General features: G+C 43.2%; 9 protein-coding genes across 17 annotated transcripts; 5 read left to right on the forward strand and 4 right to left on the reverse strand.

The window, feature by feature from the left end:
• Positions 1-6,992: 6,992 nt before the first annotated feature.
• On the forward strand, positions 6,993-12,329 carry glipr2l (GLI pathogenesis-related 2, like). The gene is made up of 5 exons (XM_062399470.1): positions 6,993-7,315; positions 8,026-8,134; positions 9,323-9,426; positions 9,916-9,993; positions 11,355-12,329. The coding sequence occupies exons 1-5, from the start codon at positions 7,303-7,305 to the stop codon at positions 11,522-11,524; spliced, it is 474 nt and encodes a 157-aa protein (XP_062255454.1). The 5' UTR covers positions 6,993-7,302; the 3' UTR covers positions 11,525-12,329.
• A 714-nt stretch (positions 12,330-13,043) lies between these two features.
• nacad (NAC alpha domain containing) lies at positions 13,044-25,252 on the reverse strand. Its single transcript, XM_062399469.1, has 10 exons — positions 24,857-25,252; positions 21,820-22,106; positions 16,475-21,725; positions 15,997-16,245; positions 15,375-15,466; positions 14,820-14,888; positions 14,082-14,228; positions 13,862-13,996; positions 13,649-13,771; positions 13,044-13,212 (listed from the first exon to the last, which is right to left on the reverse strand). Exons 1-10 carry the CDS (start codon positions 24,939-24,941, stop codon positions 13,198-13,200), a joined length of 6,453 nt encoding a protein of 2,150 aa, XP_062255453.1. The 5' UTR covers positions 24,942-25,252; the 3' UTR covers positions 13,044-13,197.
• Positions 25,253-27,597: 2,345 nt separating this feature from the next.
• Positions 27,598-34,693, reverse strand: tbrg4 (transforming growth factor beta regulator 4). 2 transcript variants are annotated; one of them, XM_062399401.1, is made up of 11 exons: positions 34,559-34,693; positions 33,136-33,646; positions 32,451-32,771; positions 31,868-32,042; positions 31,281-31,438; positions 31,056-31,166; positions 30,334-30,478; positions 29,382-29,621; positions 29,128-29,224; positions 28,900-29,014; positions 27,598-28,220 (listed from the first exon to the last, which is right to left on the reverse strand). In XM_062399401.1, exons 2-11 carry the CDS (start codon positions 33,550-33,552, stop codon positions 28,119-28,121), a joined length of 1,881 nt encoding a protein of 626 aa, XP_062255385.1. In that variant the 5' UTR covers positions 33,553-33,646; positions 34,559-34,693; the 3' UTR covers positions 27,598-28,118. The 2 variants fall into 2 exon arrangements, with proteins under 2 accessions (XP_062255385.1, XP_062255386.1); XM_062399402.1 differs by lacking the exon at positions 34,559-34,693 and adding an exon at positions 34,435-34,526.
• Positions 34,694-37,113: 2,420 nt separating this feature from the next.
• Positions 37,114-46,140, forward strand: LOC133965026 (potassium-transporting ATPase alpha chain 1). The gene is made up of 24 exons (XM_062399400.1): positions 37,114-38,132; positions 38,508-38,612; positions 38,814-38,873; positions 38,980-39,183; positions 39,357-39,470; positions 39,598-39,732; positions 39,897-40,014; positions 40,206-40,474; positions 40,641-40,719; positions 40,855-40,974; positions 41,110-41,219; positions 41,500-41,634; positions 41,748-41,940; positions 42,027-42,202; positions 42,329-42,465; positions 42,642-42,792; positions 43,025-43,193; positions 43,362-43,516; positions 43,744-43,867; positions 44,125-44,270; positions 44,389-44,522; positions 45,002-45,103; positions 45,278-45,369; positions 45,477-46,140. Exons 1-24 carry the CDS (start codon positions 38,121-38,123, stop codon positions 45,503-45,505), a joined length of 3,069 nt encoding a protein of 1,022 aa, XP_062255384.1. The 5' UTR covers positions 37,114-38,120; the 3' UTR covers positions 45,506-46,140.
• A 251-nt stretch (positions 46,141-46,391) lies between these two features.
• LOC133964750 (DENN domain-containing protein 3-like) lies at positions 46,392-57,317 on the reverse strand. Its single transcript, XM_062398989.1, has 27 exons — positions 57,234-57,317; positions 56,587-56,776; positions 56,290-56,379; positions 56,007-56,122; positions 55,788-55,912; positions 55,489-55,600; positions 55,253-55,372; positions 55,049-55,147; positions 54,753-54,872; positions 54,207-54,322; positions 53,949-54,104; positions 53,756-53,852; positions 53,531-53,634; positions 53,072-53,259; positions 52,733-52,889; positions 52,399-52,594; positions 52,131-52,299; positions 50,978-51,237; positions 50,719-50,889; positions 50,074-50,203; positions 49,760-49,867; positions 48,439-48,578; positions 47,942-48,102; positions 47,721-47,857; positions 47,419-47,537; positions 46,922-47,059; positions 46,392-46,610 (listed from the first exon to the last, which is right to left on the reverse strand). Exons 1-27 carry the CDS (start codon positions 57,315-57,317, stop codon positions 46,392-46,394), a joined length of 3,822 nt encoding a protein of 1,273 aa, XP_062254973.1.
• A 3,563-nt stretch (positions 57,318-60,880) lies between these two features.
• LOC133965028 (solute carrier family 45 member 4-like) lies at positions 60,881-73,747 on the reverse strand. Of its 3 annotated transcripts, none has more exons than XM_062399405.1 (13): positions 73,589-73,747; positions 71,526-72,455; positions 68,976-69,164; positions 68,709-68,888; positions 67,922-68,586; positions 66,934-67,080; positions 65,459-65,707; positions 65,236-65,355; positions 64,897-64,996; positions 64,730-64,810; positions 64,447-64,577; positions 64,273-64,341; positions 60,881-64,023 (listed from the first exon to the last, which is right to left on the reverse strand). In XM_062399405.1, exons 2-13 carry the CDS (start codon positions 71,782-71,784, stop codon positions 63,724-63,726), a joined length of 2,490 nt encoding a protein of 829 aa, XP_062255389.1. In that variant the 5' UTR covers positions 71,785-72,455; positions 73,589-73,747; the 3' UTR covers positions 60,881-63,723. The 3 variants fall into 3 exon arrangements, with proteins under 3 accessions (XP_062255389.1, XP_062255387.1, XP_062255388.1); XM_062399403.1 differs by having other exon boundaries at positions 66,934-67,083; XM_062399404.1 differs by having other exon boundaries at positions 66,934-67,083; positions 71,526-72,458.
• Positions 73,748-74,931: 1,184 nt separating this feature from the next.
• ptdss1a (phosphatidylserine synthase 1a) lies at positions 74,932-82,549 on the forward strand. The gene is made up of 13 exons (XM_062399406.1): positions 74,932-75,433; positions 75,904-75,995; positions 76,388-76,432; positions 76,523-76,647; positions 76,748-76,906; positions 77,077-77,228; positions 77,508-77,649; positions 79,345-79,457; positions 79,631-79,696; positions 79,932-80,031; positions 80,222-80,290; positions 80,765-80,831; positions 80,952-82,549. The coding sequence occupies exons 1-13, from the start codon at positions 75,252-75,254 to the stop codon at positions 81,041-81,043; spliced, it is 1,404 nt and encodes a 467-aa protein (XP_062255390.1). The 5' UTR covers positions 74,932-75,251; the 3' UTR covers positions 81,044-82,549.
• Positions 82,550-83,793: 1,244 nt separating this feature from the next.
• On the forward strand, positions 83,794-85,488 carry LOC133964439 (E3 ubiquitin-protein ligase NHLRC1-like). Its single transcript, XM_062398515.1, has one exon. It carries the CDS (start codon positions 83,945-83,947, stop codon positions 85,208-85,210), a length of 1,266 nt encoding a protein of 421 aa, XP_062254499.1. The 5' UTR covers positions 83,794-83,944; the 3' UTR covers positions 85,211-85,488.
• Positions 85,489-86,114: 626 nt separating this feature from the next.
• kif13a (kinesin family member 13A) lies at positions 86,115-121,117 on the forward strand. 6 transcript variants are annotated; one of them, XM_062400189.1, is made up of 40 exons: positions 86,115-86,451; positions 86,633-86,723; positions 97,999-98,014; positions 99,892-99,952; positions 101,346-101,438; positions 101,974-102,154; positions 103,540-103,627; positions 104,140-104,274; positions 104,395-104,507; positions 104,617-104,728; positions 105,162-105,374; positions 105,469-105,579; positions 105,662-105,796; positions 106,640-106,770; positions 107,069-107,155; positions 107,234-107,409; positions 108,200-108,419; positions 108,922-109,084; positions 109,189-109,332; positions 109,419-109,568; positions 109,788-109,952; positions 110,090-110,263; positions 110,349-110,500; positions 110,578-110,710; positions 110,889-111,035; positions 111,451-111,483; positions 112,396-112,495; positions 112,605-112,731; positions 112,818-112,873; positions 112,964-113,088; positions 113,529-113,705; positions 113,788-113,880; positions 113,974-114,126; positions 114,216-114,293; positions 114,394-114,444; positions 114,780-114,867; positions 114,944-115,095; positions 116,933-117,097; positions 117,967-119,161; positions 119,552-121,117. In XM_062400189.1, exons 1-40 carry the CDS (start codon positions 86,397-86,399, stop codon positions 119,683-119,685), a joined length of 5,973 nt encoding a protein of 1,990 aa, XP_062256173.1. In that variant the 5' UTR covers positions 86,115-86,396; the 3' UTR covers positions 119,686-121,117. The 6 variants fall into 6 exon arrangements, with proteins under 6 accessions (XP_062256173.1, XP_062256174.1, XP_062256175.1 ...); XM_062400190.1 differs by having other exon boundaries at positions 117,970-119,161; XM_062400191.1 differs by having other exon boundaries at positions 114,216-114,284.
• Positions 121,118-121,762: the final 645 nt, after the last annotated feature.

Consider the following 121,762-nt stretch of genomic DNA (forward strand, 5'->3'; position numbering starts at 1 on the left):
TCACATTATGTTTCCCACACATGTTCACATCCCAGCAAACACAACCCCCCACCCTGCTCTCCTTCCACTCCCCAAGGCCGTTGTCATGCATTTTCCCTTCATGTTAACTTTTTCAGTTTGTTCTCCTTGGCCTCCTGTGATCCATGACCACAAAAAGAGACAGAACACAAAGTATGAGCAAATAAAATGGTTTTCATCAGGGGAGAAGGGCCCTGTTGAGATCTCCACTGGCTTTATCCCTGAGCACTTAGTTCCTGCTTTTAGATATACATGTTTGCACTGTAACTCTATCGTACGCTTCTATAAAGGATCCTATTGCTGAGTGAATGTGTTGGACTCACATATACAACACTTTTTAAGTTGCCTCACAAAAAATAAATGGAATCAAGCAGCAAGAGCCAACTCTCATAAGCTCCAACCGTCCATTAGAGCCCTCAACGATATAATATTAGTTGAGAAGTTACAGCATGAGATCACTTTCTCTGCTTAATTCTCTTCAGAGGAGCAGAGTGAGGCAGTAGATACAGTTTCACATGTACTGATTAGAGTCTTTGGCCCTTTCTTCCTGTGCACACACTGAAATATCACTGACACATGTTTGAAAACCGAGTCTGCCCAGGGGCGACTATTTTCATCATTAACTATTCATTAATATTCATTAACACGTGATATTCAAATACCTCAAGGACATACTGCATGTATGAATTTTCAAAAAGTGCTTACTCGCTGTAATATGGTTTAAGCTTTAAGTCCTGCTGGGCGTGAAGCAGTTGATTTGATTAAAGTGAGGGTAAAATCTCAACTGCTCCTATCCCCACTTGCTCCAACGCAACACTACAGAGGGACAAATTGTTGCTCATATGACGGGATTTTACATGAGTGTGTTTGTATTCTGTATCTGTTTGGACGCATCGGATTGGCAGTGGCCACTGGAAAGAAAAGCTTTCCAACCCCCATCTCAGTATGAGTCAGTAGTTGATGGCTGTATTTTATTCAAGCCAGTGTGAAAATGTGTGTGTGTTTGACAGTCTGCTGATGGGCTTACACCTTATTTCCAGACAGCCCACCCTCCTGCATTGTCTCGACAGAGCAATGGAGTCCTCCTCAGCATGGTAAACAATGCACGCCTGCACAAAGGCAGCCGCACACACACACACATACACGCACACACACAAAAGGTACAAAATTAGAACTTTGTATTGACTCCAATTCATTGTGGACACTTAAACCAAACCCTTATCCTTAACCTTAACCATGACCAATGAATTCCCAACAAACCTTAACCTATAACCACAATTCATGTCGTGCCTCTAACCTCAACCAGGAGCTCAGAAGTAATGTTGTGTCCCAGTAAGACCTGGCTTTGGTCCCCATTATGTCCACTGGTCTTGACAAGGTCAGTGTTTATCGCTGGTGCCCACACACACACACACACACACACACAAGCACATTCACACTCACAATTCTTATTTAACAAATGGCTTTGTTATACGCTGGCCCAAAGCAGTAGCTTAGCATTCCCAAGGCGAGGTCGGGAAACATTACTTCACAATACAAACACAACAGAGCAGTAAAGTAAGCCAGAGCGGAGGCACCATCCAGAAATACTAAATTAGCTTACTGCCCAGTCCAACCACAACCACTGTCCCAGATGCTAAGAAAAGCTCCATCGGGGACTCGAGCATAATGCTTGAGGGGTGGTTAGTTATTTTCAGAAGCAATAACAAGCATCTACCGTGTCAGGGTTTCTCTCTGGCTCTGCTCACAACATCTTGTATGACAACTATTAAACAACATTAAGTCAGCTTGAAGAGCTTATTAGACATACGACTTGGACAGGGCTATTTAAATTAGAGTATATAAATTGCAGCGCGGGGAAGGAGGGAGAGTTAGAGGAAGCAGGCAGCAGACACAAATGTCAGTGAAAGCAACGAGGAAAATTAAGTGCAAATGGGTTCAAGAATAATTTTTACAGAAGAGCCGTGTCCTCCTCAAAACTCAGCAGAAATTTCCAAGGTGAATCGAAAGAGAGTATTGTTGAGATAACACTTTTTTTCTTCATTTTAAATTAAAATCAATGTACAATCATATCTTTATTTACGGCTGGATGTGCAATTTTATCCACCTCTGAATTATTTGATTGAGATGATCCACTCTAGATACCAGTGTCTCCATTCTTCCTAGAATTAGTTCTGCATTACATGCTGCTGCAGGAACCTTCCTATACACTTCCCACTTACATATCGCTTACATTATAGGAAACTGTACAAAACAAAATAACCACTAAAGTAAATTGTCCCATACAATGTTGACAGAGAGAGTGACAGTGTCGGAGAGCTGATCATTTCCCTCCAAGTGGATGCATACAGACATACAGGATGCTGACAGACACTCAGCCATACAAACATAACACGTCAATCACTGTCAAGGTCAAACACCACTTGTACGGTTACCAGTGCTGAGCAGCAGACATACGGTTCAACACACACGCCCTGTAAACATGCACGGCTGCACGCCTGCGTGGATGTGTGTGTCTGTCTGTGTGTGCTTGAATGTGTGCATGTGCGTCTGTATGAGAATGAGGATGTGAGGATAATTTAATTAAGGACCAGATAGAGCGGGTTACTGAGGTTAATATCCTGCACGCACTCTGCTCCTCTCCGGACACCGTAATTGCTTTAAGCACATTAGGAACTTTATTGACTGTGATGGCCTTTTAAGACATTACATTTCTGCTGCTTAGTGTCAGACAGGAGTCGGCCAGCCCTGCTTACTGTCTCTGACTGCCTGTCTTCCAGTCTTTCTCTCCTTCCTTTCCTTCCCTTCCCTGCTTGCCCTCTGCTCACTCTGTCACTCCCTCCTCACTGCATTCCTCTACCCCACCTGGATCTGCTTAATTGAAAGCTCCCTAAATATGATGAGATTTGTACAGCGCCTCATCCGTAGAGGCGGCTTGATGAGGTTTGATTGGCAGGTGATTAACTCCTCTTAACCCACAGAATCATCTGTCCTCGGTGGAACAGTTGCACTAATGACACCATAAAAGGCTTCTCGATGTGTCAAATCCTGGAGAAGCGCTCTGGAGAGAGCGCTTCCAACAACTCCGTTGAAAACGTGCAGCCCCCTCACTCCTCTTCCTCTCAACTGAGATCAATCCTCTCAATGCCCTCTCGGTAGATCTCCGCATTTTCACTCAACTAGACCTCTTAATGAGGGTGGAAGTGAATGGAAGGAGTTATTAAAAAGTCCTCACCTTTCTCCTGGGACTACTAAAGAGGAATTATACGCAACTAAGTGCACTTACAGCCCTGGTTTGTGTTATTTCACATTTCTTTTGCCATAAATTCACATCCACGGCAATAATCATGACTGAGATAGGAAATAATTTCTGGTCCAGGAAGAATTTGGTGTTCCTTTCCTTTTTTCTTGTATGAGGGATGCGCTTGAAGGTTTTCATTAAGGGCTTCAGGTGAGGAGAAAATGAAAATTACAGATGGAAGGGGTGGAAGGGGTGGAAGGAGGGGATGAGAGACAGAGGTAAAGTGATGGGGAGGAGAGGAGAAGTGAAGGAACGATGTCACAGCTGACAGGGAGTGAAGCCAAGCAATAAGTACAGCAGATATAGGCAATGTGCAGAGATAAATGATGTAATATTTGCATGGATCAATGTCTGTAGTGTCCCTCTAAAAGGGGCTCTCTCTATAAATCACATTACCATGACTACAAGTACATGTGCGCACACATTCGCAGCACACACACACACACACACACACATGCAGCTATCTCAATTAGTACGAATTAAGATGCATGGCCGTAAAGTCGCAGTGTCTCCAGACCACGATGTAAATGTCTTCCTCCAGCTGCCCGGTCCCATCACTCTGCAGATGGTAGGAGGAGGCATGGAGGGAATCAATTTGTTGAGATAGCACTATCCGGCTAATGAGAAATCAAGTGGCTTGACTTTTCACATGAATCCCATCATGTCCACTCATATTATGAAACCAAGATGTCATTAGTTGCACTTAGTGTGACTGATAGTAGTGCAACCGCAAAGATGGTCTGTGTCTGTGCTAGCAGCGCCACCACGTGGCGAATCAAATAATTACATGTAAAGGATCACATAGAGGGGGGTATGTCACACCTCCTGCTGAAATACCACAGCTCTGAATTATTAATCAGAAACTCAGAATGTTTACTTCTCTTATCATACATAGAAAAGATTTAAACATAACAATGGTTGACCCCACAGGAAATGTTTTAGCTGAACAGTTGGTTCATGTACAATAATAATTATTATTATTATTTATGTTATTATTCATGAGAATTTCAAATAATACAAAAAATAATTCAGGTATTTTTAATCCAAAATGAAAACGTGTATTATGTTACATGATAGGAGCAAGCATTTCCTTTTGTATCTAAGGTTATATTCCTCTAATCTTATTTGATTATTAATGAATTAATGATTCCGGATGGGCTCAAAATAACGGGAAATATTAATATTTCATAAATTATTTCACAGTCTGTGGTTCTGTATCACGTTTTGTGTGCATTTAGGAAGATTTTATTTCGTTGTACTTGGTTTTCGAAAGAAACTTATTGGTATCACACTTCTATTAAATTTCTTTCAGAAAAAGGCAAAATGCTGAAAACTTAACTTTAAATCAACATTTCTACAAATTCTATGTTGAAAGGAGATCAGATAAATTACTGCAGGATAAGGATCATGTTTTTGCAGTAGAATAACATTGAATCAAGATATATAATATCTCTAAGTGCCTACTCCTAAAAACATCAACTGCATGATGATTAAATTAAAAATGACAGTTTTTGTGTTTCATTTTTTCCAGACAAAATTTGATTTTCTAAACTAATGTTAAGATGATGTCATAATACATTGTATAAATAAAGAATTGAAAGGTCTGGTAGTGAATTATTGAAATATTGTTTTCATCAAAAAGATCAAAATCAACAGAATTCAATCCTAGGCAGTTGTTTAGAAGATGAATGCATCAGGGCTGATTCAGTGTAAGTCATGTTAGAATCTGATGCTTTTAAGTGTACGATCAGTTTGGGTTCAATGTTCGAGACATCTGTCCTGAAGATATTAAAATGTTGTTTTATGTGCTGGTTGCTGTCTGGTCAAGAAAAGGAAAGGACCGGAGAGGAAAGGAAAAGAAAGGACAGGACGAGGGAGGACAAAGACAAAAAATGCAGACAAAGACATGGACATCACCTCCTTTGACAGCTATGGTCCACTACTTAGTGTGAGTTCAACTGCTGTTTCCCCTGCAACACAGATTCATCCTCTGAGGATAATGAATGTAGAAATGTTACAACAATCCATTAAATAGCTAACATTTCCCATCCCTCCCTCTGCTTGTCAATGCCTCTGCCCCCCTGGCTCAACATAGCTTCCTATGGATTCAGCACCTCCACCTCCCAATCATCCACCCACAAGGGGTTAAAGTTATGTTATATTTTGGTAATCGTATAGGGATGAGGTCTGAGCCTGGACACCAAACTCAAAGTTCTGCTGCTGCTGTAAACATGTTAAACGTGAGATGTCGGACTGAACTGATATTAACAGGGTACAGTGTGTGTTGGCTATTTGCAATGTGTGAATAAACTGTTATTCTCCACTGGGAAGTCGGCCAATAAAGCCTCAGTGTTCTTCTGTTACACATTGAGCAGTTTCAACACAGCACTTTTTTCGATGACACAGGGAAGTTCTATTGGCATTAATGCTTCCCTCTGCAACTGGATACTGGACTTTACCCAGTCTGTTAGGTTAGAGAACCACACCTCCGCAACCCTCACCCTGAACACAGGGCTGTGTGCTAAGCCCTCTCCTCTACTCCCTCTTCACCTATGACTGCACACCTGTACATATATCTAATACCTTTGTCAAGTTTGCAGACGATACAACGGTGATTGGTCTCATCAGCAACCATGATGAGTCGGCCTACAGAGAAGAGGTCCAGCATCTGACGGAGTGGTGCACCGACAACAACCTGGCTCTCAACACCAAGAAGACCAAAGAGCTCATCGTGGACTTCAGGAAGAAAGGGGGCAAACACAACCCCATCCATATCAACGGGACGGAGGTCGAGCGTGTCACTAGCTTCATGTTCCTGGGTGTCCACATCTCTGAGGACCTCTCTTGGACCCTCAACACCTCAACCCCCACACACCATCTCCAGTGACAATGCTTCCCCCCTCCACCCTGTCTTTGACTGCCACACACCCTCCTCCAACCACTGAACATTCGAACATTTGAACATTTGCACTACACTGATATTTTTTTAACTACAGTATTATCCCGCCTATAGTATATTCATATTTATATATTTGTATATATTTATCTTGCTCATAGTTCTTATATCATACAATTAATTCTGTACTATTCCACATACTATTTTACATTCCACTTTAAATACGCACAATACTCTGCACTTTACTGCCTTTTTTTTTGCACTTCTGGTTAGATACTAAACTGCATTTCGTTGTATAAGTACTTGTACTGTGCAATGACAATAAAGTTGAATCTAATCTAATCAAATCTATTTTATGACTGATCAAAGTACTAAATATGTGCTATAGTGAAAGTGAAAGCTTGTCTTGAAAGGTGAGCTGTGTCCAGTCAGAAATAGCAGTGAGTAAGCAGCCTGTGACCTCTCTCAGACTTTTCACAATAAGAGCCACATGACACACCAAAGAGCTGCATGTTTCATGGATTGTAAGAAAACCTGTCCTGGCCATGTCTGTGAAATACTTGCCCAAATATGGCATATGTGAGCATGTGTCCTACAGAGATGAGGTCACCAGCCGCTGTAGGGGGCTGGCCTTTAATTTGTAGGGCGGCAAAGAGTGGGTGTGTATTTCTCCAAGCCATCAACTTGGTAAGCATTTAGTGGGTGTGGCCCAAAGAGAGATAGACAGGGTATATGATTAAATGAAGTGAAACAAAGTTTGAGGAAGTATTTGTTGCCTAGCGATCACTACATTCAGATGAATAACTGAGGGGATTTATTTTTTTTGCTTTGCACAAACTGCTGTGGCTTCCAGGTGGACTCAAAGGATCTGGAGAAAAGGCCCAACAGAAAGACCATTCAGCAGCTGTTTCAGAGCATCAGTGTGACACAGGCAGAGAGAGAGAGGGAGCAAGCAGCAGAGGGAGAAGCAAAGAGCCAGAGAGAGAGAGAGAGAGAGAGAGAGAGAGAGAGAGAGAGAAAACAAAACAGGGGAGAAGCGGCTTTTGTTCAAACTTGATCACACTGAAGGACTTCCTGTGTCAGCACCATGGGAAAGTCAGGTATGTGGAGAACAGGTTTTTACCTTTACTTTGACTGTGTCACTTTGACCCTAAGTTGGAACTTTGTGTGTGTGTGTGCGTGTGTGTGTGTGTGTGTGTGTGTGTGTGTGTGTGTGTGTGTGTGTGTGTGTTTGTGTGTGTGCGTGCGTGTGCATGCAAGTTTGTTTGTTTGTGAGATTTTGGATCTTTAAAAAAGAGAATTTACAGATCTGCATATCAAACTTTTACTTTTAATTTAAATTCCTCATAAAATAGTGTTTTCCCCATAAGATGTATTTCTTCTTCTGATTCTTTTTGATGACTCATCTTGCAGCATGCTGAGTAAACCCCTGGCAGCATGGCCGCTTGTATTGTTTCTGTGTGCCTGCATGAATGTGCCTATTGTGTGCGAGCACTCGAGAGATTGTTGGAGTTGTGAAAAGGCCAGTGAGTGATAGGCACCAGGCAGGGGGTTGGGTGGGTGGGTTGGGGGGGGTATATGGGTGATGGAGATGACGTTTTCTTCTCTCCATCCATCATGTGTCATCGAGTGAGAACTCTCTGGTCACCCTGAGGTCTGTCATTGTTGAGGTGGCGCAACTCAAACTCCGATTTGCAGCTCGGGTTTGGATTCTGGAGTTGTGTACCAGACCTTGTGTTACATCATCATGTCTCCTCTCTCTCTCTCTCTCTCTCTCTCTCTCTCTCTCTCTCTCTCTCTCTCTCTTCAGCCTCCAAGCAGTTTGCAGGGGAGCTTCTGCAGTGCCACAACGAGTACAGGAACAAGCACCAGGCTCCTCCGCTGAAGATGAGCTCGAAGTTGAGCACAGAGGCTGCCCGGTGGGTTCACGCACACACAGATTAAATTAGAAACCTAATTACCAGGGAGTGAGCACACCAGTCACTGTCAGACTGCTCTGGGTAACAGTGACAGCTCCAGTCCAGCCTGTCCAATGCAATAACTACAAAATATAAAACAGTCTCTTAGCTTTGTTTTCTATTGTGATTACAGGCTGTGTTGACAATCTGTTGCCAGTAATTGCATCTCTATTGATGTTTCATTCAAATAAGCTTCTAATGAGACCTAATTTTCAGATTGTCCGTATCATTGACTCCAGACAATCTCAGAGAATTACTGAAATGCCAAACGTGTTTAGAACGGACTGAGTCTCTCTCTTTCCTGTATCATTGCGGTAACTGTCTTGCATAATATTCTCTACTTTCTTTCCATTTCCTGTCGCACGTTTGATGGTGCAAGAGCAACAGTGAGATGTTAAACAACATCTGGTTATATGAAACCTGATGTTAACATTCAGGGCACGACAACAAATATGTATCCTTTGCTGGTTTGACTGTCAATTGTTTGACAATATACATGAAGCTACTAACATTAATGATAAAAACCAACACCTCTGTTGATATGGGAAACCTTTCAATATTGTGGTCACAGGATATTCAATTGAGATTAAGAGCATTACAGCTCATTGGAATAGTGAAAGGCACATTTTCTTCTACCTCTGTGATGACTGACATTGGTCAAGGCACTATCTTAAATTATTTGATCATACCTGTTTCCCCTTCGTTTATCGACAGCTGCATGTATTGGGAAGATTTTTGATTTTAATAAAATAAAACTAGATTTAGAACATAATCCAACACGATAAGCAAAGAAACTCACTGGTACATTTTGTAAAATAAGTACCACAGTGTGTGAACCTTTTAAACAGTACAAATATCAGTAAGGCACAGGCTGTAGCTTGTGCTACAGCCTGTGCCTTACTGATACACTGCTAAAATAACTTGTCACTAGATTCAACTTGAGATGTACGGTTTATCTTGAAGGTGGAGCACAGCACAGTGCAAGGAGATAAAAAAGAAAGAAAGAAAAGAGGACTTCTGGAAAGGCCATGTCTAAAGAAGAAATTAGACTCAAACTGATAATCTGTCCATTGAAGAAATGAGCTTGCGGTGGTGAAAAGGTGAAAAGACATTTTGAGTTGTTACAATATTATTTGTCTCTGTCTATAGTTATGCTGAAAGTCTTGCCAGCACACGGATCCTGAAGCACAGCCAGGAGTCCAGCAGAGGGAGTTGTGGAGAGAACCTGGCGTGGGCATCCTACGACCAATCAGGTGGGTTTATATACGAACATATCATGTTTATCATGCTTTACTCACACACTATAGCCACAGTTAAACCCCTGATATACTCATGTGTTTATAAGACATAAACATGATGCGACACATGTGATAAAACACAGTCCTCAATGTAAATGATAATTTAATCTATTGGGCTTAGAGAATATTCTCATGCATACTTTCCCACCCTGCAAGTGAACAGCTGGGATCCATTCCCTGTCTACTTCCCACTATACTAGAGAACTCAGACCATGACTCACAGCAGAAATATGTCAGCACAGGATGGTGTGATTCATAAAACTTCTCCTCGAGCAGCACTTGAAACAACATGTATCCAAATGGGATTTGTATCTGCTGGCTGCAGTGTTGTTAGTCTGATTAATATGTAGATATTAAGATATTGAATATTAAGATGTACCCATGACCCATGATGAGTTTGATTTTTGTCAAAGTGGAGGTAATGTTTGTCCTGTGCTTGTGCAGGGAAGGATGTGACAGATCGCTGGTATGATGAAGTGAAACAGTACAATTTCAGCAGTCCTGGATTCTCCTCTGGCACAGGTGAGATTCACACACACACACACACACACACACACACACACACGCACACACACACACACACACACACACACACACACACACACACACACACACATACACACACACAGGAGTGTCTGTCCATCTGTCTCACTTCCTTTCAGATGTCAGTCGGTGGCAAACATCCTCTGACCAAATGTTAAAGTAACTCAAAATAACTTTACCCGGTATCAGAATATTCCTAAATAATAATCAAAAAATTCCATGAACTGTTTGTCAATATGTCTTCTGTGAAACCATGTGTTAAATAATTTAGATGAACTGAATTGTTGATTGGAAAAGATTTATCAGTCACTAGTTTAATCAGTTCTTCTGATAATTAATATGATGGTGAATATCTTTGGATTTTAAACGAAAACGAAACACGTAAATGATTTTCTTTTGCCGACTTTTCAAACCCATTCATCAGTGGAACAGATGGTGGAAATAATTAACTCCTTCAAAGTTTCAGGGGACAGATCCAGGAAGTTTTTAATCACAGGCACAGTTTGAGGACTACTATATCTGAGTGTGTGCAGTTTGGTGAGGCTTGGTTGTATTAAAGGGGAAGTGGGCCTTGGAGAAGTTGTGGCCTCCATTGGGTGCCATTCCAGTTCAAAGAAAAGTTGTGCTCATCATAATCATGAAACTTCCCTACTCTGGATTTAGTTTCGTTTGACCTGAACGTGCTAACACTAATTTAAACATCGGTTTTATGTTTATCAAATCTCGCCCACAGGTTTTCTTGTGGACTCTTAAGTCGTCCAGTTTCACGTTGTATCCGCTGCATGGTCATTGGCATGTTGTCAGTTTCTGTCTCCTTGTCACGTTGACCCACACATGTTGGTATTCTGATGCTGATGCTCCACCTTGGTCTGTGTGTGGCCGACTTAGTGACCAGCCATGGAGAAATACCAGGGGAATCCCAGTCCTCTAAACTTCTCATATACATTCATACCTGCTCAATCCTGTTCCTCTTTAATTCCCTCCAGGTTGTTTCCAACAGCCTCAGCCTCCACAGTACATGAGTCTGTTTAATTTAATCACAAATGGAACATAACATTCCACGTAGCTCATCCCAGTGATTCACATTGTTTGGTGTGGAGTTACATTAAAGCGAAGGAAAGCGGTGAAGTGTAGAGGGAGAAGGACGAGGTTTAGGATTGATGAGTTCAAGACAAATTAACATTCCTTCATCTGTAAATATTTGGAGGAACTTCAATCTGCGAGCACTCAGCCTAAAGTTTGTCCTAACAGTTTCTTTCTCACTCCATCCTGTGCTGCCTTTTCCCTGTGTTATCTCTTACTTTCCATGTTTTCTTTCTCTTTTCACCGTCCACCTGTAGGTCACTTCACAGCAATGGTGTGGAAGAGCACTCAAAAGCTGGGCGTGGGTAAGGCCACTGCGTCAGACGGTTCTTCCTTCGTGGTAGCAAGATACTTCCCAGCTGGGAACATCACCAACCAGGGACACTTTGAAAACAACGTTCTCCCGGCTAAAACCACCACTTCATAAGAGATCCCAAAGACTTGACTGAAACCAAGAGGGATTTATTCCCAACCCCAGGAGTGATGTTATCTGCCTGCACTGCTGTGGAAAAGACTCAGGAGAGCAGCGGTTGATGCCTAGTAGATAAACGACATACTCGATACTACAATCCCCTGAAGATTCTAAAAGATGTACATGTGTAAGATGCAGTGTTTGACATTATTAACAATACGTGTAGTGACAGGTTGGACTGTATGATCTTGATGGTCATTTACTCTGCATGAGTACTTTAATATATTTCACACAGTTAAAAACATCACAGCCTCACATTTGGATCTTAGTGAGACTGGGGACTAATTCAGTGGAATTGCTGGGAACTCACATTTCCCTTTAGCTGATTTCTCAACAGGCTCGGTATGTATTTGTGGTGCAGCTACTTGTCAAAACAAAGCCCGCTCATCCAGTATGTGTGTTTCCTTCTTTACTCTAATCAGATTTTTTTTAATAAAGTTTATAGATTGCCAGAAATCGGTTTGGCATCTGTCTATGGATGCTAGTGTTAGACTTAATGAGTTAGAGTTTTATTTCATCCATTTTTCCGTGTTTGCAGGCGAAGTATAACCCCTCTATTGAAGATGACTGGAAAGGAACATTTTAGACAATGTTAAACACTGAGTTATGAACATGTTTTTCCAAAATTGGTATTAAACATCTGAATAATTGTGTGAGAGACATAACTCTTTTGAGTCTAAAACACTGGAATGTGTTTCCTTAATACCTGCCGACTGCCTCTGCCAAACAATAAAACATGTATCTGTAATGGTGAGCTTTACAGTGCAGCCACTTAGTAATGTTTCTTTGAAAAAAATATGCTATTACCACAAAATATAAGCCTTCCCGAGTTTCACCCAATCTACCCTCGACACATGCATATTAAAGCGCCAAACTTCTACTGTATAAATTAAAGGTATTCTGTTTATCACATCTATGTAGAGTTTGAGAAATAAGCATTTGTGTTTTTCTCAGCTGCTTCAAAAGAGCTGTTGACCTTTAGCACCAACCAAAATAATCATTTACACTGTGTTTTTTATCAAGTATTTGACAGTAATGTCAGATTTCCAGTTATTCGGTGCTGTTTTAGGTAAAGAACATTTTAAGTAATTAGTATAATTTGTATAAGGGAGGATTGTCCTGTCCGGCCGGGATCTTTCTGTGAAGAGTTTGTTAGTTCTCCCTGTGTCTGCTCGGGTTCCTCGAGCGGTTGTTTGTCTCGGTTTGACCTTGTGATACACTGGTGACCTGTTCAGGTTGAACCCCACCTCTCGCTCAAAGTCAGCTGGGATTGGCTCCAGTTCTCCGCGGCCCTCAAAGAATAAGCGGTACAGATAGATTTGGATACAGATCATCATTCTGTGAACATTTACTTGGCGAACTAGCAAAAACAAGCAAATTAAATAAATCTCAATTTATTGTATGCCTTGTTAACTTGCATAAAGTAAAAAAAATGTGCTACACCTGATGTTCAAATCATCTCTCTTCAGTCAAATCAATATCATGTGGCAGTCCCAGTCCACGTTGGAACAGATTTTATTCAGCAGGGGATGCAACATACAGTAGCAGCGATACAGAAGAGTCAGTGGCATTTAGGCTTTATAGGCTGGAAGAAGAAGAAGAAGGGCCAGATTCAGAGTGCTCTCCACTCACATGGTCAGCTCCTATAGGGAGAGAAGGAAGAAAAGATCAATTCAGAAAAATGAAACTGAAAAATAAAGCATAGTAAAGAAGATTGTTTCTGCATTTCCTTTATGTGCCAGGGATGCTCCGAACAAGAAGCTGTGTTTTGTTACGACTTTAATAGCTCCAGCAGTGATCTCAGTGTGAGTTATGACTGCCACCTAGTGTACAAAAGACAGCACTGATGACCTCCGGAGCTGTAAAGGTTGCTCAGTTACTGGGGAGAAATTGTACCTTGCATTTGTCCTGGGCTCATTCTTCTCTACCCCCCCCCCCCCCCCCCCCCCCAAAAAAAAACACCAGCCCCCACCCGGGCCCATCCTCGTCATTGCACCCCCTCGCTCACTGGCGATGACTCATTTATTTATGCCCTCCTTCCACTTTCTTTGTCTCCTCCGCTCCCTCCTTCCTTCTCACCATGATAGCATTCACGATGTCGTTCTTGTTGTGTTTCAGCGCACGGACGGCCTTGGCCCGTGACACATTGGCCTGAGCCATCACCAGCTCGATGTCCCTCTGCTCAAGACCCCCCTCGTCCACCTGATGTGTTGTAGGAAAGTAAAAGAAAGGTTAACAACAGAATGAAAGATTTTACAGAGAACGACTGCATTTTGTAAGTTTCAACAGTACCTCCTCTTCTTCCTCTTCACTCTCTTCCTTGATGGTGAGGCTGGGTGGGACAGGTGGGGCCAAGGGAGAAGAGGTCACAGGCACCTTGAACTTCTCCGCAGCTGCTTTGTGAGCTTGCTGAGACAGGTCCTCGATCTGAGAGGAGAGGAGAGGAGAGGCATGTAAATTAAATGATTGTTAAATAAGAAAGAAAGAAAGAAAGAAAGAAAGAGAGACTTACCTTAGCCTCTCCAAACACAATGTAAATGTCGGATGCAGGGCTTTTGAATACATCTGGTTTGCTGATGACAAACAGGATACTCTTGGACTTCCTTATGGTGATTCTGGTCACACCGTGGACTGGCTTAAGACCCAGTTTAGACATGGCCTGCATCCACATACAGCAGCATGTAGAGTGAGAAAGAAACAAAATGAAAACTGGCATCATAACATAACTAAACTATTGCTTTCATAATAATACTTAATATTTGCAGTGTCTCAATTTGCCTTCCTCCCTATTTACATTTCCTTTTGTTCATACGAAGAAATACAACGGACACTCCTCACTCTCGAGGCTCGTCTTGGCTACAGAGTGAACGAGGAGTGACCACCGACATATTTACAAATTTGTGAAAATTGCCTCAGAGGAGGGGGGTGCATACAAGAAAGTAAATCTTCATTTTAAGTCAAGCATGGAAACGCTGTAAAAGGAAAATTGTTTACCAACCTTAGAACATAACGTTAATACGTGATAGAAATTGAAAAAAAAAATTGAAGTTGGTCCAATCATTTTTCTTTATCAGTGGAGCAGATATTTTGGCAGGCAAAAATATTGCAGTCACATGTTCAGTGAGTGCAAACCGCTTCTGTTTACCGCTGTGCATGTGCACGTAGTGTGCAACATGTGAGTGTCCTGACCTATAAGAACCCAACTTGAAACACAGTGATGACTTAAGTCATGTACAGGCTATAATCTGACCTTGCGAGCCTTCTTCTCACTGCGGCTCTGCTTCGGTCTGTTCAGCCCTTCATCTGCAGAGGAGAGAGACTGAAGGAAGAACATTGAACATTAGTCACCTTATTACTTTACAGTAATAATATCTCTTTTCATATTCTTGTTCTGCCATAGGCCGATTTTGCTGATTAAGTGAGCTGAGGAAAAATGAATGTTACATCCAGTAAGGTTTCCTAAAAAGCATGTTGTACATATACATATATATTGCTGTTGCAAATAATTGAGTTTTCTCATGCATACACAAGAAGCAATGTGTTTTATGTTTATAGCAACTGTATAAACAGGAATTTTATTGATGATAAGTATAAGTCAAGAATAAAAGCACTACTGCCAATGTTAAGACCAATACCGAAAGATTCTTAAACTTGATAAACTGAAAATGGACATTTATTTGGGTGTTTTCATTTCCTCATGATTGAAGAGTTAAGATTTTGATGCCATAAAGTAAAACAAGTTATAGATTTAAGTAATCAGTTTTACTCATGTTTTCCATGTTTCCCACAGCATGAGCAAACTCACGTGGTGCTCCAATGGTCTCCGTGGCTCTGGTTCCTCTAACTCAGGCACCGACCCCTCACTCTCAGACTCATTACATGAAGCCATGATGGAACCTGCACACACACGTATTCAGGACACCCACAAACACATGTATGTTAGGCGTGTCACATTCTTGGTGCCATAGAAACTAATTACCATAGTAGAAGTAATGAGGTTATAAGTGAGTCTATCTCATTAGTGCAATGCTGATGAAGAATGTTCATTATAAAATCCAAAAGCTAATCTAAGCAACACCAGGGGATAGGATTAGTTTATGGAAAATAAATTGAATTAAGACTTCATGTGATTTTACATTTCATGCGTTGATTTTGATAGAAATTATTATAATTATTATTATGATTCTTATTATTAAAGCATATCTATCATTGAAATGATATAAAGTAGGGAATGTTTCTTGTGACGTTATCTGTCTGAAAAAAATGGTCAGGACATTTTGTCCTGTGTAATGAATTCATATTCAAACATATCTAAGAGTAACAGAGAGAACAAAGCTGGAAACAGGCCACGAGAGAAGGGTGGAGTGTGCAAGAGAAAGCAAGGATTTTAGGGGATTTCTGAGTCCCACATCATCCCCACAACTCACAATTGTTTTTGAAGGATATGTCGAGCTCTTTAGAAAGCTTGTGGCTGTGGTTAATGGGACAGCCGGACTCTCTGTCGGCCATTTGGTGGGCAGAAAAAGGTTGAATTTCCCGTTGGTTGGACGGACCAGACTCGATCTGCAACAATCCATTTCTGCTTCCGGCGACTCCTCTGGGCTGGGATCTGTGGCCACGTCGAGGCAGCCCGCCGTCCTCCTCACTGTCTGTCTCCTCTTCAGCCAAACTGGGACCTTCCAGAGGACACATTAATTGGTCACATTTATATTAGGACACATTTCTGGGACCAATAAAGGAATCTTAATCCTAATCTTAATTTAACTCTAGAGTGGGGGAATATGCCAGGTTATTTGTTCTTAACAACTTGCAAACTCCCTTTTCACTGTTGCCTGTAAGACTGTGAACCAAAGGATAAGTTAACCCCATGTATTGTGCTGTGATAAATATCACTTCTGGACTCACCTCTGCACCTGTCTTGTGTGTTCCATGTGCGACCCTTCTTGGTTTGTTTGTGAGACTGGGTGTTGAGATTAGCCAAAGAATGTGAAAAGGATGGAGACTGGAGACAGGAAATAGAGTCTCGAACAGAGACTGAATCTTGAGCCCCTGGAAAGGATGATTCCTGGGTCGGCCGGGACAGGCTTAATGGCATAACAGTGGGGTATGAGGGTGAGGAGACAATTGTGGTAGATGTAGCAGATGAAGGAATTACAATGGCAACCTCTTGAAATTTGGAATTAGGGGCTTGTTGTGTTGGTGGGGAGGTAGAGCAGTGGGCAGCAGGGGTGTTACACATTGACAGTGAAGACCGAAGCTGGGCTGAGGAGACGGGCTGGGATTCCTGCACAGGTGTGGAAAGATCATCCTCTGGCTCTGTTGAGCCTCCAGGTAGAGGGGAGGAGGAGGAATCTGGAGAGGCTGAGGAGGGACATGGGGTCAGACAGCCTGAAGGTGTGTCCAGGATGAGTGGGTTGGGGCCAGTATCTATGTTGTTGTCATTAATGTCTACTGCAATCCCTCTCGGACTATCAAATGGTCTGTTGTCAAGTACTTCTTGGTTCAGTGCCACCACAACATTGAGGTTGTCTGGAGCATGTGTGGTAGATTTGCAGTATCCAAAGCTAGGACTTGTGACATCAGGATTGGGGCTGTTATCCATCTTCATAAGGGAACTAGATTCGGCTTTATCTGCACCCGACGTCCATGATAATGATTTGTAGTTCGCTTTTTGATCTTTCTTAGTTTTAGAATTGTCTGTGGTTCCTCTTGACCGTACATCGGCTGTGGGTTTTAATGGATCACCATTCTTTGGGTCATCAACAGATTCGGGGCTAGAGTCAGCATGACCTGCTCTCTGTGATGCTCTGTGTTTGTTCTGCCTCCCTCTCCTACCTTTCTTAGCAGCGACTGGTTTATCTGTGCAAAGTCCCCCCTTAGGGGTGTGACAAGAAAAGTGCTCTGTTTTTTTCTGTACAGGAGAATTTTTTCTTTCTGCTTTGTTCTCCTTTTCTTTCTTTTCACCTCCCTCTTTCTCATTTTCTTCCTCATCATCTACCCCTGAGTGACGAACAACGCCTTGCTGTTTTTTGAAGTCATCTTTGGTCTTTGGTTCATCAACAAGTCTGTCAGTGACAATATCTTTATTTTGGCCATCAGTCTGAGGCTTCATAATCTCAGGTTCTGGCGGAGATCCAGTATTTTCCACCTTGTCTTTACCAGCTCTACATGATCTGGATTCATTAGATTTACATTTAGGAGTAAAGGAGCCAAAAGATCCACGGAGCAGAGAAAATGCTGGATTACTCTCTGGGGTGATTGTCTGACACTCTGGACGAGTAGGACGTCTTGACTTATCAAGATGTCCTACAGCAGCAGCTGGGTCTGTGTGAGACCTGGACACTTTCTTTGAGGACGGTGCCTGATTTGTGTCTGATGTTTGGTTGATTGTTTCTTGCTCCTCATCAGTAATCGTGTCAGGAACCTGAGGTGGCATCTCTTCAAGTGGAATATTTGACACAGACTCTCTAGCACTGACGCTCACACTCTGGGGTCTCACCTCCTCTGATAGAGCATTCAAACTTCCACACACGGCTCCTTCCAAGGAGTCAAAGGCAGAGTCGTTGTTTCTATTGGAATTCATCCAAGTGTCTTGAGTTTTTGTGTCTGCGTTATCTTCATCATGGTCTGTATTCAGATTACTGACATCATCCTCTGGGAATCTGGAGCTTCCATCCTCTCCCCCTCCTGCTTCTGAGATCTCCTCAATTGACTTCCAACAGGCCAAGTTGGACACAGAAGCTACCTCATCTACCAGTTCCTCATCTGCCATCCGGTCCCTCCTTCCACACAGACTGTTGTTATCGTCCTCATCCACAACAGAACCCAGATTATTGTCATAATTTGTGTATACTTCACTGCTCATGTCGGGAACTACAGCCATCTGTGTGCTTTGGCCCGCTGTGTCACACATGAGAAGACTTTCTGCCTCTAAGTCGTACCTCTTCTCCAGAGACTGTCCTGCACCCCAGACACCAAACTCAGCCCCAGAGCTTAATCCTAGACCTAATCCTAAACCAATCCTATTATCACACCACACCCCAGATACAGGACCCATCTCCTTGCTCATGTCTGTTTCTGAGTTTTCCCTTTTGGGTGAAATGGCAATGGGAGAGTGTGGAGATCCAACGGCTCCGAGCACCCCCTCATCAGTACTCAGGGTGTTTTCCCTCAGGTTCTCCTGGGCAGAGTCACCAGGGCAGTGTTCAGGGGTCAGGGCCAGATTATCAGCAAGTTCAGAGATGACAGAAACAGGGATATTACTGGGGTTGGGACTAGGGTCCTTGGGGCAGGACAGAAGAAGAACACCTTTATTTAAGTCATTGGTGGCGGTGGCCATGTTAAGAGAGGGACCCGAATCGGTATTTCTACTCTCAACAGTCTTGGACTCTGCTGAGGTGTTTCCATTCTTTTTGTCAAGCTCAATGTCAGACTCCCTGTGAATACTGGGTCTACACATGGCCTCTGCCCCTCTGGCCACACCAACATTATTGGAGAAAGACTTTGATAACACAAGTCTTGTTACTCCAACTGTCCTCTGACTTTCTGGCTGATGTTGACGAGGCTTGATGAGCAATTTGAAAGAGTCCCTTTCTGGTTCTTCAGAGGACTCATCCACAGAATAATCACTGCTCTGTTTCAAATCAGTATCTTTCATGTGGGGATTTTCCTCTGCTGATTCTTCCATAGGAACCCAACTGTTAAGATCTGTTGTGTCCTGTTTGGAAGGGGCAGAAGGAGGAGAGGTGGTGAAGTCATCAGCAGGGTCAGGAGGAGCATGAATGACGACAGGAGCGGTGGAAGAGGTAACATGAGGGCTGTCTGACTCATCACAAGGGTTAGTGTTAGAGGACTCGGGTTGACAAGAGAGCTTTTGATGATCCTCTGGTTTTACTGTGCTCACTTTGGTGTGCAAAGTTTTTGCTTGACATATTCCAATGGTTGTTTGTTCAGTGTCGGAAGGAGGTTCGCAAGGTTTGGGTTCCTCTTGTGGTTTGGGATTTATATTGTTGTTCCTGGGTCGGGCAACAATGTCTTCAGAAAGACAGGAGGTTTCAGGATGATCCACTGTTTTGTCTGTGCTCAGTTGTGTGTGCAAAGGCTCTGCTGAATCTGTTGCAGTGTTAGACCCCTGTTCAGGTTGTGTTTCTATGTTGGTGAGTTCATCAATTGGTGGGGGTTCGAGTGATTGTGCGTGTCTCTCAGTGCTGTATAGACGTTCGTCTTCCTCCCCATTATAAGAGGCAGAATCTAAGGAGTCATCAGTATCATCTTGAAAGCAGAATGCCTCGTCCAACCCCTCATTGATAGATGTCTCTGAGAGTGAGTGAAGGAACGATGCTGAGCTGTCCTCACCTGTAGGATCCTCCACTGCTTTGCTTTCAAACTCCACCACATCATTATCTTCCGGCTCCTTTTCTTCCACCTCCTCCACCACTTTGACCTCCACTTTAGCCTCTTCGCCGTCCTTATCAATGTCCTCATCGGCAATATTTTCATCACCGTCGACAGCAGCGTTAGCATTGCCATCATCCTCATAATCATAATCATCATCCTCTTCATCATCGTCCTCGTCATCATCTTCAACATCTGCCTCCTCCTCTCCTGCGGCATACGCATCAAAATCCTTTCCTTCATCTCTGTTGTGAACCTCTCCTATGTCATTCTCTTCCTCTGTGGGGAAGAGGGTGATTTCCATTGAATCAGCCTTAAAGATGAGGCTAGTGTGGAGGGGAAAGGAGATGAGAGAGGCAGGGATCATCCTTTCCTCCTCTGGCATATCATCAGAGCAGGCTGTCTGGGTGAGTATGAAAGAACTGGGGCCGAGCCGGTCAAATGCTCCGTGACAGAAGGCATCCAGTGGGGAGAGAGGTGAGTCAGGGCTAAGGCTAGATGAGGCCATGGTCATGTCAGGAGTCAAGGCAGTGGAGGGTAGGTGTGACTGGTCATCCATCCGTCCATAATGTTCCTCTGATAGACATGCTTCTAGTTGCAGTTTCAGACCTTTCTGCATAGTTCTAGAGTACTCTACTCTCCCTGGACCAGCCTCCTCCAGTGGACAGAGTGAGCTCTCAGACTCTCCTCCATCCTCCTGCGAGTCACTGCTATGGCTGCTACTGCTCCTTAGAGGGGACGTACTCTCAGTCACCCAGCACGGACGACAACTTTCTCTGGGAATCTGGATCTCTTCCCCTTTTAGAGCCTCTTCCTCCTCAAGGATCACTGTCCCTGTTATGCCTATCCGAGAATTCAGGCCAAAATCCTCAGGGCGATACAGGCTGATGTCCCCCACCCTTTCCTCCTCACGCTCTGCTCCCAATTGTACCTTCTCCTCCCCGACTACATCTCCTATTTCAGATAAGGAGCTTACAAAGCAAGCAGGAGCCTCCTGAGCTTCTTCTGTGAGGAGCAGATTGGGAGAAGTTGAGGGGGAAGTGGAAGATGTGTAAGAGGAGGTCCAGCTGCCTCCCTCTGCTGTGATATATGAGCCGGAGGGAGAGGTGAGGGGGGAACAGAGGTCTTCGCTGTCTGATGGGGAACCAGGGGAGAGTGGGCTAGCTGGAGAGCCAGGATATGAATGATGTTTAAGGTGCAAAGAGCGGGAAGCCATCTTGATTGGTGTGGAAGGAGCCGTATAATACAGGTCAGGGTCAAGAGTTGAGGGCATGCCCACTCTAAGAGGGTCGACAGCATAGGCTGGTTCCGAAAAGGATAAAGCAACTGGACAGGCCAGCTCAGAGATAGAGAGGGAAGGCACTTCATTTTCCGAGAAGGTTAAAACCTCTTCCTGGTTGTCCATCAAACTGACATTGGTTGTGACAGGCTCTGACGGGGACGAGGAAGGTACCAAAGGCTTGTGAAAAGGGGAGGGTTGTTTGGTTGGGGGATGCACAGGGTCCTTGTGCTGATCTTGCCGCTTCTGAGGGGCTTGGCTTTCATCTCTACTGGTTTCCAGCTGCGCCTCTTTTGCTTGTGCCTGAGGAGCTGAACAGCTTGGGACAGCTGACAAAGGGATCGTCTGACCAACCTGCTTAACCAGGGGTTTCCCTTTCTGAGTCTCTGTTGCTTTGAGCAGTGTCTCTTGACCCATCACCACCCTTTTGTCCATGATTTGTGGCTCTTGATAATCACTCTCCACCTCAGAACCAGTCAGGACCTGGGAATAACACATTATACATTAATATTAAAGTATGGTAGCACTATGGTATGCTGTAAAATTGCAAAAATGCTCATACACACATAAAACAAACCTTGATTCTCTCCATCTTAACAGGGACATGGCGTCCACATGGTCCATGACCACCTAATTTTCCAGACAATCTGGGCGTGACGGTGTTGCGATGGTCAGAGCCTTCCGGCTGGGGTCTCGTAGACCCAGAGGAGCTGGGTGTTGCATGAAATAGTCGTGGACCAAATGGAGAGGTGCATGCTGGGAGTAGCTTCTGAGGAGTGCTGGGAGAAGGACTGGAACCACTATCACTAGGAGAAGAGCCACTGTCAGAAGGTGTGGAGTCAGTAGACGGATGTCTGGTCATGTCTGAAAAACAAAAATAAAAATGTACGTATAACACCAGTTTGAATCGAGGGAAGGAGCATATGCATCAAAACTTTAATATAAGGTCGTAATGACTATTAGCAGGTTGGGCCTGATTTTTTTTTTATTCAAAAATCCTTTGTGCACTGGCCCACGACAGGCAGGACTCAAAACTTGGAAGTGAAGAACAATACCTCTCTACATACCCTACACTATCTTTCTTCTCCCCTCAGAGTTTCACTGTCCATCCTTCTCTTTCCACATCAACATGCACAATCGCACAACTGGCCAAAGGCAAAAGGAACCCCTCTACGTTCTCTGTCCTTCTAATGTAAACCACAACTTTCATAAGGAATATAGAAAATCCTAAAATGACAGGGTGAAAGAATGAAAATGGGTCAGGGTTACATCGAGGGAGCGTTGTCATGAAAGGGAAAGCACATGAAGGGAGGAAATGGGGATGAAAGACTGTATTCTCCATTTGTTTCAGTTCCACTTATGATTTTTAATAATGGTGTTATGTCGGATTGATTACCATTGCACAACACTATGTATTCATGTGATATACGCTTCTTTCACCAGGCTTTGAAACAGGGAGGTAACAGAACCTTCATTTCTCTCTTAACTGGGCCATCGCCACGGTGACCTGAGTACATGCTGATTGGCCATTATAACACACAAGTGTCTCAGCTTGGTGCCAGCCACAAACAGACACACATTTTCAATACCAGGAACTCAGTCATCACTTACTAATCCACTCTCTGTTCCATTTTCTCTCTCTCTCTCTCTCTCTCTCTCTCTCTCTCTCTCTCTCCTCTCTCTCTCTCTCTCTCTCTCTCTCTCTCTCTCTCTCTCTCTTTCTCTTTCTCTCTCTCTCTTTTTTTGTTTCACTTTTTATCTTTGAATTTGCTTCCTTCTATCATTTCCTTTTTTTTTTTCTCTCTGCAAGTAGCAGATCTCCTTTTTGCGTCTCATCCCTCTCTGCTCCTCAGCCCTGCCTGCGAGGGTGGTGGTGGATGTGAGCATCAGCACTTAGCCTCCCTGCCTGATCACCGCCCCAATAACAAGCTCTAGGTGTGTTTGTGTGTGTGCTGAGTCATGCCTCAGAGACTGAAGACTGCCACTAATCAGAGAGATTCTCAGATAAACCTAACGCACACAAACTCTATCTCCCACAAACACAATATAGTACAGTACAATATGAATAGAATGGGTATATGCTGCATCGTGTTGGAACTGCTGTTCTGCTCGGCTTATAAATAAACCAGTGATACGTATTATGTCTGTGAGCATACAGTAAATGTCAGCCTCTGTCTCCTAAGTGCAGATGCCGCAGATAGTCTGTGCACACCCTCCTCTCTTTTCCTCCCTGACCCAGCCTTGGAGTCTCCTCTGGGGGGAACGCGGTGAAACTGAGCACCAGGCTTTCTGTAGCAGGAGTAGGCCGCAGCAAGCCGAGCAGGCTGGAGCTGCGTCACAGAGGCTGCAGCGCTGTCAGCCCCAACAGGGAGCATCCATTTCAGCCTCTGCTCTAACTGTGTGATAAATAAGAGACAACCCGTCTCATATTCTTCTTTGTCTTCCTCCATCTGCCTCTCCTCTTCATTAGTCACAATATCTTTAACCTCTCCTTTCTCCATCAACAATGTGCCAGAACACAAGTTGCACAGAGGATGAGACAATTCTCTCTCGTCCCTCCTCTGCCAGGATTCAGGCCAGAGAAGCTTAAAATAATTTCAGGCCTAAGAACAGATCAGGGCAATGATTAATTTCAATCTCAAAACCTGCTTCAGGCAGAGAAGAGGAAGGGAAGTCTCTTAATAACAGGTTATCCATCATAGCTGTCAGGTGTTCACAATGCTATACAATATACTCACATGACGGAAAAACCTATTGGTGAAACAGAACTCTTGACTCCAATTAGGACTTTGTCACTGGCTGCTTTTGACCTATCCAAACCTAACATCAACTATTGATTACATCCTCGTGATTTCACAACTGCAGACGCATACCAGCAATATCTAACAATACCCTAAAGAAATTGGAAATACAATTGACAGAGGCTCTAACTTGTGTGGCTGTGTTTTTGTGCTCTGCCATGCTGCTGTGTCATGTTCCTGCAGAGGCTGGGGGAAGGGAGGAACCACTCTACAGCGTCCGTACAGCTTGTAAAACTGATGGACGGATGTGGACGTGGATGCAGATGGGGCAGCACAGGGGCTTTTAGGAGGAACAGGGTTAGGTAGTCTGGGGTTAGGGTGGGGGGGGACAGGGCTGGGATTCTGACAACACTTGGCGGTTGCGCAGATATTTTTGGTGCATTTTAGACAGGAGATTGTTTGTTAATTGGGATTTAGTATTGAGGAGAGCATAGAGGTGCGGTGGGAGTTGACCGTTTTGGGGTGGAGGCTGCTAATCTGGAGTGGGGGGGGCGACAACATGCGATTCAGTGAGGAGACAAACATGCAGCTGAATCACAGCTTTCTTTGCACATGTCAACAGACATGTGGGCATTAAACTGATTGTTCTCCACATCGCAGGTCAAAGCAGAATATAACAGTCTCTACACCTCCAGTGGCCTAGAATGTGTCATGCTTTCTCCCTCCCCCTCCCTGCCACATACACTTTAACACTATCAGCTTGCTCTACACAAGTTTATTCTCTATTCCAAATCATGCCCTAGATTCTGTCTTCAAAAAACACCCATCTGTTCACTTCCCCCCCTTCTCCATCCCTAACCCCAGATGTCCTACCTGGTCCAGGGAGCCCTGTCTCCTCAGCTCCCTGCTCTGGATGCTTGTCAGCAGGGACAGATCTGCGAGTGCTCTCCCCCGGCATGTTTCTTGCTGGCTCTGATGCAACAATAAACCATAGAGCCGGAAAGGACAAGGTGAACGGGGAGAGGGAGTGAGAGAGAGTGAAAGAGAGAGAGAGAGAACAGAAGAAAGGAGGGGAGGGGTTGAGGGGGGGTAAGACCTGAATGCTCAGCGACCCAACATTCAGAGCTTTCCTGCAGCACGTGTCTGTCTGTGTGTGTGTGTGTGTGTGTGTGTATGTGTGTGTGTGTGTGAGAGAGAGAGAGGCAGGATGAGACGGACAGTCAGAAAGAGGGAGAGTGAAGAGATGGGAGTGTGTGTTCCCTGCTCTGTCGCTGTGGTGCAGCACAATGATGCTGCTGCTGCTGTGGGCGTGTGTTTTCACAGCCTCATGATCCAGCTCATCTGAATATGTGTGTGTGTGTGTCTGTGTGTGTAACAACTGAGAGAGAGCTGCAGTGCTCTCTCTTGATGCCCAGTTCCTTCTCTCCTCCCCTCCTCCCTTCCTCCCTGCATCTCTCTCCTTCTCCTCTGCCCCACCTCCTTCTCTCCCAGCCAAGCAATGACTGGATCTTGGGAGATGATGTCAGCAGATTTCTACCGACTCTCGTCAGTGCTGCCTTCAACCTTGGAGGATATTGAGGGTATTGCAAAAACAAGAGGGAGACAGACAAATCAAGATGACACTGATTCAAGGAAAACCAAACGAAACAGGGGGGGAACTTAAATAACAGAGGGTCAAAAGGGCAAAAGTGAAACCTAATAGTGCATTCTGCTAATTATTCCATGTGCTTCCTGCTCTGATTACATCCCAGAGGAGTGGACGAGAAGACATGTCCCTGAGGGCGGCTAGAGCATCTGTTTCTGCTCGCCGTCTTGGCTACCTCTCCAGCACTCTGACTTGTTCTCCTCTGCTTCTCTCTCTCTCGTGTTATAGATAAGAAGTGATCGGGAAAAAGATTGGAAATAGAAAGTTATGGAGGGGGCGGCAGCACCGAGGCAAATCAGCAGCCAGGGTAGTTTCTATGACAACCCGAAACGTCCCTTTTAAGAGTGCCAGCTCAGCAGAAGCGATTTGCTGGATGATGTTTCATGGTCTCAGTTGTTGATGTCAACAAATGTGGCTGTTGATAGGCTCACAGATTATGAAAGAGTTATCAGTTGATATTATCCTCTCAGGTTGGGGGTGTCCTGTGCACAGCAGCACTCCCCGGGTATAAGACGGGGGCAGAGTTGGAACATGGTGAATGAAGTTTACCAATACTGAATGGCAAACTGTTTGACATCCGCCACGGAAGTTGTGTTTTCAGCCCTGTCCATTTGTTGGTTTGTGTTTTTGTTTGTTTGTTAGTAGGATTATGCAAAAACAACTGAACCATTCAAATTTAAAAGGGCGGGCCATGACCCAAGGAAGAACCCAGGGTTGGTTCATTTAAATGTTTTTCACTTTATTTAACATTCAGAAATCCAGCATATTGAGGGGTCTAACCTGTGTGTGTGTTTGTGTGTGTGTGTATTTGGGGCAGATCCAAATAAAAATCCAGATCTAGTGGATTTAACTGTGGTTTCATAATTGGACTGGTGGAGGTTATCGCTGCTGTTAAGTCTAGTTTGAATTATAAAATACAAGTTTCTTCCTTTGAAGTGTTGGGGAATATTTTCACAAGAACAGTTTCCATTACTTTCCAATGTGAGTATTTCTATATTCTCATTTACCTACTAAATATAGTATTTTTATACATCATCTTCTTTACCGGGGTGTAGTCAGAAAAGATGTGTCTTGAGTCTGCGCTGGAAGACGCGCAGACTTTCTGTTGTCCTGACGTCAATGGGGAGGTTGTTACACCACTTAGGAGCCATGACATCATCAGTTGGGATTTTATTGAGAGCTCACTCGCAGTGAGGGAGCAGCAAGCCGCTTTCTGTCATGAGTCCATGCATTGATCCATTAACCCCTGAACACGTGGACGAATGGGACACCAAGCATCTGCATCACATGATGTTTTATCAGTACAACTAATGCTGGTCTCTGATGTTTCCAGTTAGTATTTTATTTGTCTCCCTTCAGTGGAACTCAGTGTCTCTGCCCTGCCTTGCATTAGTCAGTCTTCTTCTTTTTGCCAGTGAGCAGCATCTGTTGTCAAAGAGCTGCTGCTGCTGCTGCCCATGATGTTGTGTAAGCAGTTTCAGGTCAGCAAAGGGTTCATCTGAAAAATGCCTCACCCAGTCTCTTAGGGTTGTTCTTCTTTAACAAACATGCACATTTGAGATAAAGCATTAAAAGTACGTACTAAAAAATCGAATATTTCAACACAACTTTTCAAAAATATCCTGTATTTATTGCCTCTGATTCAACATTTCTAACTTAAAATGGGCTCCTAAAATGGAATCATTAACCTGATCTCAGAATAATCCCAATAAAAATAAGCTGCTGTCCTTAACTTATCCAATTAAGATCAATATAAATACTCATTCACTAAAGCGGTCACACCAATATTCCAGGGGTGTGTGTGCAAACTAGCTGTTAGGTGTGACATGAAGCATCCCCGGTCTGAATACCACACCAGATAGCATCCAATGCTCACTCCCTGGGAAAACGTGCACATGTACCACACACATGCTCGCAAGTCAGACAGTGCGAATTAACTACTAAGAATAAAAAAAGCATTGGAACAAAACACCATTAAAACAATTTATTACTTCATCAGAAGACTGACACGCGTCCACAAAGATATTTAAATTATTCCATTCTATGCACATGTTGATATTCAATAACATTTTGTCCAAAACTCTTCGAAAGGCCCTGGTGCTTCTGACTCTTGTCATGGATCATATTGTTTTTTCTCCACACAATCTGTTTATTTCCGTCTCTTTGGCTCCAAAATTCTTGCTCGTCATCACCATGGAAACAGGGAAAGCCCCCCACGTTGCCAAGGGAACCAGAGTGAAAATAATTTTTTCTTTTACTTCTGACACAAGTATGGGAGAACATTTCTGCAGTGCTGCTGTGCTCTGCGTGTGTGTGTGTGTGTGTGTGTGCGTGTGTGTGTGTGTGTGTGTGTGTGTGTGTGTGTGTGTGTGTGTGTGTGTGTGTGTGTGTGTGTGTGTGTGTGTGTGTATTCCATGTGGTCCTGCCTGTTTGATTGGGGAAGCGTTGATTTAGCTGAGCTTGCACATTATGATCGGGATTTTTCCCAGTTCACTTGGCCATGTCCTCGGCCACAGCCTTCCCCAATTTATCCTTGAGGTACGCCAGTTTCTGCCAGTCAGTCTTCAACTCAAGCCAATCGTAATACGGGACCTGGAAGAGAAAGAAAACCATTAGATTCATCATACATTTCTATAAAGTGCTAATGAGCAAACATCTTTAGATTTTTGTTTCATAGCAAAACACAATACTGTATTTTGTCCTCAGTTGGGTGCAACACGGCAACCATGAGAGGATGATGCTGCTATCAGCTCGGGAGCTTGTCCTCATTGAGGGCGAGAGTGCGCGGACTGGCCTAGATGAAGCCGAGCTGCGGCTGGATCTCTATTTATACCACAGACTGCAGTGGGACTCTTCTGACTCTCAGCTCGACCAAAGTATTAACTCCATTGTTGGCATGGCCTTAGCCTGTCAGATACCCCTGTAGCAGCAGCACTGTTTGTCTGCCTGTGCTCCCTGGAATGATGCTCACCATCATATACAGAGCACATCAGAAAATGCATTTATTACTTGGCTTTGGTGTGTGAGTAATAAAAAGAACTGTGATCACACAGGTCTGCCTGCTTTTTTCCGTCACTATATAATGATATAATGTAAAGACTGTTTAGACTTTGATTATACTTATTTGTCTACAATGTGTGATGACTGAATAAAAAAAAAAATATATCAATCAAACCAGAAAACCGAACAGATATGTTAACCCTATATGGACAAAATGATGGAAGTTTACAAAAACCAGTCTTGGTTATTCCAAAGTGTTGTCTCTACTCACCTCCACTGTGATGTAGCCGGCCAACTGAAGATGTCGCTTCATCATGACAAACCGGCCCAGAAGGTCTTTGCTCTTTGAACCAAAGTTGGGAAATTCCAAAGCCATGAAAGCGATTCTAAAAACGAAAGAGAGGAACAGTGACAATATCATAAAATAAGACAGCTGGAGGAAAAAACTTTTTTTTTTTTAATATAATCTCAGCCCCCGTGTTTCACTTCGATGACTCACCGTCGTACCCCTAAAGGTAAATCCTGATCTCCCCCTCCACTGGGCAGAGCAGGGCTGCCAACTGGTTTGTTGTCACAATCCACTACCAGCTCACCATCTGATTAGAGAAGGCTCATGTCAGTTGTATCAAGAGCTGGGTTAAATATTGTTTTTCAGAGTAAAAGTGCTGAAAAACTCAAGTTGTGAAAGGGACAGACTGCATGACTGTGTACGTGGTCTATCAGTTTATTTATGTGCTCCATTATTCCCCTTACCGATAGTCCATCCATACCCAGTGTCCATCCCAGTGCGAAGGGCCTCCGTCCTCTCGCCAACCAAACGCTGTAAGGCCTCTCTCAGACCGCTCTGCATTGGGGAGATGTTGGCCGGGACAGACGGGGCAGACGGGGGCGCTGGAGAGTCGGAGTGTGAGGAATCTGGATGCTCTAAGTGGAGAGTGGCTGCAATGTGGAGGAGCTTCAGCCGATAGCTCTCTACTCTAGATTCACTGCCCTCTACGAGCAAAAAGGAAGGAAAAACATCAGAATGATCAAATAAGTGCTGACATCTCACTGGCAGGAACAATGTTTTTGTGATAAATGTTGTGCTTCATATCCAAGAGAAAATGGGATTAATGAGCATTTCTGAACATTTATCAGTGCTGCACTGCCCTCTACTGCAACAGAGTGGAACTTTGTCCTTCAGTGCACATGGTCCTGAGAGACCACAGTATTTCATGAGAGCATGTAAATGAGTCATTGCTATGGTCCTGAACATTACACACGTGGGCCTAATAACCACTGATACTAACCTAATGATGTGGATGTACATACAGGCAGATGAACATGTAAATGCTACTATTAGGATTGCCAGAGCTCAATATTAGAGAATACCATAAGAAAAATGTATTGACTCGTTCAACCAAGCTTAATTAGACTATAACGTTAGAGTGGGTCTTATGGTGAGATATATTTGAGGAGTACAAGGACATGAACAGTTGCTGTGTCCAAGATGACTTCTTTAAAATACTTGACCAACTAAAAACACAACGTATTGAAATTACAAGGACTGAAATAGTGTTTAATACTTCAAAAGCCGGATTTAGTGCACAAATGTAACGTTCTGTAGTTTGCGTCCAAAGACCAGGTGCCTGACACACTTTCGCCTGCCTCTCCCTGGTAAGAGGTAGCAGGTGTGTACACAGATATCCTCAGATATGTGTCTCACCTGACAGTTTGGTACGGTGTTGTTGTTGTGTGAGAGGTAGGAGGTAGTGAGGCTTGGCCTGCTGTAACACACACAGAGACCAAACCACATCCGTCTGCAGGAAGGGCTCCAGGCCAGAGAGAGACTCCTCCAGCACAGAGTGGACCTTTTACACAAAGAGACCGCAAACAAACGGAGAGAACAGATTGGAGATGTTCTGATAGCAGCAGTGAAACGGCCTCTGATACAGATGAACATGTCAGTTCAAGCATTGGCGAGCACTTTAATCTAAGTACCGATCTGATACCAGGTCTTTAGAGTACATTAGTTTCACCCACATAAAAAACATTTTTTTCTTTTTCTGGTAGTTCTTCTTCAATGAACAGTAAAGTGCAACTGCTGTTTTGGACCAGCGAAGAAGAAATTATTTCCAGTAGCTTAGAGTTTGCCAAAGCTATCTTAAAATATCAGCAATATGGAAAGATTTCACTCTGGAAAGTCCCACAGCAATAACACCGACATCTGGAATGCTAGACTTCGTACTTAGTAGCATACAACTGTTAAAATGCAAAGTAAAAGTATTCTTAAAAAATGCGCTGGTATTTGATATCTGTTATCGGTATAAGTCCAGGTATCGGTATCGAGAAGAGAAAAAATGGTTTCAGAGGATCTCTAGAATTAATTCAGGGAAGAATGTAGAAACAACCATGTAAAGCAGACACAGTCTTAAACGTCATTAGTACCTTGCTGAAGAACTCGTCTCCTTTGCTGGGCTGGAAGCCGAGTCTGGCAAAGGTCATGAGCAGATTGCACAGCTGAGGAACATTGTACGTCTGGCTGTTTGCTATGTAGTGCTGGTGAAGAAATGCACAGAGAGAAAAATTTAGTTTAGTTTATCTGATGTTAAACATTGTGCACTAAACTGAAGGAGTTAATCTTATTGGTGTGTGTGTGTGTGTGTGACTGACCTCAGCGAAGGCCTCGAACAGAGGGATGTGGAGCCACTTGAGGAAGCCCAGTGACTTAGAGCAGCGTACCACATCGATGGAGTTGAGCTCCGGGACTCGGGGCAACAGCTCTGAGGCCATCCGCTGAAATACCTGAGAATGGTGGAAATTCAACCTCCCTGCAGACGAGCAGAGACGGAGATGAAACCGTTAGCATCGTACAGTGTGTATGAAAAAAAAGGTTTAATGGATGTTCACGTCAAGGCTACAATCTGCTGCTTTGAGGAGTCTGCGAAATGGATTGGATTAAGGGAAGTGAGACCAGATTACTTTCTTGTAAAATGAAAATCTCTTTAGTCCCTACTTCCTACTTCAGTGTGTTAGTGAGGAGAGGCTCCCTGAATCACTGATCTGATTTGCAGTAAACATGAAGCTTTGCACCGAAGAATTTTGCACGTAATTAATATTCCATTATTCAACAAATATTAAAGATTACAAAATTAGTCTGTAACCCTTCACCGGAGAAATCTTCAGACTTTTCAGAAGTTAATATTGCAAATTGGCCAGGTTCATTAAAGATATGCATACACCAAATGAAGCATCATTACCATAAGCATAAGCCATGTTCAATATGAGTGGAGTGGTGAACTCTGACGACGGCTTCTGGAGCAGGTGGTAGGAGAGAGCTCTGAGGAGAGGGACACTTCTGCGGCTCTGAGCTGCCAAAGCCACACAGACCTTACGGATCTCTTCTGTTGAAAAGCCCTCAGACAGCTCCAAAGCCTGAGAGAGAAACAGGTGGAGGAGCGGTTTTACTGGGGTTTAGGATAATGCATTAAAAAGTGTTCTCAGAGATTAGATCTATGCTGTGAGGAACCTCTTCAAAAGGTAGTTTGATGATTTTGAGCAAAATGATTTTGAGCAAAATGATTTTGAGCAAAAATTACATTTCCCCAGGTTGCCGCTGCTGACATAATTATTTACGTACATTTTAACAATTATATTCATCATCCACAACTTTTTCTACTATAACCCATACTACTTCACATTATTTGTGATTTCTTCTTTCACCAATCTGATGAAATGATATGTATATATTACTTCATCAGAGATAAAAGGAAGAAAAGACAGTAACTTCCACATACAGTTTTCAACTGAGACTATAACTGTGGACGTAGTTGACTCTGATACCTTGTCTTCTAATCGGTCCCTCAAGGCAGGAGACATGCGTTGTCCTTTGGAGATCAGCCCGCTGACCGTTTTACTGTCCGCGATTTCGGTCCAGCGCAGTTCCAGCTGTTTTAATGCGCCGTTCACTACCGCCACGTCCTGCTGTCCCTTCTTATTTGCCCCCCAGTCCGCCAGGTAGGCCAGCTGCTTGTAGGTCAGCCTGCGCACCCGCCACAGGACCTCCGTCTGCACAGAGCTGAGGACGGGATCAGTGGGGGGCACGTCCATGATCCACAGAGCTTTCATTGCAGACACCAGGTTGCCGTTCCACACCGCAGACACCTGTGAAGAAAAACACTCATCGAGGAGTAATCTTAACCATGGACGTGACAACTCCCCAAAAGTGAAGCAAAAGAGTCTCAATCGCCCCCTGGCGTGTGGACTGTCCAATTTTCCAGCAATTTGATTTAAAGTACTTATTTTGACTTAATAAATAACAGGGTGAAACGTCACAGCTAAGAATGTTTCGCGTTTGGTTGGGCGCACAGACTCAAAGTTACGTCATTGGTCCAAAATAGCAGCGTTTGTAACCAGGATATCTTGGTTTGATTTCCGGACAGTGGGAAGAAGTGGGTACTTCCGTCTTTACACACAGTCTATGATCTGAACACAGGGGCCGGTTCACCTCTGTATCTGGCTTCCCTACCTGCTGAGACATGGTATCCATCATATCCATTAGCCTTGAATCCCCCGTCAGATCCTTCATTTTACCCTTCGTCCTCAGCACCAGCACAGTCCACTTCATCAGGGCGTAAGCAGCTTGGTTACTATTTCCTCCATGCTCAACCCAGGCCAGCAGGATGTCCTCTGGCACAGACGCCTTGTCCATCACCTCGTCCAGCTTGGTGAATGTAGGCGTGGTTTGAAAGGCGTCATCCTTGGTAATAGTCTTTCCGTCACTCATCAACCTCTGTGTGACACTGGGCCATCCCTGAGGCCTCTGCACCTCTGCACGTGAAGCCACAGTCGGAGGCAGGCGGGCGGTGACAGCAGAAGCAGCTGGAGCCTGAGCAGAGGCCCTGCAGAGCACACGGGCGTATCTGCCTAACAGGCGACTGGCCATCGTGTCTGAGGGACAAGACAGCGGCCACAGGTGGAGGAGGAGAAGGAGGGTTTTCTCACAATTCAGCAGTCGGCGTCAGCATCCCGCATTCAACCTACAGGAAATATTGGCAGGGTTGGAAAAACATATCAGCAAGGAGTAGTTTATTTGGATCTGCACCAACTTGCACATATTCAAAAATGTCAGTCTCAAGCACGCTGTTATTTCCATCAAGATCCATGATTCATTATCTGAGAAGTCAATGGAAATATTTTCAATACAAAGTTCATGGGTTCATCGGTGACCCAAACCACATCCAGTTTCATGGAAATCTGCTCTGTGGTATTTGTGTAATGTTGATTACAACCAAACAAATATACAAAGCAGCAAAAACCTTACCTCCTGGGTGGATGGTTATCGCAGTATGATTTTGAGGTGTAATAATTGATCTTCCTCGGATGTGTACAATGTTTGGCAGTTAACAAGTGTTTGTCATCCTCTGCTCATAAGGAAGTTTAAAACCAAAGCCTTCACTCAGGAGCAAAGATCTGCCTTAAAGCTTTAAAAGAAATAACAACTTGACATTCGTCATGACAAGAACCCTATCGTCATGTATGAATTCATAATTTTATAGTTAATCAATATCACTCAGCCCAAGTTATTCACAGACACCCTCATGTCTACAGAAGCCTCATCCATCTTTGATCAGCCACTGGTGGTGGATGTTGGGACTCTGCAGTGTAATGGTTGTTGAACCCGGAACACAGGCACCGGTCTGAGACCCACAATGACCAGTAGCTCCGTGTGAACCCGCTGTGTGTGTGTGTTACAGTTAAATGTGTCTCTCTCCTGCTGTAAAGTGACAATCTTCCTCCTGACAAACACGCTACGTTAAATCCTGACCTTGTCGCGCGCAGAGGAGACGCTGCGCACCCCAGCGGCGCGTGCACGCGTCTGCCCTCACGAGACTGACATTGGTGACGAGCAGCAGAATCCGGTCCGATCATCTCACTGTTCGATCACTCACCTGTCAGAGTGCAGCGATACCTTTGGTCGAGGAGGCTGTTCACATGGACACATCTAGCACTGACAGTCGCGGGGATATGACGTAGGGAGAAGTCACGTAATCGGCGCACGCGGCTCTCATTGGTTCAATTCTTTCTCAGGAATTCTTGTTCCGGGGTCACTGGTGGTTTATTTATTTGTTTATGTTCAGATGTGTGATGTGTAGATTCAGGTACGTTTTAAACAGTGTCTTCTTTGTTGGACAGGTGCGTACGTTCACATGTTTACTGTAAAAACTACAGAGCCCCCTACTGGTCATCTAGAAGAAAGAAACAGTGGAAACTTATAAAGTTTCATTGGTATTCCACCTGGTCGGAGAAAGAATGGGACGTATATGTCGACACAATAAACATTTTTTTGGCTGTTCTCCTGTCAATTCCACACATTGAATTATGACTGAAGCTGAAATGACAGGAGATGCAGTTATAGTCAAAATGATGCAGATTATCCAGATCCACACCATAACAGCAAAGAGTGGAATCAATTTGTTTTGCCCCCCCACCCCTTTTAAATTGTAATCTAAGCTACTTCCACAACAACGATGATACTGTATTCAGTTATGTATCTTATATTTCCACCCCATGGCCACTGGGGGGGCTCTATACTCCCGTTCTGACGTGATCTGTAGGTGCTGGCAGTGAAACAACTAGTGGTGCATTTAGCTGTAACCTTAAGGAGATCTCTTTAATATGATTGATTACAAAATAGAGGTAAGACTATGATTAACATAATTAATTGAAGCAGAAGGGATGTCCTGATTTAAAACTCAAGGGTCAAACTAATAGAGAAATGCTGGGTTCACATTTCAGATGATGCAACTCAATAATGTAGTATGTTTTGATAATTCTTAAGTTTTTTCCTATTATTTAATATAAAAAATGTCTTTGTCTATTAGCCCAAATACTTTTCTTTTTTAATTTAATTGGGTGAACCCTTTAACGTGGCTGTTGAAGGCAGAGGGAACATCTTAGTGTGTGCGTTTCTAAGTGTGTCACTGGGTTGGAACCTCTGTCGATCGTCTGATACTTTATCAACCACTGTTCTCTCTCCTCTCACCTGTCCTCAATGTGTCATTAGAGCTGATAAAATCAGACTGATAACAGTTTTGATTGCACTGTCACTTTGCAGTAAACTCTACAGCACAATGTTGACTCTCCGAAACATATCTTACCTGGCTGCTATTTACCCAGCATGCAACATGTTCTGGGCAGGAACAGGGAAGAGACAGGGTGACCTTACCTCAACTTTTACCCATTAGTCGCTTTGTTATACAATTTATTGGAATAATGTGTTTTTTCTAGAAATTGAATCATGATCTCTTTTTGAGAGTAATTTTTCTTACTCTGTAAAATTTAAATTAATCCAATATATCTCGTAGTTTTTTTAATATATCCTGGTCCATTTTTTATGGTGGGATGACTGTAATTTAGGTCAATTCATATTCTACAAACCTTATTTTTCTACATTGTCTACTGTAATGGTCCTAATGAGATGTTCCTGATAGCATGTGGACAGGGCTGCTGACGTATGTCAGATATAATGTCACCCTTCACGATCATACAAACAAACTTGTCCTTAGTGGTCATGGGTTTCTATTTCAATGAACCTTTGATCCAAGAGCCACCAAAACTCAAAATTCAGGATTAAAATCATTTGTCGCATTAATCAACAGATCTGTGTAAACAGACTGACAACCAACTTAATTAAAACCAGGTTATTTATGTTTACTGATTCTGTTAAAAATTGTGTCATTGGTTATGTTAGTAAATCAGTAAATGGAGGTACTTAGTCAGTAGTTTGTAGCTGATCAGAGGAGAAAACAATGTTTTTTTTCTCGTTTGTCATAAAAATGTCATAGTTATGTTAATTAGTAAGTTAAAACATCAGCAAATAAAAGATTAAAACTCATATTGTTTTGCAAATCTCAAATTGTTTTACAGTTTTTCTCATCTTGGACTTGTTTTAATTCGTCATTTCATCCACCGGCTCCTTGTAGTTGAGGGTAGCTGAGGGCACAGTTTGTTTGATGGAAACAGTGATTCTTATATATCTTATATATTCTCATATACAACAAACCCTGAATACCTTTCAGTCCTGCAACATAAATTATATTCTTATGGAAAAAATGCATGTGAAATGGATCAAAATGTCTTGTTTGGTTGTTTTTTTCTTTAGTTCACATCACAGATTTCTAAAATCAACGTGACTTCTGTTTTTTAGGTATCTGTCGTCGTGGAAACACCAGCTGGGTATCACAACCAGACATCATGACAAATGAGGTGAGTACACCTGTAGCGAGGAGTTTATCAATCAAACATGGCGGTGAAGTGAGGGGCAGAAGCTAAAGACAGAGGAGGGCATGAACTCAGATAGCAGGTGTGTCATGAGAGTGTCACACAGACAGTTAGCTTGCAGCAGCTGGAGAAGGAGGAGGAGGAGGAGGAGGAGGAAAGCCAACCTCGGTGGAAACGTTGAGCTGCAGGGAATCATTAACTAATAAGGTCATACTCAATTAACAAAAAAGCCAAATTAAGATGTGGTTCCTGGTTGCATTATTAAGTCGTAATCACCTTTGAGGCAATGACGTGTATGGTAGTTAGCCTCTTCGGACTATGCTCTGTGACATGTCAATGGGAATATGAGTGGAATTTTCTATTAGCAACGCATGTAAACATCATGATCAAAATAATAATGTCTGATTCAGAATGAGTTCTATAGCCTGGACCTTTGCTGTAAATGTCAGTGACTGTCTGATCTAGTGGCTCAACTGTCAGGGTGTGGATTGTACAAACTGGTCCAAGTTCTTCTGTCTTCTTCCCTATGATTGTATTTGATCATCCACTCATAGATATACGGCAGCAGCAGAGATGGCCAATAATCCCTGGACTAGTGCACTCACCTTTTCTCAGGTTATAGTTAGTCTTTTAAAAACTGTCAATCAGTGGATGAAGAAAGTGAATCAAAGGCCAAAGTAAGTTTTAGTGTAAATTACTGTCGTGCAATGTCAGGCAGTCTGGTAGGGATGACATTGGTTTGTTTTAACCTTCACTGCTCCTTCCTCCAATCAGTTTATCAGGAAAAGAAACGTGCGACGGTGAGATAGGAGTACCAGATCAACATTGGCCTACGCATAGCCTGTGATATGAGTGTGAGTGGGTGGTTGTGCATGTGTGTGTGTTGTGTGTGACCTGTCCAGGGGTGACATTGTTGCTACCTTTTTACGCAGATCGTGGCATTTAAGCACGTGTGGTGTTTCTGCGCATGTGTGTATTGAAAGGGGGGGTTTATGGTATAAAAGGCCTTTCCACTAAATGTTTCCTGTTTTTCACCATTGTGTGTGTGTGTGTTTGCATGTGTTTGTGTGTGAGAGAGAGCAAGAGAGACGGAGAGAGAGAGAGGGAGAAACGGAGTCTATGTTTGGGACCGGACCGTAACGGAGAGCCAAAATTTCTGTGGCAAAGAAAGGTCGAGTGGTCTGGACCTCCATTGATTTAGGAGAGCAGTCCCCTATCACACCAGCAGCCATGAGTAAAGCGGTAGGAGAGCCGAGAAATCTGTTTTCTTTTTCAATTTATAACACTCGATTTGTGTAAGATAAAGCTTTTGTTACTGAAGCTATGTCAGTTAATGTCAGTGCATCAATAAATTCTTGCATTTGTTTTATTTGAAATGGACGTGTCCTCCAGTATGCAGTTTGGAATGTCAGGATTTGTGTAGATCTATTTCCAACTAAACTGACCAATCTTCTGTTTGAATTGTCACATGTTCAGGTTTAGTAAGCAACACAGAAACATGCATTTTATTTAGTTTTGGTATCAGTCACATCGGGGATGCAAAGCATTCAGGTCAGACAGGGATATTTTCTCTAAAAAAGTACAAATGTAAATATTTCCCCCGATTTCTGCATCTAGGACTCTTACAACATGTTCGAGATGGATGGAGAGATGGACAAGAAGAAGTCAAAAAAGACGAAGAAAAAGGAGAGGATGGAGGGCATGAAGAAAGAAATGGACATTGTGAGTATAGAGACTAAAGAGTGGGGATTTAAATCCGCTGATCAGTAATGAACCCAGCTCCTCGTAGATTAACATAGGATTTACAGGTGATACTAAAGATGCCTTAGATCTGCACAGTTGTGACAAGATGTAGTGAAGTTATGACCAAGTTGAATAAATCACCTTAAATCACTGTGATTAATGGCGTGTGTCCCCCTGCAGGACGACCACGAGATTACAATTGAAGAGCTGGAGATGAGATATACCACGAATGTTAACAAGGTAATGATTGAATCATTTCTTGTGCCTCATTCTTATCTGTTCTTTATCTACTTTCATTTTGTCACAAGTTCTCTTTTAATCATGCTTTTCTGTTCTCCGTCCTCAGGGCTTGACGACCACATTTGCCCTGCAGGTCCTCGAGAGAGATGGTCCTAATGAGCTGAGGCCTCCCAAAGGAACCCCGGAGTATGTGAAGTTTGCCCGGCAGCTGGCCGGAGGGCTGCAGTGTCTGATGTGGGTCGCCGCCGTCATCTGCTTCATCGCCTTCGGAATTGAACTGAGCAGAGGGAACCTCACCTGCTTTGACGATGTGAGTGACATTGCCATTTTTATCAGTGAGCGTTTCTCCTCAAGTGCACTGATAAGAGCGAGTCAAACAGAAAAAAGTTGCACAGAGGAAAGGGGGGGGGGGGGGCGGACACAATTTGAATCCTCCATTTCTAGCTTCCCGTTGTTGTGGTTACATCTTCTGTCTGACTTCAGCTTTACTTGGCCATCGTGCTGATCTCTGTCGTCGTGGTAACTGGATGCTTTGGTTACTACCAAGAGTTCAAGAGTACAAACATCATTGCCAGCTTCAAGAATCTGGTGCCACAGGTAAGTTTAACATTTTTGAAGTAAATAGTTGGAATTCAATATTTACAGCCTCTCAATCTTTCCAGGTCCTTTCTTCCTGTGTTAATCTTGCTTTAACTCTGCTGATCTTCCTCACGGTCTCCACCAGCAAGCTGTTGTGATCCGTGATGGCCAGAAAAACGAGATCCATGCCAACCAACTGGTGGTGGGAGATTTGGTGGAAGTCAAAGGAGGAGACAGGGTCCCTGCTGATATTCGCATCATCACTAGTCAGGCCTGCAAAGTAAGATACACACCTACCACACATAGGCCGACTCTAATTACATAACGAAGGAGATTCTGCTTGTGAGGACAATTTAAAGGACGACTTAAAATTGTCGTTGATTTCCCTGGTGTGTGCGTGTGTGTGTGTGTGTGTGCATGCGTGTGGGTGTGTGTGTTTGCCAGGTGGACAACTCCTCCTTGACAGGCGAGTCTGAACCTCAAACCAGGAGTCCAGAATGTACTCATGAGAATCCACTGGAGACCAGAAACATTGCTTTCTTCTCTACCACTATTCTGGAAGGTACAGTGCATACTGCACATGCTTATTTATATAGGCTGACTAATATATACACCAATCAGCAACCACATTAAAAACATTTTCTTCTCATTTATTTGTTCATTTGCTGTAATTTTGTGCTCATTATGTGCAAAGTGCCTTGCTCAGGGGCACCATGATCACCCATTTAAGAACAAATGTCTTCTCCTCTCCAGGTGTAGCGACCGGTGTGATTATCAACACAGGTGATCGTACCATCATCGGTCGGATCGCCAGCTTGGCGAGCGGCGTCGGCAATGAGAAGACGCCCATCGCCATAGAAATCGAGCATTTTGTGGACATCATCGCTGGTCTTGCGATCTTCTTCGGGTTTACCTTCTTTGTGGTCGCCATGTTTATCGGATACGCCTTCCTGGAAGCCACGATCTTCTTCATGGCTATCGTGGTGGCTTATGTGCCAGAGGGGCTCCTTGCCACCGTCACTGTGAGTTAATGCAACACAAATGTGGATTTCTACGTGTGATATGATCTCACAGTATCTTCTTCAAGAAGTGTTCACTTTTCAATATGGCACCAAGATTTGCACTGGTCTAGCTTGTGTGTGAAATAAAGTGAACATGTTCAGTAAGAGGCTGTGTCTTCACCAACAGGTATGTCTGTCCCTGACGGCTAAACGACTCGCCAGGAAGAACTGTGTTGTGAAGAACCTGGAGGCTGTGGAGACATTAGGTCAGTAAACCACTAAAAAACACTTATGTTCTGAATTCAGTCACATGATCTGTTAAAAAAAGGTTTGGTCTCTATTAAACTGGAGATTTAGATAATCATCTGTGTGTCTGTGTGTGTGTGTGTGTGTGTATTTAGGCTCCACTTCCGTGATCTGCTCTGATAAGACGGGCACCCTGACCCAGAACAGGATGACTGTGGCTCACCTTTGGTTTGACAACCATATCCACGCTGCTGACACCACTGAAGATCAGTCAGGTAAAGAAAAGAACAATAAATACAAGCACCGTTTTGATATGGACGTTACTACAGTACAACATGCTAACGTGTTGATGTTATTGTGTGCTTCGTTTTATTTTACAAGTTGTTAATCATGTGATTGTGTGGTTGCAGGCCAAAGTTTCGACCAGTCATCAGAGACATGGCGATCACTTGCGAGAGTGACTACCCTGTGCAACAGAGCGACATTCAGACCTGATCAGGAAGGATTACCTATTCCTAGGGTACATATTTTTAGTGGACATTTATTTTTTGATGACCAGACAAAATGTTGCATCCAATGTAATCACCTTGTATATTGGAGTTACGATCGCATTGTTTTTTTATTATTAGTTAAAGGTTCAGTGTGTAGAATGTAGTGACATCTAGTGGTGAAGAACACAACAATTTAGTTCAATTTAGATAAACACAAACTAATGAAAACATCACTAGGATAATTTTATATTCGATTTCTGTTTCGAATCTTTTTGTCTCCATGTCTCTCTCTTATCCCGTTTCACACAGAGACTTGTGATGGGCGATGCGTCAGAGACGGCTCTGCTGAAGTTCACCGAGCTCACTGTGGGGAACACCATGGACTACCGTAATCGCTACAGGAAAGTGGTGGAAGTGCCCTTTAACTCCACCAACAAGTTCCAAGTGAGTACCTTGTTGTTAATGGACGTGTGTTTGAAACTGTGATACTGCTACAGCAAAAAATCCCGTGATTGATTTTGAGTTTGACTCATCTCTCGTCTGCCGTCTCTCTCCAGCTGTCTGTTCATGAACTGGAGGATCCACTGGACCTGCGCTACCTGCTGGTGATGAAGGGAGCAGCAGAGCGGATCTTAGAGCGCTGCTCCACTATTCTGATCAAAGGCCAGGAGCTGCCACTGGATGAGCAGTGGAAAGAAGCTTTTCAGACTGCTTACATGGACCTGGGAGGACTGGGAGAGCGAGTTCTGGGTTAGAAAGTTATTTTACCGACACTGATGTGGGCTAATTGATTGGTTGTGTCTTTTTTTTTTAGCAATCTTTTTCTCCCCTCTCAGGTTTCTGTCATATCTATCTTAACGAGAAAGAGTTCCCCCGTGGTTATAGCTTTGACCCCGATGAGATGAATTTCACCACGTCGGGACTGTGCTTTGCTGGTCTCATCTCGATGATTGACCCCCCGAGAGCCACCGTACCCGACGCAGTGATGAAATGTCGTACTGCTGGCATCAGGGTGCGTTCAGGTCCCCCCACGTACACAGATTGTTTGGGCTTTAAATCAGACCTTTGTTTCACTTTCTACATTTATCCATGTGTATTTTCTCGTCACCTAATTGTTGAAGTATCTCGAAAACCTCAGGTCATCATGGTGACTGGAGACCATCCAATCACAGCGAGGGCAATCGCAGCCAATGTCGGCATCATCTCAGAAGGCAGCGAGACAGTGGAAGATATCGCCCAGAGGAAGCGCATTCCTGTGGAACAAGTCAACAAGAGGTACTGAGACGCTGTCCACACTTTGAGCTCATCTCTGTCGCAGATTCTGAATTTCCCACGGGATTAATAAAGTATCCATCTATCATCTATCTGTCTATGTAGATCAGGAAAATGACTGATCATTTGTCATTCTGTGTGTTTGTGTCTGTGTTTGTGTGTATGGTGTGTGTGTGCAGGGACGCCCGTGCTTGTGTGATCAGCGGTGGTCAGCTGAAAGACATGAGCAGTCATGAGTTGGACGAAGCCCTGAAGAACCACCCTGAGATGGTGTTTGCAAGAACCTCACCTCAGCAGAAACTGATCATTGTGGAGAGCTGTCAGCGTCTGGTAAATACACACAAAAACACACACACACACACACACAGAAACACACACACATGTTTTGCTTTACTACCTGTGTCTTCCCAACTCGTAACCGTTTGATTGATCGACTTTATTTAACGAAGTCGACGCACATACAATGGGTGGGGTTGTGAATGAATAAAGGAAAGAGGAAGAGACTGGATTGCATGTGGTCATAATTCACTGTGTGAGGGACTTTTCACCCTTCCTCCTCCAGGGCTCCATCGTGGCTGTGACAGGTGATGGAGTGAACGACTCGCCGGCTCTCAAGAAGGCCGACATTGGCATTGCCATGGGGATCGCCGGTTCAGATGCTGCAAAGAACGCTGCCGACATGATCCTGCTGGACGACAACTTCGCTTCCATCGTCACCGGAGTGGAGCAGGGTGAGGCTCAGTGAACAAAAGAGAAATAATGTGTGAATAACATACGAATCGTATCCCCACTTTTCATTAATGACTGACTTTGGATATGAATAGTGCCGGGTCCATATAGTAACAAATTACCAGAAGGAAAAACACTGTGTGAAGTTTTGGTGTCTGTGTTCATCTCAGGCCGTCTTATCTTTGACAACCTGAAGAAGTCTATCGCCTACACGCTGACCAAAAATATTCCTGAGCTGACCCCATATCTGGTCTACATCACCGTCAGCGTGCCTCTTCCTCTCGGCTGCATCACTATCCTCTTCATTGAACTGGCCACGGACATCGTGAGTAATAGAGTCGAGGGAACCAGTTCAGCAAGAAAATAAATAACTTATTTATGGTGGTTACAGCTGCAATCAGTTATTAACAGATGATGATTGGGTTTAATATTTGCTTGCACTTTCCTTTACAGCAGGGACACTTAGAGGATAATGGAGCTACATCTTTATAGTCCTCACTCCCTTATCTTCTGTCCAGTGATGTGTTTTGTCTGCTCCTGTCTCTCTTGTAGTACCCATCTGTCTCCCTGGCCTATGAGAAAGCAGAGAGTGACATCATGCACCTGAAGCCCAGGAACCCTCGTCGTGATCGGCTGGTAAACGAACCCCTGGCTGCCTACTCGTACTTTCAGATAGGTGAGACGTGTGTGTGGGCTTCTCTGCTAGTCAACAAAGCATGAATTCTCTATATCACTACTGCTCTTACCTCAGTTACATTCAAATGAAATCATACTTTTCAAGGGCATGAAATAGACAAGTTACTAGACACCCATTTTTCACTGTCTTACAATAACAGAGTGCACCGATCTCTGCAGAGTGGCTCACAGCCAATGAGCTGTTGCATTTTTATGCTTTTAAAATAGTATTGACCCATTTTTGCGTCTGTCTTGCAGGAGCCATCCAGTCTTTTGCAGGTTTTACAGATTATTTCGCAGCGATGGCCCAGGAGGGCTGGTTCCCACTCATGTGTGTCGGCCTGCGTGCTCAGTGGGAGGACGTTCATCTTCAGGACCTACAGGACGGCTATGGGCAAGAATGGGTGCGTGTTGACATAGAGATCCAACCTGTGGATAATGTGGTGATGGCATGATTTGAATTTATTTCATCAGCACAGATACCAAATATCTCCTCCCTCATGTGATCTCCTGTGCTTGCAGACGTTCAGCCAGAGGTTGTACCAGCAGTACACCTGCTACACTGTATTCTTTGTCAGTATTGAGATCTGTCAGATCTCTGACGTGCTGATCAGAAAGACTCGACGTCTGTCTGTGTTCCAGCAGGGCTTCTTCAGGTCAGTACAGACCCGTCCCAAATATGAATGACATTGTTTTTTAATAGCTGAGATAATAGGATTAACTTTGGCTGGGTTTATTCTCTGTCTGCCAACCTGAACAACTCTCTATGTTGCATTAACCTCTATGTTAGTCTTCTGATCATTCAAACACAATTTTTTCTACTTTTGCTCTTTTACATATTTAAATAAGTTTGTTAAGAAATCCTGTGTTCATGGCAGGTTGTTCTCAGGAACCAAATCAAATTCTTTAACATCATAACTTGTTATTTATTAATATTTCAATTGTAAATCTCCCTTTAAAGCTGCGTAAAAGTAAATCTTATCTCATGTATTTATTTGCATGCAGAGCCATCCTGTCTCTTTGTGTTGTCAGTGGTCCATTTAAATGGATCAGACTAAATCTGAACTAATCTGTTTAGGATTGGAACAAGATTCCAGCAGAATGTTTGGTTGTTTAAGTGTTTATCTGTGTGCAGGAACCGTGTCCTGGTTTCTGCCATCGTCTTCCAGCTGTTACTCGGTAATCTGCTTTGTTACTGCCCGGGAATGCCCAACATCTTCAATTTCATGCCAATCAGGTAAAAAGCCCACAGAGCCATTTACTATAAATCAAAGCTCACACTGGATTAGAAGCCAAAGTTTAATTTATATATCATGACAATGAAATACACATGAAGAGAATTATCTTTCCTAAATGCTCATAGCTTTTTTGTTTATAAAACAACTAATGTGACATGTTGTTTTTGCTTCAGGGTCCAGTGGTGGTTTATTCCAGTTCCATTTGGTATTTTAATCTTTGTCTACGATGAGATCAGGAAACTAGGAGTCAGGAGATGTCCAGGAAGTAAGATGAAATCCATCACACCTCACTCGAACCATTCAGCCAACACTAACATCTCCACTGTCTCCATCCGTTCACATCTCATCAGTCTCTGCTCTGTGCTCCCTCAGGTTGGTGGGATCAGGAGTTATACTACTGAGAGGCTCTTCCCTTCATCCGTCCAGCCACATGCATGAGAGCATCACTCCTAAACCGAATGCTGCAGACCTGGATGCTCTTACTCAATTGACTTTTCATCTATATCACTTTGTGATCTATGCATTTATAGATTATCCTTGTCTTTTAATATTATTATCTTAATATTCATATTCAAGAGCCTGACTGAATTCTTTTAAAAGCTAATCAATGCTGAAAGTCATTGTTGGATAATAATTCTCACAGATTCGTTGTGTCCCAGCTCTTTGACTGTGGCTGCCTTGTATTTGTACTAATAAAGAATTTGGAGACCAATGATGACTTCAAACAAACAAAAGAAGAAATATTCTGATTCTATATTGCTTCATGCTGTTTTTGTCAAAGGTTGTATTTTTACTCAACTTTAGAGTTTTTGTTTGATTTTGAATGTTATGGAATTTCAAAAAGTCCAACTTACTCATGTTGCAGGAAATCTGGCTTAAAGCCTCATGTCTAATTGATAACAGCTCAATTTGCATGTGGAACTACATAGATTCAGTCAACCAATGGACTGAAATTAAGCATAAGCCTGAAGGCAATAAATACTAAACAAACAGGAGTCGGATCACACAGGCTCATAAACAGAATAATACCTGAAAAGTAATTTATTGACAATAAAACATGAATGACAATTACACTGTGTCACTTCAATATCTAATATCTACCGTTGACATCTTTCCTCAATGTATTTTTATTTGAGACTTTTCCTATATTCACCCTCACTCTACTCAAGTCAGCCTCCATTGCCCTTTCAAGCGACTTTGTTCTTCTTCTGTCCTCTCCCCATTCTCTGCTCTGGCTTCACATGTAACCATCTCTTTCCTTTTCTACTGCTTCTCTCTCTCTGTTCTCTACTCCACCTTCCAGATGGCGATCTTGCCGTCGCGGCGTGCAGAGCCACTCAGGACGTAGCGATCCTCGGCTGAGCAGAGCGTCTGGATGCTGTCTGAGTGAGCGTGCAGCTCCTTCGTCACAGTGTGGCTCTCGGGGTTCACCACCAACACCTGACTCCTCATCTGAGCGTCCCACTGACCTCCGAATGTGTTCAGGCCACAGCAGCCCACCCAGATCTTAGGCGAGGGGAAGGGTTCGAGGAAAAGTAACGGTGGATAAGTGACAGTTGTGGCAGCAGAAGATTTAACGGGTGATGAGATGAGTGCACAACAACAAACAGCGATAGACAGAAACACACAGTCCCTGATCATAATAAAAGCAAATTAGGGCTCCAACTAATCTGCAGATTATTTCCTCCATCAATGGTTTTGTTGACAAATTTCTGGAAAGCTAAGACATTCAACTCAAAGAATTTTACAAAAATAAAAATAGCAATCTAAGACAATTACAAGTCAACTATGCGACCTGACATGTTGCCACAACTCACCTGGTCTTTGACACGGATCATACAGGTGACCCCTGAACTGCCCGGCAGGGAGATTCTTTTGAATGGATGTCTGTGGTTGTCCATGTGCCAGAGACACAGCTCCCCTGAGTCTGCGCAGCCCGTCCACAGCTGACCTCGCTGGAACAAAAAACACAACACAGAAAAAAACTGTAAAGTCACAAATGTGCTTTTAGTTGGTAGAAACACAACATTGATGCAAATCAACATCTTTATCACGCACACATTATCATTTTTGTAGCTGGATATTCAAAAAGATGGGAAATGTTTGTATCTCTCGGTTCCAGTGGTTGCTGTGACTACTGGCTTCGGTTAAAAAAACATTTAAATATCAAACTCAAAAAATGTATTTAGTATTTTTATGTGAACTGTTCCTTGTCCCAGGTGCTTGCAAACTGTTTATATTCACTGATGAACTGACAGCTGCTGATTGAACGGCAGGTTGGATGCGTGACACTTTCTATTAGGAACACGGTCACCTCAGGGATGACAATGAAGCTGCTGAAGCTACTGGGCATGCTCCGTAGGTCGTCAGGAAGCGGCATCCTTCGCTGGGTTGTCCCCGTCTTTTTCAGTTCCACAATGCTGTCACCACAACCTGCACATGCACACACAACAATTCCTTACCCAGATCTTTTTTACCCTGAAAAGCAGATGTACTGCACATACACAATTGGTTAAAGACATTTCCAACAGGAATGAAGGACTCATGGTGATACGATTTATTGGAGCCATTGACTCTTTATAAAAATAGAAGTAAAAAAGGAGAGTTTGTACATACAGCACCACAACGTGCTGTTGTGGATCTGTATGGAGGAGAGACGGTCGCAGCTCAGGTGGAACTGTCGCTTCACCTTGAGGCTGCCTGAGTCCCACTGCAGGATCGTCCCATCACAGCTGCACGAGTATGTCTGCTGACTGGGAAGGAGGGAGACGTCTGACTCACGCTTAACATCTAGAAGAGTGCGTCCGATGTTTAATGTGTAAGAACAATGTGTCAACCTGTTGTGTTGATCTCTGGTGTCCACCGTGAGGCCGGTCACCTCATGTCTGTGTTCAGTCAGCTGTTTGTTGCAGGACATGCTGCGAGTGTCAATGATGTAGATCACGGAGTCCTGGGAGCCAATCCACACCTGCTCCTGGACCAATCCCAGCATGCAGTTCTACGCAGAAGTTGCGACAACAGTGTAATTATTAGCATCAGGCATATATTTGTAAATACCTAATAAGGATTTGTAATCTGTAATATTTAATCAAAACATGTTGAAATGGAAGTGTAATAAACTTTAGAGATTAATCATATACTTTGAAGCCTCGACAGAATTTCACACAGCTCCAACTCCGGCCTCAAAAGGTTTCTTCCATTTTTCCACATGTGCAGTAATGCTCAACAAGGCTTGTAACCAGACTTACATTTGTATAACCTTAACGAATTAGAGGAATTCTCATTTAAGGTAATTTAACTTTGAGCAATAGGAGAACAGCGTCTCTGCTCTCACCAGCTGCAGCTCTCCAACCTGGATGCAGTCCTGCAGCATGGACCAGCTCGTTGCATCGAACACGACCACCTTGCCCCCGCTGAGAGCCACCCACAGCTTCGGGTTCATCTCACTGCCCGAGTCGTTGCAAGTCAACTGACCTGGAGGGAGGGAAAGAGAGAGAGCAGAGAACCAACAACCCTCACTCTGTTGGTACTGAATGCATAAATGTCCCTAGTGGCAATAAATATATAGAACAGATAGAGAGGAACAGTTATTAGTTGAAACTTAGGGAATTTGTAATGTGTTTCAAAGTAAATGGTAAGTGGACGGTATTTACATTCTTTTTCTGATCTTATTGACCCTAACAGTACAAACCACATTCACCCATATCCTCACATTCACACATGCTGTGCTTTGGGGTACAATATCTTGCTCAGGTATACTGAGCTTGAGGACTGGTGAAGCGGGGGGATCAAACCAAAGACTTGTGGTTAGTGGACGATCCGCTCTCCTCCCCAAGCCACAGCCGACCCAATGTCCTGCTCACTCGTTGTTCTCAACTTCATCACTTCACATGAAGTGTTTATCTGCTGTGCTTAGTTCATTGTACTCAATTATCTTTCCAAGGAGATCACTATCTGGCAGATGATCTTTTCTCTCTGTCACAGTGTAAACAAATGAGACACTGACAGGGCCGCTATTATTCCCCCTGATAAAATACAGCTCAACAAGACTAATCAGGTTATGTGAATAGGTTGCCCTGGAGCATCGTTTACCATAAAAATATTTAAACAAGTGGGTGCACACAGACACACACATACAGTGACACAAACTCAACACTCACATATAAGCTCCTTCTGTTTACATGCAAATCTAGAAACATCAACTCAGAAATCTTTGTCCTTTGTTTGTCCTTCACGTTGTCTGTCTTTGAACTGTGTAAATGCTCATTAGAACATAACACCACGGACAGTGGGTGTCTTGTGACCCGTGTCAGTGCACAACAGACACACAGTAAATGAGGCACATGATGGGACAGCAGCTCAGTTTGTTCACTGATTACCATTCAATAAAGAAACCGATTATGGTTACAGCTCTGAACTGTAAAGTACAATTATGTCAATGAGAGTCCAACAGGGATGTATGCTGCGTGAAATTAGGGGGCTATAGAGATGAGATTTGTTACCATGACAATGACGTAGTTAGTTTTCAATTTGTCATGGGTGACTTTTTGTCATGTGTGACTTTTAAGACACACAAGATACCAGGAAAATGGGGTCCATTCAAGGTCCATATATTACTCTACAGAAAAAATGTATATTGATATTTATTCAAGTACCTGGTGTGTATAGCAGCACATGCACAGTCTGAGGTTCAGCCATGTCCAGCGACGGGGTGATCTTGTGTTTTAGTGTCTCTGAGGTAGATTCGTGCACCACCATGGGCTCTGGGGGCACCGAGGAAAACACAATGGATTAATGGATACAAGAGAGGATGAATGGCAGAGGATATGAATAGAGACATTAAAAAGGATCATAATAATGACTTAGATTAAGCGTCAACATCATAACGAGCATATCAAAAAAAAAAAACGCAATTTCAAATTTGAATGAAATTAAAGAAAAAAGCAGCACAACAGGAGTTAGCCCCAACCTTCATGCTTAATCTTGTCAAAGTAAGCCAGTTTAGAGGCAGCCATGATGGACCTTTGGGTCTGCACACAGCCCATCACAGCGTCCATTAGCAGGGCGTTGGTCAGGGCCTGAGTCATATACTGAGGGTCCTGGTGGGACACACAATGAGCTGAATGGTAGAGAAATCCTAGAATATAGTGTACAGGTGTGTAAGCACAATGACAAACATACTCTAAAGTGACTTAAAGGCTCCAAGCACAGAATACAGAGCACTTTCCTTATAATGTTATGTGTACATATACAAAGAAGGGTGAGCAGCCAGTTTTGAATCACTACAAACTGCCACACTGGACCTCAGTGTGTTTTTTTACTTTTGCTAAACCGTTGACATAACATAACATAACATAACATGTCATTTAGCTGACGCTTTGTGTCCAAAGCGACTTACATTTTTAGAACACTCAGCATTTATGAGGGGCAATTTAGGGGTTCAGTATCTTGCCAAGGACACTTAGGCATGCAGTGGGATTCAAACCTGCAACCTTCTTGTTGCAGAACACCCGCTCTATCCCCTAGGCCACACTCTCCCCATACTTCAAATCATTTTGTTGCTGGACCAAAGGCATAAATTACAGTTTCTTCCCAGTATAATTCCAGATTTTACCTTGTGTTGATCCGCCATCTTGCGTCCAGCCCACATCTCTTTGACCACTAGGTTCCAGAGCTCAGTCTCCGCCTTCAGGTTGGCCTCGAACACCTCAGGCCTGCCAGAGGTCTGGATACGAAGGGAGGGAATACGAACAAGTAGAAATGGAGCTGAGGCGATCTTCACGTCCTGCACAGAGATGGGCCAGTTGTAATAATCGGGAGGTTATGACAGAGGAAACATGATTCAGAGAAAAGGGATCAAAGACTCTTGCGACCTGTATGTCTCTGAACTTGGTGATTTCCAGGTAGCCAGGTCGTCCCTCGCTAAGCAAGAAAAGGCGTTTCTGGGTCATCGCGATTTTTCCGACGCCGTAAGAGGTCTTGACACAGGACGACAACTTGTAGACACCCTCGCTGTTGTCAAGGTTGTCAATGACCTCAGTGGGCAGGTTGACATCTTGGGCCTCAGCATCCTTCTCCTTCCAGAAGGTGTAAAAGAGTCTGAAGAGTTCAGGCTCCACCTGCTTTGGTTTTCCTATAGGACACAAAGAGACCCGTGAGAGACATGTGAGAGGTATGTAGGGTACATATGCGAGCAGACAAATAAAGTGTAAACAAGACAAAGAAACTCATGGGAAGAAAAGAACACGTAAATACAAGCAGAAAAATGTACATCAACAGATTAAGTTAGTTCCACTTGCAGACCCAGAATATCCACAACAATCCACAGTGTGTTGCCAACCGACAACAACTAAAAGCCATTCGGTTCGGTTTTCAGTCATGTTACACTTTCGTCTGTTTTCTCTTCCATCGAACCATAGATGATTCCTTTTCACAGCAGATAAATATCTAAACAAAACAAGGGGAAAAACCCTGTTGAGGAGAGGAGAAAAAAACCCGGAGCATTTCAGCAGTGTGAAAAGACGTCATGTGTGTCGGTGGAGAACCGCACCGTGAACTCACAACTCATTTCATGACCCGTGTCACATGACACTGCCTCTTTTATTCTCTCACGATTTATGTTTTGTCCTTTGAAATGTGTAATATGACATTTTCCACCAAAGACTAATAAAGGGCCTTATGTTGTAGCTCCTGATGGGAATATATTAGATACACAAAACAAATGTTTATAGTGTTGCTCAAACATTTGGTTTCAGAGCCAAATTAAATTGTTAAAAATAACTTATTACTGTGAAATAATGACTGTGCAGCAAATTCTGTGTTCACCATGTCAGTGCCAAGCTCATCTTAAACGAGTTTAAAATAAAAATAATCTAAAATTAGATGAATATTTTATGGCATTTATAACACCTTATGACTCAAACTGCTGCTTATAACATACCGCAGGTTAAGCACAATTCATTAAAACGTCAGGAATTAAAAGTTTTATCTAACCCACACGTCTCAACCTTTCCTTCCCTCACTTACCCTCCGTGAGAGCCTCAAATAAACGATGTATGGTCGCCACATCGTTAACAATCCCACATTCTTGAACACAACGCACAAACTCGTCCTGATGCAGGGGTTCTCGGGGAAGCTTGAACTTCTTAACGTGGTCATCGGGCTCCACCGGCGGCTTCTCGTTCTCCGTCTTCACCTGATGGATGAAGAAATATGATCCCCAGCATCACCACTACTTACTTTGCACCACACACAGTCTATCAGCGGGTGTTACGATGGCGGTGAGCCGACTGACCTTGAGGATGAGTCTCTTGAGCTCATGTCGTCGGTCGGCTTGCTGTCTCTCGTCCCTGTGCAGCGAGTCCACGAGCCACGTGACCATCTGCGTGGGGAAGATGGCGGTGTCCGTCTTGTAGAGGTTCTGGAAATCACTCAGAGCATCCAGCCGCCGCAAACACAAGGTGTTGATGAAACCACGCAGGTAGTAGAATCTACGGAGGAAAGATTCGACTTGAGTATAAGGGAGTCAGCACCTGCATTAACGACAATGGCTGGTACTAAAACACCTGAATGACAGGGTTGTTCCTGAAAACAAGTGAAAGAAGAGGAGCATTAAAAGAGGGAAGTACCTGGCCAGCAGAGCAGAGTTCTCGTTTTGGAAGAAGATGGCCTTGGTTAGGTGCTGGATGAGCTCACTGTAATAACTCTGGACTGAATGGAAGGACAGAGACGCAGGGAAGTCCGGGAGTTTAAAGACCTTTACAGGCTTCGGAGGGGTCTTTAGAACTGGGGGAGGTAACGAGAGAGAGGGGGAGAGAAAGAGGTGAAGAGGAAGAGAGGATAAGAAAGGAAGAAAAAGAGAAGAGAATAATTATAAATCTTTTCCTGCCACCTCTTCTTCATGATAGCGTTCGCCTCTTTATATAAATAACATCAATGAAAGTGTGTGTATTCCTCTGCAGTTTCACCAGAGTCAGAGAGGTTGATCCTCTGCAGCAGATTGTTTCTTTGGAAGCTGAGAGTTTGGTCGTATCCCAGGTTAGGAAGGCTCATTCCCAGTCTTTTATTCAGCCTGCTCTCGATGATGGAGCTCTGCCTCCGAGCCTGAATCTCCTGCACGGTGGATCTGCGTGCCACTTCCACCATAGACTTCCTTCTAGAGGACATATAAGAGAAACAGTGCATTGCAAAAGTACTGCTCCAGCACCGAAATGGAGATGAAGGCAGTATGTAAAAAAAAGAAGAACTAACACTAAATAGTTAATCATCTAAATAAAAAAACGAATGCTCATAATACTGTTTCAGAAATCTACTGGCTGAAGCTGTAGGTTGGATTGAGCTCCTTAAAGAAGAGTTCCTAATAAATACACACATACATGTTGAGTGTTGAACTGTATGAAAATGACTGGAGAAGTGTGATACTCTACTTTTGCATCTCAGTACGCGTGCTGAGCTCCATGCGAGCGTAATTATCCATTTTCCTGTTGAGACGATCCTTGAGAAAGAAGTGGAAGATGTGAGTCTCCAGCACCTGCAACACAGCAGTGATGTTAGTCGGAGAATGAACTGCTCCAGCATCATGTCTCCACCAAGAGATATCAGCCATACTATGTCATCAATTCAGTCAGAATAATAGAAAAACAGGGCTTTACCTTTCTGTAAAACAGTTGATCGGCCGGCTCTCTGGTTTTCAGGAACTCTTCACTGTTGAACACTCGATGTTCATAGTTAAGATGGCAGCTAACATCCCTGTAGGAAACGTACATGTTGTATGTTAACACAGTGTGTGTGATTTGAGGAGAACCACCCCATTGGACCTTAGGACCCAAACAATACACGCAGAACCTAAATATGTTGACGATGAGCTCCAGCGCGATCCTCTGGATGTCGTGGTTGAGCTGGTGTTGCCACGCTCGTCTCTGCGCCCGCTGCTCGTTGATGCCGCTGCAGGTTGCGTGGCGACACTGATGCAAGTCGAAATTCATCTGCAGAGACTGACACCTGCAAAACAAACTCAGACGGGTCACACCCATACTGGCTCTGTCTCCGGCTCATGCACCTGCTCGTGTTCCTATGGTCTGTAAGTTGGAGAATAACGAGTACCTCTGTGTGAAGTAGTCTGCAGCAGCTGGAGGAATTTGTGGAAGGTCAAGAGTATCAGAACAGGAAGTGGAAACGCTTCCACCATCAATGTTGATCAGGATCAGATCATCTGTTTCCTGGATAAAAGAGATCAAGATTAAAATGAATCTCTTTCTCTGTTTTGTCCACTGAGCTGTATAAACAAAACAAACATAGCCCAGTGGCTATTATGACACGCCCCCTAACAAAGCCAGGCAAATCTAGATTGGAGGACGAGATTTCCTACACACGCTTGAAGCAGTTGACCAATCACAACAAAGCTTTATAAATGGGGGGGGGGGGGGTCTGAAAGAGACAGGAGCTTGGAGTGTTTCCGACAGAGGCTGAACAGAGGAGCTGCAGCAATGGACACAATGAGGAAAGTGATGTGTTTTCTAAACATTAGAGCTTATAAAATATTAAAGTCTTAACCCAGATTAAAACTATGAACCTGAATATAAGCATAACATGTGTCCTTTAAGACTAAAACGGCAGTAAATCCATAGTCATCTGATGTGCTCTACTTACAGAAGCGACCTCTTCAAAATGGCTGAGATGGCAGCCCATGAGGAAGGCGGTGGGAGCCATGAGGAAGTCCAGCATTCCTCTGGCCAGGACGGGAACATAAGGCTGCTGCCATGACAGAGGCTGACAGAAAGACCACGGAGGCATGGGCGAACATAGATATGGGTCAAAATATTACAAGGCTTGATTACAACTTAAATATTTCCTTGGATCATTGTAATATTTATTGTACTGTCCTGCAATTCATTTTAACACAACTTTGCCCTTTGCAGATGTGCAGACATAGATTGGGAACTGACCAGCAAGAAAAGCAACAAACTCTCTGCTACCAGTGTGAGTCTGGCCCAGTCAGCAGAGAACAACACCACCCTCTGCTCCTGCAGGAGACAAGACAGCACCTGCGGACACAGGGACAGCGAGGTGGACAAACAGAGAGAGACACAAGGGTCAAGTGAGACTTCTCCTGGTTCACTTACAGATACAAACAGAGGAATATGAACTACCTGCAGTATTTGCTGTGGTCTCAAGCAAAGGAAAGGCAGGTGGAGGTCTAGATCTACAGCGGGGTGGTCTTTGTCATCTCTGGACGGTAGGACAATCGTCAGAGGACGTAAAGTAAACATCTGGAAAAACAGACACAGTTGCAGCTTGTTTTATAACCCAGTGACTGACCTCATTGCACTCAAAGGAGACGGAGGAAAATGAATACACACACACACACACGAGAGTGCACACACACCAAATGCAGTTGTCCAGGAGGTGGGATTGGCACGAGTGAAAGTTTGGCTGCAAAATCCTTCACTCTGTCCTCCATGTCTGATAGACGACAAGTTCTCAGCTGGATTAACAGACTGATGAAGAAAAAGAAAGAGATTGAGAAAGAGAGAGAGAAACAGAGAGAGAGAGAGCAATTCATTTAATATTTTTTGGGATTAAATAACGAGCCAAATTGTTCTGAACGAGTAATGTGATCATAAAGAACATTGAGCCATGTATTTTTAATTTATGATCAGTTAGGTTGAGTACACTGTGTCTCACCATGACAGACAGTCTCTGAGGGCAGTGAAGTAAGGATACTTGGATATGACACAGAAACTGAAGGCAGTGAAAAGTTTAGAAAACTTAGAGGACCCGGCTTCATTGTAGAAGCATGAGATCCCTTCCTGTAAAAACAAAAACAATCCAACAGTGACTGGAATTCATTTAAAGTGAGTTTTATCTAACTCATATTCAAGTATCACACGTTGTCGTGTTTACCAGTATTGGTTGGTAGCACTGCATCACTACTCCATGGGTCTTGTTGCCAAAGACGTCGGTGAAAACCAGGAAGTGAAACTGTTCATCTTTCTGTTCATTGGTTACTTGGAGCCCACCTGGTAGAAACAAATGAAATATGTTATCAAATCTGCATGATGCACTTCAATGACTGTACAGGATGCCCACACAAATCCCAATTTCTGAATTATGATGATACAATGATGATGCATTACTATAAGGGCTTTCGGAGGAATATTGTAACATAGATTTGAAAACCAGATACCAGGGAAGCAGAGCTGAGGTAAAGCCCTGAGGTCAATTTCTGTAGGAACGCTCACATCTTCACTGCCTCCTCTCGCTTCAGCAGCTCCACCTGCAAATACATGAGCATCAAAAACTGAAAGATACCAATCACAGACAACAATAATGTTAATAGAATTTGTCAAGGCTATTAGTAAGTATGTGAGGGATGAATCAGAAACCTAAACAACGTGTTAATTAGTCATTTCTAATTAAAAACAGCTGTTATTTATGTATTGATATATGCCAAGCGGGTGGCCCACACAATCAGGTATCAAACCTTGGCTCGGGGCTGAGGCTGCTGTAGGTTGATGTTCCCTCTTCTTCCTGAGAAAGGAGCGTCGCCTCTTCCCATGTGAACCCACCAGGTCACTCTCATTTTGTGGTCTGCCGACAAAGGGAGGCGACAGTATATGCAGTACCTCCGGCTCCAGCAGGAGGTTCTCAGGAGCCCCATTATATTTATAGGTCTAAGCAGGAGATAGGAGAATAAGGTTTGCAGTATTGTCTATTCCTATTATAATACTGTTTCTGTTTAATACATGATATAATAACGTAAACTAACACATTACTTACTACATATATTCATGTGGTTCATTTAATGACAGAAAGAACGTAAACGTATTTCAGTTTTACAACTTAGATTTAACGAACATAGATCATGGCATACTTAGAATTAGGGTTTCTTTTATTTATTTATTTTACAAACAGGATTTATAACTTTACTGCAGCTAGCCACCAGGTGGCGCTCAAGACACTTCAGCTTCACTTCTGGGGAGTCCATCTTTAGTTGCAGTCTGGACCAATGAGCACTGCGGGTTTTCTTCCTCGCTGATTCCATATTTATAAACGAGGTGAACTTTTTTGGAATCTTGAGATCACAGTTTCTTTTAATCTTTCTTTTGGGCAAAGTTTAAAGTTTAATACCTGGTAGACCTCCCTGAGTTTGTCATTAGTTGCTCCAACCACCACGCAGGCTTCCAGCAGAGCAGGAGCCAGATGATCCGCCATCACTGAAACCTGGACCAGGAACCAGCCGGGTCAGGGGAACTGGACCAAGGGCCGACGCAGACCTAATGAAGGTAACAAACATGGAGGAACCAGACAGTGACCCAGACGATAAGATACAGATGACCGAGAAAAAAATATATACTTCATAGTTGTTCTGTTTTCTTTAAGGAGGAAAGATGTTTCCTTTAACTTTATGACAAAGTGGTTGTTCCATCAAAAACAACACAGATCCGGTCAGACAGTTGTTTGTTTCCCATCAAAGATCTATTTCAAGATGCATGGAGTAGAAACAGCCTTTTAGAAAGCTTAACAGCAACACAATCTATATATTTGTTTCTATGTATTGTTAGGAAGTCGTAAAGTTGTAACTGTATCTCTGTAGAAGAAATACTTCAAAACACGTGCATTTGAATGTACTTTGTAGTGTGAAGTCTTAATGTATCTACTGTATCCAATGCACCGTGCTATCTGTTACTGCTGCATGAGTCCATCTCTGGAACAAAACAAAGGAAGTCTTGCGTCATAAAGAAAAGGATTGAGTCTATTTCCAACTCATTTCTCTACCCCCGCTCCTCTTTCTGTCTCTCTCTCTGTGACTTGCTTGCTCTTTCTCCACAGTGGCGGGGGGGGGGACATTTTTAATCACATTTCCCTATCGCTCCAGACGGTCAAGCGTCGTCTTGGAAAATTAGACTCATGTGTGCAGAGGAGAAGACACACACACACACACACCCACACACACACGCACACGCACACGCACACGCACACGCACACACACACACACACACACACACACACACACACACACACACACACACACACACACACACACACACACACACACACACACACGCACACACGCTGAAGCCACTTGCGAGAGGATTCACTTCAATTATACTATTTTTTTTCTTACCATAAATTGATTTTCTAATAAGCACAGCAACAATGGGTCTTTGTTCCCTCGTTTGAAATGAAATGAAAAACAACCCTCGACAGCAGGAATGCTCAGCATAACTTTACTAATATCCCATTAAATGAGCATGTCACATGACCTGCTGCTGTCCCTCCATTATTAGTCCGAGGATGTGACACGATCATCCTCATATACAGCACAATCATATGATCCTTGGAAGAACAGAAACACAGGCGAGTTCTACGACAACACAGTCTTCTCACATCTCCTGATCATGCAACAGCACGACAAGTGACAAGAACACACAACTATCTTGTTTTCTTCAGATCTGAGGTGGTTGAGTTTGCACTGAGATCTGGATCAAGGGGATTCGTGCAAGAACAAAGTCACAAATTTACGAGAACAACACACAAATTTGTAAGAAGTAAAGGGCAGATATTCAACAGTTTATAGGGATAAAACAACATCTAGTGTTTGTTTTTGTCAGATGGCCAAACCTGATTAAATTAGAACCCTCTGCAAATAGATTCAGCAATAAGGAAACACTCGTGGCTTCAGCCCAGAACCGGTGAGTGTCTGAATGAGTGAACAGATACGGGGAACGCAGATTCCAAGTATTGAAGTGAGATGATCGTGTTCTGAGTAGCAGATGAAGGCTGAGGGTAAAGAAAGTGGTGTCGCTGTGCAGGACCTGGAGCTGGGAGCTGGATGAGTGAGGAGCGAGCAGGGGAATGAGCAGACTGAGGCTGGAGGAGTTGAGCTACTTGTGGTGTCCTCTGAATCCTGAAGCTCGGGGAGGTGAAGGTTACTCAGAGGAAACTGCACATTAAACAGTGCTCGTCTGATGCCTGCAGCGACCTGCTTGCATCTGTGCACAAAGTCTCCTCAACATGTTGCTTTAATTTTGATTTTTCATCTAAGACCATTTCTGAAGTTTCCCAGCTATTTTTTTGTCTATAATCTCAGGGAATTTAAACATTTTTTTCTTGCAAATGTATGTTTTCATACAATCTCAGATTTGTGTTTTTTCCATACATACACTTTATTAAATATCTGATTATCATTCAATATTTTGCTTTTGTCTGCTTTTTTTTTAAATAATGAAATGTAACTGAACACACCTCAATCTCACCTTTAGAGAAAATACACAGAATGACTGTTCCAGATGTAAGATAGAAATTAAAAGAAATACTCAAATGTAAGTTGATAAATAAATAGAAAACCACTGGGCCTATTATAAACTTTTTTAACCCTCACAATTATAACGGAGATATAATCTAAGGTACAAGAGTTTGCAAGTCTCCTCGGTATCTTTAAATGTAGTGTAAGGTCCACACAGAATAAAGTGTCCTGCAGGTTAAAGGTTTAGTTGTTGGGACATGTGACCCTGCGTCACAGCCTGCACCGGTGAGAGGATGCTTCTCCACACCGTCAGAAGTTTCACCTCAGATCAATAACCTGTCGCTAAAAACGTCTCGATCGAATCACTGACCTCCTCTCAGACGTGGCGGGCGCTGGTCTCTATCATCCCCGCGTGTTCATCCCTGCAGCCCGGAGCTGAGCCCTCAACACAGTCCTGCACCTCCAGCGCTGAATGAGGGCAGCGGTGTGTGGATCCCATGTTGAGTTGCTGTCAGTCCGCTTCCTGTTTCTGTGCTGCACACAAACATGCGCACTGATGCTTCGGGAAACGGTCACAGAGAAATAAAAGAGCCTGACAGACGATTGAAAGTCATTTTACGGGATATTGCACCATCAGTAAATGTCACAGTTAAGTCATGAAAGTAAGTTTTTAAATTAAAATAAACAGCTTTTTAGATTTAACACACCCTCTACTCTACTCCATCTAACACAAGGAACTACTACATATTATCAACGAAAATAAAATAAAGTTGTACATTATTTTAAGAATTAAAATTCATTCCCTTTACAAATTTCAAATAATTGTTCTGATTTGTCTTACAGCATAAGGACACACTAGTGCGAGTGTTATGCTGCTTTATAACTCACACATATGTTGAATTTTCTTTCTTATTTTTATATTTATAATTGCTCAAATACACTACAGCAAATTCCTTGTATGTTTGACCCGCTTGGCATTAAAACCTGATTCTGATCATTCTGAATAATGGAAAGATCCTATTTTGCTTTTATGCTGTAATAACCCACTTTGACCTGCAGGTGGAAGTGTTTAACTAATGAGCTTCAAATACAAACAGCCAGAGAAGCCTCCAGGTCTTAAAGTGTGAAAGGCTTTCTATCAAATGCTGATATATAGGAGCCAGCGTTAAAAACACAAACTTTAAATTGTTTTAAAGTGTTCAACATCAAGATAGGCAGACATAAAATCAATAATTTTACAATATCATAACATTCCATACTTCTTTTTTAATTTGTTATTTCATAAACCTGTGAAATAATGTAAATTAATTTATAATTTTTTCCAGTTATTTTAGTAAATGGCTGTACATAGGTATTTTGGCATTATATGTAACATAAATTGATTTTCAATATATGTTTAAGAAAATATATTTTTCCGTTGTACTTTACTTTGAGTATTTGATGCAATGATGAAATCAACAACTCAGTCCTGTCGATGGAAGTTTGCTAAACTGGGATGTGGAAGGTTGGTAACAAAACACAGACAACGTGTAGTCATAGTCTCTTTTTCAAATAATTGGTATAAAAAAATACCAATATTTGTTCTACAAAATTCTGTACAGCAGCAAGAAGCAATAGAAACCAGACCAGTGACATAGACCATCATCCCAAACGTTTCATAACATTTTTATAAAATCAGGTCACAAATAGTTATTTTTCTCATTCAGTAGTTTCCAATGAAAAACTGTGTTTATGTTATAGAGACAGAAGCTGTAAAGAATACTCTTTCAATTTACTGACGAATAAAGTGAAAAGAAAGATTTAACATCATATTCCAGGCTGGATACTTCCTGTGCTAGTGCCTTATCGGTAGAAAAACATTAAGATTACAAAATTGAATTCCTAACACTGACAAAACTGTGAACCCTTGCCTCTAAGTCAAAAACATCCTCTGAACAATTCCCTATTTGAACACAATGGCTCATACACTTACAGAGTCGCTGCTACATTTACAGTTAGAAATTAGTGATTTAATATCTTAGCTCGGACCGATTATCTCAGCACTTGTCAGTAGACTCAGAAATCCACCGAATGAGGATGTTCCCTTTGTAAATCAGGTTGTGTAAATCTTGAGGCCTTAAATACTAAATGACAGTGAACAGATAAAAGATGTGTTTCTGTCATGACAGGCAAAGCACTGGCATAGTTAGAAGTAATAAAAGGTCCCCATAAATAGAGAGCATTGTCCGATTACTGATAAATACAGTAAAAATGTCACTATTGAGCTCAGTGACAATAAACATATTGAAATCTAAAAATCTGTGTAATATCTTCACCGCGTCCTGTAATTTGAAGGTCAGAACAAGCAGCAGCAAGAACAAGGTTTTTTCAAGTTTGCGTCCTGTAGATCAGACGCTGGCCTTGCATAGAAGCTCTCCTGTCTAACATTCAATATGCAGCATTTTTACAGACCATGTGACATAAATCCTCCAAAATTAAACAGATAATGCTCTCATCAGTGATTTTAAGGCTCTGGGCATTTACACCAACTCTCAACAGTGATAAGGTTTTACTGAAGAAAAGCATTCACAGAGAAGAGTCTACCCTGATGTCTGGAGCTTATTAGATTTGTGAAGCTGAATATGTGTTCAAGGGTTGGAGATAGAGACTAAACACTGAACAGTACTCAGCAGAGCCTGTGGCAGCATGGGAGTAAGAGTTAATCTCCCTACAGCACGAAAGTTTCATAGCTGTTAAATGATCACAAAGGCACACTACACAAAGCAAGGCATCCTGAACAAAGCACAGAGTACAAAGTCCCTTTACTGATGACAAAGGTTTCCTGTTTAAGTGTGTATATGACAGAGGCTTCATGATTAGCCAAGGCTCGTCTTTCACTAGTTCCCCATTTCAACTGTGTTTGGAATGTATATTTAAAAATATAATTCAAATTCAGTCAACAGAGCAAAACTAAAATCCCCCCTGCAACACAATTCCATTAAAATCCCAAATCTTGAAATCCCATTTGAGAGGCCATCATAAATTAGCTACCATTTACAGAGGGAATTCACAGGGATAGCAAAGCAAAGTCTACCATCAGCATGGAATCCAGATTTTATGTGTTTCTGTTAAGGCAAGAAACAAATAAATATATGAAAAGAGCACTTTTAACTGCACACTAACAGGTTCTTAAGTCATAAATGTAAATAAGAAATGATTCAAAAAAACAGTTCTGTATTATTCTGTAACAGCTGTAGAAGCCTGACCTTTGCAAACTGTGTGGCAGTTATAAAACAACAGATTTGAACAAATATATACATCTAGAAGTAGAGCAGAGTTACACAGACTAACATTGCTAGTGTTATGATTGTCTACTAAGCAGTTATAGAGCAGCCCTTTACATCGCTCTGTAAGATCAGTGTGAAAGCACTGTTCAGTAGTGAGACAGAAAGTGCTCTGTGCTTCCCATTTATGTTTCCGCAACAAAAGAATGAGTTTACTTCAGCAGTCTGAGGTAAGTTAGTTTCAACAGCCAAGCTAAATCACAGGTCACATGTCTGTGAAGAGTCAGCAGCTCACATGTGACTTCAACAACTCTCTGGAGCCACGTTTACACCTGGTATTAACATGGGCCTCTGGTGATTTGAACAGAAGTGGACAGATCGGTTCAGTTCCAATCTGGTATGAAAACGTGTCTCCACACGAATTCAAACAAACATCTGTATGGGACCAAACATGTTGTGTTGTTTTGAGCCAGTCTATTGTAAATATGTTGGTGAGAAGGTGAATGATTGAATAGGATGGGTGTTGAAATAGATCTTTTTTTTAATCGATATAATCAAACTGCCGACTTCAAATATGTCAAATCCTGCGAAATACTGACAAGTGTAAAATATTTTTGGGTTTATTATGAAACTGTCCGTGGCCAGATGATGTCAGTTGAGTAATAAGCAGTTCTTAAACGTGGCACAGGACACATGTTGACACTGTTGTAAGAATGTGGTCATGCATGATCGGATCACCCAGGACAGACGTCAATGTCAGATCAGAAAGGGCATTGAACAAGCAGCTCAGCTAAGTTACAGAAGCCTCTCAGATGAGAAGTGAAACAACAAGTCCAGCTGCCTCTGTATAGCATCATAGAAACCCAGTCTTGTGACTCTCTTGTGTTTAAACAATTTATCATCATCCATCCAAGCATTGATTTGGTTTAAGGTTGAGGTAGCATCAAAACAAGCAGAGCAGCACAACACTGAGCTTGTTCTTCCCGTCAGTCCTCTACTCTTTCCTCCTCCGGAAAAGCACAGACCATCAAAAATGTGGAGCAGATGAATTTGGTATACTCCTCACATGCTGCGGCTTGTACCTGATGAGGAGAAACCTTGTTCATACTTAGGCAACAGAGTAATTCTGTGTCTTCTGCAAATCGTCTGGGTCTGTGAGGTTCAGCAGAGCCAGTCTCTGGTCACTGGTCCTTTCTCCGTTCTGTTTCGATTCTACAGAAAAATCCGCCACACCCTTGTCCGGCGGCGAGCTGCTGGGCTCCGTATCGGGATAAATGACAAGGAAACAGGCCGTAAGGAAGCCAAGGAAGGAGCCTCCAGAGGCCACTATAGGAATGACACGCACGCTGCCAACTGCCTCCACCACAGCTCCGAGGGCCGATGCAACCAAAATTTGGCTGATATAGACCTGGAAACGCATGAAAACACTGTGTAAGACCATAATCACACAAAAAATATAGTGGCATGCATGCTTTAATCGTTAAAATTACCATGTTATTATAGACCACGGCCTAAACCAAGCTATTTGTGGATTTCTTCAATCGACAACAATCGTGTTGCTAATTGCTAAATGATACCTGGCTATTATAGTTGAATTAGTTTAAGGCGGGACAGCACAGGACACTTCAATTTTGGTCCAAAAAGTGTGAACACTCACCTGGCACGATAAGATGGCGCAGTCAATACCAAAACCTCTTCGAGTGTTTGCTGGACTGTGGTGAATGTACTGAGGAGTAAAACGTGAGAGGAGGTGAAACTGTAACTTCAGCTGCAAATCTAGTTCTCTTTAGATTATCAGATAAGTAACTGAAATGCTTCGGGGAGTACATACCTCTTTGATTTCATGATACTGCCCAAGTAATGCATAGGGACAGTAGGAGATACTCATGGAGATGATGCCCATGCCGCTGATCATCACCATGGCAACGTAGACATTAGGGAAGATCGCCATTATTGCAGTTCCTGAGATAAGAGGGAATAAAAGCTTTGAGTAATAATAAATACAGTAAATGTCACTTTATCTACATACCCAATGCGAATATGTGCATCTGCTCCCAAAACTACTGCAACACACTCTAGTGCTGACAGCTGTTTATCTCCCTGTATTAACTGACCTATTGAAAATCCCAGAGTTCCAACGATGTATACGGCCTTGATGCTCAGATCAAAATTATCCAGGTACTTCTGAAGGATGGCTGGGTCGAGAGAAATTTCAGTCATTAGAGAGAGATCACTCTTCATTTGGTTGAATCTTGATCTAGAAATGGAAGCGGTGTTTTACCAGAGCAGACAGCAGCAGTAGCAGCGTAGACCACCAGTCCCCAGCAGCCCATCTGCACTCCTCTGTGATAATTCTGTAGCTCTGTGGAATTGGCTGCTGCCTGAAGGAAGTGGAATAATTGCAGCAATGTTATCATTCACATGACAAGAAGTGGGATAAGTGATATTGTAGTTTTAATATTTGGTGTATATAACACCAAAGTAGGTATTGTGTGTTTATGATTCTGTGTTCTTCTACAGTGTGGTCTCCATGGTACATAAAATACCAAAACACATCTGTTAACACAACTATCTTTGAATACTACTGAGGGGGTGTGTGTGTGTGTGTGTGATTGTGTACCGTGGGGTCTCCTTGGAAGATGACTTGTCCCATGAAATCAGTATAAAACACAGCTTGAGCTATATAGGCAAACCATGTGAGGAGGTGACATATACACAATCTCCACAGCTGCCTTGGCATCTACATAGGACATAAAAAAAAGAGGAAATTATGATTTCAACAATGAAAATTGCTTCATTAAGATGTGTAACAGTGCTGCAATGGTAAAAAAAGCGTATTTCACCTTCAACATGGACAACCACAGCAGTCGAACAGTTGTCCCCCTGTCTGGTTCTCCCTCACTGCTTGAGCCCTCCGACGACAGACTGCTGGCTGACAGCTGCAACAATCTCCGGTCCGTGTGGCCCTGGAGATCACTCAGGTCATTCAGACTCCGGGTGGTGGTGATTTGCCGAGGGCTGGAAGGTGTCGTCCGTCGAAGTCGAAAGCGCTGCGATCCAACTCGTCCGTAGTAGGAGAACGTAAAGGAAGGCTGGAGATAAGACAAGACATGCATCAGCTTTTCTTGCAAAAACAAACTGTGGTCCAGAAAGTATTTCTGACAATTCAATTTTTTTTTTTTTTATAAAGTACTGTTTGTGCGTTTTCTCCCAGCTCGCATCACATAGCTTATATATTGACTAACTATTCAATCTATTTTTCTCAACATTGCAAGAACAAGTAACAAACGGTATATGAACAAATTGTGCCCGCAAGTAAAACGAAAAAACTAGAACATGATGCATCGCCGGCTGGCACTGGTAACTTCGACAATGCAAACTTTCACATATCTCTGACCTGGAGTCTGCCTTAAACCGGCTGCAACCTGCTAAACTCACTGACCTAGAGGGGAGAAGTAGACGATGTAATCTGCATCCTATAGGAATACCTGAAGCTGTCAAGGGGGGCACAGCCAACATTGTTTTTCTTGAACCTTCTGGTGGATATATTGGGGAAAGACGCGCTCTCTTCTCCTCCAGAGCTTCATAGAGCTCATCGTGCATGTTAGAAGGGAGGCGAGCTCATATATAAAGACAAGCTGGTCTAGATATATGAAGATTACTGTGCAGAAGTGATGGAGCAGCGTGCAGAGTACAAGGAGGTCATGCATCAGCTGTACAGTCACAACCTGAAGCCTTCATTTCTGCATCCAGTGCGGCTGTTTTTGTTATTGTATCTTTTCAATTATATTTTTTTATATTTGGCCAACCATCAGGTTATAAACTAGTCCAGTAGTTACTCAGTCTCTTACAAACTGGTTGCAGTTTAGAAAGCATTTCAGCCTTCAGGTTTCTTCTACTTCTGCCCCTGTATTCCATAATCACAATTTCAAGCCATCTACAATCGATTCTGCCTTTCAACTTTGGTCTGAAGGGTATAAGATAAATTAATGATTTGCATAACAACGGGATCTTCATATCCTTCACTGGCCTGGCACCTGAATTTCAGCAACCATACATCTCACCACAGAATTTATTACACTGATCGTCTCAATTTTACCCCGATGACAGCAAGGCCCTGTTTCCTGGCTTTTTTATAATTTTCTTTAATTTGATTTTATTTATTGTTTTTGCCCTTTTTTGTTGCATCTGTCACCCAGAGATAGGGTGAGGGTGGGATTTCAAGAGGTGAGAAAAAACAACAAAAACTTTATTCTTGTTCTGTGGATATTTTGTATCATTGATGCTCAATAGAATATATATAAAAATCCAATTGTACCTGTCTGTAAAAGGTGTGTCGATGTGGCCTCGATGAAACTGATGTGTTCAGGGGGCGGGTCCCGGGCTTACTGGAGGCGTGGCCTTTCTCTGTATTGGTGTGATCAGGAGAGGATACGCAAGTATTGATACCATTGGCAGCCTTGACCTGCTGGGATGGTGGAGAGGCAGAGAGACCACATGACACATGTTATACATCTTAGATATATGCAACACATTACTTCTAATTTGTTCAAAAATATGTATTATTGAACTAAAGCTAGTATAATTTTCTTTTCAGGTGTATGGAGAATTGTTGACTGTAGTTTGTCAAGTCTCATACTTCTATCCAATACACAATATGCTGTAATGGCACATTTCACATATAGTGCATGTTGAGTAAAGGTTTGCACGCCATACTGTACATTTGCAGTGCATAATGTTATTGCTTTTTTTTTTTTAAATCAATTTTTGGATTTGCCATTGTTTTCTTATAGCTCCTCTGTATGTTTAGTATGTTGCCTTTTATCTTAAAAGCTGTTCTTTTTGTCATTGTGATCTGTTGGCCAAACTTAACTTTAATGTTGCACTAAAGAGGCATGGTATTGAGTTATTTTAAATAGGAAAATGATGGCAACAAAGAGACATCTACTAATGTTGAATTGCAGTTAAATTCAAACAAGTATTAAATATAGAGATACATAAGAATATCACTGTGAATGTGTTGAACTAAGCAACAATTCACTTAAATACAAATAAGTATTATTCAGATAAAGAGTAAATGTAAATATGTTTTCCTTGTAAAATGGATTGTGATTTATCAAATCTTACAAATGTTTTGGTTTAGATTGAGCCAATTTATTTGACACTTTTTAATTAAATTTGTGGCATTAAAAATGTACTCATTATATTTTTTGTCACTTTGTTGCCATCATTTTTTTAAGTAAGCCTTAGTGAAGGTATTTGAATCCAACACGAACATCATGTGTAACCGTAGCAGCTGATTTCACCTGTCTCTGATGTAAGCCCTCATGGCCAGAACTGCTCTGACGGAGAGAACCAGGACCGTTTGTTGGATCCTTTTGCTCAGGGTATTTTGGTTCTAAGATCGTCACGTCAGTCAGGGCGGATGATCCACCAGGTGGAGACGATGGACATATTCTGGGGTCTGATGACTTGAAAGCGTATTCTAGCTCTCCCTGACGCTCTGAGTTCAGGTGATGCATCTCTGGAAGGAAAAGCTGTGTATCTGGGTGGAGGTCAGGATCCAGCTCGATCGTGGACACTGCCATGGCTAAGATTGAGTCGCTTTTACTTCGCACTCTCTCCATAGTAAGGAAATCCATTTCGCTTTCTTCTGGGTCTGATTCGTTATTCTCCTGAGATGTGGCCTGAGCAGAAGCATCCTCCTCTGCAATCACATCAAGTAAAGGTGCGTGGCCGACAGGCCTAAAAGACAACTGGCTGGTAGAATCCCCAATGTCTGTGACTTTAAGCAGGTAAGATGGAGAGAAAGATTGCTCAGGGATACTGAACATATGCAGTATGACCGAGATAATGAAGATGATCCCCGCAAACAGGAAAAGAACTTGTTCCTGTGACTTAAATGTTTGGCCGAGAGCTGTGCCAGTCCAGTCCAGGCCTCCCAACATGTAGCCCACTGCTCCACCGAGCCCTGGAGCAACAGGAGCGGATACACATTTTAATTATTATGCCAAGAAACAACGTCAAACACAATAACAGACAAATATCTTTTACAGCTGATATTTAAACAGGTCGATGTGCCGAGAGGCATACCGGCAGAGAAGGCATGAATATTCAGGGCCATATCTTGCTCCTCAGTGTCAGCAACATCCAGAAGGTAAGCTCTGATTGGTCCTTCCGAGGCATCAGCACTGAAGTCCAACACCACCACACCTAACACAGTAAGGACGATGCCAATGGGCTGGTTGTTGAGGCTGTCGCCAAGGGAAAGACCTGAAAAAACACAACATAATATACAGAGATGAGGTTAAACACTAATCACCGTAATATACAGTGAGCCATTTGAAACCCTCTACTCACCTAGCAATGAGCCATTTAAAAACAGGGCCACTCCCAGCAGCACACCCACACACAAGGCCAGAATGAATGGTCGTCTTCTGCCCCATCGAAGAGTGCATCGGTCACTGGCTGAGCCGATCAAGGGTGTGAAGAGGAGACCGAGTATGGGACTGAGGAACCAGGTTAAACTGTAGTATTGCTCAGGAAGGCCTAAAAACAAAAGGAGGATTAAAGGATATTAGAGGAGACATGCACTTGATGCAGCCAGGCTTTTACTTGCTCTATGAATCAACAAGTATCAGGTGCAAATTGAAAAAAATATGCTACTATGAATCAAGAAGTAAAGATTTGTGCTTTTACTCATCATGAAACAATCTTTCAGACATTTGTCCTGCAGGAACTGGGAAAACTAAATCAGTTTGAGGGTTTTTTTTCTGCATAAAAGGTTAATGTATTTAATAAAAGTGTAGCACATGACAACAGTTGCAAAGCTAAAGAACCACTAGACCTGTTATGATCCAAACAGAAATATGCAGCAACCAGCCAGGAAAGTGGTCGAATGACCTCCAGTTGACCCAGTCAAAAGAAATACTTATATACCAACTGATTCCAATGTTGTTTGACAGTTTAACTTGTACCAGTGTGGCACACTTGTATGTAAAATGTATGCGAGAAAATTCACATCAGTTATGGCTAAAAAAAATAACTTTCTCTGTGAGACCAATTTTCCACCCCATATATAGACTGGTTCTCATGGAATCAGCCTATTGCCCCTCATGTTTTGCTCACTGCCTGCCTTCCACTGTAAGTTAAAAAAAAAAAATAGCAGATTAATTTATTGCTTAATATCCACATTTCCCACTGCTGCTCTGACTCTTATGTCAACAGACCGCCAGGAAGTTACCCTGAGGAGTTTTTGACTTGAAAATGAACACAGATAAAGCAATGTTGGATTAAAAAAAAAAGTTCCAAACACTTGTTTGGCATGTGAATAACTTGAAGGTCCAATTTTGTTGCCAGTAAATATGATTTTGTGAACACGTGCTCATCAGACTGATTGTGATGACAATGTTTTGACAACTTCCAATAGCCTGAAATGGTGGAAATACTGTGCTGCCAATCCTTCATCATGTCCGCACCATTTCCTTTCAGAAATTTTGCCTGAAGACCTTTGGACTAGCTGAAGTATCAGATAAGCTGCATGATGCCACATCTTCAAATACTGACTCATACTGGCTGAGAACCGAGCGGATGGCAGAGGTGTGATCACTCCAAATCCGGATTTGTCCTGGGTGCCATCCATTACAAGTTAGAACTTATCCATGGGAATTCATATTTCTGTTATTTCTGTCTGTTGTTATTTCTGCCAGTTTCTAGTGATTATTTGATAGACTGCCCACAACCCAATCGAGACTGAAGTAATAAATACATGGTCAAGCTAGAGACAGGCTATCTCTGGCTTGGCAAAAGCATGTGTGATCCGTGTGAACAAAAGTTAACCTTATAAAAACTATAGTTAATGTTTCAACTGTTCAAACTTGTTGTACTTCATTCAGGCTTGACATGTTAATGTTTCTGAAGGAGGTGTTTTCATACATGCAACACTGAATGGAGAGAGTGAGCAAACAAAGATACACGGGTACGTGACAGGTTATGTTACTACTAGTAGACTATTCCAATTCTATGACAACATAAATAATAAAGTGTGAACATGGCAACTGATTTACAACAATATTTCTACTGAGGGTCTGACCTTTGAATTGTCCAAGGAGACAATTTACGTATAGACACCAGACTATAGATTTTCCACAGACATTACAGGAGAGCAAAACTGGATGTGTGCAAAAACACTTTTGATGTTGTTTTTTACACAAAATCTTTCTTACAATAATGTGAGCAGGGAGAAAAACAGTGAGACAGAAATGTGCTGTGTTCCACATTCTTGCAATACCTAGCCTGGGAAAAAATGCTTTTGTTCAACAAAAGGTTAAATTACATAGTGGAGCAGCCCGGGAGATCAAAAGATCTAGTCTCGCAAATGACAGGGACAGTCGAATTCCACGTTGTTTTTTTCCGGTACCAGAGAGGTGCTGCAGCTGGAAGTAAGACTGATGAATATTTTTGGATAGCTAAGGTAGGCTTCATTACAAATCAAACCAAACTACAGACATATGTATATATGCATACAACAAGATGCTCACTGATCTGGGCAAATAGATACGACCCAGAGGATGAACACTGTCACAAATAGAGCTCAGAAGTAAGATACTTGACAGGGCAACATGGTGCACATTGAAGATAAAAAAAACCTTAGTAGAGCTACCATCAGTGTGTAATTAAAGTACACAAGTCTAATGACTGCTAACTTGGAATAGGGCCATTCAATGTACAGTGGGGTCCAAAACTGTCCTTCAAAAATTCATAGAAGATGGTAGCAGTAACACTTGAAGAGTGGAAATTGCCGTCCTGTCAGCACTGCTACACTCCCATTTTTAGACACGGTATCTGTAACTGAGAAAAGGAAGAGCAGGAGTGTGCTTCTCTCTATATGACTGAGTTGCGTTTCCTTACCTATCTGCAGCAGCACGGGCGTCACCAGGGCTGTTTCCATGGCGTAGCAGAACTCACGTCCAAACATCACTGCCCCGTGCATCACCCAGCGATGCAGAGGGATCTGCACATCTCTGCCCTCCACCTCCTGCTCACTCTCTTCTTCGTCGTCCTTAGGTTTTCTCTTCACTGGGAGATCAGAACCTTCCCTCTCCTCTGCTTCACCTTCCATTATCGTCTGGTTTGACTTAAATGGAGCCATTTCGTTCGCAGGATACATATATGTCGGTGTATATCCCTTATTGCCACTTTTGTGTTTTAGATATAAGCACAATGTTGTATTTTCCAATATCCTAATAGAGCATGTAATATCCGTAGAGGAGCCCGAGATATCCAGAAAATTAATGAGTGAACATCTCGGTTGGCCAATGTATTCTGGGCTGGAAATCACAAATAATTGAGGAGGAGGCAGTGGTCATCATTACAATGAGATTAATCCATCCAAAAATTAGATACGGCAAAAATTAGTTCCATACATTGTATCCTATGGCCATGGATGCTGAAATCTGATCAATGTGCACGACTCAGTGGCTCAGAAGGAGAGCGCTGGTGTTCCTCAGTGTGACTTGCACAAACAAAAAATTCAGAAGGAGCCGAGAAGTTCTGTGCAGCTCCAGAGGTATGCAGAGGGGAGGAGCGGTGAAGAGTGGAAGAGAAGGGAGGAGAGGCATGGCAATGTTTGCAGTACGGTTCCCAGTAACCCTGTGCATGTGCAGAACGGGTCAGCAACTGTGTTTGCCGTTGCTCGCCAGTGTGTGTCAGAGGTCGTGCACATGTGTGAGATTAGTGCATGGGTCAGCAGAAGTCTGTGCATCAGGAGAAGTCGGTGCACGTGCATCCAAGTGTACTTCAGGGCAAATCAGGTTCCAAGCGACTGAGTCACACAGCAGCCTGCTGAAGAACAGAGAAGTAGACAGAGACAGTCGGCTGAAGCTATAGAATAGTACACTGCACCTGTTTAATATTTCCAATCTTAAAATATTCACTGAACCTTTATCTACAATCATTATTTTTCACACGTTACATATACTTATTGATAAGAGAAATAATCTATTTTCCATTTGTTGTCGTATAATATGTAGTCATGGACCAAATACTGAAATGTTCCCACACATAAAACCCTTTCAGTGCAGTTGGGTCCCATGAGGGGAAACTAAAACAATTCCTGGCTTCAGAAAAGTGTTGCCCTGCCCTGGTGACAAATCCCTGGAAACACGTTTCAACTTGATCCTTTAACACAGAACTAACTCAAGAGGTGGTATTTTCCACAACTTTATCATCTCAAGCATTTGATTCACATATTGACTCTGATCTGTAAAAGGGACGTCACGTGAGACCATAAACGTTGAGCTACAAAGCTGGCAGAGTGTGGGCACGATCAAAAGTCACATTAAGCAATCCACCACAGGACACCATTGCTGTTGCGCAACAGTTCCCAGGAGCTAACACACGCGGTACCTAACAGTGATGTGAGCTGCTTTTAGGGGATAGTTAGGCCCCGTTTCTCACTTGTTCTTTATCCGAAATTTTAATTTCTGAGGTCAAGCTTGGGTCACGTGTGAGACTCCGTTCAACAAAGTAAACTGCGATTTGAAACCACGGATGTGAGACGGTATTTTCGCAGTGACGTTTGCAAAAGGAGGCACAGACAGCAACAGACAGCAACCTGCCCCTGCGTGTGTTTCGAGCCTGTCCTCAGCAGAGATGTCTCTGAACAGGAATGTGTCCCGGGGCTTGCTGGACTGGTTCGGACACGCTTGTCGCTACCTCCACCTTTTCCACAGGCTACACTTAGAAACGGAGCCTCCTCTGCGCCGTGTAGCGGGTGGAGGAGTGTGCGCATGGCGGTGGGTCCGTGCGCGTCTGTCCCGCGGACTTTCCTCTGGACATGTTAACTTTGCACCCGCTGAGAGTTTGACTTGCGGGCTAACGGCTCCTCTACGAGCTACCGGCGGCTAATGGATCTGACAGCTAACGTCTCACTGACTCACTTCAGAGGCAAGACAAAGAAAGACGTGACGTACCTGACGTCGCACTTCCTCTGAAGTGAAGTGGGGCCACATCCGCGTTGTGGTGTAGGTGCAGCAGGTGAACCCCTCTGGATTTGAAGTTAGCACGTCCCGGCTAACCTCCGCTAGCTAACCGAGCGAGCATCTGGCTCACTACCCGCATCAGTCGCACTGGTTTCCACAGTAACAAAGCGGGGCGTGGCCATCTACTGACGGAGGGCGGGGACATTTGAGCAACATTATTACTCATTACCTATAGCAATTATAATATTTATTATAATGATAATAGAATTAATTTAGTGCTAATAATAATCGTTATAATCTTCATCATCGACATAATGATAATAATTTATCAAACAATTTAAAAAGAGAATTTTTATTTTCAAACCAGAATGGCACACTTCAATTGGCTCGGTTTGGCAGTGCACATTTATTCTCTGTCATACATGCACTGTTGGCTGCCCTCAACCTATTGTCTATATCGTCTGTCAGTGCCTGTCAGTGCTCGGCCCTAATTCCAATTTTGAAACATGTCACAATAATAATAAAATAATTAATAATAATAATAACTTTGATTTGTAAAGCGCCTTTTAAGGTACTCAAGTCCACTTTATAGAGTTGTCTCTACTCTGTTATTCTCTTTGAAACGCAGAGCAATGTCGCCCTCTGCAGCACAAAAGTGGTAGTCGCTCTAAATATGTTATTGCAGTGGCCTACTTGCAATGTTGATACAATGTTATAAAATGCATGAATAATCTTAAAGGTGAAGAGGATGTAAAGCACAACAAGCAACTCTGGGTTGCATGTTAACCATCGATGTGGATTAAAAAACTTCTTGTCAACATTGAAGCTTTTCAATGTATCTGGGATTGTATTGTCGTCCTGACAAAACAAGATCTTGTAGAAGTATTGTATATTTCACTCACTGTTGAATTTACCAGACGCTGTGCGCTCTAGTATACTTCACTTTATATTTTATATATAGATATGTGTATATATTAAATGAGTTTGACAGGAAGGAGGTTTAAGACAAGACAAGGCAAGACAAAGAAGGATAAGATAACATAAGATAACATAACATAACATAACATAACATAACATAACATCGTGTAGCAGCAAAGATGACAAAAATAAACAAATAATAAATAAATATGCAAAATAATCAAAAGGAAATTTAAAATATAGAGTAGGAATAATGCATAGAGTGTAAAAAGTTTACAAACAGTTGTATTGCACATTCACGGGCAATGGAATTGCACACACATAAATGAGTAAAAAGTGAAATCCATGTAGTCTATTTTTCGGGCAGGGCTGGCTGTACAGTTTGAAGCGTTAATATTAACTGGCTAAGTGTAAAAGTCTTTGTGTGGAGGTCACACACACACATACACAAACAAAAAAAACTGTTCATGATGAAGGAGGTCATCTGGACTCTTCCGCGTTGGGACCCCTCCCAGAAAGCAAGTACACCAATCAAAACCAAGCCTGAAAAGCCCAGTGAGTGTGCTGCGCTCGTCCTGCACCGCTGTCACCCTGCCGAGCTGCCTCCACCGAGCTCAGCTGGACATGTGATTCCTGCAAGTTACTCTCTCTGCTTCCTCTGAGCTGCAGCGAACTGTCCGGGTCTAGGTGCCGCTGCCTCCGCTCCTCTCCTCTCCTTTACGGGCTGCCTCCTTCTATGGCGTCCGTCTACAGCGGCTCCCACACCTTGAGCAAGCATGATGTGAACTACAGGATGCATTTCCGAATGATAAACGAGCAGCAGGTCGAGGATATCACCATCGAGTTCTTCTACAGGCCGCACACCATCACCCTGCTGACATGCACGGTGCTCAGTCTGATGTACTTCGCCTTCGCGAGGTAGGACGGTCACGCGGCTAGCGATGCTAGCCCGGTGGGGGTGTGGGGGGTTGTTAGCACGATGAGCTAACAGCAGCAGTGATGCTCTGTGAGTCTCCGCTGGGTTGGATCGCAGGAAGCGGTGTTACGCGGAGATAACGTCCTGACTCTTAACGTCGTTCACGTTCTCCTGCCATTCACATTCAAACTGAGCTGATACAGAAAGCTGTGACTGTCATATAATCCCAGTAGGGGACCACTGCCTCCTCTGCTGGTGTTAGCTTCTACCATGCAACCAGCAGGAAAACCTTACATTTAAAGTGCATGTGGGCTTTACAGACCACATTTCCTCCTTTTTGAAATCTACTGTTGTGTCTTTAGTTCGTTCCCATGTGAAACCTGAAGAAACGTGAGGCACAGTCACATCACTACAGCTGCCAAGGAAACAGAAAAACTTCCCCATTTGTGACTTGTGTTCCCTCTTCCTGCAGAGATGATGGAAACACTGACAATAACCTCTGGGTGGGGCTCATCCTGGTCACCTCCTTCTTCCTTGTCATCAGTGTTTTGGCCTTTCCAAACGGTTGGTAATAAATACAATAAAGAAAAAGCTTTGGAGATATTGTTTTGTTTGGGCGGGTTAACTGGAGGTGCTTCCTTTTAGCAAAAGCTCCTTTTATAGACAGTTTTGACCTGAGTCAATATGGGTCTTTTTATGAGAGGAATAAAGTAAACAAAATGAAACCTACCGTAAAAGCTAAATTTGAATACGGGGGTGGAGGGAGAGACTAGAAGTTTATTAGTTTTCTTCCCCACTTTTGTTTGTACAGTTCGTACACCGGGATTGTAAACATCTAAACTTATTGTGAGTTATTGTGGATAAAAGAAAAGCACAAGTGACGTGTTGCAAATGGTTGATTTGTTTGTTGTATGCGTAACATGTGCTTATCTTTCACATCATGTTCCTCATTGTAGGCCCATTCACCAGGCCACACCCAGCGATATGGCGAATGGTTTTTGGTGAGTGCTTGAATCTCAGAGAGCAAAAATAGCTCTTGTTTTCCGACCCTTAAATTCCCCCTCTTAATGTCATGTCCTTCTGCCGTCCAGGTCTGAGTGTCCTCTACTTCCTGTTCCTGGTTTTCATCATCTTCCTCAACTGGCAGCAAGTGAAACAGCTGATGTACTGGTTGGACCAAAACCTGCGCTACGCCAAGAGAGAAGCAGACGTAATGGTGAGTGGTTTCGGCTTAGGCAGAAAATGGTTTTTAGATTGATCCGCTATCAGGGGATTGTTAATCACTGTAATGAGGCTTTGTGCCCTGCTCTCTGCAGGAATATGCTGTGAACTGCACTGACATCACCTGGGAGAGAATCCTGAGCCATTTTGACATTTTTGCATTCAGCCATTTCTGGGGTTGGGGCATGAAGGCCCTGCTCATTCGAAGCTATGGCCTGTGCTGGACCATCAGTATTACCTGGGAGCTAACTGAGGTACAGAGGCACACATGTTGGCATCAGTATATCTCTGTCTGTAACTCCCTCTGTCTTTTTCCCTTAATGGAGACAATGATCTTATGAAAACATTATTAAAGGCTGATCAGTTAACAGGCTTCCAGATATGAGGTAGACTCTGATTCCGTTCTGTTCTCCTGTCTACGTAGCTGTTCTTCATGCATCTGCTGCCTAACTTTGCTGAGTGCTGGTGGGACCAGGTGATTCTGGATATTCTGCTGTGTAATGGAGGGGGCATCTGGCTTGGCATGACTGTGTGTCGCTTTCTGGAGATGAGGACCTACCACTGGGCCAGTATTAAGTACGTCCATGCAGTCTGGAAATTAACTACAACTGTGTTAAGATTTTTATCCAGCTTCTCAAACAAACTGCTGTACAGTTTTTAACATATTTTTAGATCCATGTTAAAATAAGTACAACATTAAATATTCATAAATTGTTGTTCTGTAATATGATCCCACGATTGGACTAAATGATTAAGGTGGTGGCATTACTTTCATCTGCCTTTGTCTGCTGCACTCACGTAATACTAAGTCTACCTGCATGCTTTTCAAATCCTTCTCTCGTGCTTTTCTTCCAGGGACATCCACACCACCACTGGGAAGATCAAACGAGCCGCGCTACAGTTCACCCCCGCAAGCTGGACCTACGTACGCTGGCTGGACCCCAAGTCTTCACTGCAACGAGTGATGGGCGTCTACCTCTTCATGATCATCTGGCAGGTGGGTCGCTGAGAAATCCTCTCCCGCCATCTCCCGGTGACTAAGTGCTGACTAGTCGGAGATCATCTGATATGCTCTGCGTGCTAAGTCGCGCTTATCTAATTGGCTTCCCCATTGTTGAAATCTAAAACCTCTGTCCTACAGAGATCCATATAATGAATGAGTGTCCTGCTGTCTACACGTTAACAGCTTATCCCATACGAGTAAAAGACAGGCTGGATTACTTGAGGGTTATTAATGGTAATGAGAAAACCGTGGATGGAGAACTTGAGTAAGCTCCATTGCACTCCACTAGAGTCAGCTATAAGTGCCAACAACTCTAGCCGCTGGCTGCCATGTCGATGAAAACTGGCGTTTCTCCCATTTCAGTATGGTGATGAAACAACATTGTAATTCTCTCTCCTCCTCAGAAAGATCCCAAATCTCTTGAGCCTTTAAAGAGTAATTACCAGTAGTAGAATTAACTGAAGAGAAGGGGACGGCTCTGTTCAGTGTGGTGACAGTTGAGCAGCTTTCTCCTCAGTTCAACCACACAGGCCTCGGGCCAAATGAGTGAATAGCACAGTTGCAAGTCTTCCTCTCATTATCTTCCATTGTGGACATGAATGAACAATGGTGTTGCCAATGTGTTACATCAAGTGTTACTTGCGTTGTAAGATAATCTTTTGTGTGCAAGTGTCCTAAACTCAACCCAAAGTGGATTCAACAAGATTGTTATACAATTGATATGCTGTGTATATAACCAGGGAAATGTTTCATTATGTATACCATAAAACCAAACCAGTCTAACATTATTTTACTAGAAATTACATGCATGTGATCAAGAGAGGTCCGGATCTAATTTACATTTTTCAGCACCGTCTGTACAGTTTAACTAAAGGCTGCAATGACCGAACTTTTCAATGCATCTTCCTGTGCTGTGTTTACTCACAGCACCCATTTCAACCTGTCAACCACATGTTTAACAAACAGAAAAAACTTTAATGGCTGCATTCCTTGAAGGTGAGCCAGTTCCAGGGCACTGCCTGTGTCCAAGCCGCCTCACTGGCACGGCTCGCTGGCCAATGTTAATGGTCCAGAGCCGTCATTAAAAGTTATTTCCACACCTGCACTTTGCTTCAATGACATCAACATGTCTGTTGTGAAAGATGTGCAAAGCAGGGCTCAGACTACAGGAGTTTTGAAAACCTAATACATTTTGAAATACAAAAGCAACACGTAAATGGAAAGAATCTTTACAATTCTTATAATCTTCTCGTCAACATTCTCACACAACAGATTTAAGAAATTCATTTTCTGTTTCGATTCTCTGGGTTAAATTGGCCAGAAATTCCTCTAGTCTGAGCCCAGCTTAGGTCACTCTGCACAGCGGAATGTTATGATTATCCAAGTATGTCATTTGTCTATATATAGCTTAGCTTTAGTTTTACATGACGCAAGACAACAGTCCTTTTAAACAAGTCAAGAATCAGGAAGGGAAATTATGCTCATCTTTGGTATGATGGACCTCAGCCACACAATAAAACGTATTTAATATTATTAATTGTATGAAAGTTTATTGAAAGATTGTAATATTGTTTGACTGTGTCTAAAAACGCCAAAACAATTAAACTCTAAATTACAGTAATATCTCTTATCCTGCCAATTATAAACCACACATTAAGTATCTTCTCTGTTGTATTTTTTTGTTCACAGCTAACCGAGTTGAACACATTCTTCCTCAAGCACATCTTTGTGTTTCCTGCGTGCCATGCTCTGAGCTGGTGTCGAATCTTGTTCGTCGGTATCATCACAGCTCCAACCGTCAGGTAGGAGCAGAGAACCGCTCCCCATAGAAACGGTTGATTTGACATTTTCTAAGATGAAGTATATTGATTCCTGCTTGTATCCAGTTCCTTGTTGTGACAGGTTAAGAAAACTGTCAGTCAGTCAAACAGCAGGTGAAATGTGTTTACACTTACACTGTTTGTTTTTGCTTTAGGCAGTATTATGCGTACCTGACAGACACACAATGCAAGAGAGTTGGGACCCAGTGTTGGGTGTTTGGGTGAGTGAAACCTATTATTTAAAAAATAAAGATATAGCCTTGACTTAAGCTTTTTAAAGTTGTAAGAACCCCACAATGAGTTGCACCCCCTGCATATTTGTGTGTGAAATGTAGTTCACTTGTGTATCCATACAGTTTGTTGTGAGCTTTTTTTCCCAGTTAATTTATAGTTTTCTGCAGATGAGTCCAAGGTTTCAGTTGTGTGTTTCTGATTTGTCCTCCCTTCAATTCACAGGGCTATTGCTTTCCTGGAGGCCTTGGCCTGCATTAAGTTTGGACAGGAGTTGTTTTCAAAAACACAGATCCTCTATGTGATCCTCTGGCTAGTGTGTTTGGTAAGTTCAGAGTTCCACACGTTTCTGTGTCACAGGGATTTCCTGCTGTCTTCTGTAGCTCATCTTAATGCTTTAATGCATCAAATCTTGAGCCTTAACTTTGCCACCAACACACTATCGTTTTTGTTTGTGCTCTTAGTTTTGTCCATGAATCATTAACCAGCTTCTGTTATGGTTTATCTGTTTCCAGGCCTTCATAACATTCCTGTGCCTGTATGTAATGGTGTGGTATGCAGAAAATTATGGTCCAAGAGGAAAGGTATGTCTATATGTGTCTTTGGTCTTGTTATGTCTCTCATATACAGTAGGTGACATTATGTCCTGGGAAATGCTCATATGGAACTAGTCAGTCCTTGTGTTTGTTTAAAACTCGGAAGGTTTACACACATGCATCTGTGCTCCTTTTAATGTAAATGTGAAAGCTATTTGACATGTTGTTCTCATGTCTGAATAAGCATATATTTTCACTTTTTACCCAAACAAGTTCATGGACAAATTGTACATTTCCAGCAAACTCTTTCCAAACAGAATTAATGTGACTGTCAAACAGTATATAAGCCATGTGCCACGACTAAAGAGTGGGCTGGCTTTTCTCCTGAGGAATCTCAGACAATATTAACTCTGAGTCCCATTCCCTCACATGTTTGCTGGGCTCAGTTACTTTTTCTATGTTTCCTTTCAAGTTGATGGTATGTGTGTGTGTCATGTGTCTGAACCTCCTCTCATCTCTCAGTGCTTCTCAGAATGCGACGACAGTAATTACACAGAATATGACGAACAGGTGTCAGAAGTATTTAAAGGTACAGTGTCTTTACTGGTCATTTAACATATCTTATAAAAAGTCTCAGTCTGAACTCTAAATGCACAAAGTTCAGTTACATCTTTCATATACTCAATATTGTGTGATGGTCATATTTTAGGAGAGACGGAGTTGGATGAGGACAACCCTACAACCAGACGGAGAGGGAAGGGCTCAGAGACCAAATCCACCAACGGCCTGGACGGCCAGTAAGAGCCAGAAGGTGGCGGGTGACTCTTAAACTCACCCCGAGGAGCCAGGTGTGAACGATCACGGGTTTGACCAGGGGGTGAAAGATATTACCACGCCCTGGTATTATTGAAGTCCAGAACCCACCCACCCCCCCACCTATAGCAGAGCGAGTGGAGATGGGCGGGACTAAGTGGATGACCAGGTCCATGTAGTGTAATTAGGGGTGTTCCAAGGGTTGGGCTACAGAGATGCACTCTATACCGTGAGCTGTAGTACTAAAAGCTCCTAAATCACTGATCACAGGTCTGTGTATTTGTGTGAGGAGAGTGAGAAACAGGATTTTTTGGTGTGTGAGAGGGAGAAAGAGGTGGCAATAAAAAGAGCCGATTCTATATGTGACTGCATGCATCATAGTAGCTGATAAACTATAATTTTCAAACATTTATCCTGCAATATATCAAATACATACAGTATATCAGTGATGGTTAATGTGCATTTGACTGGTTTATACACCGGTCTTAACTCCAGTATGTTGGGTCAACACATTTCAATGTTAAAAGCCATTTTGTGGAATTTATCACATTAATTGGAGCCTTTATGTTTCTAGCACAGAGAGGCTAAAAGTCTTTTTTTTATTAGTACCTGTCACAGATTGTCTATTCACATCCTAGGTGTTCACATTTGCTTTGTGTTTTTTTGTTTGTTTTTTACTTGAATGTGGACAGCATTTCGATGCAGGACGGCTTTAGCTTTGATCAGATCATCGTCTGAGTTTTGCATTCGACCTTGAACAAAGCGAAGCACACAGTTTAAGCACTTTTCAGAATGTTATTTTGGAGATACTGTACAGTCTGAATATTTTGTGAATCGTTTGTGACCTTGAGTGATTTATACTCTCTCTCTCCCTGTCCATCTGTGGCTGCTATATTTTTTCAATTTTTTTTCACTGTACTGAAAAAAAGGTGGGCAACTATTCAAAATTCCTGCATGTGTTGTCTGGCTCCTCCTGTTGTGTGCGGGTGCTTTGGTTCTACTGTTGACCTGCTTGTCATTGAATTTGTTGCATTTTCATGGCTCTGTCAAATTATTTCACTTTTTTTAGTAAGAACTTGTTTAGAATAGTCAACACATGGTTGTATCAAACCACAAACCAGGATGCCATTATTGTTCTTCTTATGTCTTTCTCGGTACTCGTAACATTTTAATTCACCCATTGTGCCTGTTTGCATGGTCTTTTTTTATCTAAACTTTTTGTTTCTATCAAGACTACACTTGGGCTTTTTGTGTTCAATTCCACTGCCCTTATTATAGCATCTCCGTGCAGATATATCCCTCATAGTCCTTGACAATCCAGACGTTGACCTCGGTGGAACGGACCATGCTACAGTAGATGATATAAATGGTACATTGTCTCTGGATTTAAAATGTAGTTTGCCAAAAAAAACAAATCTGCTGAAAATGACTTGTGCTGTTCTTTTTCACTGTGAAACAATGAAACATATTAAAATATTTTACATCTCCTCTCAATTAGTTGCTGAGTTACTGTTGAAATGATCGTCCCTAATTTGAATGTCTATGTATTATTTTGTGGGACTGATCTGTCCGCCCAGCCTCTTCTTGTGAAGGCAATATCTCAAGACCCCCTGATTTCCTCAAATTTTGTATACATTTTTCTGTTGAGGAAAACACAATCATCTTCATTACATCTGACAAACATTTACTTGAACATGGATGACCTGATTAGAATTTGGGGGTCAGATGTCAAGGGCACTGTGACCTCACCAAACCTTTTATTGCCTCGTAAAGCATTATCTAAAGAATTTAAGATTCAAGGGAAATTTTTTTGGCACAAATTTTCACTTAGACTGAAGGATTACCTGATTTGGTTTGGGTGGTCAAAAGTTCAAGGTCATAGTTGCCTCACAAGACATGTGTCTGGCCTCTTGAACATGACATCTCAAGTCTGCCTTCATAGAATTTCTTCAAATTTTGACGAGTTGCCACCTGTACTCACAGATTACCTGGTAAGGTTTAAGGGGTCAAAGGCCATTGTGACCTCATGAGTCTGACATTTGTTTTATGTAGATCTTGGTGTTTACACCTCTCTTTCCACAGTAAAATGTTGTATTACTCATTTAACAAATTCTTCATGAACTGGCTATCACACCCACACAAGTAGGAGCCACTCTGTGCACTGAACAATAGGGAATCATGGATGACCTTGCTCGACCTTTGAAGAGCACCATGCTGCAGCGGAGCAGTGCCAGATTGGCTGACTCAAACGCTGCCCGGCTCGGATCAGATTTCACTACGTCTGCACACCCTGAAACTCAGCGACTGAAATAGCTTCATCATGCTGACCTACAGCAACCTGTATTTCAAGAGACACTTGATGTTCTCTTTGGAAAAAAGTCAGAACAAAACGTGAAGAGTAGTAACAGTTTCTGGAAGACAGTCCTTGAAATATCCGCATGTATTCCCTCACAGTGAGTATTAAGGCCAACTGTGGCACTGTGTAACACCTGTTACACAGTGGCTTTGAAACTTAGCCACATAGCTTTCTATTTTAATACTTCTTATGTTTAAAAAAAAAAAAGGAATGCTGTCTGCTGACTGTGCTCTAAGGAGGCTGTCCTTTCAAAAATATAGGAACTGTAACCACTCAACCTCTCCAGCTTGTCTCGTGTCTGATTGGATTTCCAAAGGAGGGCAGTAGAGAGCCTCAGTGCTGTGCAAAAATGTCACGTGACTTTCTGGGCCTAAAGCTCAGGACATGAGTGTGTGTGCTTTATTCCCTCTCTGTTCGTCATTCGCTCCATTTCTCTTAAATTATCTGTCTTTTTTATGTCTTTTAGGTTCCTAAACCTCTGGCTGCCTGCATCAGCGGAGTGATCGCTCTGTGACCTTGGAGGTATTTCACTCATGGCTGTGAATCGTGGTCCCGGACGTCTTGGTAGCCTGAGTCCCGAGGGCATCCTGAGAGAGGCTCAGATCAATTTGCTGGAGTGCAAAGTCTGCTTCGAGAAGTTCTGCAGCCAGCAGAGAGAACGCAGACCACGGAACCTTTCCTGTGGCCATGTACTGTGTCTGGAATGCATCACAGCTCTGTCCCACCCTCTCCTGAGGAAGCTGGAGTGCCCGTTCTGTCGACAGCTGTGCAGGGTTGACAGCACCTCCCACTGTCAGGTTCTCTGTGACCTCCAGGAGCTGCTGTCGTCCTGGAGTCCCAGATCCTCTGCTCCTCCTCGCAGGGCGTCAGGGGGATTCAAGTCGGCTGCAGGACTGACATCCTCAACACTGCACCTCCACGCAGCTTTTGGTGGCTGGGGGACTCTCATCAACCCCACTGGGATAGCTGTTTTAGGGTCCTCAGGGACAATAGTGGTGGTCCATGATGGAGAGAAGGGGGTGGTTGTGTTTAGCCCACAGGGCAAACTGCTGAATAGCTTTGGGCGAAGAGGAAAAGCCAGTGGAGAGCTCTGGCACCCAGTGGATGTGGCGGTGACTCCCTGTGGTTACGTGGTGGTGACTGATGCAGGGGACAAAGCTGTGAAGATTTTCACCTCCAGAGGGAACCACGTGTTGACGGTCAGGGACTCCTTCCAGGTGCCCTGGGGTGTGGGCATCAACGGCGATGGGCACCTCCTAGTCACAGATATCCAGGCAGGCGCGCTGTTCCATGTCAAAGTGGACTATACTCGTGGTGTTGTTCTGGAGCATCGTACGGCCATTTCTGAGCTCCAGCAGCCAAAAGCAGTGGCCTGCTGTCCAGTGACAGGGAACACTGTGGTGATGGAGCACGTAACCAACCACACGCCTCCACCAGTGAGGCAACAAAACACAAGGCTCAAAGTGTTCAGCAAAGACTTCCACCTGCTCCATCAGACAGACCCTTTCAGCCTGACTCTGCAGTCCACAGTCAGGCTGAACATGTCAGGTGTGGTATTCGACGCAGCTGGAGATGTGCTGGTAACTGACTGTGACCAGGGGATGGTTTGGAGTCTGGGGAATTTGCAGAATGGCCCGGTCCTCATTCCTCTTGTGGGGGACCACCTGATCCGCCCAGTCGGCCTGGTGACACTGGACAACATGCTCATCATTCTGGACAGTGGAGAGCATGCAGTCAAGATTTATTCGGCCAAATCTGACACTGGATCCACGACAAAGCTCATGTGTGAACAGGCCTAGAGTATATGAAATGTAACTTAACATTTTGTTGTATTATTAAGTGATGAGGCAATAGCATTTCTAAATAAAAGCAAAGTTTTACAAAAAACCTTTGTATTAAAAATGAAAAATGTGAATATACTGGGTTCTATTGCCTGAGTCAAAGTAATGTTTGTGTCATGTTGTTATTGTTCCAGCTTTTAAAAAGTGCACCATGTACAGAACATACATTAATTTCCCCAATATTTCTATACCTGTTTAATCTTTCAGATTTCTTGTGAAATACACTTTTACCTTTCTTCCAGTCAAACAATCTGAATAAAACTGGAATCACCTGAAAAATGCTCGTCATTTCTGTCCACAAGGCCACAAACGGTAGACAGATTCCATCATTTTAGGAAGGGTGAAATCAAAATATAGAGAATAAAGGGAAATAAAATTGAAAAAAAATAAAGAAGCCAACACAAATATATATACATTAAATCTAAGAAACAAAAAAAAGGAACATAAGAAATAAAAAATAAACAAATAAATAAAGGGAACTCCTGAGGTGCTGCAGAGAGAGAGATTATGTCATCTTTATAGACTCTGTTAATTTAAGTTTTTCAATAAACCTCTAAATCTCTCCCTCTCTCTCTCTCTCTCTCTCTCTCTCTCTCTCTCTCTCTCTCTCTATCACAGCACCATGACCCATGTGGACAAGTTTGAGTGTGTGCGGAGCAGCGGGAAAGTGTTGTGTTTATGGAAAAGTATCATGTCAATAACAAGGATTAAATAAAGAGGGATGACAAAAATAAAATATCAAATCTCTCTCTCTCTCTCTCTCTCCCCTCTCTCTCTCCCCTCTCTCTCTCTCCCCCCCCCCCCCCCCCACCCTCTCTCTCTGTCGGTCAGAGCAGCAGCCGCAGCAGCAGCAACAGTCGAGCTCCCAGCGGAGGAAGATGGCGGTGGAGATGCTGCCTGAGCCCGGAGCAGGATACTGGATCTGTACGAGAGGCACACCCGGGCTGGATTTAACGGCAGATAAATGAGCATGTTCCGGTGTCTCCTCCCCGGGCTCTGGACTCTTTTCGAGGCCGTCTGAGTAGAGTCTGCTGCCCTGGTTTTCCGGCACAAACCCGGGTTTCTTGTCGGGGGGATTCACGGACGAGACTCTCGGCGGCTCGCAGACAGGCAGACAGGGTGGGAGTGAAGAAAGTGCACGAAAATGTCGGACACCAAGGTAAAAGTTGCGGTGAGAGTCCGGCCCATGAACCGCAGGGGTGAGTGTTCACACGACGCTTCTTCCACCATTAAAACAACTTTTCATTCCTTTCTCCGTTAGCTGCGTTGAGCCCGAGCTGCGTCTGGAGCCACTGTGTGGTTTCACAGGCGCAGATTTGACTTTTTCACACCCCCGCGCTCTGCTCTTACTTTTTTCCCCCAACAAACTTCTCTCTGCAGAAATTGAGCTGAACACAAAATGTGTCGTGGACATGGAGGACAACCAAACTGTTCTTCACCCACCAGCCTCCAATGCAAAGGGAGAGAACAGGTAAACAAAGCTGAAACTCTGCCCGCAGCCCGATAAATGCTAACATGTCAGAAACACACTGTTGTGAGTGAGAGCAACGCAGCTCAGTCATCTCGAGTGAGTGAAATGTCAGAACTATGCAGAGTGCACTCTCATGACCTTATTGTCCCACCCTGGTTGTTATACACTTGCAATAACATGCGGTGGTGACATGTATCTGTTTATCCACTCACCTCCTGGTGAAAGAACACATCTTCAATAAATCGTTAGGGCCAAAACTTATATCAAGATCAATAATATGTATTAATATATTTATTCTTATGTGTCTGTATCAATAATTATCAGGATAGATGTCACATCCTTATTTTTAATTTGTGTAAAGACTAATATTTGCTCCAGGGGTCTTAATGAGCAGAGCATGACAACACATTTTACAAATTGGAGGTAGATCAATGACGTTGACATCTGCTCACTTCGTTTACACAATGCTTAACCAGTATATATATTGGACTTTTCTGATATTGCTATAATAATTGATTTGGTTCAATCGCCTTGTTTAAACACATGATCCTAACACAACGATGAGTAAACCTACAGGGAGGGGCAATGTGGCCAAATATGATATCAAGATCAATATTTTCACCTCAGTCCATATATATGTCACATTATTATTTCAAATAGTTTAAAAACTGATTTTTGCTCGTGAGCTAAGGTTTAAACTGTTCCTCACGGACAGAGGAAGACAAACCCTTGCTATAAAGACAATGACATTTTTCTATACTGCTATTGATGAAAATTATACCGTGATAATTATTGATTATCGCTCAGGCCTGAAAGAAAACATTGTCACTTGATTTCAAACGAACACTTTCTCCAGTAAACACATGCAGTGGACACAAAGGAACTGGACGTGGTATCCGCTGCTCACCTGCCTGCCACATGATATTCTGTAATGTAATTCATGTGAACTTTCCAACACTACGTTATAGTGAGCGTTATAGTAATAGAAACAGTGCTCTGCATATTTTGGGTATCAGATGTTGAGTTTCAAGAGGCGGCTGAGCCTGGCCGACACACCAAGACGCCTCCTAGACAGGACAGATTAATGTGGAGCCTCGGGGTATTTACCGTAAATCTCCCGTAGTCAGAGCTCATTTGAATAATGTGGCGTTCCAAGTGGAGTAGGACCACACCAGGGCTGTTTTTAAGATGGAAAGGATGCTGCTCACTTCATTGTGGCACACAAAAAGTTGGAGAAAAAAGCATCCTCTCAATGTTTGTGCCGTCTGGCCTGCACACAGTGAGCTGCGGTCTCTGCCGGTCTGTGACATGCTGACATGCTCTCCGACTGCAACAGAGGGGGATGTCTGGAGTCGCACAACATGTAGGCTAATGACGGCTGCATGCTTGTGAAGTCATTCTTCAAAATGCCAGGCCTGTTAGCAACTGTCAGAGATCAGTTTCCCCCATCCATCGTATACTTGAGGCAGTTTTCTACATTTTCGCGCTCGGTTTGTTTGCTCTCCTCTGCTGTTGGTCTCACACATGATTAGACAGCTGACCTCATTATCCACAAGAGCAAATCGCTGTAAAAGAATGCTCATTTAGGGGAAAACCCCAAATCCACTTGTTTAATATTTTTCATTTATCATTCAGAATGTCCTTTCTGATGAATTCAAGTGAACAAACAACTCCTCAGGGTGCAGCACAAGTCCACATTGTGTCTGCTGAAAATGATTTCGCTTGAAGGAAATGGAGCAGCTAGCCAGCGTCAAGGCTTTTTCCCATGCCCCCGATCCAGACCTGTTAAAGAGTAACACTTTCTCTGCTGTTTCAGCATTAGACGGTATCGAGCTCTCTCTCCCCCGGCAGCCCTGGTCCGCGCATTTACCTGCATTTAGGGTTATTATAGGAACAGAAATTGCCACACAATGGCGGCGTTCCTGGCAATTAAACAAGTCGCGCTCATTGCTAACATATGTGGATACAGGATACAGGACAACACAACAAAACACTGTTGTGGGTGGGAGGTCAGAGGATCGACAACGCCGCCTTGTTGTTCAGAGAGATACAAACGTACCTCTCATTTAATTATAGAAGAAGTAGATATAATGTCTGACGTGTAAAGGATTCCCGTCGTGGACTACAGTACATCAAGTACAGTGCAGTGACCTTCTTTTTACTATGTCAGATTTCTTTTCTGTAGTGTAGTCCAGGCACATAATTACTTGTTAACATTTCAGTGCTGTGTGTGTTTTGGGTCTCTGTGTTTAGACTGCCATGGTTTTCTGCAACCATATAATTTTCCTCTCGGCTGCTTGCGGAGCCGTAAGAGGGGATACCCTGAAAGACTCGGCCTTATTTTGGAGGCACCTGTTCCTGTGTGTTGGAAATGTGTCAGATTTAGTGGGTATTAACGTGCCAAATATGGCTGCGGGGGCCTAGGTCCTGGGAACCGTTCGCTTCTCTCTCATGAGAACACTCAGGCACATCCTAAGAGAGGGAACAGTAATACATGTTTTTGTGTAGACACGTGAAATGAACAGAAATGCTGTTAATTTCTCAGGCTGTAGATTTTATAATACAGGATAGTTAAGATCTAAGCAAACGTGTTTTTAACCCTGATAGCTTTCCTTGATGACAAAAAAATAGTTAATATGCCTTCAGTTGTGTCATATACAGAAATTAGTCTCTAGTGAGGGGAATTGAACCAGCACCTTGTTGGTAATCATTCATTAATTGCCTAGATTTCCCTTGGGATCAATAAAGGATCTATCTTTGAACTTTCCAGGTCGCTGTGTGTTGATCAGGTTTGGCTCAGACCACACAGCACAAAAACATGTAAGTCACGTAAAGAATTTGAAGAAATATAATGGATTTTCTTCTGGCTAAGCCTCATTCTTTGCGCCGCCGAGCATTAAAGCGACACTCGTGATTCCACCCCCCCCCCCTCCCCCCCATCACCCCATCACCCCCTGGCTCCTGTTTTCCCTGAGAAGTGAACTATAATCTTGGCGGTGGGCAAAATGAAACATGGATTTTGACTCCAGGGCGACAGGTTTAAGTTTCCAGAGGTTCGTCTTTCATCTGCCTGTTAAGCTTGCACGAATGGCATATTTGAAACAGGAATCTGGGAAAGTGGTTTTGTTTTCACGCGCCTGTCTGCTCTCCTCTGGGGTTTAGTCACAATGAAGGTGGGGGTGGAGAGGGCAGGAGAAATACCTGAGGCTGCTGTCTGCACAGGGAATGAGCCTTTGAGCATCGGGACAAGAAAATTCCCTGCGACTCACACAATGGGGCCATATTACATCTATCATGTCCCAGCCTGTCCCTCTACGTGTAACATTTGAATAGAGGACCAGTGAGTCTTGCCATATCTTACTCATGCAAACCATCTATATTTCTATCGAGAGTCATTTGCAAAGTCCAAAGCTGATAACAATTAGCGGTGTAGAGTGATACACTGGAGTCTGGTTTGTGCCAAGGAGGGTGCTTATCTTTCCACCTTTTTTCATTGTAGCTGTACTATCAACTAAATATTTGTCTTTGTAGAGATGAAAACATCCCTTTAAAGTTCTCCCCTCCATGCTCATGTAGCTCTGCCAGTCCAGTGTTTAAAGACGATCAGTGGAAGCTTGCCTCTGTGTAATGCTGTCCGTAACCAAGCTTGTAATTTCCACCCTAATCTTGTTCTTATCACTAATGGCTACAGAAGCTCAATTGGGTTTATCTCCACTGGACTGTGTTATCTGCAGGCTGAGGAGAGGAGCTTCCTCCAACAGGAGCCTGCTCCATGCACTCCACTTCCCATCTTGGAACGACTTTAATGAAATGTTATTTTGTAACATCTCAGCTGAGGTCTTCCATGTGTATCATCTCACAAGCTAAATGGTCAAATAGAATTGCCCACAGTAGAGTGTGTACCTCGCCAAGGCCCAACAGTGTCCTCAATTCAATGAAGCTCCATCAAATTGCACATACTTACAGAAGGAACTCTTGAAATATTAAAGAAAGTAATAAAGTAATTTCTTGAATTCAAGAAATGATTTTGAATCAGACCCCCGGATCTGCATCCAAATGTAATGAGTTCTTCCCTGACATATATATTACACCATTCTTGTAGTTTTCAAGTAATCTTTCTAACAACCTAGCAAACCAACAAACAAACGGACAGGGTGGTAAATATTACCTAACTGGCGGAGGTCAAAATATATTTAAATTGTTTTTAAGTTTTTGTTCAGCATGTTAGGAAATGCATGATTGCTTTTTGTTTTGGAATAAGACGTGAAGATTTATATCTCTGGCCTATTTAGCAACAACAGGTTCTCCCAGCGCAGGACAGAGACTGGAAGCAGAGGAAATACTGTTGCTCACTCTGTTCAGCTGTAACAAAATTCACATACTGGCGCCTCAAGCACTCACTAACTTACACATTTTATCTCAGTTGTTTAATCTGTACAAAAGCTGAAGCGTAATAACTGCAATTTGCAGTTTACGAGTGGTTATGTGCCAGACGCTTACTTGGCTGTAACTTTCTGGAGTTCCTGCTGGTTGCCTGGCAACCCTGCCAAGAAATAGTTGGGCACATAACCCCTTGTGAAACAGTCAAGTTTTCAACTACATTTTCTGTTAAAAAAAACACAATATGATGTGTTTATTTAGTTTAAGGGGATTTTACCGAATCTTAATACAAAGCCAGGTTAGCTGTTTCCCTGTTTGGCTTCATATTTACCAAATAGATTTGAGTTGATTCCTTCTTCTCATCTAAGAGACTGAGCACATTTCCCCATGTTTGGTTGCATTTGTCACAACATTCTCCCGCCAGTGACTGCCAGAGACAACTCAATGTAGCCAATATATGTTTTGCTAAAGCCAGTACTTTGGATAAAGAGGTGTTAAATAAACAAACTTTTTAATAAAGGTGGTGAGGTGCTTCCGTGCTGTTGATGTTTTGAAGCATGGGTACTTTTTCTCCCAGGTCACACACGACCTCTTGACATCATGCTTTCCAAAACTTCCAGAACAAGCCTTTACAAAATGACAATACTGCCTTGTCCAATGGCTGCCCTCAGGAATGTTCCCATTGTCTCTCCATTTTGCTCCCTATGTGCCAATAATCAACCTTTCCATTCAGTAAGTTCTTGTTCTCAGAGGTAGTTGGCTGAAAACACACACAATGAGCCCAACTCTTAACTTTAAGACTTAATTCCGGCATGCTACTTCGAGAAAAAGGGTTGTAGTGTGCTGCTGATAAAAAGGAGTGCACTCCCAAATGGACCGTTCCCTGTTTGTTTTGAGGGTGGGACATTGTTTACATCTCGGTGCGGAATTGAGAAAAGATGGCGTCTTTGTCGAGCCTGCGCCTCATTAATCTCAGATGTGGCTTCTCATTCAGAGAGGAGCATATGTAAAAATCTAAACTCGGGCATTTCTTCCAGAGCGATTCTGGTTTCCCTTCTCGCATGATTCCCTCTGATGAGGCCTTTTTGAAGTTCTGAAGCAGGCTGGTTGTGTTTACAAGAATGAAATGTCATCATGAGAAGGGTTTTAATGTGGACTCACTTTCTGTTGCATTCCAGTGACATTAAATAAAGCTTTGGAAAGGAAAGGTGTGTCCATATGGAAAGCATAATATACTCATTAGATTTTTTTTATTTTCAAGCATACAATTACTGTATAAACACATTTATTGGACACATTTCCCTCTGTAATTAATTACTTTGGTGTTATGTTTTGCTCTTCGCGAGCATGCATACTCTTGCTTTTGTTGTCTTTTGTCCTTAGTAGCCACATGCCAAATCCATTCAGTTAAGTGACGTCTAGTAAGCAGACAGGGTCAGAGGAGGTGTTTCCTTGTAGTAAATGTGTCACTTCATCTCCCCCAGGGGAAGAACACTTGATATATTGAACAAATTGATGAACTTCACTTATATCTGGCTTGTTTGTAGCCTTTGATAAATAACCACATAGAGGGAGTTGGGAGTAGATGTGGTCGGTATCCCTCTCTGTGTTTCAGCTCACACAACCCCCGCTGCACCCCCGGCTCGTCACACGGCGGTGTCAGAAATGCCGGAGAGGATTAGATTAGACCCTGCCTGCATCATATGTTGTGTTGTGAACATTTGTTGTGGAAACTCGGAGGTCCCACACAGACGTCGTTGTGAGCATCATGTGCACCACTGATGGCAGGGCTGTTCATCAAGGCTGTTTTGGAGATCCAGAGTTTTGGCTTCCATATCGGAACTTTGACTCATGAGGTTCAGAGGTTGTCTTGCTTCCATGTTTACCAGCGTTGCTCAGCGACTGCTGTTTGCCAAGATACTGAAAAGTTCTGGAGTTATGTTGATGATCTAATGAGTGATGTCCCTCAGCCCCACCAAATATTTATTATGGAGCTAATTTTAGCATTTAGAACAATGATCCATGGACACATCACTTTCAGACATAAATAGTCAAAACTCTTGCAGTGGGGGAATTTCTCTTATTACATTTACTCTAGTATTGCACTTACAGTTACAGTTACATAATAATTAAATCAGAAACATTTTTGACATTTGTAGAACTCCTAGGGAACCATTGTATTAAACTATCTAACTGTATATAAAGTAGTTTAAATTAACCACACTTGACTACTTTTACTTTTAATACTTAAGGTAAATTTAGCCTAGTCTGGAAATCAGACCAATCAGCAAGCGCATGTTCAGGGTCATTTGATGCCAGGCTGAATTTAGCTGGTAATAATTCTGCAGGCTTTATTTATAGCAAAGTAGATATGAGGTGGTAAAGGTTATTTTTACATCGTGACATTAGTTCTTTTACTAAACTAAATGATCTGAATACTTCTTCCAGCACGGCTGAGTGATAAAGCTGTTAGTAGAGTTAGCTGTCTATGTAGCTTGGACAAGTCAGATTTGTTTCTTTCATCAGTGCAGGTTCTGAATGTCCTGCATGTAAACCTTTGATTTCACCCACTTGCAATGTTTACTCGTGGATCATTGATGCTAATAAAAGCCTGGTCAGTGACTCATTGGAATCATCTTAAGCGTAATTTGTCGGACAGGAGAACCCCCCCCCCCCCCCGTAAAACATTGCTTGGAATTCTCCTGCTCTCTCCTCCTGCGTGTGTCTGTCTGTGCAGCAGGGTGACCTCTGCATCGAGTGGGTGGGGACAGGCATGTCCTGTTCTAAACATACTGGAAGACCATCTGAAATGTTAGCTCGCAGCCTGCAGCAGCACCATGCACAGTAACCTAACACTTGCGCGCACACACACTTGCACATACAGATCTCAGGACGTTGTGTTTGGCTATGGAGATTGTTGAATTGTGATTTGTCTGAAGCATATCAACAGCCAAATAGGGTAAAGAGTCAAATGTGGGGTTAAATGGAGGCAAATATTTAGCAGCAGATCAAAAAGAGGAATTCAAATCTATGGGGGGAGGGTTGTTGTGCCAGAAAAAACATGTTTGTAAGTGTGTATGTGCCCAGGAGACATGCAGGGGGTAAATGTCATCTCACTGGGGGGTGGACCTCTTCCATGTGATGTACATATTCCATTTGAGCTGCAGGATTAAATCATCTGAGACTTGCAAAGCCTGCTAAAACACAGATGAATCTGACGCTATGTCTCTTGTGCCACAGCAAATGCAGTGCTGCAGCATGAGCATATCTAGCTTTGGATTTATTTGTTGTGATCGTGATATAAAACACTTCCTGGGGTAATATCGGAGCATATCCATGCTTATATTACCCCTAGCAGCTAACTCGAGTCAGTTGAAGGGAAATCCAATTAGATTAAGTAATATAAAAAATGCTGTTGAAGTTTCTATTTGGCTGATATTTCTCTGAGCGTAGGCATGCAGTTTAATATTTTAAATTGTAGAGGGATGCTTCTTGATGGGGGATACTGTAGATTAATCTGGTGGGTTGCCTACTGGGATAGAAGAGTGGAGTTTTTACTGGAATAATAACCCAGTGGCCTTAATCTTGCTCCAAATCCACAGGGGGGGGGGTTCCACTTCTCTCTTTCCCACTCTGTATAGCTTCCTTATTGGCACCGGCACATTCATGGATCTGCTAGATAGTTCAGGAAGATGCCATGATTTCAAAGCCTACAGTTATATAGCCGACTTTATCTGAGCCGCCTCAACCAAAAAATATTGAAAAACAGATTACAGCTATTATTAGATATTTCTTACTAAAAGTGTTCAGGAAATCCTCTAATCTGCCGCCTGCGACACATGATCAGTAGCGAGGGGGAGAATCATAGTAGTACATGAGGCAAATTTTCCATCTTCAGCCAAGTTGAAATCATTCATGAGTTATTTGGCATCAGGTAGCTGGAGGCAGGGGACCCTGAGCGTGCCGTTTGGAGACACACACATTAAATGACACAAATACACACACACTCCCAGCCGCCAATTGGACACAGAGACCTCAGCCTGGCCCTGCTGGGGCTACAGTGTCCCCCTGCATCAGCCTCGGAGGAGGGAATAATCTAATGCTATCTGGCACTTCTGTGCCGTACATGTATGTCGCACATTTGTTCCGCACAACCACAACAAAGGCTTTAATACGCCCTCAAGCACTTATTTGACATGGTGAATATTAAGCAATTGGCCTGTGGGCTTGGTGCTTGAGTCAGGTTTGGTACTGTACGACAGCTTTTGTTAAGAGTGTTCTAACTTCTTGTCTCTTTACCTGGTATTTTTCATCACCAGTGAATAATTAAAGCAAACTATATAAGATAGACACTATTGGCCAGTAAGATAGTTGGACTAGTGCACAATTCCATGGACGGTCGGTTGATTAAAGACATATTACATCCTGTATACGGCTGCTATCACCAGGCAGATGGTCTAAGGGGCTATCCTTCCAAACCAACCGGGCACACAGAGCTTTGGTCCACCAGTATTGCACTGCTAAATAAGCTTGGAAAGGAAAACAACTGAACTTCAGTGTGTGATAAAACAGAACTTTACTATTATATAAATTTGGATTTCTTTCGTGATATGTGTTTTTTTTATTTTGGTCAGTGATTATGTTGAGTTTCTTCTTTGTGGTGGAGGGTGTTTCGTGTGATTGTTGTCTTGTAGTTTGTCTGTGTCTATGTCTATGCCAAGGACACTATTTATTATATACATCATAAATATGGCTTAATGTAATTCATTTTGTATATCCAAATTAACCAGGTTTGATATTATGACACTGATGCAGAAAAATTGATATTTTGTCTTTCAAATTAGCACAATTTATAATCGTAGTATTTAAGAATAGCATTTTTTTTGTGAATAAGAAATGTTTTACTCTAGGAGAAATAATACAACATTTACACAACAAAATTTAATTCATGGGATCTTTGACATGCATGGCTTCTACAAGCAAGATTCAAAATTGCTAAGAGAGCCACAGATTTCTGAGGAGATTAAAGGGATTATGTCCAGAGCAGGGTGGGAGAACTAGAGCCTAATGCACTTAAATGTATTGAGGAGGAGGTCTTAACATTGTGATGGGATGAAGAGGAGGAGGAGGAGAAGAAGAGTCTGTAACACTGAATCCAACTCTTAAATCCAGTCTAGTTTTAAGAAAGAAATTTGAAAAGACTTTGTGAGGAAGCAGTATTTGTATGATATCCTAAATATAGCATTTTCGAAACAGTTCCCCCCATTGTCCTGCTGAGCATTCCTAGACTACCAGATATGGCTGCATATTCTGTACATACAGTCGATGACACAGTGAGCAAGAGCCACGAAACCACTGCAGTGACTCTGTAAAGGCTGAGTTTCTGCTGCAGATGCTGAAATTCTGCTTCAGACTCCGTCCGGGGGAGGATTTCATACCTGCATGTGTGTGTTTCCGGATTTGTGACTGATGTCTTTTTGCTCTCCCTAGGGATACATCTGTTTTCTCTTTTTATCTGTTTCTTCTTTCTTTACGAAGTTGTAACTGCTGTCAGTGTATTTATTATCACAGCACTCCCATGCACTTCTTTCATCTTTGAAATCTCCCCTTTGGAGACACACTGACGCTTGAGCAATTTCTTCTTTATTACCTTTTGAGTTGACATGCATGGAGACCTTCTTATTTCAGTGCCCCCTGCTGTCTGAAGCTGATTCATATCTCGTGCTATAGCCCCTCGTGTCCGTCCCCTCTCTTCCCTGCAGTATGGGTATGCGGGACAGACGAGAGGACGGGACCCTGCTGTCTTTGTCTGCTCTTATTAGGAACCAGTCTCAGTGGTTATCAGTGGCCCAGATTCAGATTCAGGGTATGAACCCAGGCGAGGCCCTCTCCCTTTTTACTCCTCTGCCCATTCACTCTCTTTCTGTCCTTCATCATAATGAGCCTCAGTTAATGGCTCGCAGATGGGAAGATCACAGCTCTTCAGTGGAAGGCAGTCCATCATTCCTGTTGATTTCTTTCCCTGAGAAAACATAACAGCAGCATACAGATTTAAAATCATCAGCTGTTGGTGACTCAGCACAATTTGTGTGACACTGTGGTGCAGTGTTTCAGTTTTCCTAAAGCAGCTCAGCCCGCATTAGTTACTGTGTGAAGGTGATGCCCACCTCTGTCTCTGTGCCAGGAGATGTCTACAGGGGGGACATGCTGACTGTTGAAGGGCAGGACTCTAGCTCATGTAGAATCACTGAGGTGGTAAATGTCCCAAATGTCCGTGCAAAATGTCCTTGCCATATATTGTGTATTGGGTCTAAAATTGATACTATAGTTTTCCAGCTTTGGGGAATTCCCTTTCCAATTAAGAGAATAATACAACATTATTTAGGGGCATATATACACTATCCTTTTGTCCTTAGTTCCGGCAGCTGGTAATGCTGAGTGCGGCTTCCCCACCCTGGCCTCCCTGCTAAATCCACAGGCATAGGAGCTATTTACTCAACAGAGTCAGTGGGACATTGAATCCTAAATCACTCCCCTTCCTCACGCTCCACTGGCCCAATTATGAACCCAATCACAGCAGCACCTTCCACCAGGACAGGCCACTTTCTGCAAGGGAATACAAGAGTGAATAAATGAGGGAAGGAGTGAGTGAGCATGTCAAGTCATAAGAAGAGTCTTGATTCCATATGATTAAATATATTCTTATTTCAATGCAGATATTTAAGCGTAAAAACTTTCTTTGTGCCATGACAGACAAGGGCAATTTCCCTAGAGTGACAGTTGCAGCTACATGTTCTGAGTGTTGAACTGCATCAATGCTAACCATGGTGTCTTTTCTTTCTCTGTCTTTTCTCTGGGTTTCTCCTGTTTATGATGGATTACCCCTCTCATCCAGCAGGAAACAATCTAAGGTATGTAAGCTTCACAGACACCAAACAAAAAAATCCTGTGTCAGGGGGATGCAGCACGGGCAGCACTATTCCCCTGAGGGGCTGAGAGGCGTCCCTCACAGGTCCCTCTGCTGTGGTGGCGTCGTCTCTAGGGACGTGATTGACGGCGTTTTAGAGGTTCGGCTGGTCAGCAGGAGCCGGATAGATGTCCGTGTGAATGTGTCAGTGCTCTAAGATCTCGTGAACACCCACAAAGGTTCTACAATGAGAGAGGGATGAGCGCAGACACTGGGGCAGTGTGTGTGTGCATTCAAAGCTGCATTGTTGAAGTGCACCCCCACCGCCCCCCTTGACAACATGCTGGTGACTAGCTCAGAGATGTTTCACACACCAGGGACGGGCTTTGTGCTTCGTACACTCGGTGGCTGATGGGGCCAGAGAGTGATAGCATGGCCCACTGGCGTGCGTGGTCTCTGGGGCCCGTGAACCTGAGTTACCCTGTAATACCCCTCAGCTAGACGGGCATGTGGCTGTCTGCTAAGTTATAGTGGCACTCAAATTAGTCTCCCCAGCATTCTCAAAGGTAATGAGAGGCTGCAGTTCAATCACGTTCGACCAGATTGCACCAAGAACTGACAAAAAGGGCTTTGTACTTTTCAGATTCATCATTATTTGCACTGCTGATTAAAAGTAATTGTCCAATCAAGAACAATTTGTTGCGCAGTCACACCCTCAGACTGGACAGAGGCAGACCAGAGGAGAGTGAAGCCCCAGTTTCCAAACCAGCTCTAATTGAGAATGATGGCACTTTTGTTCTTTTGAATAGCATCCACTCACTTGTCTAAAGTCACTAGAGGAGGTCCGGCTTTCAAAGCATTCAGGGATCTCAATGTTTCCCATGCTGACTGTGCAACCACTGATTTCCTGGCCAATAGCCCTTATTATGATAGAAGGGAGTTTAATTATTTTAGGGTATTTTTGCTGGGTGACTCTGGTAAAGCACAGCACTAACAGTACCAGTAGTAGTGCTGTTAATGTGCCTGCACTGGATGACAGCGCAGATTGTTTCTACATGAGGGCTGTAACAATTCTCGAACCAAAACCACAAATATTGCGGCCATAATATTGCCCAACCCAGCAGCAGGTGTAGAATTGTGTGTATGTGCCAATAAGTCAATGTGGACCTTAGGAGTATACATATCCCTAAGAACTGCCTCAGAAAGTATACCATGTTCTGGATTAAATATTTTTAAATTAGCATGAGAAACCCCTGAATGAAGATTCCCTGGGGGGGTTAAAGTGAATACATTAACATGAGCTGTTCTGTCTGTAAGGAGTCGGGGTCCTTGGTAAATGAGGCTACTGGTCGTTCCCACAGAGCATCCTCTCAGTGTGTTATCCGTCCAGAGCTGATGCAGGTGCCCGGGGGGGGCACAAAGACTCTCTGCTGCTGAAGTCTGTGTTGTGAGATCCACTGCCGAGGGCTCAGAGCCAGCCTGCCTGCACCACCGGGGACAGCTACGGCCCTGTTTCCTTGGAGACGAGGGTCACCGGGTGCTGGAATTTCTTCTGGGGAGCGCTGACCCTGATTTATGAATTAATTTAACTCCCGCCACTATGAGAAAACACGGCGGCAGCTAACAGTAGATTTGTGCAGACAAACGCGGCGCGGCCTTAACGAGAGTTACCTCATAGACCAGTACTAAGATAGACTTCATCTTTTCACTCGAGACAAGCTCGGTCCTGCTGATTGACTGGAGGTTGGCAGCACAATCAGCCTGTTTCTTTTTTACCTCATAGAGAGAAGTGGGACCACTGCTGACAATGTGTTGTACTGTACATGCTCGGGCATGTGTGAAAAGTGTTTGTTTACACACCCTGTGCTGTCTCTTTTGCAGGTGTTTGCCTTTGACCACTGTTTCTGGTCCATCGACGAATCCAACGCTCCCAAATATGCTGGTGAGTCTTACATTCTGGAACTGATCCTTCACTCTTCACCAAAGAACTGAAAGACGTGCTGAGCTCTTTGCCGAAATAAAGCAAGGAAACTTTATGAGAAGTTGCTTTTGCATCATGCAAATCAAAACACAGTGTGGGCATATGCTGTAATTCGACCTGGAAGTGAATACATTCAAATATATAAACAAGGTTTTAGGCTTTAGCTTTTTTTAAACAATTAAATGATCATGCAGTGTAGTGCCATATAATCTAAGAAATAAGATATTTGCATTTGTAAACCGTACAACAAACAGTTATATAAATAATGCAGGTTGATTTGCATTTAACATTGTGATTGCGTATGTAAAAATGTACATATGTTATTTTCTTCAGCTTCCATCCATTTGTCTCCTGTGTGCTTCACAGAAAAAGGTTACAGCTACTGTTTTTCATCATCTATAGAAAAGAGTTGATCACTGTCAGTCCGAGGCACATTTACATAATCATTGTTGATATCTTCCTTGTCATTATGCTCTCATTATGTGGCGGCAGAGTCTTGCTCACATCTGCTTTGTGCTGAAGCGATGAAGCAAACAAGCTCACTGAAGGGCTGCCTCGAGGGCCCGGACCCAGGCTTAATTTAGCTCATTAAACAGCTGTCCCATTCAGGAGGAGCACGACAGGGAGCGACATAAGAGATTTCTCAACACAGCTCTGCGTTTTCCACGGGACTCGACAGAAGCCAGTCCGCTTTCATGAATCTTCAGCTGCTTTAAGACATTCACTGAGCTCTGGATAGTCTCCTGAAATTATCAGGAGGGGCTGAGAGTGAGAACTCAAATGTCTGAGTCAGTTGCTCCGGAAATTCTCTGACGTGTTTACTGGGAGGCTGCCAGAAACACTGTGGATAACGTCAGAGTGAGCCCATGAGAGAAAAGAGCAGGATAATGTCTGGAGAATTCACCTTGTGCAAGTGCAGGTGCTGATGTTGTGAATACAAATATATCCGAATGAGAAAGAGGTGGCAAGCACATAGAAGACGTCAACTTGGAAAGTCAACTGAATTCAATAATAATTTCTGTGATAAGGGATGACGCACCATGCAGGTGTCAATGGGACAAAAACATGATTTCTGCAGTGAAATATACTGTAAATGGTATGTCCTGCTTCATGCATGCTCTACCCAGACACTGCCCTTCACGTGAACACTCAATGTGTCTGATCCGGACAATCACCCAAATGTCTTAGAGTTAATATCTGAAAACGGCTTTAGTTTCTTATTTGATCCAGCACTTTGCTCAGCGCTGATTATGAAGGAAGACAACCAGATAGGAGCAGATACTAGTGCTTATATAACTGAATGGTTCATATGTTTACCTTAATCTCCATGGTGACTGATTCTTTTGTCCAAAAGGTCAAGAGGTGGTGTTCAAGTGCCTTGGAGAGGGAATACTTGAAAATGCATTCCAGGGATATAATGCCTGTATATTTGCCTATGGACAAACAGGTAACTGAAAATCCACATGCAACCTACTCTGAGTCTCATTTTTTTTAAGTGTTTTGCTAAATCCATTAGACCGTGCAGTTTTTTTAATGATTTATAGACGATAAATTGCCTCTATAATACTCAAAAGGTAAATCTAAGTATATTTGCAGGCCACGTTTTCTGCAGATGTGTCTGTAAGAGGTTTAAAGAAACAGGCAGATTTGTATTTCTGATCTGGAGAATCACTTAACTCATATCCTTCCTCACCCTGGAACAAATTAGCTCCTTTATGCTGCTTCCGGTCTTACAGGGAAACATTGAGGAGACGCACGCATTTCATAGTTTGATGAGAACGGAACAAACATTGTAGCTGCCTAGTGTGAGAAAACTGTTTTGTTCATGGTACAAGTAACATTTAATTACGATGGAACAACCGTGGCACATGACATTATAGGTATTTCTCTAGTGGGCTCTAGGGATGGAAAAGACTCTAATTAAGTTAAGCCTTTTCTGTGTTGGGGATACAATCCTGTGTGACTCTGATATGTCCCTCCAGGTTCAGGCAAGTCCTTTTCCATGATGGGGAATGGGGAGCAGCCGGGTTTAATCCCTCGACTCTGCTGCTCACTGTTCGAGAGGGTCCACAGGGAGGGGAATGAGGCCCATAGTTTTAAGGTGGAGGTTTCTTACATGGAGATCTACAACGAGAAGGTCCGTGACCTGCTGGATCCCAAAGGGTGAGTCTGATTTGGGATCAAGGTACTTTCTCCTCAGAATATGCCCATGTGACTAGTATCATCTCGCTGAATTTACTGAGTTAATACTGCTTTGGTAAAACTTTTCCCCCCTGTGGTGACAGACGCACAAACAAGTCACACAAACTGCTGCATCATTCCCTGATAACCTTGTTCACTCCGACCACCACATGAGCAGGGTCCTCTCCGTCCGCTCCCGCCCTGCTCTGCTTTGCATCTCTCTTTATAGCTCTGTTGTGTCTAGTAGCCCGACTGGAGGATGGCGACAGAATGACCTGAGTAGGAAGCTCAACCCATTCATTTCCTGCAGAGCAGCGGCCAGCGTGCACTTTCTGACACTGCTCTGTTCTTTGCCTCCGTGGTCTGATGTGGGTTGGCAGACAGACTGCAGAGGAGGACGAGCTGTGAAAGAGCGTGTTCCAGGGACATCTGTTAGTGGAGCTGGGAGCAGGAAAGCATTCAGAGAGGGACTACAGTGCAGCGCTCTGTACAGATGTCAGAAGATTCAGCCAGAACTATTTTGTTGGCAACGTCCTCTCACTTTTATTACAATCCTCTCACTCTGTGATTTTTAGGATTGAATTCTAGCTGTTGTATATACAAAAATACAGATTCCAGTATAGAGTCTCCCATGATGAGTTGGCAGCTGGTCTTTCAAGCAGTTGCATCCTCTTGTTTGCCACAGTGGCTGGTAGATTACGAGAGTGGAAGTAGAGAACCTGTTTTCTGCCGACTTTGGTCGTTCTGTTGCTATGGAGAGTGATTCAGTGACTCTCTCTGATCTATAGGATTTCTCCTCAACAACTGGCAGACGGCCATGTGAACTGAGCTTCAGTTTACAGACCTGCACCATCCAGGGAGACTTACACAGCATGTGCTCTGCAGTCTCAACAGTCTTTTATTTGGATGTATTGGACAGTTCAAAGATCAGTGAGAAACAAAAGTGACATATAAGAGATACTTATGTTGCTGTAAATTTGCTCACATAACAATAGGAGGCTGTTTCTAATTTCCCTGCATTGAAATTGAACTCATGTTTCTACAAGAGGGAAAACATATGGAAAGTCATATGAGCCTCTTGAAACCCTGAAGCATTCATTTAGTTTTTCATTCATTTTAATCAAGCTCCCATGGTCAGAGGATATGTTTTCAGCTTTTCAAAAAAAGAGAACTCGTTGTTAAGCTGCCAAGAAGTGTTTCAGTGGAAAAGACTTCGGAGCGAGAGAGTCATGTAAATCAGAAACACAGATTTGTTTGCATTCTTTCTTTTTGCATAAATGTCCAGAATTGGAAATAGTAAATGTTCCAACTTTTATTTTCATCTCTTTCTTTTACTCATTGTGTTTCTTTCTCTGTTTTTTTTAAAGGAGCAGACAATCACTGAAGGTTCGAGAACACAAAGTCCTGGGTCCGTATGTGGACGGTCTGTCTCAGCTGGCTGTGAGCAACTTCGAGGTGTGTCTTTCACCCTTCTGTCATCGCACTGAGACCAGAGGCTGAATCCACCCTGTATCACTGACCTCCGTTCCTCACTCGCACATAGACATGATTTACGGCAGCCAGTAGAAATGCCTTCATATCACATCCCTCGATGTGAAGTCACTGATCTAAAGCCAGAATAACCATTTAGTTTGAAATCCTCCCAAATGCAGCAACTGTAATGACACATAATTCTGATGTCGTAATGGGTTTCATGTTGTTCATATGCCAATCCTTGGCAGGGCCTTCCTTAATCAAGTTGAAACACTCCACCCTGTTCCTTTGTGCTCTGCTCGGCCTGATATTAGTCCACTGGATTTCCCATAGTCTTGGCTAAGTGCCGGCTGTGACCCAGCTAAATCACATGACGCCTCGCTGTATGGGAAGACCGCCTGACTTTCTAATGATATATTTGCCTAAATCCGTTGGGGCAACAAACATAGTTGCCAATAGTGATGCTTTTCTATTTCCTTGCCGTATCTTTTCAGGACATCGAGGTGTTGATGTCAGAGGGGAACAAATCGCGCACAGTTGCAGCCACAAACATGAACGAGGAGAGCAGTCGTTCACACGGTGTCTTCAGCATCATCGTCACACAAACACTTTATGATCTAAAGTCCGGGGTCAGTCTCTTCTCGTCTTTCATTTTACAATAAATTTGGCTGCACTTGTGATTATCCCATAAACACCGTATTTATGTTGCTATGGTTCTGACTGATTGTGCACGATGTGATCGTAAACAGAACTCAGGGGAGAAAGTGAGCAAGATGAGTCTGGTCGACCTGGCAGGAAGTGAGCGAGTCTCTAAAACTGGAGCTGCTGGAGAGAGGCTTAAAGAGGGCAGCAATATAAACAAGTGGGAATTCTTTTGAATATGAAAGCCATACAAATGTATAAAGTCTGGTTAATCATATTATAGATTTACACTAATAGGACTTAAATTGATTACTCCTGTGTCATTTTAGATCTCTCACCACATTAGGCTGTGTGATCTCTGCTCTGGCTGATCAGTCTGCAGGAAAGGGGAAGGCCAAGTTTGTGCCTTACAGAGACTCAGTTCTCACCTGGCTGCTGAAGGTTTGACAAACATTTATCACTGGCCTTTTCTTTTGGTCATTATAATGATATATAATTGTAACAGGTCTGCTGAAATGTGACTCAAAGTTCACCAAAATGATGAAGCCTTTGTTGCACATTTGCTGTCTTTGCACCATGCACGGAGACTAAAGCTGCTTTCAGACATGCTCTGAAGTCTGGACGTTTCCCTGAAAAGTTCTGGGAAGGCTATAGGTGCCTTTGAAAAGTTTTTGAGGGTTAGACGCTGGTGTCAATAGTGTAAAATATTTTCTTCAAAGAATTGTCATGTCTTTCTTCCTGTATGCTCTGCCCAGGTGCCACTCCTCACTTTATTACTTAACCCAGACATTTTCAGGATTTAGTACATTCCAGGACATTTTAAAGCAGCTTTAAAGGAATCATTTTTATTTGCAATATGACCTCTGGTCCTCAGGACAACCTCGGCGGCAACAGCAAGACAGCCATGATAGCCACAGTGAGTCCTGCAGCTGACAACTACGAGGAGACTCTGTCCACACTGCGCTACGCTGACAGGGCCAAGAGGATCGTCAACCACGCCGTGGTGAACGAAGACCCCAACGCTCGCATCATCAGAGAGCTCAGGGAGGAAGTGGAGAAGCTCAAGGTTCAGCTCTCTCAGGCCGAGGTGAGAGGAGGGCACAGGGTCACAAATATTTAATTAATCACTTGATGGCCTTGACTAGACTGATACTGACTTTTTTTTGTATTGTTCACATCAGTCCATGAAGGCTCCTGAACTGAAGGAGAAACTGCAGGAGTCTGAGAAGCTCATCCAGGACATGACTGTCACCTGGGAGCAGAAACTAAGAAAGACAGAGGAGATCGCCACTGTGCGTACATGAGCTATAAAAAGATTCAAATTTGATTCAACGTGTTTATACACAGTGTGACTGTTATTATCTGTGTTTACAGGAGCGTCAGAAGCAGCTGGAGAGCATGGGCATCTCTCTGGAAACATCTGGGATTAAAGTTGGCGAAGACAAGTGTTTCCTTGTCAATCTAAATGCTGATCCCGCCCTTAATGAGCTACTGGTCTATTACCTGAAGGTAATAAAAGTGTGATATTGCATAACAAGTGTATTGCATGTTGTTCAAGTTATAGCTCTGCCTCTTAAGCTTTACCTTCAGCACATCAGGAATTACACAGCAAATAAAACATAAACAGTCCACATTTGCGACGTACATTTCCCAGATGAGGTTAATATTTGATGCCTCGATTTGAATCCTGAATCTGTTCCACTGCTTCCCTCACATTTCAACTTAAGAAGCTCTAAAAATAGATTATTGCCCTGTCCACACATTGTACATCGCAATCTGAAGACTGCAAAGCCAACTGGTCTCCACCTCACTGCTGTGACATATCATCAACTGAAGCACTGAACTATTAGCACACATGTTGCAGGGATCTATGTGACAGTGTGAGAGCAGATAAGAGTCCAGACAGAGCAGGTCTGGACTTTGCAAAGCACTGCACTGGAACAAACAATCAGTGAGTCGGACCTGTAAGAGCAGAGGCATGTGAAAAATCGGCCTGTGTGCGGTGCGCAGAACAACAGGCCTTTGTCTGGGCTCTGCAGACCGGCCTGGCATATCAGTGTGGAATGACTATGGTAATGTGAAATGGGTTAGTTCGCCGCAGGGTAGGACATCCTCTAGAAGCTGGGCTGTTTGTTCAACAACGCCCTCTCCGCACTGAGAGAGGGAGAGAGAGAGTTCTCAGGCCTGGTTTCGCTTTTGGATTGCTCTCGATTTCCCCCAAGTTTTATTTCTTTCAGTTTGGCTAAATAAGTAACAGTTATAAAGACCAAAAATTTGGAATAAGGCATTGGCTGTAATTACTTTCAGGTCTATCATTATAGTTTCCATAATTTGTCCTCCATCTGTGTGTAGGAGCACACACGTGTGGGCGCAGACACGTCTCAGGACATCCAGCTCTTTGGGATCGGCATCCAGCCGGAGCACTGCACCCTGGAAGTCTGCACAGACAGTGATGTCACCCTGACGCCCATCGGGAATGCCAGGTGAGCTTATACACAACCATCTCCAACACTCTCTCAATCTGTCTATCTCAGTCTGTGTCTCGGTCTGCTGTCTCTCTCCTTCATGGACGACTGGACCTCAGTGTTTCACATGACCTCACTGTACAGGAATCTCTGATCTGGGCTCCTCGCTTTGATATCAGAGCCACATCTCCCTCCCTCTACAAAGTGACTGTTCTGTCTCAATTTGCACTCTCTGTTTGAAGCTTGACATTATAACGGTATGCAACATCTTCATTAATAAAACATCTTCATTCATTTCTCTGTCTTCTTTTTTCAGGACCTGTGTGAACGGAACAATGATCGATTCCTTGGTGCACCTGTGGCACGGAGACCGGATCTTATGGGGCAACAACCACTTCTTCAGGTATGACATCTTTGATTCAAACGTGTGTCACAGTCATGATTAGAAAGTCACTGATTGGACATCATCCTCCTGTCGCAGGATCAATCTGCCTAATCGAAAGCGGCGGGACCGTTTGAAGGAGCTGGAGCGAGCTTCTCCCAGAGAGAGCTTCGTGGAGGCGGACCTGGAGACAGCCAGCGAGGCGTCTTCTGAGCAGGACTACAGCTATGAGTTTGCACAGATGGAGGTCACAATGAAGACTCTTGGGAACAATGGTACGATTAGGATAATGTGGCTCCTGCAATCTACATCATCCTTTAGGCTTTAAGGCTTCAGCTGTCGACAGGGTTCAGGACATCCAGCTCATTCCAGCTACTATCACAACAAATCATAATATCTTTTAGGGATAGCATTACTGTCAAGCTATCCTCTGTTTATCCAACTGGATTTATAAAAGCCCAAATCTAATTCTACTCTTTGCTGTTATTTTGTCAGTGGATTATTTCCACAAAATACATATTCAAGTCAGATATAAGCCTTGAGTGAGGCAGCGACAGGCAGCGATGGAGATTTCCTGAAAAAAATTCAAGAACTAATAATTATTTTGAATATCGCTTCTATTATTTATTTATTTTTAATTAATCAAATAATGTCTTAAAATATCAATAAAATGACAGAAAAAGCACAAAATAATATGATATCTCTCAGAGTTCAACTAGCTCGCCTTGTTTGAGCAGCCGTCCAAACCCTAAATATTATATTCAATGTATTATTATTATACAATATATATATGATATGATATCAAATAGATAAAAGCAGTAAATCTGCATATTTGAGAAGGTGGAGGAGCAAAGTTGAAATTAAAGAGTAGTTGATAAACAAATGTGTTTCTTAAGTCCATGTCTCTCTCCAACTACAACTGTCTAAAGACTACTATACCTATGATTATTTATTTTTCAGCAGCAATGTTGTTGAAGCCCCCATTATTAACTCTATTTGTATTATAGTATCATTTAAATACAGGCTTGAATACCCAGGCTTCAATTGTTATTTTCCTGTGAGCAGACCCCATGCAGAACGTGGTCCAGGTGCTGGAGAAGCAGTACCTGGAGGAGAAGCGGACGGCTCTGGAGGAGCAGAGGATGATGTATGAGCGAGAGCTGGAGTCACTGAGGCAACAGCTGTCTCCTGAGAAAGCACCACAGCACCACCGCAGCAGCAGTGACCGCCTTGCGTTCCCGACCCACACGCCCCACAGCAAGCTGCGGCTGTGGACGGAGGAGCGGTGAGCGGAGCACGCAGACAAACATGCAATGATACACAAACTGGACACTGCAGGGAGGCCTCATGAACCGTTCTTGTTTATATAACCAGTTGTGAATATTCTGCTTTAAACAGAATTGGATGAAATATTTTCAATATTTTCCTAATGCAAGACTGCCGTGCCCTCTAGTTGATTTTCAGCTTTTTTAAGTGAGATCAGTTTGTAGATGATTTACAGTGGATCCTGTTGCAATTTGCTAAAAATAACATCTGTCGCTATTATGCAGTATTTTTGCTTACTTTTGTGTTCACTTTACTGAGAGATTTTCCCATTCCTCTTCCCTGAGCAGTATCTGAGATGCAGGGATCAGTGTTTATTCTTCAAAACACATTTTTTAAGTCGTAGTTTAGTCAGTCATTAAATGTAAAATGTCTACTTATGTCAATCTAAAACGACCGTACATAAAAGACAATGACAGGTTTACATGTTCATGAATCAACGTGTGTGCGTGTGCGTTTGACAGTGATGAGCTTTTTCGTCGGAGTCTCTCTCGGCTCAGGGAGCAGGTGATGAGAGCCAACACTTTGGTGCGAGAAGCCAACTTTCTGGCTGAGGAGATGAACAAACTGACGGACTATCAGGTCACCCTTCAGATTCCTGCGGCAAACCTCAGCGCCAACCGCAAGGTCAGACCCCTGAACTGCAAAGAATGTGGCATCACGTTGGTGCTGATTTTACTGACTTCTGTGTATAGGTACTAAAATATCTGTCACCGTTTGTTTTTATGCAGCAGGGAGTGATAGTGAGCGAGCCGGCCATCCAGGTGCGGAGGAAAGGGAAGGGGACTCAGGTTTGGACCATTGAGAAGCTGGAGAACAAACTGGTGGACATGAGAGACCACTACAGTGACTGGAGGGAAGGCACAGAGGAAATGGTGAGAAACAGGAACCAGAGAGGGGAAAAGATGAGTAGGATAGAAAAAAAAGTATTATTAATTCTGCTCCTTGGTTTGTTTTTCAGTATAACAAAGCAAACAGTAAGCACTGTGATCCATTCTATGAGGCACAAGAGAACCACAACCTGATAGGAGTGGCCAACATTTTTCTCGAGTGCCTTTTCCATGATGTTAAACTGCAATATGCTGTTCCCATCATCAGCCAACAGGGGGAGGTAAGGGTGCACCAAAATAAAAGGATGAATGCAAATTATTCACATTTATAAAAATAAATAAGATGCCACTTGAAAATCATTTAAAAAAGATTAACACAGATGGAGAAGTAATCAGAAAGTTTTCATATGTACATTTTACTTTTAAAAACAATATAATATATCTTTGCATATCTAAAACATTAAGTGATAATAACACCCTCATTCTGCTTGTGTGTACAGGTTGCAGGCCGGTTGCACATTGAGCTGATGCGAGTCAGTGGTGCCATACCAGAGCGTCTGTGTGGGGGAGATGACTCATCAGAAAACTCCAGTGAGAGTAGCTGCTACGAGGTCATGGACACCAACGGGGAGATCGTCCACATGGCCAAGAGGCTCACCTGCAGGGTAAAAGGCTCTTCTCAGTGGATTCTAACCAAACTACGCAGTTGTGTCACCTCTGTTTTTGGAGGACTTTTGTTTCTAAGATGCACCAACATGCAGAAACCCTCAGTAACTTCATTCTGTCTCTTATCCTGCTGCAGGTGCGGATCAGGGAGGCCACAGGTCTGCCGCTCAACCTGTCGAACTTTGTTTTCTGTCAGTACACCTTCTGGGAGCATGGCGAGCCCACTGTGGCTCCTCCCATGGTTAGCCCAGACAGACCCTCCCCTCGAAGCCCAGAAGCCCAGTTTACTGTCCAGTTTGATAACTGCAAGGTAAGAAACCGGAGCTGCTGGTTGTTTCAGATTGAGGTTGTCAAAACAAATCAGCTTCAATGTATAAAATCTTGTCTTTGTGCAGGACTATGTTGTGTATGTGACGGACGAGTTTCTAGAATTTATATCTGATGGAGCTCTGGCGATAGAGGTTTGGGGTCACCGCTGTGCTGGGAATGGACGCTCCCTCTGGGAATTGGATGCACTGGAGGCCCAGACCCAAACGCTCAGAGACAGGTACGTGTTTCACTCAGACTTCAGACCGACGCGGTGGCATTTCAGACCTCACTAATTTGGACCTTTGATTGTCCAAGGTGGAGCGAGGTGTCTCGCAGGGTGGAGCTGTTGGTCTCCATCCAGGAGCTGAACGAGCAGGGAGAGTATTCATCTGTGGAGCTGCAGTCTGGAAAAGACGGCAGCACCGGGGGAGTCTTCCAACTACGACAGGTCAGAGAAAAAACTGGTGCAGAAGTTTCCCTTTCGGTCTGACTGGCCAGAGATCAGACACACATTTAAGAGGATAATAACTAATTGTGTAAATATGAACAGACATGATATGGTTTGAGAGTGCAGTATTGGAAAGCAGCGCTCTGAGGTTTTAAATGATGGAGTTTCGTCCAAACAGGGTCACTCCAGGAGGCTGCAGGTTTGCGTGAAACCAGTCCAAAACTCAGGCACTCTGCCTCTGCTGGTGGAGGCTCTGCTGTCCGTCTCTATTGGCTGTGTGTCGGCCCGCTCCACCAAGCTGCAGAGACCTCTTGACAGCTACCAGGTCTGTTGAACATCTCGTTACATATTCTCACTGATGCTAAGTAGACAAAAATTTGATTATATGTGTGTTTAACTAATTCAGCATTAAATCAGAACAGTGTTTTGGGTACACTGTGGTGGTTTCATGCCATTGATATCCAATATTATGCCAAATTACGTAAAGCCTATCTCTGGTTTCAGGCCATGACTGGTCCATCTGGAAAGCTGGCAGTATGTTTAAAGGAGAAACTCATTAGTGCCCAGTTAGCTCTGTTAACGTGCACTAATACACGGGAAGCGACTGTTTGATTAATTCTAAATAGTCACAGAATCATTTCCGTCAGATTTTCATACAATCGAAATGTAAGTTACACAAGCGATGCCTCTGAGGACTTTGTTGCTCCCCACATTTGACTGAGTGTGTTCTCTCCTGCCAGAGAGAGGCGGAAGAGGATATGGATAGTTATCAGGTACCATCTCAGCACCCTCCCTGTTGCTGCTCCCCCCGTAGTTCACTCTGCAGCATGACGGAAACCAGCTGATCATGTGTTCACAGAGGACTGTGCCCCTCAACTAAAAGAGCGCTTTATTAAACAGCAGCTGCACATGTGGATGACTTATGATCAATCACACCGACCATTCTTTGGCAGCCCTCCGTGCAAAATGCAGTCCCACCCATGGCTGAGCTCCCAGCCGGGGTCCGCCTGCCAACCATCCCGCTCCCGCTCGCCTTCCCGCTCAGGTTGCGCACACTAATGCCCCCATATGCTTGTCACTACTGACGAGTGGGAATAACAGGCCTCGCTTAATCACGTGGGAAATGCATGGCTGCATGATTTACAGCACTCTGCATGGTGGATTCGTGGTGTCTGAAGTGTGATGTGCTTTGAGGTGTGTCTGTTACTTTGGACAGTACAGAGGGGATCTGCTCTCTGCTGTGTATCCAGGTAGGACATTGGTTGGCTGTGGCTGCATGTGAGGGCACGCATGTAGGTCTGTATCTGTGAATGCATGTATGTGAGTGTCAAAGGGGTTAAAGGGGGGTGTGTTTTTAAAAAGATTGAGCGTAATTGAGTCTGACCGATTTAGGGGCTAACGCCCATACTAATACCAGGAAGTTAAAAAAGTTTTCCGAACTATTACTATTAATTATGAGGAAAAAACACAAATACAGGACAGCAAGCTTTGGATTTTAACACCTTGGGTTTGGGGAATTAGCTTCACTTGGCTTTTTTAAGATATTAGCAAAGTAATTATGATATTCCCTCGAACATGCCAGCCCAGTCCACCCATTCCATCCCCTAACACTTTGCAGAGCCCTACTGCAGATCCTCTCTTCACTGAGCCAGTTGTCACTGATTCTGGTCTCTGTCTGCCTCCAGGAGGAAGATCTCAACTGTGTGAGAGAGCGCTGGTCAGAAGCTCTGATCAAACGTCGGGAGTACCTGGACGAACAAATCAAGAAAATCATCAACAAACACGGTGCGTCTGAGGCTCTGTCTAACAGCTGATGCATAGATTCTCTTCTAGTTTTAATAATTTCATAATGTGTTTTGATTTATCGCCTCTTTCCCTCACTTGATAATTCCAGAAAAGTCAGAGGAGGATATTGAGCGAGAGGCTCGGCTGGTGGAGCAGTGGGTTGGACTGACTGAAGAGAGAAATGCAGTGCTGGTACCTGCACCTGGCAGTGGCATCCCTGGAGCTCCTGCAGACTGGTAACAAAGCTATTAAGACTCAGACACATGTCAGAGATTCAGTTGATTTGAAGCTCATGTTTGACCTCATATTCAACTACTTGTAGGACCCCACCTGCAGGAATGGAAGCTCACATCCCGGTTCTTTTCCTGGACTTGAATGGTGAGGTGGACACTTCCTTTGTGTCAACTGATGTGTCACAGATTTTCTCAGCTTTTATAAACACTTGCCTTCCTCTGTTCTCTCCACCAGCGGATAACCTGACAGTGAACGAGCAGCTGAGAGGCCCACACGCTGCAGGCGTTAACTCCATCCTGCCTAAGGAGCACGGAAGCCAGTTCTTCTATCTGCCCATCATCAGAGATAGTGCTGAGGAGGTGAGCAATGGGATGGTGTTTTCTGACCCGCTGTGGCCAAAAAGGAAGCTGCACGCAAGAGGAGACCTATTTTTGCATTTCTGTATCATCTAGAGGTAGAGCGCATACCTCTATCAAGGCAATTAAACTGCACTAAATTGCTCACACTTATCGATATCAGTCTCCTAATGTAATCAGATGTTTTATCCAAGATCTATGAATTATTCTCTGAGAAATCAGTAAATCTATCTGTGATGCTGAGCAGCAGCACATTCCAGACAGTACTCTGCAGTGTCATGTGAAGAGATTAGTCATGAGCTATAAACCCAAAGTCTCCAGCCCACCTTCCCGACTGTAATCCAGGTTTCTGTTTGTCACGTCACATGCTGTTGGCACTGATTCTCTCTCTGCATTAGACTGTGGAGCTGCAGAAATAAAACATAACTCTTCTGATTTGCCAGGTGTTGGCAGTGTGCTCCTGGGACTCGTCCATCCACGATTCTGTGCACCTCAACCGGGTAACGTCTCCCAACGAACGCATCTACCTGATCATCAAAGCCACGGTGCAGCTCAGCCACCCTGCCTCCATGGAGCTGGTGCTCCGCAAGCGGATCGCCGTCAACATCTACAACAAACAGGTGAATGGGAGGCAGATTGAGGTTGTCAGTGCAAATCAGTGGATATGGTTGAAATGTTCTAATTATTTAAATTTGTTTGTAGAGTTTTACTCAGAGTCTCAAGAGAAGAATGTCGCTTAAGAACACCCTTTACTCCTGTGGTGTGATTTATGAAATCGTTTCCAACATACCAAAGGTAAAACTCATAAAGTTATTCCACCTCTCTAACGACAGCTGCTTCCCCTCTATGTTGCTAACAACCAGTTGGGTGTTTGTCGTTCCTCTGCAGGCCTCAGAGGAGCCAGAGGAGAGGGAAACCTTGGCCCTCATGGCAGCTCGCGGCGACTGCGAGGAGACTCAGGACGGAGAAACCTACATAGAGAAATACACACGGGGAGTTCTGGAAGTGGAGAACATCCTCAGTCTAGAAAGGTTACGGCAGGTACTGTGTACAATAGGATACTAGGTATGATTTGACAAGAATTCATCCATAGGCTGAGATGTAAAGATGCACCTGTCTTGTTTCTGCAGGCTGTGACAGTGAAGGAAGCTCTCGCTGCTAAAGGGAGACACCTAAGAAGGAGTATCAGCACACCAAATGTACAGCATGTAATTAACACATCACCCACTGCACCACTCACTGAACCACATGGAAATAACCGTTATTAAATATGATGACACTGACGACGTGTTTCTTTTTGCTCTCCAGTCTTCATGTAGTAAAACAGACCTGACAGGTTGTGAGGATGAAGACTGCAAGGTAAGAGTTCTGCTTCTTCTGATTTCTTCTTTGATAATGAAAAACACACAGTTTATTATTTTTGGAAGAGGTGACTCTTCATCTTGTTGCTATGGGGACTTAACATGGAGACTGTAGATAATACAAAATAAAGTAAACTATAGCAGAAGCTTAAACTGGGCTCAGAATAAAAAGAAGTGATCACACATATTAAGAGAATCTTCACAGATATTATTCACTATAAACTTGTGGTGCATCACACACTAAAGGATATAATAATATAATATAATAGCCCAGCTTTACTTCAGCTTTACCTTTATGAAAGTGCCAAACATGACCCGTGTGTCTCTGTCTAGGATCACTGTGATCATGTGGACAGCTCCAGCTGCAATCCTCAGGATGGCTCCCTTTGCAGCACTCCCATTAAAAACAAGGAGAACCAAGGTACAGTACAGGAAAGAAACAGTTTGTTGTGTGTTGCTACATGGCAACTGGGTTTTAACTGCATGTTCCCACACAGGTTTGGTTCCAGAGAGCCCGATCTTTTTCAACTCCAGCCCCTTCAAAGTCCTCACCCCTCAGCCGCCCAAGTTCCTCAAGTCCCTGCTGCCGGTCAAAGAGGAGAACAAGGTGAAGAAAGCCCTGGAGGCTCGGCCTCTGCTGGGACAAGAGGTAAGCAGGAAGGAGTTAAATGATCTCTCTCTTAAGAGCAAAGCATTCATGCTTTGCCCATTTCCATTGAACATTTCTTCAACCCCACATACCTCTACATTTTGTTAGTCCTCTCTCAAACACTATTTTGACATTTTACATTTCTACAACATCACAGCTATATGACACATTTTCCAGAGCTGCCTGATGATTCTTTTATGAGAATGGCTTTGCTGTTGTGTGACTGGATGAAAAAAAACACAATGTCTTCATGTCACAACTCACAACTGTGGTCGAAAAGTCTGAATGTTCTCTTTTCCTCACCACTTCCTCACACAAAACATCACGTGGTGTAGGAGAAATTCAACTTCACTTTTTTTATACCAACTTAATTTAAAACACATACGCTGTGGTCCTACAATTCAAGTAAGGTTTCCTGTAACTATAACTGAATCACACTTCCTCATAAAAGAGGTTTTTGTAAGAAATAAATAAAAAGATTCTGTTGAAAATGAAAACAAAACAAACCATTCAAGTAATCATAACAACTAGAAATAAGTAACCGAGCAAGGATCCATATTAGACTCATGTGCTTTCAACTTACATATGACTTTATTGCTAACTAGGAATTGAATATGTTTTCATTTTTCAACATCACTCTGAACTAGACAAATTTGAAAATGTACTATCTACATCCACTTTCAGGTCTTTTTACTCTGTTATGAAACTTTCTAAGCCAAAAATTACTTGTTTAGACCACAGCCCATGATTTTAACTGGAGATAATCTCAACACTTAATTAGACGACAATTTGCTGTAAAGTCTCTTGTCGTTTTTTTGTTTGTGATCGTTGGATTTTCCAGAGAGTTTGTGGCTGTTTCAACAATTGAAACTAACATTGCAGATTTGTTTTCATCTGTGCTTGAAGTGGACTAAAAGAGGTGCAGGTACTTTACAACTGTGGATGGAAGGAGCAGCATCAAAGTAGAACAGAAGAGAAAACTTTCTGTGCATGTGACTACAGTTGTGTGTAAGCAGCTACAGTCTTTAAAAAATCAGCACGTAGGATTGTGGTGCTGCAGGTTGTAACCAAATGAACCCACCTCGACTCACCCTCTCCCTCCAAGCGTGAAAGAGAAGCTCCAGTGGTCCCCTGATAGCACAAAACATGAAAGAGCTTCGGTAGAGCCAGTGTTTCTATTTGTCCCTTCTGAGCTACTGTAGAAACTTGCAACGTGGTGTAAGAGGACTCACTCCCAGTGTAGATGTAAATGGATAATTCTAAGGTTACATAAGAACAATTACATAGTTGATAATGCATCAAGGTTAACGCCCTATTTTGCCATGTTAGAGAAAAGAAAAAAATCCTTGATCTGCATATTTATACCTGGATCCGCTCCAAAATGTAACAGGTTCTCTATGGCTCAGGCCCCGCCCCTCCACAAAGTAACATGGAAATCAATGTTTTACCTTTTGAGTAATCTTACTGATAGTGAGACAAATAGCAATGAAAACATATCCTCCTCAGCAGAGTTAACAATTCTTAGCTTTAGAATATTATACACTTGATTCTGATCTTTAGTTTCTGCAGATAGATTCCCCTAAAACGTTCACACTGGACCTTTAAAAGACAGAACGATTTTACAGTCGCCACAGACTAAAACAACAGTCAAGAAACTAAAAAACATGTGTTCACAAACTCACAAGAAGTTAGGGTGCAATAAAAAGTGCTGTTACACATACTTAGGACACTTCAAGCACTGCATGCCACTAACTTTGTAACTGGCCTGCCCAGCTCCATGCATGTTGTGTGTGTGTGTGTGTGTGAAGTGTGTGCTGTTGTTCTGACCCATCTGCAGAGCATGCGCTCATGCGTGGACAGCCCTGCACTGCTCCCCCCTCCCTGCCCTTGGCCCCGACCCAGGGCAGGCAGCGAGGGCCACTGCAAGCCTTCCACCTCCACCTCCACCCCCACCACCACTCCCACCAGCAGACAGCCCAGCCACACACTGCCATGCACTGCTGTAAGTGCGACACAATCCAGCTCCACACTGCTTTGAAGGTCACTGTAAGAGTTTTACAAACACACACTGACGTTAGCATGCCCGTGTGAGCATATAACATGCTCACACGGCTGTTAGCATTGCACTTACACATGTTCACACGGTCATATACTTTTAGGCTTACACCTAGGGCACTCTTTAACTAGTCTTTGGATTGGTACCAGTGCCAGTGGACAACAGAGGATTATGGATTAGAGATTTCAAAAATAAAGTCACAATATTAATCTTAATTTGAAAATTGTAGTCACCGTTCCTCACTGAGAGTCAGATTTCTACAACCACAAGAACAATGCACAGGTTAATAGTTTTTGTATCAGGCATATTCCCTGAAGAGTACTTTTAGCTGAATATTAATTGGCATATTACATAAAGTACTGTGTTTCTGCAGGAACAGAAAACTTCCCTCACTCAAAGAGGAATTCCTCCAAATTGTGTTCATATTTGTAAAAATAAAATACAGACAAAAGTAGGTTTAAGTTGCCCTTTAGCGTGGTAGAACTAGTTTTTGTGCAGTGAATACGCTCTGAACTATTCAGTATGAATTCAAGTGGCTCTAACTATGTTTAAACAATGTTTGAAAAGCTGCAGTGTAATGCTCATACCGCCATGTTCTTTCACACGTGATTACAGTGATGCAACAATTAATTTGAAGGCGGAGCCACATTACAAACATAAATACATCATTTCCATGTTCCATTATCACAATCATCTAATCATTGTCTTCATTCATCTTTTAAACTGTGTAGGTTATTACTCTGTCTGTACAGGCTCTGTCTCACAACATGGCTGGTGGGCTGTGTCTTCTGTCCTGCTGTCAATGTTTTTATCAGCAGGACTCTGAGGACGAGGAGACGGACGTGCATGTGACTCTGAACCTGGATCAGGGCCCTCAGGATCACAGCGGCTTCCAGCCTTATATCCCAGAGGACTTTGCAAACTTTGAGATCTACAACGCCACCCTGGAGAGCCAGGAGGGGTTCCTCTCCTCCTGCTCTGACTTGAAGGGAAGCCGGTGTGGAGGCGGGAGCAGCGAGAGAGAGGTGTCCCGAAGCCCAACGGCCAGCAGTTGCACCAGTGGCTACTTCTCACACAGTGCCTCCAACGCCACGCTGTCGGACATGCCTTTCAGTGCCAGTGAGAGCTCCGACCAACTCAGCTGCAGCTCCAGAGACCAACAGGACCCCCTCGGCTGTTCCGCTGGACGAGGCTGTGCCCAAGACAAAAGTGTATCTGCAGGGACCGACACTCAGCAGCCTCCTCTCTCGGCAGACACGGTGCAGGATCTGCTCGCCCCCCCTCAGGGCTCCGCACTTGTCTGTATTACTAATTGCACAGACAAGAAGCAAACATTCCCTCTGCCTCGCAACTGTGTCCTCAGCACCAGCCAGGAGTTCACCGACTTCAAAGGGGCTGACGACAGCCCTGCAGAGAGCGATTTAGCACGTCTTACAGAGGGATGGCAGCCGGAGTATGTGGAGCAGAAGAAACCTGATCACGTAAAACCATCTGACACCAGCAATCAACCCCCCTTTGGTGTCACATCTAATCCTGAACATGCAATATGCAAATATCCCAAGAGCGAGGACTCTGTTTCTGTACCTGTGACCTGCCCTAACACAACTATAGTTTGCACTTCAGTCAGAGCACCAGTAAGTGTTCCTGACAAAGTCCCAGCTCCATCTCAAGCCCAAATAATTCCCTCTGCATCAGTTCCAACTCCAGCATCACCATCCCCGGCTGCCTCTTGTGCCCCAGTGACGCGAGCGGGAGGAGAGCCACCGATCCAGGAGCCTGCACAGGGAGATCTGCCCCACGGGAGCCCCTGTCCCAGTCCTAACCCCAGCAGTGCCGAGCCCTCGGGGGACTCCAGCGGGGATGAGAGCACCCCTGTGGCTCAGCTCCCTGACTGGATGGCCCCTGGGGAGCAGGTGTGGGTGGGGAAGAGGAGAGGAACAGTACACTATGTTGGAGGGGTAGAGTTTGCGAAGGGAATATGGATTGGTGTGAAACTGGACATGGCAGTGGGTGAGTAATTTTGGAGGAACAAGTTTAGATTAACACATGATACAGATCATGTAGAAATAGTGGTGTTGTGACATAATTTGTCCACCAGAGGGCACTGACAAGTTAATTTGTCTAATGCTCTAATAACTCAAGATGCACTAATATTTATTTTAATTTAAACTGAAGGAATCTCATTATATATGTTTTTCCTTTTGGAGCAGATTTATTTAACCCTCAAATAAGGATGTAAATTAAAAAAAAAGATTATTATGTGTGATCAGAAATGTGTCGCGTTTCGAAAGATAAATGTTTCAGTTCAAGTTATTTATTTGGAAAACAGCATTTAATTGGCTATGAATTTCAGAAAAACATACGATCCCTAATCGGATGACCTTCTCGACCCTCCCGTAGGTAAGCACAACGGGACTGTCCAGGGCAGGGTGTACTTCCGCTGCCCCCCAGGCCACGGTGTGTTCGTCAAACCGTCTCGTCTCACCAGAGGACACCCCTCCATGGACACAGAGCCCCAGACTGTAATCAGATAGGACCCAAAGAAGGAGCAGCTCTCTGAGGAACAGCAGAGACCCGAGGGGGGCTTCTCACCCTCCATCGTATTTACCACTCAACTCTCTGAGTGGATGTATTCCGACGACTCGTCTGCTTCCCTGACCTGTGCATTTCATGGGGGTTCCTCCTGATCACAGAAACTTCTCTATGCACATAGATCTGAGTTTTACTACACGCTGATGTTTTTGATATAGACCTTAACTTTTGACTGGGTGTCCATTCGGAAATATCACCCACGTACTTTTTTCACAAACTGGTATCTGAACGGTATATTTACTATTTTTGTAAGACAATGCATCTTCCCCTTTGGCTCATAGTGGAGTAATCTTGGATATGAAGATTAAGAATGTACTACTGTTAATACACAATGATATTTACAAGAATATGATATGTCAGGGGTAACCAAAGAACTACGGTTCCATATCTGCTGTTATGAGTAATAGGCTATTTTTTTAAAGTACACGTGTGGAGGTATTCACTATATACTGTATCTATGTGTCCATGTAACGCTTAGTGCCATAGGAGTAATGCCACATACCCTGAACAGAGGACGAATCTGCAAAACCTGAGTTGCTCTCAGTGTTTGAGTGCAGTTATCACATTAAATTATCCTGTTGAAGTACTGTAACACTGTGGAGGAGAAAGTTCCCATCCAGCATGAGACTGTTGCTGTTTGAACGCTTGCACTGGAGAGGATTCTTGGAGAGGTCGCCGACTGTCTTCCATATTGGACCGATCAAATATTTTCTAACTGAGGTGACTGAAGAAACACGTGTTTGTCACTTTAATTCATGGAGCGAAGCAGCTAGGCTTCGTGTAAAGGCCTGGGTGCTGATGCCTTATCGCCCCGGCACATGAACCCCCAGACTCCAGCACACACTGTGTGGACCTGAGACCTGTGTTTGTATATCAGGGCGCTCAGACACATTCAAAATGCCACCCAGCCTCGTCGACTGAATTATTGAAAAACCTATTTAACTGCTCTCCAATCTGCATTTTATTTTGTGTTTTAGACTAAATGTTAAAAGGTACTCAGTAATGCAATTTCTCCCACGGGGGATAGGACGGCTGGGTGATGGACAGAATCACGTGAGAGAGTAACGGCCGCAAAAGTCGTCTAATTATGGAGAGACGTTGTCCTACATGAACCTATATTTTTATGGAAGGGGTGAACTGTGGAACTGACTAAAAATAGTTTGTATTCAAGCTGTTATTTCACGTAAATGAAAGAAACCCAAGACCTTACATTAAAGAAGAGAACAAAGCTGCTCTCCCTTATAAGGAGTTGTAAATAGAAATGTATTTGAACATAGTATTTACACTATTATAATGTACAGAATTGTATTTATAATGTATCTCAAACTGTTTTAATTGGTACAAAATGTTCTAGAATAGAGCATTTACAATCAGCGCGCTGTGTTGTCTCTTTATTCATTCATCAGGTCTGTGTGTTTTAGTTGTGTAACACATATTTAAATATAGCAGACTACGGATTCTAAAAGAGATTCTGAGAAGTATTTTATTACATCCTTCCAGATTACATGGTTTGTTTATGTGGAAATACATTTGTAATTTAAGAACCATTTGCATGTGGAAGGTGGCCCCAAATTCCTATCACAGTAATAATATTTGTAATGGGAATATTTTGTGGCACTATGGCCTTTATTGATAGGACCGATGCCAAACGTGAAAGGGAGAGAGAGAGGTCTTACAACCTCAATGATTATTTGTCTCAAAATGTAGTCCTGTATGATTCCCTGAGAGATTTGGCCCTATCCCTGACTGATCTGATTCTGTTATTTAAAACATGTGCTCATGCAGAGTGTCAGCAGTGATGTTTGTTCCACTTTCTGGTTACTTCATGTCGGGCAGAGACGACCCCTGTCACAGGAGCAGATTTCATTCCCCTGGAACTTATCCTGCCTGCGGCTGATGGAGAGATAAACAACACAAACATGTAAACATGTTGTCATCCAGAAATGTTTTAGGCAGGGACCATGATGGACTGATCCCAATACATAAAGGCAGGTCACTAATTAGAAGACTTTTTATTCT

This window comes from Platichthys flesus, chromosome 11, assembly GCF_949316205.1.
Source record: "Platichthys flesus chromosome 11, fPlaFle2.1, whole genome shotgun sequence".
Taxonomy (NCBI): domain Eukaryota; kingdom Metazoa; phylum Chordata; class Actinopteri; order Pleuronectiformes; family Pleuronectidae; genus Platichthys; species Platichthys flesus.

Bases quoted from the DNA above. Each gene is read 5' to 3' on its own strand.
- LOC133964439 (XM_062398515.1), top strand. From the start codon at position 83,945: ATGGCTGTGAATCGTGGTCCCGGACGTCTTGGTAGCCTGAGTCCCGAG.
- kif13a (XM_062400189.1), top strand. From the start codon at position 86,397: ATGTCGGACACCAAGGTAAAAGTTGCGGTGAGAGTCCGGCCCATGAAC. The intron at 104,275-104,394 runs GTCAGTCTCTTC...GATCGTAAACAG, and splicing joins TTTATGATCTAAAGTCCGGG to AACTCAGGGGAGAAAGTGAG. The intron at 110,501-110,577 runs GTACGTGTTTCA...TGATTGTCCAAG, and splicing joins ACCCAAACGCTCAGAGACAG to GTGGAGCGAGGTGTCTCGCA.
- glipr2l (XM_062399470.1), top strand. The intron at 8,135-9,322 runs GTGGGTTCACGC...CTCTGTCTATAG, and splicing joins TTGAGCACAGAGGCTGCCCG to TTATGCTGAAAGTCTTGCCA. The intron at 9,427-9,915 runs GTGGGTTTATAT...GTGCTTGTGCAG, and splicing joins GGCATCCTACGACCAATCAG to GGAAGGATGTGACAGATCGC.
- LOC133964750 (XM_062398989.1), bottom strand. From the start codon at position 57,317: ATGGCGGATCATCTGGCTCCTGCTCTGCTGGAAGCCTGCGTGGTGGTT. The intron at 54,105-54,206 runs GTACTCGTTATT...TTTGTTTTGCAG, and splicing joins GCAGACTACTTCACACAGAG to GTGTCAGTCTCTGCAGATGA. The intron at 48,103-48,438 runs GTGAGAGCAGAG...ACTTCTGCGTAG, and splicing joins AGGTTGGAGAGCTGCAGCTG to AACTGCATGCTGGGATTGGT.
- LOC133965026 (XM_062399400.1), top strand. The intron at 39,184-39,356 runs GTGAGTGACATT...GTCTGACTTCAG, and splicing joins ACCTCACCTGCTTTGACGAT to CTTTACTTGGCCATCGTGCT. The intron at 43,868-44,124 runs GTGAGACGTGTG...TCTGTCTTGCAG, and splicing joins CTACTCGTACTTTCAGATAG to GAGCCATCCAGTCTTTTGCA.
- ptdss1a (XM_062399406.1), top strand. From the start codon at position 75,252: ATGGCGTCCGTCTACAGCGGCTCCCACACCTTGAGCAAGCATGATGTG. The intron at 76,648-76,747 runs GTGAGTGGTTTC...TGCTCTCTGCAG, and splicing joins AGAGAGAAGCAGACGTAATG to GAATATGCTGTGAACTGCAC. The intron at 77,650-79,344 runs GTGGGTCGCTGA...TTTTGTTCACAG, and splicing joins TCTTCATGATCATCTGGCAG to CTAACCGAGTTGAACACATT.
- tbrg4 (XM_062399401.1), bottom strand. From the start codon at position 33,552: ATGGCCAGTCGCCTGTTAGGCAGATACGCCCGTGTGCTCTGCAGGGCC. The intron at 32,772-33,135 runs GTAGGGAAGCCA...TTTTCTTCACAG, and splicing joins TGGATACCATGTCTCAGCAG to GTGTCTGCGGTGTGGAACGG. The intron at 30,479-31,055 runs GTACTAATGACG...TTTGTGTAAAAG, and splicing joins GAGACGAGTTCTTCAGCAAG to GTCCACTCTGTGCTGGAGGA.
- nacad (XM_062399469.1), bottom strand. From the start codon at position 24,941: ATGCCGGGGGAGAGCACTCGCAGATCTGTCCCTGCTGACAAGCATCCA. The intron at 13,997-14,081 runs GTAAGTCTCTCT...CTCTCCTCTCAG, and splicing joins TTGTGTTTGGAGAGGCTAAG to ATCGAGGACCTGTCTCAGCA. The intron at 13,772-13,861 runs GTACTGTTGAAA...ACAACACATCAG, and splicing joins GTGAAGAGGAAGAAGAGGAG to GTGGACGAGGGGGGTCTTGA.
- LOC133965028 (XM_062399403.1), bottom strand. From the start codon at position 71,784: ATGTATCCTGCGAACGAAATGGCTCCATTTAAGTCAAACCAGACGATA. The intron at 68,587-68,708 runs GTATGCCTCTCG...CTGTTGCTCCAG, and splicing joins TATTCATGCCTTCTCTGCCG to GGCTCGGTGGAGCAGTGGGC. The intron at 65,356-65,458 runs GTGAAATACGCT...TGTCCTATGTAG, and splicing joins TGTGGTTGTCCATGTTGAAG to ATGCCAAGGCAGCTGTGGAG.